Source organism: Schistocerca nitens, chromosome 10, assembly GCF_023898315.1.
Source record: "Schistocerca nitens isolate TAMUIC-IGC-003100 chromosome 10, iqSchNite1.1, whole genome shotgun sequence".
In the NCBI taxonomy this organism is placed as follows: Eukaryota; Metazoa; Arthropoda; class Insecta; order Orthoptera; family Acrididae; genus Schistocerca; species Schistocerca nitens.
The window spans coordinates 39,187,734-39,331,912 of NC_064623.1; the positions used below are offsets into that span (position 1 = coordinate 39,187,734).

The following is a 144,179-nucleotide window of genomic DNA, read 5'->3' on the forward strand; positions in this document are numbered from 1 at the left end:
AACTCCGGACCCCATGATCCAGAGGCAGCAGCGCTACCCAATACACCACGAGCTGCGGGCTCTGCGTGAAATAATCACAGAAAGCAAAGTGGGACGTGTGACATACATATCTGTTAGGAGAGTGCGGCGGACTATGTGGGCAGACGAGTGATCGCGGGTGCCTTTCCTAGCAGCACCCCTCCTCGTCTCGTGACCATAACGGATGGACTGTAGACCACTGGAAAACTGTGGTCTGGTCAGATGAGTCCTGATTTCAGTTGGTACAAACTGATCGAAGGTTTCTAGTTTGGTGCAAACGCCACGAAGCGGTAGACCGAAGTTGTCAACAAAGTGTAACATTCTGCGTGGTGTCTGTCTGTTCTAAGACGTGTCTCCCTACCACTTTCGCTTAAGGGGCTCCGGAACACCCTATACTTGCAATGTTAAAATAACGCTTATAAATTACATCTTTCCTCACAAAGTATTTGAGGTAGGAAGTTGAACTTTTTACAGATTATTTATTGGAATATGGGCTACAACTTAACACAGGGATTTTACAAAAATTTAGTTCAGTTATTAAAGATGATTTTTTTCAATTGTAATGAAAATTCACAACATTTTTTTGCAATTTTTTATTTATATATTCAAAAATATACAGTTTTTTGGAAAAAGGCTGTGTTAAATTATGCAGAAGGTACTGTGTAACATTTACTGAAAGTTTGAAACAAATATGTTTGGAAGATCCTTAGAAAACATGTAATTAGTATGAGAAAATAAAAGTTTTGGGAATCGAGCGACAAAGATTGGATTAACTTTTCAGTGCATTCCAGGTCCATAGGATGGATTATCTTCATCCTCTGCAAACTCCTCCTCCAGCTTCCTCTTGTTCCTCCTCCTGTTTACTCTTGCTTGTATTTCTAGACTCTTTACAGCCCTGTCTGCAGCCCGAAGGCGTTCCTTGTCTAAAGCAAGCATCGCTCGTACCATGTTAGAACCTATCTTCATTCCCATATTTCTAAATACCTTCGGCTTTCCAACATTTCTCCTTTTCTTAAAAGCCTTCAGAGGATTTTTAATAACTTTACTTTTACTCATTATTATACTTCAACAAAACAGAGACTCAAGAAACAGAATTAATTACGAATATTTTCGAGATAACGACAGAGTAAATAAACATGAAACAATCGACAATCACACCAGCGATATATATTGAACCATCACAGGTTAGCCACAACACATACTTTATCTCACATCACTAAAATGTACCTGATGAACACGGACGTTAATAATAACACCATTTGACAGCAGTTTAACAACGCCACAGTGGGTCACGCCCATGTAGAACACATTCCAAAAAAAATTTAAAAATAGTTGTAGTCTTCGGAATTGAATAAATTATATATCTATTAAAAGGTAATAGTCTGCAGATTCAGAAAACGCAAAAAAGTAAAAATTGAATTTTTCATGATTTTGAGCCTTTTCGGAGCCCCTTAACGACGCTCTGAGCGTATTTTTTTGGGGAACTGACTAGTTTGGACCTGGGACCTGTTGCTGGTAAGGAGACGCCAGACCACACATGACATGTAGAGTTCAGAAGAGTTCAGTCAGACTAGCGATGATATAATCAAATACTTAATGATTTCAGCGTCAGCTCCACTGCACTGCCTGTAAAAGAATCTTAATACTAACTAAATTTAGTGGAAGGGGTTCAAGGCTTTCCTATTTTTAGTTAGCTGGTAAAATAACGTCGAAAAAGCAGTTAAGTTTACCATTGGAATTTTTATTCTACTCACAAAACATTGTTTATAAATTGTACTATTGATAAAAGGACGCGCGACTGCTACGGTCGCAGGTTCGAATCCTGCCTCGGGCATGGATGTGTGTGATGTCCTTAGGTTAGTTAGGTTTAAGTAGTTCTAAGTTCTAGGGGACTGATGACCACAGATGTTAAGTCCCATAGTGCTCAGAGCCATTTGAACCATTTTTTTGATAAAAGGAAATATTTTAATACAGGATGATAAAAACCAACTGCGTTCAACAAAAATGTGAACGAATATTCCCTGAATGGGTTTCCAAGTTCTATAATGGATCGAAGGATCACCTATGCCATATCACATCTATAATCTAGGTTTAAATTAAGTTTCATAAAAGAGAAAACTTTCAAAAATGGTCTACAGTGACCCTCAATTATCTTTAATTACTTAATTAACTTGTCGTAAATTACAGTGGCTGATGTGGCTTCTCAATAATTATATAACAGAAAAATCATTGTGTTTCAGATTTTAACTTCAAGTAGCAAATATGAATACCACGAAGTTTAATTGACGATCGACACTAGTATTACGTAAAAAGTGGATGTAACAGATGAGATTTCTGCAGTTCTGAGTGAAGCCTTATGCGCTCTTATGCGGCATCGCGTGCGTCCATTACCTTGTCGGTGGTTAGGCAGCGTCGGGGGCGGCGGGCTGCGCAGCTCCACACACCTCGCCATCTCAGTAGCAACAACTTATCCTTACTACTGTTTACCGACGTTGGTTTAAGAAAAAGGTACCTGGCTGTGTTTTCAACTGACCAATCAGCGTCTCTATGTTAACCTTAAGCTCCGCCTACAAAAATTCTGCCTATCCAATGAGAAACGTTATACTTTTGGTGGTGGGGCAATGTTTTTAATGTTTGCTACGTAACAGTGACGCGTATAGTCTCACGGTGGTGTGGCCCTTTTAGTGTTATCGCATTCTGTTCTTCTGGAGGGCTCTATTTTTTAACATGGGCTGCAGGATGGACTTGGCGGTCGGCTGGCGACGTGGGTGTCCGTCCCTACACGACTCTGCTCTCGGCTTCTGGTCTCGTTTCTCCCCTCCGAATTGTGTCTGTTTCACGGTGGGAAGCTATGACACGCATTTAGACGTTCTTGTGTTAGTCTGTGGTATTCCATTTGCTCACTCGTTGATCGTATTACTTTGGTTAATTTAATGTCAGGATTTATTCGGAGCTAGGTGACATATTGCCGGATTTGCTATCATGTCAGGGTTTTCATCGAAGGTGTTGGATTTACCTGACACCTTACAGAAGTACTGAGCAAACTGGTGGTAGCTCAACTATGATATGGGCTATGGTTACATGGAATGGATCTCCTCTGGTCCAACTGAACCGGTTATTGGTTGGAAATGGCTATGGTCGGCTACGTGAAGACCGTTTGCAGCCACTCAAGAACTTTATGTTCCCCAACAACGATGCATTATGTCACCGGCTCACAACTGTTCACAATTGGTTCGCAGAACATTCTGGACAGTTCGAGCGAGCAATTCGGCCACTCAGATCGCCCAACGTGAATCCCATCGAACATTTATGGGACACAATCATGGCCAGTTCATGGACAATATCCTGCACCGGCAACACTCGGACTGTCCGCCCCTGGTAGCTGAGTGGTCAGCGCGACGGAATGTCAAACCTAACGGCCCTGGTTCGATTCCCAGCTGGGTCGGAGATTTTCTCCGCTCAGGGACTGGGTGTTTTGTCGTCCTTATCATCCTAATTTCATCCCCATCGACATGCAAGTCGCCGAAGTGGCGTCAGCTCGAAAGACTTGCACCAGGCGAACGGTCTACCAGACGAGAGGCCCTAGCCACACGGCATTTCCATGTCAACGCTTGGACTATTACGGACGGCTATGGCTCAGAATTTCTACAGGAGCTTCCAACGACATGTCCATACCACATCGAGTACTGCTACTAATCATTTCCTTTCCCGCTTCACTCGCAAACAGAGAGAGGGAAAAAGCGATTGTTTATACGCCTCCACACAAGCCCAAACTTCTCTTATGTTCGTGGTCCTCACGCCAAATATCCTTCGAAGGCAGTGGGATCGTTATAAAGTCAGCTTAAAATGCCGGTTCTCTAAATTTTCTCAGTAGTCTTCCTTGAAAAGACTCTCACCTTCCCAGCAGAGATTCCCATTTGAGCTTCCGAAATATCTCCGTAACCCATTGGTGGCAAATCTAGCAGCCTGCCTCTGAATTGTTTCGATGTTTTCCTTTAATCCGACAGTCGAGCACTATTAAAGAATGGAGCGCACCGCTGTTCTGTATGCCGTCTCCTTTAGAGACGCATCAGCCTTTCCCAAAATTCTCCACTACAATCCTTACAAGGTTGTTCCACTTCACGGCACTTTGCACCGTTACGCCTAGGTATTTAATGGCTCTGACTGCCAAGTAGCTCATTATTAATGCTGTATTCGAACATTAGGGACTGTTAATATCTTCCTTGCGAACTGAATGGTCAAAAAAAGTTTGAGCTTGCAGCCGGTCGTCGTTCAATACATCCCAATATATTTGAACTGGGCAAGTACTAGTGAAGCAAGTATTTTACGTCTTTTGGCCACCCATACATCCGACTGAAGGATCAAATGTGGTGGCTTCTATCCCTTTCCTCATTGTACGAAAGTGTTTCGTGAAGTTCCATGAATGTAATCTGAATCCCGGTCAAGCCGAAGATTAAAAACTTCCTTTAAAACATGGTTTCTACATCTACATCTACATACATACTCCGCAATCGACCATACGGTGCGTGGCGGGGGGTACCTCGTACCACAACTAGCATCTTCTCTCCCTGTTCTACTCCCAAACAGAACGAGGGAAAAATGACTACCTATATGCCTCTGTACGAGTCCTAATCGCACTTATCTTACCTTTGTTGTCTTTCCGCGAAATGTAAGTTGGCGGCAGTAAAATTATACTGTAGTCAGCCTCAAATGCTGGTTCTCTAAATTTTCTCAGTAGCGATTCACGAAAAGAACGACTCCTTTCCTCCAGAGTCTCCCACCCGAGTTCCTGAAGCATTTCCGTAACACTCGCGTGATGATCAAACCTACCGGTAACAAATCTAGCAGCCCGCCTCTGAATTGCTTCTATGTCCTCCCTCAATCCGACCTGATAGGGATCACAAACGCTCGAGCAGTACTCAAGAATAGGTCGCACCAGCGTTCTATAAGCGGTCTCCTTTACAGACGAACCACATTTTCCCAAAATTCTACCAATGAACCGAAGACGACTATCTGCCTTCCCCACAACTGCCATTGCATGCTTGTCCATATCGCTCTGCTGAGTTACGGCCAAATATTTAATCGGCGTGACTGTGTCAAGCGCTACACTACTAATGGAGTATTCAGACATCACGGGATTCTTTTTCCTATTCATCTGCATTAATTTACATTTATCTATATTTAGAGTTAGCTGCCATTCTTTACACCAATCACAAATCCTGTCCAAGTCATCTTGTATCCACCTACAGTCACCCAACGACGACACCTTCCCGTACACCACAGCATCATCAGCAAACAGCCGCACATTGCTATCCACCCTATCCAAAAGATCATTTATGTAGATAGAAGACAACAGCGGACCTACCACACTTCCCTGGGGCACTCCATATGATACCCTCACCTCCGATGAACTGTACTTAAGGAGTCCTTCCCCAAATGGCAGGCGTCATCAACAGATATTTGGAGAAGGTGGAGGTCAGACCCGAGAGGGGACCATCGCAGAAAAGCTGAAATGTTGGAGTCTCCTTTTAGTTGCCTCTTACGACAGGCAGGAATACCACGGGCCTATTCTCGGAGGTCAAAACCGAGAGGGGACCATCGCAGAAAAGCTGAAAGTCTCCTTTTAGTTGCCTCTTACGACAGCGAGGAATACCACGGGCCTATTCTTACCCCCTTGGTAGAATGTGAAGCGAAGGGTCACTAGCTTGCAATGTTTCCGGTATTGGATTTTGCTTCACTATACTACGTGGTACCTTCTGATCCAGCTACTTCGTTTAGATTTTACAATCACGTTAGCGATTAAGACAGGTTGCGGTTAAAAAATGGAGGCTTGGTCACTGCCCTCGTCGGCCTATCAGCTTATTCGTTACCACCAATTATTGAGTGAACATGGACTTAAAGCCAGCTTACCCTGTTGTTTTCCCCTGGCCTCGCAAGGGCTTCGCGGCATTCTGCATGTGATCTCGCTGCAGGGGCTAACAGATGCACACAGATTCCGAACTCCCCCTGAAGTCTGCAACGAAATTAAGTGGACGCCTGACATTCATTGTTATGCTGACGAGAAAATTTGCTGTGTGACAAGAAGGGTGAGTCTCATTAAAGACTTGTCGACAGTTGAATGACAGACGGGTCGACTGCCGCTCACAGGGAAAAAGAGACCATTAACGATAATGACACTATTCCGTCTCACACTTTGAGATAATAATGGCGTCCGAAGGGAGTCACATTTCAATTGCAAAGCAGCGTTTCGCTACGCAGAGGCATCCGACGCTGCTAATTTAAATTTCTAATGCGTCCCTTGCAATTCCGCGTCTAACCGATTCGATGCGGTGTCACAACAAAAAGCCGTGACACGATTGTCTCGTTTTTGACACTTTGCTTCCTCATGGAGGAGGAAGTGAAAGTTGCACTAATGTAAAGAGAGAAAGTTTTTTAATGTGAATCTGCATATAGATGACTGAAAACCTGATTTTGTGTATGTTTACACTTCTCCATCAGTGCACTGCGGAACAGAAAGAGCTTTTTCTTGCAGATGTTTATCTGTTTGCATCAGAAGATGCTGTTGTCGAGTACCGAACATTATTTCACGGTATAATTCTGCTGGCTTCCTTGGCTGTTGTCATTCTGAGTCGGTAGGCTGCTGCATGTACCTCTTCAAATTTCCCAAGTGGCCAAGGTTTTGATCCTTTTAATGGGATTTTCTTCAGGAATCCATTCGGTCCCCTGAATTAGCTGAATACTGTCAAATTACTGGGTAAAAATCTTATGGCTGCCATTGGAGAGCCATCGTCATTGGGAAAATAACAGATAAACAGTGTTCAAAAACCCTTGTGTCAGAAACTTTAGGGATTTATACTTGACAGTCCATGGGATGAGTGGTGGGCTGAAGGGTCTAGTGTACATGCTGTTGACAGTGCAGGCACTTTATTGAAAACCAATATATGGCGTGTCGGGACTCAGCGAGGCAAACACGCCTCTCTCTGTGGTTCCCATCTGGCACTGATGTAAGGACTCTGGCTCCCAACCTGGATGCTGCGCTGGCGCCCTGAACTGCTGATAACAAGTCCATGGCAGGCATGCTTTTAGAGCCACGGCCATTGACGTCAGTGGCACTCTACTTTCCTTGGTGCTGCATAGAGACAGTCGTGGGTGGTGTACTACAGTCCTGGAAATGGAAAAAAGAACACATTGACACCGGTGTGTCAGACCCACCATACTTGCTCCGGACACTGCGAGAGGGCTGTCCAAGCAATGATCACACGCACGGCACAGCGGACACACCAGGAACCGCGGTGTTGGCCGTCGAATGGCGCTAGCTGCGCAGCATTTGTGCACCGCCGCCGTCAGTGTCAGCCAGTTTGCCGTGGCATACGGAGCTCCATCGCAGTCTTTAACACTGGTAGCATGCCGCGACAGCGTGGACGTGAACCGTATGTGCAGTTGACGGACTTTGAGCGAGGGCGTATAGTGGGCATGCGGGAGGCCGGGTGGACGTACCGCCGAATTGCTCAACACGTGGGGCGTGAGGTCTCCACAGTACATCGATGTTGTCGCCAGTGGTCGGCGGAAGGTGCACGTGCCCGTCGACCTGGAACCGGACCGCAGCGACGCACGGATGCACGCCAAGACCGTAGGATCCTACGCAGTGCCGTAGGGGACCGCATCGCCACTTCCCAGCAAATTAGGGACACTGTTGCTCCTGGGGTATCGGCGAGGACCATTCGCAACCGTCTCCATGAAGCTGGGCTACGGTCCCTCACACCGTTGGGCCGTCTTCCGCTCACGCCCCAACATCGTGCAGCCCGCCTCCAGTGGTGTCGCGACAGGCGTGAATGGAGGGACGAATGGAGACGTGTCGTCTTCAGCGATGAGAGTCGCTTCTGCCTTGGTGCCAATGATGGTCGTATGCGTGTTTGGCGCCGTGCACGTGAGCGCCACAATCAGGACTGCATACGACCGAGGCACACAGGGCCAACACCCGGCATCATGGTGTGGGGAGCGATCTCCTACACTGGCCGTACACCACTGGTGATCGTCGAGGGGACACTGAATAGTCCACGGTACATCCAAACCGTAATCGAACCCATCGTTCTACCATTCCTAGACCGGCAAGGGAACTTGCTGTTCCAACAGGACAATGCACGTCCGCATGTATCCCGTGCCACCCAACGTGCTCTAGAAGGTGTGAGTCAACTACCCTGGCCAGCAAGATCTCCGGATCTGTCCCCCATTGAGCATGTTTGGGACTGGATGAAGCGTCGTCTCACGCGGTCTGCACGTCCGGCACGAACGCTGGTCCAACTGAGGCGCCAGGTGGAAATGGCATGGCAAGCCGTTCCACAGGACTACATCCAGCATCTCTACGATCGTCTCCATGGGAGAATAGCAGCCTGCATTGCTGCGAAAGGTGGATATACACTGTACTAGTGCCGACATTGTGCATGCTCTGTTGCCTGTGTCTATGTGCCTGTGGTTCTGTCAGTGTGATCATGTGATGTATCTGACCCCAGGAATGTGTCAATAAAGTTTCCCCTTCCTGGGACAATGAATTCACGGTGTTCTTATTTCAATTTCCAGGAGTGTATTTGTGCTGCCCTCAAGTAGGAGTCACTACAATGTGTGTCCCACAAGGAATGCAAGTTGGTGACAGTAAGCACAGGTGGCGGGTTGGGGAGGCCTGTCGCACCATTCCATGAAGGACTTAGTCCTGGTGGGAGGTGCAGCCCTATCACCAAAGCTACCCAGTTCTCTGCCTGTCTGGCATAGCTTTGGCGTCCCATTGGTAGTTCTGGCGTCTGGTGAAGAGAAGTGATCCCTGCCCCAAAATTCAGGCTGCTCTATATGTCTCTGACATGCATTTGTTTCACTAAAACCTGACATTTAGTTACCATGCCACAGGCATACAATAAAGTTTGAATTCTTAGGTGGAGATCACTTCTCATCACATGAGGCCAGCAGCATCACCATGATGCCAGAACTACAATTGACAGCTAGACGACGTGGAAGCAACAGCAATGGATTCAAGACCAGTTTGCATCCACCAACACCTCAGCACTAATCCTTCACAGGGTTGTGCCGTAGCCCCGTCAACCTGCCGTCAGCGTACGTAGTCACTGACTCTGAATTCCTAGTGGGAGTCGGTGTCACAGTGCCAGTTTCCATCAAACTTCTGGTAGAGGGCAGGGAGTTGTAACCTATACACAGGCGCTTGCAAGCACCACCATGGTGATTTTAATGGAGCGAGAGACTGCCACGATTTCACGCCACTGAAGGAAGTAGATCGTGGTCTCTTTAGAGGCTGGCCTACTAGAGGCTAGCTGTCAGCATCACAGGGTCAGCTCAGCATCTAGGGCAGAAGGTGCAAGCCCTACGTCAGTGCCAGCTGGAGACAACAGAGAGAGGTGTCTTTCCTTCACTGAGCCCTGATACGTCATGTATTGGAGTTAAATAAGGTGATTTTGTACAGTCAGTATGGTTTCCATTGGGACCAGCAGCCCACCATTTACTCAGTGGACTCTTCATTGTCAAGAACAAAATGCTAAAGTTTCTGATACATGGTTTTTCTCACACGATATATCTGCTATTTACTCAATGACCAATGACCATCAATGGCAGGATGAACTAAGCGAGCCTCGAGACAGAAAAGCCCCTGTCCACAAATCAACACGGATTTAGACAGCATCGCTAGTGTGAAAGTCAGCATGACCTTTTCTCGCATGATATCTTGTAAACTATGGATGAAGGGCAACAGGTACATTGAATAGTTCCACATTTCTGAGAAGCGTTTAACGCAGAACCCCACTGCAGACTTAACGAACGTACAAGCATACGGAATAGCTTCCAAAATATGTAGACTATGTGATCAAAAGTAACCGGAGGCACCAGAAAACATATACTTTTCATATTAGGTGCATTGACCTGCCAGGTACTCCATATCAGCGACCTCAGTAGTCATTACACATCGTGAGAGAGCAGAGGGGGCGCTCCACGAAACTCAAGGACTTCGAACATAGTCAGTTGATTGGGTATCACTTGTGTCATACGTCTGTACGCGAGATTTCCACACTCCTAAACATCCCTAGTTCCATTGTTTCCGACGTGACAGTAAAGTGAAAACGTGAAGGGGTACGAAGAGCAAGAAAGCGTTCGGGCCGATCTCATCTGTTGACTGACAGAGACCGCCGACTATTGAAGATGGTCGTAATGTGTAATATGCAGACATCTATCCAGACCATCACATAGGAATTCCAAAATGCATCAAGATCCACTGAAAATACAATGACAGGTAGCCGGGAGGTGAGAACTTGGATTTCATGATCGAACGGCTGCTCATAAGCCACACATCACGCCAGTAAATGCAAGACGAGGCCTCGCTGGGTGTAAGGAGCGTTAACGTTAAACGACTGAACAGTGAAAAAACGTTGTGTGGAGTGACGAATCACGGTACACAATGTGGTGATCCCATGGCAGGGTGTAGGTATAGCGAAGGCCTGGTGAACGTCATCGGCCAGCGTGTGTAGTGCCAACAGTAAAATTCGGAGGCGGTGGTGTCATGGTGTGGTCGTATTTTTCGCGGAGGGAGATTGCACACCCTGTTGTTTTGCATGGCATTATCACAGCACAGACCTACATTGATGTCTTAAGCACCTTCTTGCTTGCCACTGTTGAAGAGCAATTCGGGGATGGCGACTGCATCTTTCAGCACGATCAAGCACCTGTTCTAATACACGGCCTATGGCGCTGTGTTTACCCGAGAATAACATCCCTGCAGTTGACTGGCCTGCACAGAGTCCTGACATGAGTCCTATGGGATGTTTTGGAACGCCTCCTCAGTGTAGCCATTCCACAAGAAACTTTCCAGCACCTGACTGAACGTATGCGTGCAAGAGTGGAAGCTGTCATCAAGGCTAAGGGGGGGCAAACAATATTGAATTCAAGCATTACCGATGGAGGGCGGCACAAACTTGTACGTCATTTTCAGTCAGGTGTCCGGATACTTTTGATCACATAGTGTAAGTGGCTTAAGACTTCTTAACTAACAGAACCCAGTACGATGTCCCCGATGGCGAGTGTTCTTCAGAGGCAAGGGTCTGTTCAGGATTAGTACAGGGAAGCTTCTTACCGTGGTCAGCTCCTCTCTTGTTTGTATACACTCAAGTTCAGCTCTACTCTGTTAGCATGAAATATTACGATTTTCATTCTGACACAGTCACATCGGTTATTGAATGTCAGTCTCTTATCAGCAATACCGCCGCGGTATTTACATGTAAAGCAGTGACTGAGATGAGTTACCAACCGTGTGTTTTGCAGAGATCTACATCTGCATCTATTTAGATATTCTGCAAGCCACCGTGTGGTGCCTGGCGGAGGGCACCTGGTACCACGAGCAGTCATTTACCTCCCTGTTGCGCTAGCTAATAGAGCGATGGAAAAAGTACTGTCTACATGCCATTCTTATCTTCATGGTACTTATACGAAACATACGTTGCCGGCAGTAGAATCGTTCTGCAGCGGTTCTGTAAATTTTTCTCAAGCTCCAAGAAAAGAATGACGCCTTCCTTCCAGTGATATAGTCTTGCGATGTTCGAAGGTAGCACTAGTAGTGCTCTACTTGGCATGGACAGCTCGATTAAATGACTAAGCGTAACGCTGTAAAATTATATGAAATGGATCGCGCGTGTAAGGTTTTTTAGTAGGGAAGGCAAATGGTCGATTTCGGTTTATTGGGAGAATTTTAGGAAAGTGTGGATGGTCTGTGAAGAAGAATAGAACATTTGTGCGACCCTTTCTTGAATACTGCTCGAGTGTCTGGGATCTCCACCAGGTCGGATCAAAGGACGACATCGAAGCAATTCAGAGGCGGGCTGCGAGGTCAACGCGCAAATATTACGATGTTTCGGGAAGTCAAATGTGGATCCCTGCAGGGAAGGCTTACTTTCGAGAAACTCTACTGAGAATGTTTACAGAACCGGCATCTGAGGCTGGCTGTAAAACGATCCCATTACCACCAACGCACATTTCGCTTAAAGACCATGAAGATGCATATGCGCAGTCCACCCACTGCTTTTGGCGAGTCGAACAGGAAAGGAAACGATTAGTAGTGGTACAACGTACCCTCAGCCTCGCGCACTACCGTGGCTTAGTGTGTAGATGTGAAACATTGGCAGAGTAATAACGTTGTCAGAAAAAGTGTCGCGTCGTCTTGTGATATTCCGGACTCGACGAGTGTGATAATATGAGGTTGCCTCCAGCGCTTCGAAACGTTGAACGTTTGCAGGAAGTTGTACAGTTGGTGCAGCAAGTCGCTAACTCTTTCTCCTAGGTATTTCAGCAGCTCCATATGTACGTTGTCTGTCCTAACATCCTTGTCATCTTTCAGAGCTCGAATCCATTACAGATTTTTTGTCTTGTGATGTGACAGCTGAATCTGTGAGTCTCTGCTTCTGTGTCACATACACTACTGGCCATCAAAATTACTATACCACTAAGATGACGTGCTACAGACGCGAAATTTAACCGACAGGAAGAAGATGCTGTGATACGCAAATGTTTAGTTTTTCAGAACATTCACACAAGGTTGCCGCCGGTGGTGACACCTACAACGTGCTGGCATGAGGAAAGTTTCCAACCGATTTCTCATACACAAACAGCAGTTGATCGGCGTTGCCTGGTGAAACGTTGTTGTGATGCCTCGTGGAAGGAGGAAAAATGCGTACCATCACGTTTCCGACTTTGATAAATGTCGGATTGTAGCCTAACGCGATTGCGGTTTATCGTATCGCGACACTGCTGCTCGCGTTGGTCGAGATCCAATGACTGTTAGCAGAATATGGAATCGGTGGGTTCAGGAGGGTGATACGGAATGCCGTGCTGGATCCCAACGGCCTCGTATCACTAGCAGTCGAGATGACAGGCATCTTACCCGCATGTCTGCAACGAATCGTGCAGCCACGTCTCGATCCCTGAGTCAACAGATGGGGAAGTTTCCAAGACAACAACCATCTGCACGGAAGTTCGACGACGTTTGCAGCGGCATGGACTCGGAGGCCGTGGATGCGGTTACCCTTGACGCTGCATCACAGGCAGGAGCGCCTGCGAATGTGTACTCAACGACGAACCTGGGTGCATAAATGGCAAACCGTCATTTTTTCGGATGAATCCAGGTTCTGTTTACAGCATCATGATGGTCGCATCCGTGTTTGGCGACATCGCGGTGAACGCACGTTGGAAGCGTGTATCCGTCATCGCCATACTAGCGTATCACCCGGCGAGATGGTATGGGGTGCCATTGGTTACACGTCTCGGTCACCTCTTGTTCGCACTGACGGCACTTTGAACAGTGAACGTTACATTTCAGATGTTTTACGACCCGTGGCTCTACCCTTCATTTGATCCCTGCGAAACGCTACATTTCAGCAGGATAATGCACGACCGCATGTTGCAGGTCTTGTACGGGACTTCCTGAATACAGAAAATGTTCGACCGCTGCCCTGGCCAGCACATTCTCCAGATCTCTCACTAATTGAAAACGTCTGGTCAATGGTGGCCGTGCAACTGGCTCGCACAATACGCCAGTCACTACTCTTGATGAACTGTGGTATCGTGTTGAAGCTGCATGAGCAGCTGTACCTGTACACGCCATCCAAGCTCTGTTTGACTCAATGCGCAGGCGTATCAAGGCCGTTATTACGGCCAGAGGTGGTTGTTCTGGGTAGTGATTTCTCAGGATCTATGCACCCAAATTGAGTGAAAATGTAATCACATGTCAGTTCTAGTATAATATATTCGTCCAATGAATACCCGTTTATCATCTGCATTTCTTCTTGGTGTAGCAATTTTAATGGCCAGTAGTGTATTACCTTATCTTCAGACGCTTTGAGCTGCCCTTGAAGAGTGATTTTATTTGCAGTGACACTGGTGCATCATGAAGGCTACTGCGGGTCGCTGAATAATTTCTTGTTGTCACGAGTAAAATCGAGGTATGTCATCCTCTTGCACGTCTTGAAACGTTTTCGTGAATTCCACTCTCTGCGTTCGCATCTCCTCCAATTCCCATGTTACAGTAGACACAACATTTAACTTAGACATTAAAGTGACAGAAGTCATGGAAAAGCGATATGCATGACCCAGCTGGCGGTAGTATCGGATACATACACAAGGTATAAAATGGCGGAGCTGTCAGTTCTACTCAGACGATTCATGTGAAAAGCTTTCTGACGTGACTAGGGCTGCCCGACGGGAATTAACAGACTGTGAACGTGAAATGTTAGTTGGAGCTACTTGCATGGGACATTCCATTTCGGAAATCGTTGGGGAGATCAGCATCCCTAGATGCACTGTGTCAACTGTGTGCCGAGAATACCGAATTTCAGGCATTATCTCTCACCACGGACAACGCGATAACCTACGGCCTTCACTTAAAGACCGCGAGCTGCGGCGTTTGCGTATAGTTGACAGTGGAAATAGACAGGCATGATTGTGCAAAATAGCCACAGAAAGTAGTGTGCCACGTACGACGGACTTACGTTTCAGGACAGTGCTGTGAAATTTGACGTTATTGGGCTACTTCAGCACACGAACGACACTAGTGAATTTGCTGACAGCACGAAATCGCCTGCAGCGCCTATCTCGGGATCGTAGACAACAGGAAAACCGTGGCCTGGTCAGATGAATCTCGACTTCAGTTGGTGAGAGCTGGTGGTAGGGTTCAAGTGTGGCGCCCATGAAGTCGTGGTCCCAAGTTGTCTACAAGGCACTGTGCAAGCTGGTGGCGTCTCCATAGTAGTGTGAGCTGTGTTTACATAGAGTTGAATGGATCCTCTCGTCCAGTTCAACTTTCATTGACGGATAATGGCTATATTCGGCTACCTGGAGATCATCTGCAGCCGTTCATGGACCTCATGCCCCCAAACGATGGAATTTTTGTGGATGACAAAACGACATGTCACAGAGCCACAATTTTTTACTACTGGTTTGAAGAATGATTTCGGCACCCAGATCGCCCGACATGAATTGCATCGGACATTTAAAGGACATAGCTCAGAGTTCGTTTGGTGTCCAGCGTAAAGCACCGACAACTTTTTCGCAATTATGTGCGTCTATAGAAGCAGATGGCTAATATTTCTGCAAGGGACTTACGACTTGTTGAGTCCATTCGATGTGGAGTTTCTTCACTACGCACAACAAAAGGGGATCTGACATGATAATACTAGGTATTAAGTTATGTTACCTCGACGTAGTTGCAAATGGTTCAAATGGCTCTAAGCACTATGGGACTTAACATTTGAGGTCACCAGTCCCCTGGACTTACAACTAGTTAAACCTGACTAACCTAACGACAACACACACATCCATGCCCGAGGCAGGATTCGAACCTACGACCGTAACAGCAACGCGCTTCCGGACTGAAGCGCCTAGAACCGCTCGGCCACAGTGGCCGGCGACGTAGTTGCACATAGTCGTACTGTAACCCTGGTATGTTTCTGGTTATGAAGCACGTTGGGATGGTTTGGCGGGCGGACTTAAGTAGGAGTTTCGTGAATGCGTCATACTTCTTTGGTTTGGCACCTACATGATATAACATAACTCGTACGGATAAACTTTGAAAAAACATCCTTTAAATACGGGGGAATGAAATGTGTTAAATGGAGGCGGGTCCAGAAAGCTTTATCTCCATGCTAGAGCTCATTTCCTACATCTTTTCATAATCACATTAATAATGGGAAACACACCAAAACAGAATGTACCAGAATCACATGAAACAATTTCTTACATAAAATGTTCAGAATATCCTCTTAGTGGCATTTGATTAGAATTTACAGTAAGTCGTAGTTCTTAGGTTCACCACCAGCGTTTGTTGTTTCAGTTGACCGAAGGTAATGTTGACATGTGTCTCACTTCAGTGCTTATGTTGACATGCGACTAACTTCATTGTTCTCGTAGCATCAGACATGTAGCAACACTTGGTTAGTGTGGACTCTGAAAGCACTACAGACTTGGTTTTTGTGCAGCGCAATGTATGGCTTCTCGAATGTGGAGGTGGCGACAGCCCGTTTACTGTAATTTTTTTTATTCCACAAAAATAATAACAAAAACAGCTAGTTTTCTGAAGAGGAGATATTTGTTAACATAGAGTATAGATTTAAGTGTCAGGAAGCCATTTCTGAATGTATTTGTATGGAATGTACCCATGTATGGAAGTGAAACATGGGCAATTAATAGCTTAGACAAGAAGAGAATAGAAGCTTTTGAAATGTGGTGCTACAGAAGCATGCTGAAGATTAGATGGGTAGATCACATAACTAATGAGGAGGTATTGAATAGAATTGGGGAGAATAGGAGTTTGTGGCACAACTTAACTAGAAGAAGGGATCGGTTGGCAGGACATGTTCTGAGGCATCAAGGAATCACCAATCCAGTATTGGAGGGCAGCGTGGAGGGTAAAAATCGTAGAGGGAGAGCAAGAGATGAATACACTAAGCAGATTCAGAAGGATGTAGGCTGCAGTAGGTACCGGGAGATGAAGAGGCTTGCACAGTATAGAGTAGCAGGACATGTTCTGAGGCATCAAGGAATCACCAATCTAGTAATGGAGGGCAGCGTGGAGGGTAAAAATCGTGGAGGGAGACCAAGAGATGAATACACTAAGCAGATTCAGGAGGATGTAGGCTGCAGTAGGTACCGGGAGATGAAGAAGCTTGCACAGTATAGAGTAGCATGGAGAGCTGCATCAAAGCAGTCTCTGGACTGAAGACCACAACAACAACAACAACAACAACAACAACAACAGCTAGCTTACAAGTAAGTGACATAAATAAGGTGAGCTTACAAGTAAGTGACATAAATAAGGTGACAGCTAATTCCAACCATCAGTTACTGCATTCATAGAACTAGGAATGACGTTCAATCTTTAACAGTAGCACAAATTTAACAACATTCTCCATACGACAGGCATCTTCACTGTCACCTTCAACTGGAGGCAGTTCCGCATCCATATCTTCTTCTTGTGCAGCCTGATATTCCTCTTTATAAGTTCCGAGATCCAATAATCATTCAGTAAATTATGTGGACAGAAGAGCAATCCCGAACAGGAACATCGCAATGTCCTTCACTGCCTGGTCATTTTTGTCAGTTTTAGCCTTCTAACAGCATCCTTAGAAAGTTCAAGGTCTTCCTTTATAAAAGACACCAGATGTTTGCCGTCATATTTTTGTTTCTGTCGTACTACTGATTTCTTTTTCATGTACAACTAGTGGGAGAGGATAGGATCGGGAACGAGTCGCAGAAGTAGTGCGGTCTCTCCGCGGCACCGCTAACGTTATTCGTCGTCCAACCCACCCTCTCTCGACGAGGGCCGGCCAGAGTGGCCGTGCGGTTCTAGGCGCTACAGTCTGGAGCCGAGCGACCGCTAAGGTCGCAGGTTCGAATCCTGCCGCGAGCATGGATGTGTGTGATGTCCTCAGGTTAGTTGGGTTTAAGTAGTTCTAAGTTCTAGGGGACTGATGACCACAGATGTTTAGTCCCACAGTGGTCAGAGCCATTTAACCTTGAATGGTGGCTACACTGAGTCACAGCGCCAGAGATTGCGCCAAAGAGTATTATTCAGCCACCTCCACTGGCACAGTGCTTGTTGAGAAGTCGTCGTGGAGAGTGCTTATTGAGAAGTTGCCGTGGGCAGTAGGAGTTCTCCACGAGGAATCCGCGTTTTCCTAACCTATATTCATTCTGTTGAAGACAATTAGGAGCATGTTACCATATTTCTTATTATGTTTCGGATATTTAGGTGGTTTTTCGAATTCAGTTCCATATACATTTTGTATTCAAGATGTTCATCGCTACAAATACACTCCTGGAAATGGAAAAAAGAACACATTGACACCGGTGTGTCAGACCCACCATACTTGCTCCGGACACTGCGAGAGGGCTGTACAAGCAATGATCACACGCACGGCACAGCGGACACACCAGGAACCGCGGTGTTGGCCGTCGAATGGCGCTAGCTGCGCAGCATTTGTGCACCGCCGCCGTCAGTGTCAGCCAGTTTGCCATGGCATACGGAGCTCCACCACAGTCTTTAACACTGGTAGCATGCCGTGACAGCGTGGACGTGAACCATATGTGCAGTTGACGGACTTTGAGCGATGGCGTATAGTGGGCATGCGGGAGGCCGGGTGGACGTACCGCCGAATTGCTCAACACGTGGGGCGTGAGGTCTCCACAGCACATCGATGTTGTCGCCAGTGGTCGGCGGAAGGTGCACATGCCCGTCGACCTGGGACCGGACCGCAGCGACGCACGGATGCACGCCAAGACCGTAGGATCCTACGCAGTGCTGTAGGGGACCGCACCGCCACTTCCCAGCAAATTAGGGACACTGTTGCTCCTGGGGTATCGGCGAGGACCATTCGCAACCGTCTCCATGAAGCTGGGCTACGGTCCCGCACACCGTTAGGCCGTCTTCCGCTCACGCCCCAACATCATGCAGCCCGCCTCCAGTGGTGTCGCGACAGGCGTGAATGGAGGGACGAATGGAGACGTGTCGTCTTCAGCGATGAGAGTCGCTTCTGCCAATGATGGTCGTATGCGTGTTTGGCGCCGTGCAGGTGAGCGCCACAATCAGGACTGCATACGACCGAGGCATCATGGTGTGGGGAGCGATCTCCTACACTGGCCGTACACCACTGGTGATCGTCGAGGGGACACTGAATAGTGCACGGTACATCCAAACCGTCATCGAACCCATCGTTCTACCATTCCTAGACCGGCAAGGGAACTTGCTGTTCCAACAGGACAATGCACGTCCGCATGTATCCCGTGCCACCCAATGTGCTCTAGAAGGTGTAAGTCAACTGCCCTGGCCAGCAAGCTCTCCAGATCTGTCCCCCATTGAGCATGTTTGGGACTGGATGAAGCGTTGTCTCACGCGGTCTGCACGTCCAGCACGAACGCTGGTCCAACTGAGGCGCCAGGTGGAAATGGCATGGCAAGCCGTTCCACAGGACTACATCCAGCATCTCTACGATCGTCTCCATGGGAGAATAGCAGCCTGCATTGCTGCGAAAGGTGGATATACACTGTACTAGTGCCGACATTGTGCATGCTCTGTTGCCTGTGTCTATGTGCCTGTGGTTCTGTCAGTGTGATCATGTGATGTATCTGACCCCAGGAATGTGTCAATAAAGTTTCCCCTTCCTGGGACAATGAATTCACGGTGTTCTTATTTCAATTTCCAGGAGTGTATTAAAACGTAGCTTGTAAATTTGCCGATTAGCAAGAGCATTGCGTAGGTTTTTTGCCTGAGGGTAGTAACTTCCTTCTGCTCTGTAGAAAATGTTAGTTGGTACATTGCTTGCGGAATTGGTAATGGCCGTAGCGCTCAACGTTTGTGTCGGGAGAGATTTCCAGAACGACGATTAGAGGTGGTTCAAAACTGGTTCAAATGGCTCTGAGCACTATGCCACTTAACTTCTGAGGTCAACAGTCGCCTAGAACTTAGAACTAATTAAACCTAACTAACCTAAGGACATCACACACATCCATGCCCGAGGCAGGATTCGAACCTGCGACCGTAGCGGTCGCACGGTTCCAGACTGTAGCGCCTAGAACCGCACGGCCATTCCGGCTGGCGATTAGAGGTGAACAAGTTCCTTTGTCTCTACGCTCTGCAGGCCAAAACGCACTAGACTTTCATTTGTGGGGGCATTGGGGGCCTCTTGTGTGCGGAACCCCAGTACAAAAGTACAGCGTCTACGTTCATGTATTGTGGAACACTGTGAAACAATACACATTTCTCCAGGGATACGTCAGTGCTCCAAAGATACAACACGATGCATGCATCTTTGCTAATGGAGGGTATTTTACATATTTCATTTAGGAAATAAGCATCAGTTGCAGCGGGTTAGCGTTAAGTTAACTAGGTTACACACAGCAGGGAATGGTTGGATACTCAATGTCCTCGAAGAAACTGAACTCTTAAGAAGTCTTCAATCCCATCCTCTGGATACAATTAATGAATGGACTTGCCTGTGCCACAAAATATTTCAGCCGGCCGGAATGGCCAAGCGATTCTAGGAGCTACAATCTGGAACCGCGCGATCGCTACGGTCGCAGGTTCGAATCCTGCCTCTGGCATGGATGTGTCTGATGTCCTTAGCTAGGTTTAAGTAGTTCTAAGTTCCAGGGGACTGATGTCCTCAGAAGTGCACAGAGCCATTTTGAACAAAATATTTCATTCAACTCGGACATTATTCAGGCAGGTTAAGCTGTGCATATAACGTAATATTTCTAGTTTTTAAAAAAATTACAGTTTCTCTTCTCTCTTTATGTTGTATTGGTTACGCCTCGTTTTTGCTGCTACTTCCCGTTTTTCCAGTTTAAACCCTTCACAAAGCACGTATTTGTTTTATACAGCGCTTGAGATTTGGGTCGTGGGGGGCCTTATTACTCACGGCCAGTACTTACTATTACATAGTTTTCTCACTTTAACATAGTTTTCCTGTTTGTGATCCTGGTTTCACGGAGCCGGTGAAAGATGTCTATGCAATATATGTGAGTAATTCCACGCAATATGCGATCTCTCTTCTCTCTTTCCCTTTCTTTATTGCATTTTACATTTTTTAAGAATCCGGTGACACAGAACACTTGGTTCCATGACAACAGTGCAGTGAAGATGACCTTATATGCTTAATTGTTGTTGTTTGTAAGTAGCGTCTTGTTCTCTCTTTTTACTTATTTTAATTCGTTTTAGACATTTTGGCAGCATAATTCCTTATGTGACATTTGAGACTTGAGGATACCCTCCTACTGTCGTCTCAAACAATGTTTTCATTATTATAGTTGACACCGATGATGGAACTTTAAGTGTTCCGAAACCGGTAGTGTTGTGTGGTTTCTTCATTTTACAAAATTTAGGGAAGTGTTTCATACTGTGTTGATATGTTCTTTCCATGTGTGTTTCCCACGATTAATGTGTTGAAGAGTTGACGAAACTGATCTCTGACATAAAACAAAACACGTCCGGACGCCTTTTACATGTAACATATTTTCTTCCTCCACGTGTGAGAAACGTTTGCTGAAAGTTTGGCCATACCTTTTTGTTATGCGCTGTTTTCATTTGATATTCTGGCTTCCACGATTTTGACGAAAACGTCCGCCCCCCGCCCCCGCCCCCCCTCCCGTCCCCGCCGTTCCCTGGGAACACTTTATCGGTTGTGATCTTTAAAACGACATCTGTCTGCACACCCAACTCTATTTCACTACACCGCAATAACACAGCTTCCTCTCTCTTCAGGTTGCCTCACTCGGGTAGGCGATGCGAGGTTCCATCCGGTCCACCAACTGCAAACCGGCGTGTAGATGGTTATGAGCGAAGGCGCGTCGTTTTGAGTCCAGGAAGAGAAACCGGTTGCTCGGTCGCTCTGGAATGGGAAGAAATCGCGAAAGCGCCAAAATTCCGCTGCTGGTACCGCACCGCGTTGCGACCGGCACGTGATTAGTGCGGCTGAGTTTGGGCGGGAAATGACGTCATTTCCGGCGTTGCCCGCCAAAATACCGACGGCTAGCACGGACCGGACGACGTATTGCTCTGCAATGCGGACGCAAAATTGGACGTCCACCACTGTCTCTGCTCAAACAGTCCACGTGAAATTGTCTACCGCCTCGCCCGCTTCTCGCTACATGGCAGCACGTATCACAGAACTTATTAGAACCACATTCATTTACTGAGTACTGTCCTACTTTCCCACGCATTCAAATGTTTTTTAGAATGCCGCCGTCGTATGCCTTTCGAATATCTGCAACAGACGAGATATATTTTTTGTGAATAGGAAAGAACAGTGTATTAAGCTGTGCCTTATCATACAGCTCGGAGCCGATGACATGAGGTGTTCCACAAGGTTCAGTCTTAGGGCCCTTACACTTCGTTGCCACATATTAACAAGCTATCTTCAGAAACATTACCAGATGCTATGAGATGTCTTCAAAAAGTAAAATTTGATATCACTCCGATTCTCGTGGTGTTTTTTTTTACATTGTTGTGGTGGTAAACATGTATGACAACTATGTGCACAGTATTAGCCACATAGGTTACGTAGTCTGCTGTTAGCTGTCGAAAAGATTAAATCTATTTCGTTTCTAACTACGATTATTTATTAAGTAGAAAATGGATGAGAGAATTTGCATCAGATTTTATTGCAAGAATGGCAAAATGCTGGAAAGTTTTAGAAATGTTAAATTTTGCTTTTGGTGAGATAGCTACGAGTAGAAGAAGGGTTTATGGAGTGGTATAAGCATTACGAAGAACCCCATGAAGATGTTCAAGATAAGACGTCACCATCAACCGAGGGAATCGTGGAAAAGGTCAAAGACATGATTAAGAACGATTGCCGAATCATAATGAAAGGTGTGCTGACTGATGAGGTTGACAAGTGAGCGGCGTCACGTCCTTTATTCTGGGTATCAAACGTGTGACTGTTAAAACTGTTCCGAAATTGTTGAATACCTAACAAATACATTCATGACGGAAAAATTTTGTGTATATCGTGGGTGCCCACATTGAAACTGGTGTTAGTGACGGTGAGGCAGTTTCAGAAGAAATGACTATCAAAGTATAAAGGTCATGCGTCCCTTTGCGTAGACATTCGGTGCCACTTACCTCCGGAAACTCAGCTAGAACCTGACGAGTCGACGCCGCAGTGAAAGGCTGCTGTATCATGAACCAAAGGTAGTCCAATACGCTGTTAGGGAGCAAATCGTAATGTTTTGGCTTCTCTGTATCTGTTTTCTGTGCAATTCTTATTTGCACATCGAGTTTATGAACAGATTAACGATTAATATCAAAACATTTCTGGTGTACGTACACACACACACACACACACACACTCACACACACACACTTTTGGATGATACAAATAACTTCTTCGTGTGGTCCTATCTGCATATCTGGAAAACTGAGTCACAATACCATCAAATGTGGATGAGATGTTGACGTGAGCAAAATGAAATACGTTTAGCATAAAACCCTTCACGAACCTTGGGAACAACATTTTACGCTATATTTTGACTGTATGATGGAGAGTGGCAGTGGTGTTTATTGTTGACATATGCTTTTTTATGGTTTCGTATCCCAATCGGTAGAAACCGAAGTCTTATAGGAAAATTTTCTTGTCCGCGTGTCCGATTGTTAAAAACTCCTTTTTTCAGTAACTGGTAGAGGTATCAAGCTGAAGTTTGTGCCACATTCCAAAGTCTACGGTCCGATGGTGGTCAAAAATCTGAATTTTCTGAATCGGTGCAACAAAATACACGGTCATTTATGTCACATATTTAGACACTGCAGATCCACTCATCGAGACATATAGGGTACTTCCCATTGATCTAGAACCATGAAAACTGACAGGTAGAATTCCGGAAGAAATCCGGAATTTGTTAGTCTGTAACACTACCCCGTCGAAAATCATTTTTGTCATGCGTTTTCTTGTCAATGCTAACTAATTGTAATATTGTGAAGTAATGATCTTGCTCATTGCTGAAAACTATTTTGTAAGTGATATAGGTAGACGCGCTGGAAATGTCAATGACTATACTTTGTACAGTACTCAAAGACGCAGTTTGAAAGATATTAGTCAACAGAGTGAGTTAGGAGTTAACAGCTAGCAATTCAGACACAAGTGACTGCACGAGCATGCATAAGTAAATACATGTAGACGGCGTGGTGACAAAACGTATAACCGCCATTTTGTATCGGAGGGGCATGAGTAGAACTGGTCACATTGCAATGTTTGTGAATAAGCGGTTTCAAGAGGGTTGGGGAAAGCAGAGTTGCCCATAACTGGAAGAAGAGCCTTTTCCTAAATAACTCTGGCTGCAAAACAATTACGTCGCAAAACCAACAGGTTCACCTCAAACTAAGACTACTATTGGAGGCCCTTACAAATGTAGAAGACTTACCAGCAACGTGGAATCACTTTAACGAACATACGTGCATAAAATTTTAATCCTTAGCTTGTGTTCACGATTTTCACATGGCATTATTAACAACGCTAGGATCCTTTTCCTATCACTACAATAACCAGGTGGCACATAATGAAAAGAGAAATAGAAATTTATATGAAGTCCTTCAGCTTTATGTCATAAATACATTCATAGACTTCTTTGGGAAGCAATTTCATGTAGAAACTGAATCATTAACTCCAGAAAACTAGAGTTAAACTTTATACATTGATTCAAAATTCTTATCCAGTTACAAGTATTTATGGATTTTCCGTGTCGATCTTGGATTTTCTATTTTTGGCATTACCTTTTCTAATTAAGCTTAACTACTGTGTTTCCTGATAATGAATTTCGATCATGAGAAATAAACGGTTAGTAAAATGTAGTGAGAGTGGACATTATTGTGAGGAAACGTTTCTCAATCGTTACCGCATCACACATTGCAATTATGAGTAGTAACTCAGTTTTGGTTTTAGATGATTCTTGTTTTAGATGATTCTTAAGTGTTTGGTGCAATTAACCTGCTAAACCCGAATAATAATTTCCAGATTCAGCTGAGGTCTCACGTGTGTAATGACGGTTTCCACCCAATTGCGTTTCACTTTCAATCCAGCACAGTTACTTTCCTAACTATTGTCTTTAAACGGACTGGCAACCGTAAATTTCATCTAATAATTACAGTTTCACTGAATAACAGTTTCATAGTCAATAACAAATTCGGCAAACTAACCAAAATTTGTCAGTACAGTCACACAATTTTGTTCCCAAATGTTATTAATGCAGTACTTTTTTTGTCATTATAGTAGTCACTAATAAACTTGCTGGTATTCTATCGGTTCATGTTCTTTGGAAATGAAATCTTATCGGAAAATTAGACACATTAGGATCTCAGTCGATTGCCAACATACCGAAGAGTACAGGCGGATTATGCATGCCATTACCTTGACAAAAGCCGGCCGGTGTGGCCGTGCGGTTCTAGGCGCTTCAGTCTGGAACCGCGTGACCGCTACGGTCGCAGGTTCGAATCCTGCCTCGGGCATGGATGTGTGTGATGTCCATAGGTTAGTTAGGTTTAAGCAGTTCTAAGTTCTAGGGGACTGATGACCATAGATGTTAAGTCCCATAGTGCTCAGAGCCATTTTTTGAACCTTGACAAAACGTAAGTTGTATTTGGCGCTCATCAGTCGACAGGGCGTCATTTATTGGTGTTCCCAGCCTGGGAAAAACAAAGTTCATAATTTACTTCCAGTTCAAGATGTTCGCTATCCATTCTCAAACAATAGCTAGAGGGTTTCTGAAATATGTCAATAGAGGTGGGGCAGTCACTAGAAAGGCACATAGCGAGTGTAGAAATACTTAGCAGAGAGCAAGATAGCAACTATGAGACAAATGATCCCGTGGTTATGGAACTCGTAAATTACATGGTGGTAAAACAAGAGATCACAGAGTTCCATCAGGAAGGTTGTAAACACAAGCATGAAATAAAAAGAGAACTTTGAAATTAAGCCGATTGCGACACAATAATTAAGATGTTTGAAACAGCGAACAGTGAATTGGCTCAAATGGCTCTGAGCACTATGGGACTTAACTTCTGAGGTCATCACTCCCCTAGAACTTAGAACTACTTAAATCTAACTAACCTAAGGACATGACACATATCCATGCCCGAGGCAGGATTCGAACCTGCGACGGTAGCGGTCGCGCGGTTCCAGACTGTAGCGCCTAGAACCGTTCGGCCACTTGGCAAATGTGTCAATCAACCAGATGGGAAACATGGATAGTAGAATGAAAAATAATTAGATAATGAAATAGACTCTTTGGGGAAATCAGTGGGGGGTAAGCTGAATAATAAAATATATTTGTTGAATAAATAATTGAGCAACAAACTAAATAGTAAAACAGATTCTATGGACGAATCAATGAGCAGCAAGCTCGATAAGAAAATAAATTCTTTGTATGAATCAATGAACATGCAGATTGAAGATATTAATGACAAACTGGATGGAAGGTTCAAGAAGATGTCTATCGTAACACTGAGGAAAAATTAGATCGCCAAATTAAGATGGTTAGTGAAAGGCAAGAAAATATAAATAATGAGAATCGTTCTGAACTGAATCAATCTGTAGAGATTCTGAAGGAATAGAATGTGAAACTTCAAAGCAACATGGAAATCCTTTCCAGGTAGTAGTTAATAACAAGTTGATCAGAACTGCAACAGGATTTAATACAGACGTTAATGGTAGAAACAAAATATTGAAGAGTAACAACCCAACAGATCGCTGAAATTAAAGGCAAAGAGGTAAAAAGTTTGAAATCCGCATCTTCATAAATTAATGAGCATACTCAATCCTTAAAATCTTTTAACAGGCTTGCAGGAAACTAGTACGACCAGAACTCCTTGAAGAGAACAGCATTTTAATTGCAGAAACAAGACTCAGCGGAGACGTGAGTATTAGGCAGTTCACACTACAGAAGGTTACGAAACATTAGACGAAGTTTTGAGTAGATTTGAGACCCAATTGAAGTCACACAGTAAACAGATGCAAAATGTATCAGGAGTTCCTGAACACTACTACGTAACGACCAGGCGGAGCAAAGTGTATGAGATCTTACTACGAATAACTGTGCAGAAAAGTTGATAAATAAGTGTTACCACAAAACAGGTTACATCGCAACAACAGCAGCACCACCTCAAAGTAAGACTGTACCGTTCGAGACGCTTAGAAATGCAGAAGACTTGCGAGAGTCGTTGAATAATTTTATCGAATATTACATTGTGTGTATAAGAGAATAACCTTTATCCTGTGAAATGACTTTCCCACATTATTTGGAGGAGAGGACGAAACAGCGAGGTCATGGGTCCCATCGGATTAGGGAAAGAAGTCGGACGTGCCATTTCAAAGGAACCATTCCGACATTTGCCTAAAGCGATTTATAGAAATCCACGGACGCGGGTTTGAACCGCCGTTCTCCGGAAAGCGAGTCCAGTGTGCTAACCACTGCACTACGTCGCTCGGTCTACCACTACAGTAACGGACTGTCATTAAAAGAGAAAGAGACTTTCACACAAAATTCTGGAATGTGTCAGAAAGTAAATTTTAAATTTTGTTTTCCCTACGAAAACGTACGTTTTACTAGTTGACTGAAAGGTTATATCAATTTTATGTTATAACTACATTCATTGTCTTTCTGGGAAATTATTTCATTAAGTAAATAGTCTATTAATTCTGGCAAAAATCAGCAAACATTTGTATTCTGATTTATATACACTACTGGCCATTAAAATTGCTACAAAACAAAGATGACGTGCCACAGACGCGAAATTTAACCGACAGGAAGAATATGATGTGATATGCAAATGATTAGCTTTTCAGAGCATTCACACAAGGTTGCCGCCGGTGGTGACACCTACAACGTGCTGACATGAGGAAAGTTTCCAACAGATTTCTCATACACAAACAGCAGTTGACCGGCGTTACCTGGTGAAACGTTGTTGTGATGCCTCGTGTAAGGAGGAGAAATGCGTACCATCACGTTTCCGACTTTGCTAAAGGTCGGGTTGTAGCCTATCGCGATTGGGGTTTATCGTATCGCGACATTGCTGCTCGCGTTGGTCGAGATCCAGTGACTGTTAGCAGAATATGAAATCGGTGAGTTCAGGAGGGTACTACGGAACGCCGTGCTGGATCCCAACGGCCTCGTATCACTAGCAGTCGAGATGACAAGGATCTTATCCGCATGGCTGTAACGGTTCGTGCAGCCACGTCCAGATCCCTGAGTCAACAAACGGGGACGTTTGCAAGACAACAACCATCTGGACGAACAGTTCGACGACGTTTGCAGCAGCACGAACTATCAGCTCGGAGACGATGGCAGCGGTTACCCTTGACGCGGCATCACAGACAGGAGCGCCTGCGATGGTGTGCTCAACGACGAACCTAGGTGCACGAATGGCAAAACGTCATTTTTTCGGATGAATCCAGGTTCTGTTTACAGCATCATGATGGTCGCATCCGTGTTTGGCGACATCGCGGTGAACGCACATTGGAAGCGTGTATTCGTCTTCACCATACTGGCGTATCACCCGGCGGATTGGTATGGGGTGCCATTGGTTACACGTCTTGGTCACCTCTTGTTCGCATTGACGGCACTTTGAACAGTGGACGTTACATTTCAGATGTGTTACTAGCCGCGGCTGTACCCTTCATTCGATCCCTGCGAAACCCTACATTTCAGCAGGATAATGCACGACCGCATGCACGGGCCTTTCTGAATACAGAAAATGTTCGACTGGTGCCCTGGCCAGCACATTCTCCAGATCTCTCACCAACTGAAAACGTCTGGTCAATAGCGACCGAGCAACTGGATCGTTACAATACTGCATGGGCAGCTGTACCTGTACACGCCATCAAAGCTCTGTTTGACTCAATGCCCAGGCGTATCAACACCGTTATTACGGCCAGATGTGGCTGTTCTGGGTACTGATCAGGATCTATGCACCCAGATTACGTGAAAATGTATACTCGTGTCAGTTCTATTATATTTGTCCGATGAATACTTGTTTATCATCTGCATTTCTCCTTGGTTTAGCAATTTTAATATATGTATTTGTATTTCGCGTTTCCTATTCTAATCGCTGCTAATTTTGATATCTTTCTCCCTTAACTACTGTATTTCCTGGTAATGAATTTTGATCATTAGAAGTAAATGCTTGCCGGCCGCGGTGGTCTAGGCGCTCAGTCCGGAACCGCGCGACTGCTACGGTTGCAGGTTCGAATCCTGCCTCGGGCATGGATGTGTGTGGTGTCCTTAGGTTAGTTAGGTTTAATTAGTTCTAAGTTCTAGGGGACTGATGACCACAGATGTTTAGTCCCACAGTACTCAGAGCCATTTGAACCAAGTAAATGCTTAATAAAAAATTGTGACTGTGAGCATAGCTATAACGTAACGTTCCTCAGTCGATAGAAACCCGAACTGCTTCACGCAAACGGGGTTGAACGTATGAATAATAGACCTGACTGATCGTTTGATATTACTGTAAGAACTCGTGGCACACCATGCGGCTACAACGGAAGTCCGCAGTGAGCATAGCCTTCATATCTGACCACACCTGCCGAGTTTTTTTTCGGACTTGGTGAATCAGATGTTTCCGCTGGGACGACTGGAATGTAGCGCAGATAATACATCCGTAACCACGTGATCCGTCACCTCTTACGACACGTTTCAGCAGCTCAGTCTCATTGTTGAATTCATCTAGCGACTGCTTAGCACCTCGCATCTCCCACTGTATTTCTTCGATATTCAACAATTTTTACTGTCATATATTCCACACTGAAAAAAAAAATTACTTCTCATGAGTCAGTAAACATACCAACGTCATCAGCGGCTTCTCCGATAGTGATTTGGTGATCGTTCAGAATCGTTTCTTTCACTTTTCGCACGATGTAATCGATTGACGTTGTGCTGGGGAGTCCACATCGTCTACACGGCCTTCTTTGAAATGCATATATCGCTTGTAAATCCTTGTCTTACTCAGAGGCTCAGCAAAAGCAATATGTAATATCTTTAGAACATTGCTTCACTTTATGCCATTTTTATTGCAAAAGTCAATACAAATTATATCGTTCAATTTGTACAAAACAAGCCAGTACTATCAAAATCCATGTAACCTTTTTGACGTGCACAACAGATTTAGTATATAACACAGTACCTATACTTTTCAGTCAGCAACGAAAAAGCATGGAAATCGGACTAATAAAAAAAGCGCTATATTACAAAATTTGTGGTCTTTTTTGAACATATATCTGATTATTTACGATATACACTCCTGGAAATTGAAATAAGAACACCGTGAATTCATTGTCCCAGGAGGGGGAAACTTTATTGACACATTCCTGGGGTCAGATACATCACATGATCACACTGACAGAACCACAGGCACATAGACACAGGCAACAGAGCATGCACAATGTCGGCACTAGTACAGTGTATATCCACCTTTCGCAGCAATGCAGGCTGCTATTCTCCCATGGAGACGATCGTAGAGATGCTGGATGTAGTCCTGTGGAACGGCTTGCCATGCCATTTCCACCTGGCGCCTCAGTTGGACCAGCGTTCGTGCTGGACGTGCAGACCGCGTGAGACGACGCTTCATCCAGTCCCAAACATGCTCAATGGGGGACAGATCCGGAGATCTTGCTGGCCAGGGTAGTTGACTTACACCTTCTAGAGCACGTTGGGTGGCACGGGATACATGCGGACGTGCATTGTCCTGTTGGAACAGCAAGTTCCCTTGCCGGTCTAGGAATGGTAGAACGATGGGTTCGATGACGGTTTGGATGTACCGTGCACTATTCAGTGTCCCCTCGACGATCACCAGTGGTGTACGGCCAGTGTAGGAGATCGCTCCCCACACCATGATGCCGGGTGTTGGCCCTGTGTGCCTCGGTCGTAAGCAGTCCTGATTGTGGCGCTCACCTGCACGGCGCCAAACACGCATACGACCATCATTGGCACCAAGGCAGAAGCCACTCTCATCGCTGAAGACGACACGTCTCCATTCGTCCCTCCATTCACGCCTGTCGCGACACTACTGGAGGCGGGCTGCACGATGTTGGGGCGTGAGCGGAAGACGGCCTAACGGTGTGCGGGACCGTAGCCCAGCTTCATGGAGACGGTTGCGAATGGTCCTCGCCGATACCCCAGGAGCAACAGTGTCCCTAATTTGCTGGGAAGTGGCGGTGCGGTCCCCTACGGCACTGCGTAGGATCCTACGGTCTTGGCGTGCATCCGTGCGTCGCTGCGGTCCGGTCCCAGGTCGACGGGCACGTGCACCTTCCGCCGACCACTGGCGACAACATCGATGTACTGTGGAGACCTCACGCCCCACGTGTTGAGCAATTCGGCGGTACGTCCACCCGGCCTCCCGCATGCCCACTATACGCCCTCGCTCAAAGTCCGTCAACTGCACATACGGTTCACGTCCACGCTGTCGCGGCATGCTACCAGTGTTAAAGACTGCGATGGAGCTCCGTATGCCACGGCAAACTGGCTGACACTGTCGGCGGCGGTGCACAAATGCTGCGCAGCTAGCGCCATTCGACGGCCAACACCGCGGTTCCTGGTGTGTCCGCTGTGCCGTGCGTGTGATCATTGCTTGTACAGCCCTCTCGCAGTGTCCGGAGAAAGTATGGTGGGTCTGACACACCGGTGTCAATGTGTTCTTTTTTCCATTTCCAGGAGTGTATGTGTTGACATACATCTTAAATGTTTTGCGTCTATTTGCCTCTCTTATCAGGCAATTCACTGCATATATTATTCCCGGTTGGAAAAATAGAGTTCTGTGTTTTTTGTTGATGTCTTATCGCTAAATGAACATTAGGCCTAGCGCTTGTTACACGATTCAGTCAGTTTCCTTTTGTTAGTTCAGTAATCACTGATAAATTTTTGACGAAAGAACTGTAGTCAAATCGTTGAGAAACATCGCCACAAAATTAGCAAGCCGCGCTCTGCTTCTCTCGGGTAATACCAGTGTAGGTTATAATGAATTGCTGTCAATTTCTGGAGGTACATCTTCGGTAACGGTAGCGACCGTTCCCGCTATCAGAAAGACTGTAGCCGCCAGAACTGCTACGATCGCCTATTCCCATGGTAAGCACCGGCGTCTTTAAAATGTAATGCTCAGTACTTTCGCGGGAGAAAGGCAGCTGAAAGAGATTCACTCCGTTAATGGCGTGTAATCTTAGGTACTTTCCTTCGAAACCAGTGCACTGGCCGTCGATAAAATTTTATATCTGCGTTACAGACTGCAGCCAAGTGTAACATAACAACAAGCTAATAACGCAGCTTTCACAGTGCTCGTATTATTCATCGTGAGGATAATGACATCGGCAGCGGCGCAAATCTGTAACTGTGCGGTTTCCTGATTCTCGTCCAACACCGGACAAACTCAAAATTTAATCGCGGTCACCATACTGCATTTAATCCGTTCATTTGAGTGTGCAGTAGTACAAGTAGTTGACTAGCTCTGTGGATGAACAGGTTTCAGATTCCCGTTCGGCAATCCAGATGCACATTTCCTACGTTTCTATTACATGTGAGAAGTATGTTACTGTTGTGGTCTTGAGTCCGAAGACTGGTTTGATGCAGTTCTCCACGCTGACCTATCCCGTGCAGGCTTCTACTACTGTAATCAACAAACTTTTGAAAGTGTTTACCGTTATCAAGCCCCACCTGCCCCCCTTCAATCCCCCCCCCCCCCCCCCCCCCGCTAACATCACTTCGTTCCACTACGCAACTGCCAGTTCGTTGATGTCTCTCAATGTGTACTATCTACCGATATCTCCCCTAACAAGGGAACCTCCCCATCGCACCCCCCTCACATTCAGTTATAAGTTAGCACAGTGGATAGGCCTTGAAAAACTGAACACAGATCAATCGAGAAAACAGGAAGAATTTGTGTGTAACTATGAAAAAATAAGCAAAATATACAAACGGAGCAGTCCATGGGCAACATAGGCAACATCAAGGACGATGTGAGCTCAGGAGCGCCGTGGTCCCGTGGTTAGCGTGAGCAGCTGTGGAACGAAAGGTCCTTGGTTCAAGTCTTCCCTCGAGTGGAAGTTTTTTTATTTTCAGACAATTATCAGAGTTCAGGCACTCACACATAATCAACTTCGCTCTCCAAAATTCCAGGACATGTTCAGATTTGCTTCGACATATGCAGGATTTGACGGTCTACACACGGAAAAATTTGAAAACGTTAAAAACATATGTTTTGACAGAGCACAGAGAAAACTGTGCGACTGTGAAACTGTTGCATTCATTTGTTGCAGTTTATGTGACACTTATGTTTTCATCACTTTTTTGGAAGTGATTATCACATCCACAAGAAAACCTAAATCGGGCAAGGTAGAAGAATCTTTTTACCCATTCGCCAAGTGTGCAAGTTAGGTGGGTCGACAACATATTCCTGTGACGTACATGTCGTCACCAGTGTCGTGTAGAATATATCAGACGTGTTTTCCTGTGGAGGAATCGGTTGACCTATGACCTTGCGATCAAATGTTTTCGGTTCCCATCGGAGAGGCACGTCCTTTCGTCTACTAATCGCACGGTTTTGCGGTGCGGTCGCAACACACAGACACTGAACTTATTACAGTAAACAGAGACGTCAATGGACGAACGGACAGATCATAACTTTGCGAAAATAAAGAAAGTAAACTTTTCGCTCGAGGGAAGACTTGAACCAAGGACCTCTCGCTCCGCAGCTGTTCACGCTAACCACGGGACCACGGCGCGCCTGTGCTGATATCATCCTTGATGTTGCCTATGTTGCCCATGGACTATTCAGTTTGTATATTTTGCTTATTTTTTTCATAGTTCCACACAACTTCTTCCTGTTTTCTCGATTGATCTGTGATCAGTTTTTCAAGGCCTATCTACTGTGCCAAATTATAACTAAATCTCAGGGGGGTGCGATGGGGAGGTTCCCTTGTAAGTCAAGTTGTGCGACAAATTTGTTTTCCCCTGTTCTTTCCGCCTTGCTCATTTATTATTCTATTTAGATAATTTTAAACTTCCTTCTGTAGCACCACGTAACAAAAGCTTCTATTCCCTTCTTGTCTTAACTGGGTATTTTCAACGTTTCACTTTCGCACGAGGCTACACTCCAGACAGATACCTGCAGAGGGACTTCCTTACATTTATATCTATATTCTGCTAGTTGCGTACCTGGCGTTGCCTAGGTATTTCTTTATTCCAGTCTTATGTTAGTCCACCTCATCCTTCTGTCCATCTGTTCCTCCTCCCCCATTCCCTGTCCATCTCCTCCTTCACCCACACTCTATACATCTTTTCCTCGCCCTCTCTCTCTCCATCTACTCCTCATCCTGTTCATCTCCTCCTCATCTACTCTCCATACATATTATCCTCTTCCCTTTCTTTTGGTCCATTTTCTCCTCCCCGTTCTTTCTGCCCATCTCTTCCTCAACCCACTCTGTCCATCCACTCCTCTCTAACCCGCTGTCTCTACCACCAAGTCATAACCCGCACCCAATACCAGGCTAGTTGTCCTTAATCCTACATTATGTCTTTCCATAGTGTAAGTACAGTGCATACTGGTTGAAATCTATTCAGGGGCTTAGGAGGAGCGTTTTACCTGCGCCTTTGCCTGAGTACGCCCATCTTAAATATACTTGTACTTCACAAACATTTATCGTATTTAACACATATTTGGAAACATATTTCACTTGTACCTGCTGCGAATTACGCTCTGCAATTTCGTTTTCACGCATCTCTTCCTTTATGACGTCATATCGCATAAACTATGTGTCGTACAATGATATAATTTTGCAGATACATACAGCGTTATGTGCAGATCACGTATGTTAAATGCTTTTTGAATAGAGCTAGTAGTAAAGACGTAATAAATTAAAACGTCCTATATGATGCGACAGTTTCGCACATATGTCGGTGTTTATGACATCTTATCTCAAAAGTATGAGTCGTACAATGATGTAAGTGTTTATGTACATTCAGTTTTGCATATGAATACCGTCTGAAAATGTATCATGAATACAGTTAATATTCAGGAAGCGATACTTTAAAACGTCATGTTTTATGCGTCAGTTTTCCTGCATAAACAGCTAAAATGTAGGAAACGATAAATGTTTTTTCCTTTCATCAATTTGTGGGGTTGATTGCGAGGAAGAAATTAACAGAAGTTTGAAATTATGTGTAAAGTTTGTTGCAGGTCACTAAATACCTCCATTCGCAAGTTTTTGATGAACAAAGGCTGGGTATTCGCGTGCCTTGGACCACACTACCTTTTCACTTTACTACTTTTCCACTCCTACACCTTTCATAGGTAGATTCTTTCCGGACAGTAAGTGGTATGTATGCCAAGACTGGTTCAAGTTGGTACTATTGTTTAGTTAGAAATGTGGCAGTTACATACATACGTACATCCATTTTATAATATGCATGGATGTTAACAAATTCCTTCATTTAGAAAGGCTTTTCTTATTATTCCAAGCCTGCGTTTCATCGTCTCTCTATTCTGTCATCGTCAGTTATTTCACTATCAAAAAAACAAAACTCATTGACTACACTTGGTGTCCCATTTCGCAGTCTAATTTATAAAGCATCGCCTGATTTACACCGACTACATTCCATACCATTGTTCTATTCTTACTGCTTTATATCATAATCTCTTTTTAAGGCACTATTCATTTCGTTCAACTGCTCTACCTTGTACTTTGCCTTCGTTCACATAACTGTAACGTCATCAGTAAGCCACAAACATTTTACTTCTACTTCCTCAAATTTAATTCCCTTTCTATATTTCTCCTTGGTTTTCTTTATCGTCTGCGCAATGCACAAGTTGAATACCACTATTGATAGGCTGCAAAGCTGTCTTGCTTCCTTATCAGTTACTGCTTTCCTTAGACTCTTATAACTTCAGTCTGGTTTTTGTACAGGCCGTAAATAACATTTTGATCGTTCTATGTTACTTCGGGTACTATTAGAATTTCAAGGAATACCTTTCACTCAAGATTTCCAAAAGCTTTCTATAACTCTACAAACGGTGTAAATATAGATCTGCGATTCTTCAGTCTGTCCCGTAAGACAAGCCATAGGGTCAGTATTGCTTCACTCGTTCCTATGTGTCTCAGGAACCGGGAAACAATTTTCCCGGAACTCGGTTTCTACCAGGTTCTTCATTGTTCTGTAAATAATTCGTGTCACTTTTTTGGAACTGTAGCTTATTATACTGATAATTCGATAGTATTCACACCTGTCAACAGCTTCCTTCTTTGGGGTGTGAACTACCACATTCTTCTTGAAGTTTCATCGTATTTCTCCTATTTTATACATATTGCTTCAAATTGGAATAGTTTCTCATGACCGGTATGGAATATGATAGAGTTATTTCTGTTAAAAGTGACTTTCAGTACCTAGTATCAAGTTTCTTCTTCGGACTTCTGTTAATATTGATCTACATGTGGGCAAGACCTAAAGTTTAATAGCAAATTTTTATATCCCTATTTATTTAGCCTTTGATTCTGTATAGTAATCCCGAAAAAGTCAATATACACAAAAATAATCAATCATTTTTTTTTGTTTATAGACGATTGATTATTCTTACGCACACACACACACACACACACACACACACACACACATATATATATATATATATATATATATATATATATATACTTCGAAACCTACTCTATATAGTGGGTGATGGATCCTACTCCATTACCGCACCGAAAGATGTGATTCGTGTCCTAATCTCTTATCTTTTTCTCATCATTCATAAGGGAGATATCTCATTTCAGAGAGTACTCAATACGTCACTCTTAAGGGGGGATGTAGGAGAAAATGGACATGTTTACATAATCTAACAGAGTTTTTTGTGTTTGAAAGATAATAAAACCAAATTTTGCACGTGAGGTAATTATGTTATGGGCTACAGTGTGGAAACTTTTCCAAATTTTTTTCTAAAAAAATTTGGAGATGGCGTTGTTAGAAATTTTCGCAACACAAGCTATCACACTAGGAACATTTTCACAAAAATTACTTTACTTACAATTCTCATAGTGTGGTAGGTTATTGTTAGTAATCAGATAAGCGAACGTGTGGAACAGTTTTTAGTATCAGTTTTAGAACTCTTACAATTTATTTTAAAAAATTATGGGTATGAAACAAAGCAATTTAAGTTTCACAGAAAAGTAAATAATTTTGACAGAAATACACTTAGAAAAAATTTCTACCACAGGAAGTTGTTTTATACTATGAACGAAGTTTGCAGAAAATTTCACTTTTCTATCCAAAAGTTCAGGGGAAAATGTTCTTTATACACTGGAAAATGAAAGTTCCGGGAAATGCACGTAACAGATTTTATAAGGATTTACGACATAATCTAGTATCTTAATGCTGACCATAACCATAGATTTGGTGTTTTTGTTCTTCGTGTACCTGTTTCCTTTTTGTCTGATGTTGCTGGCTTGCTCTTTTGGCTATATCCTTCACAGTTCAGAACGTGCAACATGAGCAGTATCTATCTTCTTCAACAACTTCTCGGTGGAGCAACTTGCAACAAATCCTAGTCCAGTAAGGGTTATTATTCTTCCAGTGTTACCAACATTAAACACCAGACATGCATCATATGTGGCAATTTTAACAACAGTAGATGAGCTAAATGTTGTTTTGCGCATCTCTTCCAAATGAGAGTGTTGAAGCTCTATTTCGGATTTTGGTTTCACCATGGGTACATTTCTTTAGCAAATCTGGATGAGCTAGAAACTGGAATGTTGGCTTTATGGTATTTTTAGACAGCTTCAGGAAGACTGTGTTTATGTGAATAGGTTTTGTTTTCTGCTTGTGTCTACTTATATTTGCACCAGAATAAATCACAAAATTCATGTACTGGCTTCTCACCAGATGAAAACTTGTGAAATAAATATTTCCCACACTACCTTCTGCATTGCCTTAAAATCTCCATGTGTTGCCTTATGGCTTTGGTGTGAAAAAAATATTTCCCACACTGCCTTCTGCATTGCCTTAAAATCTCCGTGTGTTGCCTTATGGCTTTGGTGTAATGTATTTACAAATTGTGGATCTCTTTGTCAGTCAGGCGTTGTGGCCCACCCAGTGGCTTTTCATCTTTGAGTTTTACACCTCTTGTCCTCGTTTCAGTTTCGGAAGTCTTCCACCGATCCTCTTCTGAATGTACCCCAAGCACTTTAGCTTTTCAATGTTGCATTTATTTCCATATGGCTTGCTTCCTGCAATATATGTGAAAGCACTAGAATCTAAATAGCTCCATGCCTCATTCTTGCTGGCTCCATGCCACCACGAGAACCATCATAATCCTTGCTGCAAATCATTTTGTGTTTTATTTGCCTCTGTCTCTCTTCTTCGTTATTTCCTAACGTCTTCGTCTGTGTACAAATAGAGCAATATTTGGACATCACTTGCAAATTCAAAGCTTTTCCTGTGTCAACACTTATAACTGATGAAACACTGTGTAGGTAGGTGTGGCTCTTTTTCATCCATGTGGTATCACATGAAACACATAGATCTGTAGAAGACAAAAGGTCATTTACTTCTGTCTGAATGTCTTTGTTAAATAAAACTGCCTCTTTCACTGCTGCTCACAAACTGCTAATGCATCCTGTTTCCAAGGCGTTCAGAAGATTATTGTTTAGTGTTGAGTATGAGGTAGACGGAGATGGCATGTTCATTATTACACAAAACAAATTGCTACCTTTCCTTCCAACACCAACACATCCCATCCCATAGGAGAATCTTGTGTTGTCTTCATGAACCCAGTTCTTAGCAGTTGACGTTTTTAACTGAATGTCAATTTGACAGCTGTCACAAAACAAGTGCATGTTACACACAGTACCATCTCTGTCATTGCTGTCATATAATCTTAAAGATTTGTTGCCACAGTTACCACATGCTCAGAAATTTATAATAAATTAACACACAATTTCTAAATAAGTTATCCTAAAACCACTATTAATGACACATAGCACGGATTCAGGAAATACCGTTCTTGCGAAACACAACTAGCTCTTTATACCCATGACGTAATGAGTGCTGTCGACAGGGGATGTCAAACTGATTCCACAATTTTAGATTTCCAGAAGGCTTTCGACACCGTTCCTCACAGGCGTCTTCTAACCAAACTGCGTGCCTACAGAGTATCGCCTCAGTTGTGCGACTGGATTCATGATTTCCTCTCACAAGAAGAGGTGCTATAGAAGAATGCTGAAGACTAGATGGTAGATCACGTAACTGCTCAGGACGTATTGAAAAAATTTGGGAACAACACAAATTTGTTGTAAAACGGACTAAAGAAGGGATCGGTTGGTAGACCATATTTTGAGGCATCAAGGGATCACCAGTTTAGTGCTGTAGGGAAGCGTAGGGGATAAAAGTTGTAGAGGGAGACCACGAGATGAATATAAGAAGAAGATTCTGAATGATGTAGATTGCCCTAGTAACTCGGAGAAAAGAGGACACTTTGAAGGCTACTGATAGCACCGGCGCTTGTCGGAACTTCATGAAACCATAGGAGCTGATACGAGAATATTCCACAACGTTCCGCAACAAATTCCGCATTTTTTTCGACCGAAATTGGCCAAGAAAGAAGAACTTGTATTACTTACTGAACGACCCTTGCACTATGCTTTTGCAGTAGGTTGTCCTAGCTTGCTACGAGCACCGTGCTTGACTTGCGGGACACCTTGTGTGCAGTGCGTGTCTAATCGTGATAGGTCAATAATAGGCGCGGCCGGCGTTTCTTACAGCACGACCGCTCGCCGTCGTCAGGATGACGGTACAGATCAGCAGCTATAGCGGCCAGCGTGCGGCTGCGGCGCAAAAAGCCGGGAGTGCCTGAAAAAGCGCCCAGTGTCTGGCGACCTTGCCGCGCCGGACACGTAACCGCCACGGATCGCGCTCCGGAGCGCAAACAGCCGCAAAAACGAGCCGTCTTTCGCCGGTCACTGCGCCACCGCCCACGCTAGGGTACCAGCCTGATGACGGAGCCAAGGGCGGCGGCAGAAACGGCAGGCCTGCTCCATAACGGCTCTCAGTGCCCAGCCGAGCGAGTCGCGCGACTAATCTAGGTACAGGTCCCGAAGTAATGCACGGTTTAACATTTATCGATGAAAATTATTCCGTGATACACCTGTCATCCCGTCGACCCGGCACGGTAGCCGAGAGCGCTAACGCGCTGCTTCCTGGACTCGGGTAGGCGCGCCGGCCCCGGATCGAATCCGCCCGGCGGATTAACGACGAGGCCGGTGTGCCGGCCAGCCAAGTTGTGGTTTTTAGGCGGTTTTCCACATCCTACTAGGTGAATACCGGGCTGGTCCCCACGTCCCACCTGAGTTACACGACTCGCAGACATTTGCAACACATTCATACTGTTTCACGATTTACACTAGACGCAGACAGCTGGGGTACACTGATTCCGTCGTGGGGGGTATGGGGTGGCGGCAGGAAGGGCATCCGGCCACCCCTTAAACTTAACCGTGTCTAATTCATACTTAAGGGGGGTAGGACGTCAAACTCGCCGACTTGGAGCAGGAGAGGCACCACAGAACATTTTAATTTCCACTGTCTATACTTTTACAAATAAATTCATAAAACTTTGCCAGAATGACCAGGAAGGATTCAGAATTCACACCCATAGCAGTGGAAGTTCGAAAACATAACGAAGCAATTTTTTTTACATGTGGAATTTCATCATGTTTTTCACTTACTAAAGGCAGCATTTGTTGCTATAGGTACACTTTTTTTCATAAGTAAGAGAGATGGTTCGATGAATTTTGCACAGCATTCAAACCATTCTTGCATGAAACTATAGAATTTTCCAAATCTATTAAAAACTGTCGTAAAAATTGAGGTAATTAACTACAAAATTTGTGTTTTTTTCTAAACATGAAGTTTAAAATACAACAGATCATTCGTTTTTCCATAAAATAAGTAAATTCTATAGCTTCATTTACCTGTACGGATGGTATGTATGCTGTGCAAAATTCATCGAAGAATCTCTCTAACTTATGAAGAAAAGTGTACCTATAGCAACAAATGCAGCCATTAGTAAGTGAAGAAATGATGAAATTTCACACGTAAAAAAATTTATTTTGTTACGTTTTCGAACTTCCACTGCAATGAGTGTGAATTCTGAATCCTTCCTGGTGATGCTGACAAAGTTTTATGAATTTATTTGTAAAAGTATAGACACTGGAAATTAAAATGTCCTGTGATGCCTCTCCTGCTCCAAGTCCGCCCGTTTGACGTCCTACCCCCCTTAACCCTGCCGACTCTTCGCTCAGTGCGGGATAAAGGCAGTTCAAATGGTTCAAATGGCTCTGAGCACTATGGGACTCAACTTCTGAGGTCATTAGTCCCCTAGAACTTAGACTAGTTAAACCTAACTAACCTAAGAACATCACACACATCCATGCCCGAGGCAGGATTCGAACCTGCGACAGTAGCGATCTCGCGGTTCCGGACTGCAGCGCCAGAACCGCACGGCCACTTCGGCCGGCGATAAAGGCAGTAGCAAAAGAAAGAAGAAGAAAGAAGAACACCCGACATCCCGTCAACGCACTAGTATGTGAACCACAAGGTGTCTAGAAGTTTTTATACAACGACTGCACGACTGAAATTCAGTCAAGGTCGTCAACACAAATAAATAAAAATCTAAAAAAAAAAAGAATTTTTAACATGTTGCAGCCCTGTCAGCAACTGTGATAAATTAATATGTCAAAAATCCTCCTCAGTTGCGAAATGTTACTGGTCTTTACCCAGGTTTCAGCTAGAGTAATCTAGCCTTCTTCAGAAGCAAAAATAATCTAATACATGCCAGAATAAGGCATGGTCGAACATAAAAAGCTAAAGTACCGTGGTACCATGTCAAGCATGTATTAGTTTATTTTATGCTTCCGAAGAAGGCTAGATTACTCTAGTTGAAACCTGGGTAAAGACCAGTAACATTTCGCAACTGAGGCGGATTTTTGACATATTTATAAAAAAAAGCATTTCCATTGCCAGGGAAGAAGAAGCCATGAATCGTATAATACACTGATAGAGAAAGAGTCGCAACATCGATACAAACGATAGTTGGTACGCATATTTGTACATCAGACAGATGGTTTTCGTTCAAATTTCGCACCAGTCGCATAACAGTGCTGCTGGTACCGCTACTATGAGGATTCAAATCATGTTTCCTTCATACAAACTCTAATTTTCCGAAAAACACTTAATCACACATCCCCTTAGAAAGGTTTCAAAAGAATACGGCTAAAGCCCGAACTCAGGTTATTACAGTTGCTTTAAGGAATACACGCGGCTGAAGGCCTTACATAAAATATTCCACGTAAAAGTTCTGCTGAAGGCCACATACTGAACACAGAACAACTCAAGGCTAAAGGCCTGGATAATAAGGATTTACAATAGAGCAAAAATCCCCCTTTTTTTTAAAAAAAAAACTAATTTAAGCTACAATCTTCAAAGTTTTAAGACGGCTGACGGCCTCATTTTGAACATAAACTAAATTAATAGACAGCTGAAGGCCTCGCACAGTACTTCAGACTAAAAGGAAAATCACAATCTAAAACGAACAGAACAGTGGTGCTCAGAAGTGTTCCAAGGTTCGACCTGAGAAGGTAGCTCAAACGTAAGGTGAGGTGAGACAGGCAGCCAAGAATTGAAGTTAAATATCGAATGGCAACACAAACTAGGGACGACCCAAGGACTGACCAACAATTTAACCAATTCCCTTCCGTCCTTCCAATGGTGCAACGAAGGAGAATGTCGGCCGAGGACGAGGATACGAACAGCACTACATCTTCAGAAACTGGCGTCTAACAACAGCCCAGGGAGCAACAGCCCGCAAATGGACAAAGAGATGTCACAATAGTGGAGGTTTCATAACAGGTTCATCTACATCTACATTTATACTCCGCAAGCCACCCAACGGTGTGTGGCAGTTTACGTGCCACTGTCATTACCTCCCTTTCCTGTTCCAGTCGCGTACGGTTCGCGGTAAGAACGACTACCGGAAAGCCTCCCTGCGCGCTCGAATCTCTCTAATTTTACGTTCGTGATCTCCTCGGGAAGTAGGAGGAAGTAATATATTCAATACCTCATCCAGAAACGCACCCTCTCGAAACCTGGCGAGCAAGCTACACCGCGATGCAGAGCATCTCTCTTGCAGAGTCTGCCACTTGAGTTTGCTAAACATCTCCGTAACGCTATCACGCTTACCAAATAACCCTGTGACGAAACGCGCCGCTCTTCTTTGGATCTTCTCTATCTCCTCTGTCAACCCGACATGGTACGGATCCCACACTGATGAGCAATACTCAATTACCAGAATGAGATTTTCACTCTGCAGCGGAGTGTGCGCTGATATGAAACTCCCTGGCAGATTAAAACTGTGTGCCCGACCGAGACTCGAACTCGGGACCTTTGCCTTTCGCGGGCAAGTGCTCTACCAACTGAGTTACCGAAGCACGACTCACGCCCGGTACTCACAGCTTTACTTCTGCCAGTACCTCGTCTCCTACCTTCCAAACTTTACAGAAGCTCTCCTGCGAACCTTGCAGAACTAGCACTCCTGAAAGAAAGGATATTGCGGAGACATGGCTTAGCCACAGCCTGAGGGATGTTTCTAGAATGAGATTTTCACTCTGCAGCGGAGTGTGCGCTGATATGAAACTTATCCGCCAGTTCAAGTCTCCTTCCCCCAGACAGTGCATGTGTGTCGCCAGCGGTCGGCGACTACTGGCTGTGCACACCTTACTGGAGGTCCATTACAACTCCCGACACACGACGGCCCGGAAATACTAGCGGTCACTCCAAAGATAGTACGACAGTGCTCTTAACGATAAGCGCTACTGCTGCCACACTGACACAACGAACTGTTACAAATAGGTTACTTGAGGGTCAGTTTCCAGGCAGATTCCCTCTAGCGTGCATCCCACTGACTTGAAACGACCGCCACTTCTGAATTCTGCGCTGTCAAAGAGGAGGCCAGTTGAGGGCCCGCAACCAGCTATCTGTGTGCTACACTGGGCCTACATCTGTAGTTATGGTCTGTGGATGTGATTTCGTATGATAGCAGGAATACTGTTGTGGTTGTCTCACACACCCTGACTGAAAATTTGTACGTCAGACTGGTGATTCGACCAGTAGGGTTGCCATTTTCGAACAGCGTTCCAGCAGGTGTTTTCAAGCAGGATAACGTTCGACCAGTAGTGTTGCCATTTACGAACAGCGTTCCAGAATGTGTTTTCCAACAGGATAACGTTCGACCAGTAGTGTTGCCATTTACGAACACCGTTCCAGCAGGTGTTTTCCAACAGGATAACGTTCGACCAGTAGTTTTGCCATTTACGAGCAGCAGGTGTTTTCCAACAGGAAAACGCTCGCCCACATGCCGCTCTTGTAACCCAACATGCTCAACAGAGTTTCGACACGTTGCCTTGACCTGTTCGATCATCAGATCCATCTCCATTCGAGTTGTTACTTGAAGTCATCGGACGGCTTCAGCGTCATTCACAAACAACATTAACCGTCCCTGTACTGACCGGCCAAGTGCAACAGGCATGTAACTCCATCTCTCGAACTGATTTCCGACACCTGTACAACACAATTCTTGCTTGTATTCAACATTCTGGCCGTTACACCTGTTATTATTGTATCACCATCTCACATTTGGAATGCCCTATCTCGCGCTTACATTAACCTGTGATTTTGCAATGTTTATCAATTAACTAAGTTACCTTGAAAACGTGTGTGCAAGTTGCGTTTGCGTGAGTGTGTGGGTGCGTGTGTGTATGTGTATCTACTACCGGTTCAAATGGCTCTGAGCACTATGGGATTTAACTTCTGAGGTCATCAGTCCCCTAATACTTAGAACTACTTAAACCTAACTAAGGACATCACACACATCCATGCCCGCGGCAGGATTCGAACCTGCGACCGTAGCGGTCACGCGGTTCCAGACTGTAGCGCCTAGAACCGCTCAGCCACCTTCGCCGGCTATCGCGACTGAGCATCTCCGCTATATGGTGGGTAGCAACTTTCCTTCTCTGGTATTGTTACATTCAACCCTGGGTTTTCCATTGTTTGATTTTTATCTTGAAAAATTTATTCCCTAAATTTGATTACTCTATGTTAATTATTTTTTAGTGTTGCGATTGTTTTCCCGTCAGCGTATTTAAATTCGGTCAATAACTACATGAAATTTTGGAAACAAAATTTTTGTTAATCCTAGAAGCTGTTAGATAGGCAGCCTGCAAATGATACTGGGCTCGTATCTGCCGTTTAATAATACAGATAAGTATGCTACACGATTCGCGCCTTTCGTTGATTCGGTGTCGTCTTTAATCCTACACGGTGGGGACCCCAAACGCTCGAACACTATGGGTCGCGCCAATGTTCTATACGAGGTCTTCTTTCCTAAAACTCTCCCAAGCAACCGAAGTCGAACAAACGCCTTCCCTATTACAATCCTCGCATGCTGGTTCCATTTCATGTCGCTTTGCAACGTTTCGCATATTTATTTAACCGACGCGATCGTGTCAAGCAACTCAGTGCTGATGCTTATTAGGACACTACGGGATTGTTTCTCCTACTCATTTGCATTAAATTGCATTGTTCTACACTTAGAACTAGCGCCATTCATCATACAAACTAGGAGTTTTGTTTAAGTCATTTTGCATCCTCCTATGACACCTTCCCACACAGCACAGCATCAGCAAACAGACTGCAGGTCACCCTGTAGCTCCGCTTCTGACACTGCAACCCACAAGCCAGTCGTAAGCAGAGACGCCACATTTAGGTCCATATCAACTCCTACACCTACAAGTATGGTACAAGATTCGAAAGCAGTAGCTGAAAAGGGACTGACACACGGTTGCAGCCTATCCCCAATGTGGTTTAAGGGGCTCCGGAACGCCCTATACTTGCAATGTTAAAATAACGCTTATAAATTACATCTTTCCTCACAAAGTATTTGAGGTAGGAAGTTGAACTTTTTACAGATTATTTATTGGAATATGGGCTACAACTTAACACAGGGATTTTACAAAATTTTAGTTCAGTTATTAAAGATGATTTTTTTTCAATTGTAATGAAAATTCACAAAATTATTTTGCAATTTTTTATTTATATATTCAAAAATATACAGTTTTTTGGAAAAAGGCTGTGTTAAATTATGCAGAAGGTACTGTGTAACATTTACTGAAAGTTTGAAACAAATATGTTTGGAAGATCCTTAGAAAACATGTAATTAGTATGAGAAAATAAAAGTTTTGGGAATCGAGCGACAAAGATTGGATTAACTTTTTAGTGCATTCCAGATCCATAGGATGGATTATCTTCATCCTCTGCAAACTCCTCCTCCAGCTTCCTCTTGTTCCTCCTCCTGTTTACTCTTGCTTGTATTTCTAGACTCTTTACAGCCCTGTCTGCAGCCCGAAGGCGTTCCTTGTCTACAGCAAGCATCGCTCGTACCATGTTAGAACCTATCTTCATTCCCATATTTCTAAATACCTTGCACCTTACAATGTTGCCATCATTGAAAGTCGCAACAGCATCATACACACCAAAGTGAAGTGTTTCTATTCCAACAAATACAGTCTTGGGGATTCTCGACCATATAACACTATTTACACTTTTATTGGGGTTTTGAGTTTTTCCGTGAATACACTTTTTCAACAGTTCAGGTGCTGCTAAGTCTCTGAAAATAGGTTTTATACTTTATCTCACATCACTAAAATGTACCTGATGAACACGGACGTTAATAATAACACCATTTGACAGCAGTTTAACAGCACCACAGTGGGTCACGCCCATGTAGAACACATTTCAAAAAAAATTTAAAAATAGTTGTAGTCTTCGGCATTGAATAAATTATATATCTATTAAAAGGTAATAGTCTGCAGATTCAGAAAACGCAAAAAAGTAAAAATTGAACTTTTCATGATTTTGAGCCTTTCCGGAGCCCGTTAATCAATACAACGAGCAAACTGTGACGGGCGCCAAGGAGAAATTTGGAAATGGGAATTAAAGTTCAGGGGTAAGAAACTGAGGTTAGCGAACGATAGTTTAATGCTGTCAAAGACGGCAAAATGCTGTGAAGAGCAGCTGAACAGAATAGATAAACCTTTAAAAAGAGCTTTTAAGATGAAGATTAACGAAAGTTAAATGTAATGGATTGTAGCAGAATTAAGTGAGAACTTTTAACATTGCAGCGCGTCGGCAACCGCGAATAATTTAATGATTATAATGAATCCGCCTAGATTGTAAATAGAAACCGGATGTTGACCTAGGTTTCGGCGCGGATAACCACGCCTTCTTCGGAACACACTAAAACTACAAACTGCCTAACGAGGCATGGTCCAACATTAATACAGGCGGATTCTTTATAATCATTACAATTAAATGATGCTGAGCTGAGGGAGGTTGAACCTGTGGGTGTAAGGTCTTTGACTACTAACTAAACGTGTAGGGTCTCATGATTGAACACGACCCAAACTTTAATTTGAATAAAAATCATCAACCATAGCGGCCAAAGGCTTGCGGCGTAAGAAGTCACTGTGATTCATCCAACTACCTGGCCAAAGAGGGTGGAGGAGTGGGCAGAGGTTAAAGGCAATCTCTTGCCCTTGTCATGGGAAACTGGTCAGACGTACATAACGTAATATCAACAGCAGCAGTAAAGAGTATTACAGGAGTGCGATACATTATGAATAGGACTATATGGCAGAGAATGAGTTACTATGAACAGTTCAATGAAAGGATTGTTCTCGTCAGAATCGACAGCAAAGCGACATCGCAACAACAATACTCAGGTACACGTGCCGACGTCGACAGCAGAGCATGAAGATGTAGAGAAAGTATATGAGGATATTGAACGGGTAACTCAGTACGTAAAGATAGAAGAAAATATAATAGTGATGGGGGATTTGAATGAAGTTGTAGGAGAGGGAGTAGAAGAAAGGGTTAAGGGAGAATTTGGGCTGGATCGTAGGAATGTGAGAGCTGAAATATCAGTGATAACAGCGAATACTCTCTTCAAGAATCACAAGATAAGGAGGTATACTTGGAAAAGGCTGGGAGATATGGGAAGATTCCAGTTAGATTACACCATCTTCAGGCAGATATTTCGAAATCAGATATTTAATTGATAGGCAAAGCCTGGACTAGATATATACTCAAATCTTAATTTAGTAATGATGAAGAGTAGGCTGAAGTTTAAGAGATTAGTCACGAAGAATTAATGCGCAAAGAAGTGAGATACTTCAGTACGCAGTTCACCTGAAGAGGAACGGACATCATTTCAAAAGGGAAACGACAGAAGTTGGAAAGAAATAGGTAAAAGGATGGTAACTGCGAAGAAACCATGGCTAACAGTTGATCGACGAAATAAGCAAGTTCAAAAATGTTCTGGGAAGTTCAGGAACATGGAAATACAAGTCACTTAGGAATTAAATGAATGGGGAGTGCAGGGAAGCTAATGCGGGATCGCTGTATGACAAATGTGAAGACATCGGAAAAGAAATGACTATCGGAAGGACTATCTCAGCGTATAGAAAGTATAAGCAAGGGCGATAACATTAAGACTGCGATGGGAATTCTACTGTTAAATGCAAAGGAGAGAGAGGGTTCGTCGAAATAGTACGTAGAAGGCACCCATAAGGGGTGGGGTGGGGTGGGTGGGGGGGGAAGGTCTTGATAGAAGAAGAAAATGTACTCCACAGAGAAAGGATATGGGCTCCAGTACTAGAATCACAATTTAAGATAAATTTGGAAAACTTAAGATCAAATAAGGTCGAAGATAGATAAAATCAGTGTGGGAAGTGACAAAAATCGACTATTCACGTTGGCATGTAGAATGTATGAAACTGACGATATGCCATCTACTTTCGAAAAAACATCATCCACACAGTTCCGAACACAGAAAGAGACGATAAGAGTGAGAATTATGGCACAGATGGTTTGAAACCTCACATATCCAAGATGATGACAAACATAATATACATAATAATGGAAAAGAGAATTAAAAGTCTTTCAGATGACGATCAGTTTGTCTTCAGGAAAGGTGCAGGCATCCGAGGGGCAGTTCTGACGGTGCGGCTGATAACGTTCGACGATGATATCTCGCCATTCTCCAGTGACTTGGGTTGGTGTTGCTGCCCGTAGTGTCGCCGAGGCGAATAGTACAAGACGTTGGAAATTCTGAGTAAAATTGGGTTTAGTTATACAGTGTGAAAAAGTTCTGAATATCAAGTCGTGCTTAGCTGTCGGTAAAATAGTGTAGTGCGACCTCCACATGAGATGGGAGAAAACGCAGATCACACCAAACCGTAAGTAATTACTTTTTCACTTAAATAATCGCTACATGAACTGTTTGATAATCGAAAAATAGCAAAACTGTGTCGTTATAGATCCCATTGGTGACGCTTTAGAGTAAGAGGAACGCGAAACGCACCTGGGTAAAATAAATTAAGTTGCACCAAGAAAAGTCGGTTTTATTTGCAAAACAAGTAAGAAAAAAATGTTAGGCTAAAGTTCAAATTGCATTTCTAGAAAATTATGCTTTTAAAGTTTATGTGCGGTTTTCTCAGAATTTATGAAGGCTACAATTGTGATATTTTGTACACTCATTTCTGTAAACTCAGTAAATGTAGTCTCAAGAGTAAATTTCGAAATTCTGAGTTTAAGCTGAGGTATGGGTGAAACTTCTTGGAATTCTGCATTCATTTTATATTATAGTAACACAATTATAATTAATTTATTAAAATTCTCCTATTAGATATATTCAAAAAATCTCGTGGGAGAATCTTTCCGTCTGCAAAGCGATGAAACAGACAAATTTTGAAGAAATCCCTTGAACCATTTGTGAGAAGAGGGTGCATGTATAATTTTGTGAAAATAAAATTTTTAAATTCCATAAAAAGTTAAATAGATATAATCCAAGGAACTTAACAGTAAATGTGCTACAAAAGTTCATTAACCTTCGAAATTGCGGATTTGGTGCATCTTTTAAATAGTGTTTGATGGACGTCCCGCCTTAGGCGCAGAATCCAGATATATATTTCTTCCCCTACGTTACGCTCCCGTATGGACTGTGACGAGAAGACAGACCTTTTATAATGCGCTCAGAGGGTTTAAAGGGTCTTTCTCCCTGCGCTTCGTACGCGATTGGAACAGAAAGCAACTCCAACTTGTACAGTGCTAGCCCCTACCTTGCATTTTTTACAGTAGTATTCATCGTACTGCTTGAGGTGCTGTATTCACGAGAAACCACGAGCGGTACCTGGGCAATGCTCTCAGTACATTGGCTCTGAGGACTATGGGACTTAATTTCTGAGGTCATTAGTCCCCTAGAACTCCCGAAGTACTTAAACCTAACTCACAGAAGGACATCACACACATCCATGCCCGCAGCTGCAGACTGTAGCGCCTAGAACCACTCGGCCACAACGGCCGGCTCCCAGTACATTCCCCGGGCGAGTCGTGTCAGAACAATGTTCTGTTTAGGTGTGAGTGGATAATGTCGGAGCTGCGTTTAGTATAAAGTGGGCAGATTGTTCGTGTTCGTGAGGCGGGTGATTCCATAACCAAAGAAGACGAAGTATTTGGTGTTTCAAGAGTCACCGGCCGCTGTGGCCGAGCGGTTCTAGGCACTTCAGTCTGGAACCGTGCGATCGCTACGGTCGCAGGGTTCGAATCCTGCCTCGGGCATGGATGTGTGTGATGTCTTTAGGTTAGATAGGTTTAAGTTGTTCTAGATTCTAGGGGACTGATGACCTCACATGTTAAGTCCCATAGTGCTCAGAGCCACTTGAACCATTTTCGTTTCAAGAATCACTGTACGGAAGATTGGAAAAACATCGCCTACCAAGTGACAACGGTGACGAAGGTGTGAGTTGTATGGTAGTTACGGACGGGAACTGAAGAGGTTTAAGGGGATAACAACTGCCAAAGTCACTGCAGAATTGGGTGCGCACTCGCGAATCTTATAAGAACCAAAAGGAGAATTGAGCTCCAGAAGCAACGAGTTGCAGGGCGAGCCGGAACTCCTAAATTACTCATTAGTGGTGCAAATTCCCGTAACAGAAAAACGTGGAAAGCTACTCCATGGAGCAATGGAAAAAAGTCATTTCATTGGCCGAGTCTTGTTCCAAACTGTCTGTCCGAGTTCACGTCGCAAGAGTGAAACACCGTATTCCACAGGCCTCATGGCCACTCCAACAGGTCGCACTACGGCCAAGGATTTCGTGGCCCCTGTTAACACCGCTCGCATCGTCCACGACTGGTTTTATGAACACGAGGATGAACTGTCGTATTTCCGCTGATCATCACAGTTACCCCATCACGACATCGTTGAGCCTTTGTGGTTTATTTTGGAGAGACTGGCACATAGTCGCTATCCACATCCTTGTTCGTGACGTGAACCTGGCACTAGGTTGCTGGAAACCATAAAAAAAGCACTCCGTCTCCAGGCCACGAGTGGCCTACCGGGACCATCCGACCGCCGTGTCATCCTCAGTGAAGGATGCGGATAGGAGCGGCGTGGGGTTAGCACACCGCACTCGCGGTCGTTATGATGGTATTCTTGACCGAAGCCGCTACTATTCGGTCGAGTAGCTCCTCAATTGGCATCACGAGGCTGAGTGCACCCCGAAAAATGGCAACAGTGCATGGCGGCGTGGATGGTCACCCATCCAAGCGCCGACCACGCCCAACAGCGCTTAACTTCGGTGATCTCACTGGAACCGGTGTATCCACTGCGGCAAGGCCGTTGCCCCTTGAAAACCGTACAGAATGTATATTTGTTAGTTGGTTGGTTGGTTGATTTGGGGGAAGGAATCAAACAACGAAGTCATCGGTCTCATCGGATTAGGGAAGGATGGGGAATGAAGTCGCCCGTGCCCTTGCAAGGGAACCATCCCGGCATTTGCCTGGAGCAGTTCAGGGAAATCATGGCAAACCTATATCAGGACGGCCGGACGCGGGATTGAACGGTCGCCCTGCCAAATGTGAGTCCAGAGTGCTAACCACTGCGCGACCCTGCTCGGTATCGTCTATATTTGTCCATTCTGGGACGACTTGAAGCTGTGTTGAATACCAACGGGTATCTGAGCCGTGTATCGACTCGTGCTACACCTTTTGTTTAAATTGCATTGGTTTTCCTTTTCTTCCGCTGACATGTTTGTTTGATATCTTGTCTGTCATTAAGCGGCTGCTTGGTTGTCTTTTTCCCTCTGCTATCGATATCTGCGTTTTGCTTCCGGGAAGTGAGATCTATGACCGGTAGTAACCGCGTGTGGTGGCGCGGAAGTAGGGGCGTTGCGCGCAAAGAGAGTCTGGTGGACAAGGGAGGGCAGTGTGGCTCTCCAGCGCGGACCAGGCGTGGTCGGTTGTACCGAGTCGCCACGTGATGTACGTCGGTTGTGTGTAACGAGTTGACGGAAGAGCTCCCCGCTGGTTGTTTGTATACAGAATCGCCCCACGAGTAGTTGCTGTTCATTTCTCCTTGGTGGGACGTTAACAAGCTTCCGTAAATCCTCCTTTTCAACACTGGAGTTTAAAAGGAGACACCTAACATGAAGGAGCGGTCACTACCCGTCAACGTTGCAGAGAAGACGTGAACTCCGGTGACAGAGCGTGTTGTCGCGTGACCGTGGCGTGTTGGCTACGCTGGCGACGCGTCGGATGTGTGGATCCTGGCCATCGGAGGTCGTGTACTGACTGTTCGAGCATAACTGCAAGTTAAGGTAGTAGAAGGTTTAATCATTAAGTAACAAGTTTGCATAACCAGTTTCTCTTCTGCCTTGTGGCCTCCGGCGATCGGGTTTCCTGTCCCCGGCACCTCCTCCTCTCGTTACTGCCCGATGGGAGGTGTAGTTTTGGCAGTTTAATTGTTTCGCTATTCTGTCGTGTGTTATGAGTAAATTCATGCTTCTTTTTGGTTGATCTTGTGGTCGCTCATTCAGGACTGCGTGGTGTAATGTTTCCTTGCACGAGGTTAGCTCTAATTCTGTCAGCACATTAAGCCATCTTGTTACAAGATTTCGCTGGCTAAAAGTCGGTGCAGTGACCAGCCTGAGAGTGGCAATTGTGTTTACGGGCGTATTTAAATTGGTCAGTATTCTGCCTAGCCTAAGCATCTCTGAGTGGGTGATTTGTGGCCGCCTTACACGGGTCCCTCATATCTATTATGTTCTAATGATATTCCAGGACACTTGTTTAAAAACTTTTTTAAATTCCTCCATTCCATTTTGCCTTTAATCGTGTGTTCCCTGAGACCTTTGATGTTTTTTTAATAGCGGTGTTGGTAGCTTCACTACCTCACCGTACTTCATTAACAAAGTTCTGTATTTACTTTAGTAGCCTGTTTACTAATGTTCTTTAAATTTTTTAAACCGTTTTATTGCTATAAATTACCTTGATTGGTGTTAGCGGCGTGTTTTGAAAGGCTGTTATTGCCGTACTGCTAGATTCTGTGTGTGTGTTTTTAAAAGAAATTTTTAAACTGTTTGCGTTACTATAAATTACTTGATTGCCGTTAGTGGCGTGTTTTGAAAGGTTGTTGAATGCCGTACTGCTAGCTTATGTGTTTTTTTAAAGAATTTTTTTGAAATTATGGTATTGCTTATAAATTACTTGATTGCCGTTAGCGTACTGTTAGCTTCTGTGTTTTTTTAATTAAACTGTTGCATTGCTGTAAATGACTTGATTGCCGTTAGCGGCGTGTTTTGAATGGTTGTTGATTGCCGTACTGTTACTTCTATTTAAAAAAGATTTTTTTTAAAAAATTGCTGTATTGCTATAAATGATTTGATTTCCGTTAGCGGTGTGTTTAAAAGGCGGTTTATTGCCGTACTGCTAGTTTCTGTAAGATATGAATAAAAAATTTGTGTGTGAAAATCTCAACTCGACAGTAAACTACTAGAAATTTGGCCCAGTTTCCCAACTTGTGGTGTGTCTTGTAGTAACCACAACCGCTGTGTCAGTATCCTACACCGTACTAGACATGGTAATGTGTTTTTGTGTTTCCATATTCTTGCCAACCTCCGTATGCAAATGTAGACACTGATATAATGCTTCAAATGGCTCTGAGCACTATGGGACTTAACTTATGAGGTCATCAGTCCCCTAGAACTTAAAAAAACGTAAACCTAACTAACCTAAGGACAGCACACACATCCATGCCTGACGCAGGATTCGAACCTGCGACCGTCACGCGGTTCCAGACTGTAGCGCCTAGAACCGCTCGGCCACCCCGGCCGGCAGACACCGATATAGCACACGAGAAACCTTTACTGCGTCTTCAAAGCGATAAGGTTAGATTTATGCAGCGTAACGTGATTTTACAAAGGGACATCGGTATTTAGAATAGTGTTCTCGACTACGCTTACGCACTGAATCTGTGGAGACTACATACGAAACTTTCGTGGACCAAGCGGTCCTGCTTCTTCACATACTCTGTGACGTTGTCTGCTCGTGTCCAGATACCCATCACTCGAAACCGGTTACTCCCCTCGTTGTGCGATATGAGACGATAACAGGTGGAAACGCGAGTGTTACACGGCAGGCAAGTAACCTCATTCCAGTCTTAGGCAATATTTACGTCACATTCTGTGCCCAACCGGACCTACACTTTCTAACCGCACAGTTGTAAAATTATTTGTTACTACATGATTGTGCACCTTTCTCTTTTTCGGCTATGTTGAATTAGAGCGGTGTGACGGACTACTGTCTTATATCCATTGTCCCTGTTTCCTTTTTTTTTTTTGTTTTCGTACTTTACCACTTGGAAATAATGAAATTCCAAGACATTCAAATGAGACTATGGGAAACGAATGGGAGCAATAGGATTGGACGTCACTTGAAAGTTCTCTTTAAAATAATAAAAATAATAGTGAAAGATATCCTCTAAATAATTAAAAATATGACTCAAGTACTCTTTCTACATCTACGTGGTTACTCTGTAATTCTTACGTAAGTGCCTGGCAGAGGGTTCATCGAACCATTTTCGTACTATTTCTCTACCATTCCATTCTCGAATGGCTCGTGCGAAAAAAGGAACACCTAAACCTTTCCTTTCCAGCTCTGATTTTTCTTATTTTATTGTGATGATCATTTCTCCCTACGTAGGTGGGCGTCAACAAAATATTTTCTCATTCAGAAGAGAAAGTTGATTGAAATTTCGTAAATAGATCTCGCCGCAAACAAGACCGCCTTTGTTTCAGCTGACTGCCACCCCAACTCGCGTATCATATCAGTGACACTGTCGCCGCTATTGCGCGATAACACGAAATGAGCTGCACTTCTTTGCACTTTTTCGATGTCCTCAGTCAGTCCTACCTGGTAAGGATCCCACACTGCTCAGCAATATTCCAACAGAGGACGGACAAGTGTGATGTAGGCTGTCGCATCTTTCTGATCGTAAGCTCTGAGCTGTAGTAATAAATGAACTGTCCCAGTGAAACTTGTATTTGCGTAATGTGAAAGCAAAGCTGCACTATAATAAAAATTAATTGGCACACTGAAAAGGGAAGTACATCATGCTGTAAAAATTATAAATCTGACTGCAAGAATTTTGAACAATATAAACTGCCTGGATAATGATGTATGACATGAAACATAGAGAAATTGGTTTTACAAAATTAATCACAAAACTGTCTCTGAATAACATAAGTTGGCCCTGATTGAATAAATAGACGAAATCCAAATATTTTCTCCTTACCTCTATTCTGCCCAAATCTGGGTAACGCTTTGCAGTACTCCTCTGTCTTGCGCGCCGCTATGCTAAAGCTGCAAATTACTGTATTTATACAGAGAAACTCGAGAGATTCAGTAAGTTCTCCGATAACTGCAAATCTGTTTTCCGAACGTACCTGATTGCATGATCAATTGAAATCGTAAGAGAAGGGTTGCTAAGAAAATGACAACATTAAGTTTTTTATATAGTGCGAAAACAGTGCTCAAGGCAGATTTTAGATTTAATGAAGTTCTTAACATCAAAACAATACTTTTCTATCTCTCAAATCTAGCAACTTTCCGTATAATAACCAAGTTAGTCTGATGACGGAGCAATAGTGAAAAAAAAGTAAAGTCATTATAATATTTACCTTGGAAATTGCATTAGACTTCCTCCGTCACATGTTGATTGAACAAATTGATAAACTGAGACTGTAAATTTGAAATATAATGTTGCCATTGCTTCGTCACTTTAACACAGCTTAACGTTGTCTGCTTCCTCACTCAGACGAATCTAAACATAATCCGATAGTGCTTCCTCACTCCAACACTGCTTAACATTATCTGCTTTACTCTCTCAAACTCAGCTAAACATTGTCTGCTGCACTATAACACAGGTAAACTATGTCTGATGTACTGCGCCCTCGCGCACATCCAAGATACTAACATAACTTCTGCTATACAGCTTTACAAAATCGTTGCTCGCTCACAATCGATTCAGATACCAAAATTATAGATGACACCTACGACACTAAAACACAAAAGCAATCTTTTGATTTTCTGTTGTTTGAAAATACTCGAACACCATTAGCTATTTAAATTGCGGCACCAGGACACATTCGCACTGAAGGGTGAATATGTAGGGAAAGATTACACGATCTCTTACTGTCGTGGTCACAGTCTTATTTTCACCGGGGTAATAAAACTTCATGTCTATCCATTCTAAGAACCTTCATTACTTTTTTTTTTTCTAAAATTACGAAGACTGTTTTTCCATTGTTCTGTATCCGTGGCTATAAGCTGCTATTCTAAATATTTTCTTTTCCAAAAATTATATCGCCACCTACTTTACTTGTTTATACAAGGTGTCACAATAAAAATGGATATATCACCGGAAAACGAAAATTCCTCTTCCATTTTACATCTCATAGAGTGGTATAAAAATTCGACAAATCATTACCGAACCTTCTTGTGTACTTGTGGTGGGATCGGCTTTCACACCATAAACAGGAAGGAAGGTTCAGTTACCGGACATCGATTTCATTACATATAAAATGCTGGGTACCCGGTACCCTGATGATCACTGATAACAGAGGGCCGGAACATAATGTATTCGAAATTATAATCTTTAAATACAACTGAAGGTCTCTTCCTTAATACAGGGTGTTTCAAAAATGACCGGTATATTTGAAACGGTAATAAAAACTAAACGAGCAGCGATAGAAATACACCGTTTGTTGCAATATGCTTGGGACAACAGTACATTTTCAGGCGGACAAACTTTCGAAATTACAGTAGTTACAATTTTCAACAACAGATGGCGCTGCGGGGCTGGGAAACTCTATAGTACGATATTTTCCACATATCCACCATGCGTAGCAATAATATGGCGTAGTCTCTGAATGAAATTACCCGAAACCTTTGACAACGTGTCTGGCGGAATGGCTTCACATGCAGATGAGATGTACTGCTTCAGCTGTTCAATTGGTTCTGGATTCTGGCGGTACACCTGGTCTTTCAAGTGTCCCCACAGAAAGAAGTCACAGGGGTTCATGTCTGGCGGATAGGGAGGCCAATCCACGCCGCCTCCTGTATGTTTCGGATAGCCCAAAGCAATCACACGATCATCGAAATATTCATTCAGGAAATTAAAGACGTCGGCCGTGCGATGTGGCCGGGCACCATCTTGCATAAACCACGAGGTGTTCGCAGTGTCGTCTAAGGCAGTTTGTACCGCCACAAATTCACGAAGAATGTCCAGATAGCGTGATGCAGTAATCGTTTCGGATCTAAAAAATGGGCCAATGATTCCTTTGGAAGAAATGGCGGCCCAGACCAGTCCTTTTTGAGGATGCAGGGACGATGGGACTGCAACATGGGGCTTTTCGGTTCCCCATATGCGCCAGTTCTGTTTATTGACGAAGCCGTCCAGGTAAAAATAAGCTTCGTCAGTAAACCAAATGCTGCCCACATCCATATCGCCGTCATCAATCCTGTGCACTATATCGTTAGCGAATGTCTCTCGTGCAGCAATGGTAGCGGCGCTGAGGGGTTGCCGCGTTTGAATTTTGTATGGATAGAGGTGTAAACTCTGGCGCATGAGACGATACGTGGACGTTGGCGTCATTTGGACCGCAGCTGCAACACGGCGAACGGAAACCCGAGGCCGCTGTTGGATCACCTGCTGCACTAGCTGCGCGTTGCCCTCTGTGGTTGCCGTACGCGGTCGCCCTACCTTTCCAGCACGTTCATCCATCACATTTCCAGTCCGTTAAAATTTTTCAAACAGATCCTTTATTGTATCGCTTTTCGGTCCTTTGGTTACATTAAACCTCCGTTGAAAACTTCGTCTTGTTGCAACAACACTGTGTTCTAGGCGGTGGAATTCCAACACCAGAAAAATCCTCTGTTCTAAGGAATAAACCATGTTGTCTACAGCACACTTGCACGTTGTGAACAGCACACGCTTACAGCGGAAAGACGACGTACAGAATGGCGCACCCACAGACTGCGTTGTCTTCTATATCTTTCACATCACTTGCAGTGCCATCTGTTGTTGAAAATTGTAACTACTGTAATTTCGAAAGTTTGTCCGCCTGAAAATGTACTGTTGTCCCAAGCATATTGCAACAAACGGTGTATTTCTATCGCTGCTCGTTTAGTTTTTATTGCCGTTTCAAATATACCGGTCATTTTTGAAACACCCTGTATGTACAGATAAATCATCATTTTAGCTTCATGAATAATTAAAATGTAATTAATATTTTAAGTAGCTGGTACATAATGAATAAATCCGTAGCTTCCTTGTAGAAAAATACTTCTCGAACAGAATTCCAACCTGATGTACTCGTTAACACTATTAGTCCTTACCTTCTGCTTTAAATTGTATGTCTTTCAGCTGAAAAAAAAATTGGCAAAATTTCGGTATTCTTAAAACGTCCCAGACTATGGGACGAAATATTACTTTCACGCAGCCAATTGCTGCATCACACTACAACGTCGTAAACAAAAAAAAAAAAAATATTGGCTGAGTAAATTACAGCGAGGAGAACTGTTACTCCGTGACACGACCATGAGTGATATCGACCCATTAACTGAGCGTGAGTTCAGTTTCAGTATCAGACAATACACGGTCACTCTTATCGTCGCTCTGAGATAGGAAAACTACAGTATAATGCTGTTGTCAGAGCTATAGATAGACAATACCCGTACATCCAAAAATGGCTCTGGGCGCTATGGGACTTAACATCTGAGGTCATCAGTCCCCTAGAACTTAGAACTACTTAAACATAACTAACCTAAGGACATCACACACATCCATGCCCGAGGCAGGATTCGAACCGGCGACCGTAGCAGCAGCGAGGTTCCGGACTGAAGCGCCTAGAACCGATCGGCCACAACGTCCGGCCCCGTGCAACGAAATCAGACTCTTATTCCATGCAACACACAGTGCTACATAGCCAACTGCAGTTAACGCTGTAATTTGCTATTATGTGATTCATATCAAAGATACTAAACTGCGAATTTTAACTCTAATTTTACGTTCGCACAGGGCTACATTACGCAACACACAATGCAGGCCATCAAAATCGCATCACCCGGATGTCAAGCGGAATTGTAATTATTCTGCATATACACTCGTTAGTTGTATGGGGGGCGTCCAATAAGTAATGCAAGACATTTTTCTCTCTAAACACATTGGTTTTATTCAGCATTTCAATTCACCACATCATTCCCCACTCTTTTGGCTAAACAACCATTGTTTTCAACATTATCTCTGTTCAATGCGACGGCCTTACGCCAACTTACTGGGAGCACCTTTATGCCCACTTGGTACTACCACAGGGTGTAAATTTTAAGTTGACAAACCAGAATAAGTCGAAAAATAAGCTCCACACGAAAAAATGTGTAGAATCCAAAGTTGATTATTTTCGAGGGGGACATCTGCTGGTGCTAAAATTAACCCTCCAGCCCAGTCCCCTGGGGGTGGGGCGGGAGGAAACTTTAAAATTTCAAATCGGAACCCCCATTTTTTATTGCAGAATCAGATTCTACATAAAAAACAACGTACATTTTGCCATAAACATTTGTTTTGATTCTTGGTAGTTGGCACTGTAATTCAAAAAATCCATGTTCTCATTTTCGCGTGGAAAGTGGTTACGGATGAATAAAAAATACTTACTTACTTCGAAAATTTTGATTCGCTAAAACTAAAACTCTGCCTCTCTCCCTATTAAAAGTTGTGTGGCCTCATGGCCACGAAACAAACAAAACTTATCCGAATCTGCGGAAAAAAATAATATTTGGGTCAACATTCGTTAAATTCTAATTCCTCTCTCTGAGACCCCACCCTATAAGGGGGAGAGGGAGAGTTTTAGTTTTGGAGAATCAAAATTTATGAAGTATATAAGTATTTTTTTATTTATCCGTAACCATTTTTCACTCGAAAAAAATTTTCTTGAATTACAGCGCCAACTACCAAGAATCAAAACAAATGTTTATGACAAAATGTACGTGGTTTTTTAATGTAGAATCTGATTCTGCAATAAAACTGGCGGTTCACATTTGGAATTTTAAAGTTGCCTCCCGTCCTACCCCCAGGGGGCTAGGGTGGCTGGATAATTTTAGCACCAGCAGATGTCCCCCTCGAAAACAATCAACTTTGTATTCTACACATTTTTTCGTATGAAGCTTATTTTTCGAGTTATTCTGGTTGGTCAACTTAAAATTTACACCATGTGTACTGGTGGACATCAAAGCCAACGTCTTGCTGCATTAATCACCTCCCCATCATCCACTTATTCGTTGTCGCGAGTGCATCCTTCACCTGATAGGCAGTGAGAAACCCTGCAGTCACTCACACCTTTGAGTATCCCAGCGGGTCGACAAGTTATCAGCAATACCGAAGCTACGTCTAGTTGAGCAGCGATGTGTTTCTGATCCGTCGATCATCTCAAACGAGAGTGTCCCCACGTTCGAACGCTGCAGGAGTCACAGCTGTGTGCGGCTGTCCAGCAAGTGGGATATCGAACAGGTTTGGGCAAGCTTGTTGCGATGATGACAGACGCCTCGTTTTTTGACTGCTAGGTCTCCGTACACAATCTGCAAGCAGCTATGAACATCTGCGATGCTGTGGTTTTCCTCTAAAAGGAGCTCAATGACAGCTCTCTGCTTGGAAAGGACCGCCGTACAGACGCCATCTTGGAGGCTACGTACATCGTCGCCACCTGTCGGAAGTTCATGAAACTACAGCGGCTGAAGCAAGAATATTCCTCGACGTCCCGCAACAAATTCCTTGATTTTTTTAACCTAAATTGGACGAAAGGAATGTGTTGTATTACTTACTAAACGCCACCGCGCAATTAACGAGCAGTTACTCACGAAGCTCCGGTATTGTTTGTAATAATCGTACGGCATCGTAACTCCATACATATGCTAATGCGGCCGGCCGAAGTGGCCGTGCGGTTAAAGGCGCTGCAGTCTGGAACCGCAAGACCGCTACGGTCGCAGGTTCGAATCCTGCCTCGGGCATGGATGTTTGTGATGTCCTTAGGTTAGTTAGGTTTAACTAGTTCTAAGTTCTAGGGGACTAATGACCTCAGCAGTTGAGTCCCATAGTGCTCAGAGCCATATGCTAATGCGGAGCAGGTTTACACCTGAAAAAGAAATGAGTTCCAATTTTAGCCACCAGGTGCAGACTGGTACTGTACAGCCTATCGTCGACGTCTCTAGTGCTCAAGCTGAATAAACTGAGTAAGCAGCAGTTAATAAGAAAATAAACACTATGCCTTTCTCTTTCGTTTGACCTTATCTGCCAACAACCAGTTACTAATGCATTACGTATGGAAACGTTTTTATTGTGTTCAAAGCGACAGATTTGCACTTAGTGGCAAAGATTGGAACTAATTTTTTTCCAGTGTAAATCCGTTCCCATGAATGCATTAAGTTATCTACCAAATCTCGTTATTTCACGATAACTACAGCCCACCCTGGATCTCTGTGAGTTGCTGCACTTTAAATGTGACATAGTACAATAGGATAAAAACATTAGCAAATGCGTAATTGATTTGGGACTAAACTGGGTGTGAAATTTAGTACACAGGGCTACCACCTCTGGCTCTAGCTTGGCTGCGAATCGGTTTGAATTCAGCTCGTGTTGCAAATATGTTTACTTCATTCCATGTTGCTTCAATTATGTGCCAGATTTCATTGATAGTGGTGCCTGGCAAATGGTTGAGTGACGATCTCCCAGCAATCTATTACATGTTTTCACGAGATTTCTGAACTCTTGGCTGGAGCAACAGTCTAATACCTTCTGCTTACGTAGGTCAGAGCAGAATGGACCACTTTGCTTTGTCATGCCGGAAGATGACCTCGCGAACTCCTCAGAGATATGGTTCAGGTGGCGGCCTTAAAACGTCATTGAAACACCTGTTGTCTAAATTATGACTATACGAAACAGAGGTCATCATGTTGTTTATCCAATGGCGCTGACAGTGATGAATCTAATCTGTCAACATTCGGTCTCCTCGGAACCTCTAGACACAGATGCGTCCATTGTGATCCTGTGTGTAGGACTGGGGCACATCTGAAAAGACGGCGTGTTGCCACGCCAGTGTTGCTATTGGGTTGGAGCACCACTGTTGCCATACTTCTACCATGTCAAGGAAAGCTGCTGGCAGTGGCCGCCATGCTGACAGTCCGTGGTGCTGCAGACGTCGTCGCACTGCCCATGTGGATACTTGTCCTCCTGGAAACAAGACCACTTCCAGCCTCAAGATGCGTGATGCGAAAGCATGATTCTGCAAGTCTAAGGAACAATATGTCTGTCTTCTTAGGCGTTACACGTTGTGATGCTGCATGGCGTTGATTATGGCCCCCTGAAATAACCCCCTTTCAAAATGGCATGGTAGTCATGGGCTCCTGATCATCGCGATTAGCAGTATCGCAGAACGAGAAACTGATGTATCAATGGTCCACGATCGTACCGCTGCCAACTCCCAATGCTTGCTAGTAAATACTTCCTCTTTTACACAAGGCATAACGTTATTAACTCACAAACAACAAAAATACCAATGCAATATCTGGATGAGAAGCCCATTGCATCTTCATCTGATTGGGAATTAATTACATGTGGTATTCTTCAAGGTTCCATCTTGGGTCCATTGCTTTTTCTTGCGTATATTAATGACCTCTCAGACGAGATGCTAAACCTGTTTTATTTGAAGATGATACAAACATTGCAATAAGTAGCAAGTAAAGTACAGATTTACAAATACCTGCTGATCAAATTTTCACTGACTTTAATGCTTTAAGCTAAGTAACTGTAATTAAGCTTTGAGAAGACTCGCTATATGCAGATCAGAACCTGTAAGAGATTTCCTTCCAGCATGTGTATAACATATGAAGACATGCAGATCGAAGAGGTTGACTGTGTTAAATTTCTGGGATTACAACTCGATAATAAATTGAATTGCGAAGGGCATACCACGGAATTGCTTAAGCGCCTAAATAAGTCTGTATTTGCAGTGAGATTGATGTCAGATGTAGGGGATATGAACATAAAACAACTTGGGTACTGTGCTTACTTTCATTGTATTATGTCACACCTGCTCATATTCCGGTGTAACTCATAAAACCGAGAAAAAGTTTTTGGGGTGCAAAAGCATGTGATAAGAATGATTTTTGGTGTAAATTCAAGAACATCATATAGAATCCTGTTCAAGGAACTTTGTATTCTAACCACTGCTTCTCAGTATATGTATTCCTCAATGAAATTTGTTGCAAGTAATGTATCTTTATTTCCAACCAATAGCTCAAGACTAGGAATAAGAACAATCTACATAAAGGCCTAAAGTCACTTACCTCGCTCCAAAAAGGGGTCCAGTATTCAGGGACATTCAGTTGCAATAAATTGCTGACAACCATTAAAAATTTGGTTTCAGATAAAGCACGGTTTAAACAGAGTTTGAAGGACCTTTTGATGGACAATTCCTTCTACTCTATAGATGAATATCTCAACAGAGACTGTTATGCGAGCTTAAGTAAAAATGTGTGTTAGAATTCAGTTTTGACAGAACATGGTCACAGCAGTCTAGATTAGGTATTTTGTGTATGATAAATTTATTAATAGTGGATAACAATCTTTCATTCTGTCATAGTGTTATTTCTGTAAAGATCAGCTGTTCGAGGTTACGGCATTGCATTCACCTGTTTAGACAGTCTCCCGTCAAATGATCAGGGTATTAAGAATTATATTCGAATGTTTTATGTGTTTGTTATATTTTGATGAGACTCATCTCATTTTTTGGGTCTATCGAACGAATACTGAATCTAATCTAATCTAATCTAATAATTATTTTCAAAATGTATATATCATCAGTATTTTTTATATGGAACAAGAAATAGAAAAGCCCTTACATAAGATACATTACCACCGGTTTTCATTTACGATTTTCTGTTACATGTTTACATTGTTGTCACCACAGGTTTTTCAAGGTATTCAAATGAAAGGGGGTTAATAACACTGCTAATTGATGTGAAAGATAGTTGGTAATGCAAATTGCAGTAGTATATATTATCAAACTAAAAAGTAATTCTTACTTTTTGTCCATATTAATTTCTTTCCAGTTTCACTACTCAATATCTACATCTACATGGATACTCTGCAAATCACATTTAAGTGCCTGGCAGAGGGTTCATCGAACCACCTTCACAATTCTATATTATTCCAATCTCGTATAACGTGCGGGAAGAATGAACACCTATATCTTTCCGTACAAGCTCTGATTTCCCTTATTTTATCTTGGTGATCTTTCCTCCCTATGACGGCCGCGGTGGTCTCGCGGTTCTAGGCGCTCAGTCCGGAACCGCGTGACTACTACGGTCGCAGGTTCGAATCCTGCCTCGGGCATGGATGTATGTGATGTCCTTAGTTAGGTTTAAGTAGTTCTAAGTTCTAGGGGACTGATGACCAGAGATGGTAAGTCCCATAGTGCTCAGAGCCATTTGAACCATTTTTTCCTCCCTATGTAAGTCGGTATCAACAAAATATTTTCGCATTCGGAGGAGAAAGTTGGTGATTGGAATTTCGTGAGAAGATTCCGTCGCAACGAAAAACGCCTTTCTTTTAATGATGTGCATCGCAAATCCTGTATCATTTCTGTCACACTCTCACCCATATTTCGCGATAATACAAACGTGCTGCCTTTCTTTGAACTTTTTCGATGTACTCCGTCAGTCTTATCTGGTAAGGATCCCACACCACGCAACAGTATTCTAAAAGTGGACGGACAAGCGTAGTGTAGGCAGTTTCCTTAGTAGGTCTGTTACATTTTCTAAGTGTCCTGCCAATAAAACGCAGTCTTTGGTTCGCCTTCCCCACAACCTTTTCTATGTGTTCCTTCCAGTTTAAGTTGTTCGTAATTATAATACCTAGGTATTTAGTTGAATTTATGGCTTTTAGATTAGACAGATTTATCGTGTAACCGAAGTTTAACGCGTTCCTTTAAGGTCAACTGCCACTTTTCGCACCATTTCGATGTTTCTTGGAAATTGTTTTGCAGTTTGTTTTGATCTTCTGGTGACTTTATTAGTCTATAAACGACAGCTTCATCTGCAAACAACCGATGACGGCTGCTCGGATTGTCCCTCAAATCGTTTATATAGAGAAGGAGCAGCAAAGGGCCTGTAACACTGCCTTGGGGAACGCCAGAAATCACTTCTGTTTTACTCGATGACTTTCCGTCAATTACAACGAACTGTGACCTCTCTGACAGAAAATCACAGATCCAGTCACATAACTGAGACGATATTCCACAAGCACGCAATTTCACTGCGAGCCGCTTGTGTGCTACAGTGTCAAAAGCCTACTGGAAATCCTGAAATACGGAATCAATCTGAAATCCCTTGTCAATAGCACTCAGCACTTCATGTGAATAAAGAGCTGGTTGTGTTTCACAGGAACGATGTTTTCTAAATCCATGTTGACTGTGTGTCAATAGACCGTTTTCTTCGATGTAATTCACTATGTTCGAACACAATATACGTTCTAAAATCCTGCTGCATATTGACGTTAACGATATGGGCCTGTAATTTAGTGGACTACTCCTACTACTTTTCTTGAATTTTGGTGTTTCCTGTGCAACTTTTCAATCTTTGGGTACGGCTCTTTCGTCGAACGAATGGTTGTATATGATTGTTAAGTATGGAGCTAATGCATCAGCATACTCAGAGAGGAACCTAATTGGCATATAGCCTGGACCAGAAGACTTGCTTTTTTTAAGTGATTTTAGTTGCTTCTCTAGTTCGAGGATATTTACTTCTACGTTACTACGTTGGCAGCTGTTCTCGATTCAAATTCTGGAATATTTACTTCGTATTCTTTTGTGAAGGCATTTCGGAAGGCTGTATTTAGTAACTCTGCTTTGGCAGCAGTGTCTTCGATGGTATCTCCATTGCTATTGTGCAGAGAAGGTACTGATTGTTTCTTGCCGCTAACATACTTCACATAGTCTATATTTACAACCAAAAGTACAGAGACGTTTCTTTGAATTTGTTTAGTTGCTCCACAGCTCCTTATTATTATGCCTCAGTTATTTTTCTCGTGTTTCGTCTTGCCTTTATAACCTTTTACGAATAGCTACGAATAACTTTTACTAATAGTTACCACCTTGGTCGCATTTTATCACGAAATTCATAGTTTTACCGGCTTAGGCATTCCATCATCACATCTTTTGAAGTCAAATGGAAATACCTTAAAGTAACAGTAAGAGCATCAATTGGCAGAAGGCCAAGCCTGCAGAAAGAAATCCCAGTGTATGTAATGACGGATCTTTAAGAGTATCTTGATAGGCATGTCACCATCTACATCTACATTTAGACTCTGCAAGCCACCCAAAAGGTTTGTGGCGGAGGGCACTTTACGTGCCACTGTCGTTACCTCCATTTCCTGTTCCAGCCGCGTATGGTTCGCGGGAAGAACGACTGCCGGAAAGCCTCCGTGCGCGCTCGAATCTCTCTAATTTTACATTCGTGATCTCTTCTGGGGGTATAAGTAGGTGGAAGCAATATATTCGATACCTCATCCAGAAACGCACCCTGTCGAAACCTGGCCAGCAGGCTACACTGCGATGCAGAGCGCCTCTCCTGCAGAGTCTGTCACTTGAGTTTACTAAACATCTCCGTAACGCTATCACGGTTACCAAATAACCCTGTGACGAAACGCGTCGCTCTTCTTTGGATCTTCTCTATCTCCTCCGTCAACCTGACCTGGTACTGATCCCACACCGATGAGCAATACTCAAGTATAGGTCGAACAAGTGTTTTGTAAGCCACCTTTGTTGATGGACTACATTTTCTAAGGACTCTCCCAATGAATCTCAACCTGGCACCCGCCTTACCAACAATTAATTTTATATGATTATTATTCTTCAAATCGTTCCGTACGCATACTCCCAGATATTTTACAGAAGTAACTGCTACCAGTGTTTGTCCCGCTATCATATAATCATGCAATAAAGGATCCTTCTTTCTATGAATTCGCAGTACATTACATTTGTCTGTGTTAAGGGTCAATTGACACTCCCTCCAAAAAGTGCCTATCCACTGCAGATCTTCCTGTATTTCGCTGCAGTTTTCTAATGCTGCAACTTCCGTGAAAAGCCGCATGGAACTTCCGACACTATCTACTAGGTGATTTATATGTACTGTGAAAAGCAATGGTCCCATAACACTCCCCTGTGGCACGTCAGAGTTTACTTCGTAGACGTCTCTCCATTGAAAACGACATATACGATTGGCGTTCAATAAGTAATGCAACACATTTTCTTCCGAAAACAGGTCGGTTTTATTCAGAATTCCAATACACCATATTATTGTTAAGTGTTTCGGCTACGAAACCCTGATTTTCAACATAATCTCTGTTCAGTGTGACGGCCATACCCCCCCCCCCCCTTCTTTACTGGGTGGGCCTGAATGCCCGCATGGGCCACCCGTTGTGGCCGAGCCGTTCTAGGCGCTTCAGTCCGGAACCGCGCTGCTGCTACGGTCGCAGATTCGAATCCTGCCTCGGGCGTGGATGTTTGTGATGTCCTTAGGTTTAAGTAGTTCTAAGTCTAGGGGACTGATGACCTCAGAGGTTAAGACCCACAGTGCTCAGAGCCATTTGCCAATGCCCGCACTGTACCACTGTACCGGTCGACTTCGCAGCCAACGTCTTGCTGAATCAGTAACCTGCCCGTCATCCAACTATTGCTCCTCGGTGAGTACCCTCATCATACGGCCAGAGAGGTGGAAGTCGGGAGATGTGACATCGGGAATGTAGAGTTGGTTAGGAAGAGCAGCTCAAATAAAGTTTTGTGAGCTCCTCTCTGGTGCGCAGACATGTTCAAATGGTTCAAATGGCTCTGAGCACTATGGGACTTAACTTCTCAGGTTATCAGACCCCTAGAGCGTAGAACTACTTAAACCTACCTAACCTAAGGACATCACACACATCCATGCCGAGGCAGGATTCGAACCTGCGACCGTAGCGGTCGCGCGGTTCCAGACTGTAGCGCCTAGAACCGCTCGGCCACCCCGGCCGGCCGCAGACATGTCAGACCTTGAATTGTCATGGGGAAGAACAAGTTCGTCTGCATTTTAGTAGCTCCTCGATTTAGGGTGTCCGCACGCAACCAGCATTGCAGGAGATACAGCTGTGTGCGCCGGCCGGCGCGCGGTGGATCGGACGTTGTTGCGATGACGACAGACGCCTCGCCCAACGACTCACCGTGCTTTTGGTCACTGCCAGGTCTCCGTGGACATTCTCCGAGCGCCTATGAGTATCTCCGATACTTTTTTTCCCACCGAAAGAAACTCAATGACAGCTTTCTGCTTGGAACGCAGTTCCGTTACAGACTTGAAGGCTACATCTAGTGCTGCAACCTAGCGGGACTTCATGAAACTACAGCTGCTCCACCAGGAATGTTCCAAGAAGTTCCACACGAAGCTCTGCATCTCTTTCAAACCCAACTGACTGACAAAAAAAAAAAAAAAAAAGTGTTGTATTACTTATTGAACACCCCTCGTAGATTGTGCAAGTAGGTATATCAACAAGTGCTAGCGATTGCCACTGGGCTTCCTACACTTACACTACTGGCCATTAAAATTGCTAGATCACGAAGATGACGTGCTACAGACGCGAAATTTAACCGACAGGGAGAAGATGCTGTGATATGTAAATGATTAGCTTTTCAGACCTTTCACACAAGGTTGGCGCCGGTGGCGACACCTACAATGTGCTGACATGAGGAAAGTTTCCAACCGATTTCTCATAGACAAACAGCAGTTGACCGGCCTTGCCTTGTGAAACGTTCTTGTGATGCCTCGTGTAAGGAGGATAAATGCGTACCATCACGTTTCCGACTTTGATAAAGGTCGGATTGTAGCCTATCGCGATTGGGGTTTATCGTATCGCGACATTGCTGGTCGCGTTGGTCGAGATCCAATGACTGTTAGTAGAATATGGAATCGGTGGGTTCAGGAGGGTAATACGAAACGCCGTGCTGGATCCCAACGGCCTCGTTATCACTAGCAGTCGAGATGACAGCCATCTTATCCGCATGGCTATAACGGATCGTACAGCCACGTCTCGATCCCTGAGTTAACAGATGGGGACGTTTGCAAGACAACAACCATCTGCACGAACAGTTCGACGACGTTTGCAGCAGCATGGACTATCAGCTCGGAGACCGTGGCTGCGGTTACCCTTGACGCTGCATCACAGACAGGAGCGCCTGCGACGAACCTGGGTGCACGAATGGCAAAACGTCATTTTTTCGGATGAATCAAGGTTCTGTTTACAGCATCATGGTGGTCCCATCCGTGTTTGGCGACATCGCGGTGAACGCACATTGGAAGCGTGTATTCGTCATCGCCATACTGGCGTATCACCCGGCGTCATGGCATGGGGTGCCATTGGTTACACGTCTCGGTCACCTCTTATTCGCATTGACGGCACTTTGAACAGTGGACTTTACATTTCAGATGTGTTACGACCGGAGGCTCTACCCTTCATTCGATCCCTGCGAAACCATACATTTCAGCAGGATAATGCACGACCGCATGTTGCAGGTTCTGTACGGGCCTTTCTGGATACAGAAAATGTTCGACTGCTGCCCTGGCCAGCACATTCTCCAGATCTCTCACCAATTGAAAACGTCTGGTCAATGGTGGCCGAGCAACTGGCTCGTCACAATACGCCAGTCACTACTCTTGATGAACTATGGTATAGTGTTGAAGCTGCATGGACAGCTGTACCTGTACACGCCATCCAAGCTCTGTTTGACTCAGTGCCCAGGCGTATCAAGGCCGTTATTACGGCCAGAGGTGGTTGTTCTGGGTACTGATTTCTCAGGATCTATGCACCCAAATTGCGTGAAAATATAATCACATGTCAGTTCTAGTATAATATATGTGTACAGTGAATACCCGTTTGTCCTCTGCATTTTTTCTTGGTGTAGCAATTTTAATAGCCACTAGTGTATGCAAATATCACTATAATCGGTTGGCAGCATTGGTAACGATGTAACTCAAGTGACCGCGAGTTTTTAATCAGCCGGATCATCCACTTCGCCTGCTCTTTGGAATAGACACTGAAATATGAAACAAAAAGAAATAAACCGGGAGTAAAGGTGTTTAAACAGTGACGACTGGAGCTAATAGCTGTCACGCTGTCGCGATACCTGGTATCTAGCAACACGTTATCAGATAAAATATTTTGGAACCGGTAGCGGAACGGCGGTTTGTATTGGCCGACGTACGGGCCATTTGGTGTCTCCCATGTTTCTTGCAAACTAACTGAAGCATGCAGTGCAATGGGTAAAACCCAGACACCACTCCCCAATTTGATAGAACTTGTGTGATGTAGCTGTTGAGTTCGTGTCGCAACTGAATTTCATTTGTTTTTGAGTGTCAGTGTTGGTAATTTTCGACGTCGGTTTATGCATTTAAGGGCAAGAGGTAATATTATCAGATTAGTATTAATATTTAAGTAGTATAGACTGTAACGTAATATTAAAATTACGCTCCCGCAAGCTTGTTTCTATTTCCGCCATGTTCTGACGCGCAATGTCGTTCGGGTATGTTGGCCACACAAATGTCGGATATTATGGGCGAAACAACTAAATTTTTCTTTGGTTTTAGAGCATGATGCCAAGGTTCAAGAAGCAGTGTGACGTAAAGTCATCTGTGACTGTAAGGAAGTGAGCGGTTTCCAGTGGAAGGCGAAATGAGTAAAAGGTATGTTGCTGATCGTTTCAGTATTCCCAGAACTACACTCCAAAGGAGATTAAACTCATTGCAACGAATCAGCAGACATGTATAACACATCAGGGGGGTTTTTGCAAACCAACATTCGAAAAAAATATCCAAGAAATGCTTGTAACACATGTGAGACATTTCAGTTGCACGTTAATGCCTGTAGTTTCTAATTACAAAAACTGGCTTACGATCTGGCTGAAAATTTAAAATAGTCTCCTAGATTTAACAAAGATACTGGGAGTTGAAGTTTTCTATGGAAACTTCACGAAGAAACACCCAGAACGGTATTACAAAAGAACTCAGTCACAAGTTTAATTTGATGTATCAGGTTCAATCTACCAAAAGTTGAAACGATTTTAACCAATCGTTTTTTATTAATGATTTCATATATAAGGAAAGTAATTTGTTTGTGAATCACAGACACAATCCTTTGCTTGTTGGATACCCCACACTATCCGACACCTTCATTAAAACCTCGGGCTGTAAGTCATAGAAAATCTGTTGTAGCTGTATGTCATTTTCGGCAGAAATCTTTATTTCATCATTTACACCAAAACAACATTCAGGCAAAGGATTTTTCCAGTTGTACATGATTCCAAAACAGCAACAAAAATTTCATACCAATTTTGGATTCTAACCACCGTTCCGATAGTAGACTAACAAGTGGCAACATTAAAATTGTAATTAGTGGAAACTGTCGTAATTTATAAAATATGTTTCAAGACCGCTGTGTATTTCAGAACTGCCAAGAGCTGCAGAAAACAAACATTTTCCATAATATTATGCCTTTGAAGTCGTTTCAAATAAAACGAAAAACCATTCACTATCACTGCTGTCAGTAGTAACAGTTATTATACAGTCAATAGCACAATTTTATAGTTTGTTGTAGGAAGAGATGGCGGTAAAGCCCCCCCCCCCCCCTCAGTGTGATAAAAGGCCGCACCGAGAACTTAGCGCTATTGGTTAAAGAGTTGACCACCAGCTCAACTCTTTATATATACATATAAATGTTACTACAGTAACCACACTGCCGGCCTTCACACCATTTTGTGGGGCAAAACTCCGTAAACTTTGTTTTGGCTTAATTGTAAATTTCTCTACAATTAACAATCAGAGGGATCTGGAATTTGGATGGGGTACAGATAACAACACGATCCATTAATTTGAATGACTACTCATTTTAATACATATGGTTTCTCGTCGTGAAATTAAAGACGATTAGGTGATGAAACAAACTGTCACTTCTCTCCTGTGATGTGAGAATGACTATGGGATATCTTGTAGAAGCAAATTATGCGTCAGTACCAGAAGGTTTCTGTACATGACATTATACAGCATTCATATAGATTGCTACCGTAGTAGAGATGTAGATGTAGTTCATTGCACGAATTTCATTTTACAAAGACTAATAAACAACATCAAAGTGTCTTACTGTTGACCACAGAGTCACCACACGTAGCCAGTGACCCAGGACGGTTTTTTCTTCATCTTATTAGACACCACTGTCAGAACACTACCATAGAGGCTGTTGTAAACACCTTCAAGACACATGGCGATAATCAAATGATCGAAATCAGTAATTATCAAGTCCTTGTTAGATTAAAATTCTGTGCCGTCTTGGGTTCGAACACTACAACCTGCCTCTCGTGGGTAATGTTCTAAACGATCAAGCTACGGTCCGTCTCCACAGCTTTACTACAGCCTTTACCTTCAAAAGTTCACCATCATAACAAGCAGTATGTACTGACGCAGCGCGTTTGCATTATACACTCCTGGAAATTGAAATAAGAACACCGTGAATTCATTGTCCCAGGAAGGGGAAACTTTATTGACACATTCCTGGGGTCAGATACATCACATGATCACACTGACAGAACCACAGGCACATAGACACAGGCAACAGAGCATGCACAATGTCGGCACTAGTACAGTGTATATCCACCTTTCGCAGCACTGCAGGCTGCTATTCTCCCATGGAGACGATCGTAGAGATGCTGGATGTAGTCCTGTGGAACGGCTTGCCATGCCATTTCCACCTGGCGCCTCAGTTGGACCAGCGTGAGACGACGCTTCATCCAGTCCCAAACATGCTCAATGGGGGACAGATCCGGAGATCTTGCTGGCCAGGGTAGTTGACTTACACCTTCTAGAGCACGTTGGGTGGCACGGGATACATGCGGACGTGCATTGTCCTGTTGGAACAGCAAGTTCCCTTGCCGGTCTAGGAATGGTAGAACGATGGGTTCGATGACGGTTTGGATGTACCGTGCACTATTCAGTGTCCCCTCGACGATCACCAGTGGTGTACGGCCAGTGTAGGAGATCGCTCCCCACACCATGATGCCGGGTGTTGGCCCTGTGTGCCTCGGTCGTATGCAGTCCTGATTGTGGCGCTCACCTGCACGGCGCCAAACACGCATACGACCATCATTGGCACCAAGGCAGAAGCGACTCTCATCGCTGAAGACGACACGTCTCCATTCGTCCCTCCATTCACGCCTGTCGCGACTCCACTGGAGGCGGGCTGCACGATGTTGGGGCGTGAGCGGAAGACGGCCTAACGGTGTGCGGGACCGTAGCCCAGCTTTATGGAGACGGTTGCGAATGGTCCTCGCCGATACCCCAGGAGAAACAGTGTCCCTAATTTGCTGGGAAGTGGCGGTGCGGTCCCCTACGGCACTGCGTAGGATCCTACGGTCTTGGCGTGCATCCGTGCGTCGCTGCGGTCCGGTCCCAGGTCGACGGGCACGTGCAGCTTCCGCCGACCACTGGCGACAACATCGATGTACTGTGGAGATCTCACGCCCCACGTGTCGAGCAATTCGGCGGTACGTCCACCCGGCCTCCCGCATGCCCACTATACGCCCTCGCTCAAAGTCCGTCAACTGCACATACGGTTCACATCCACGCTGTCGCGGCATGCTACCAGTGTTAAAGACTGCGATGGAGCTCCGTATGCCACGGCAAACTGGCTGACACTGACGGCGGCGGTGCACAAATGCTGCGCAGCTAGCGCCATTCGACGGCCAACACCGCGGTTCCTGGTGTGTCCGCTGTGCCGTGCGTGTGATCATTGCTTGTACAGCCCTCTCGCAGTGTCCGGAGCAAGTATGGTGGGTCTGACACACCGGTGTCAATGTGTTCTTTTTTCCATTTCCAGGAGTGTATTTTCATCCAACGTAAAGACGGTGAGTGAGGTGTACCCGAGTTTTTGCACGTAGTAGGAGCTATATATAATACCTGTAACTAGATCTGCAAAAAATACCACGCTGATACGTTGCCATCTGCTTTTCTGATATGTAAGTTTTTCTTTTTCTTCGACTGCATTGAGAACATAAAAAGAAGGCTGCAGCACAAAAGAGAACAAGACACAAGCGTATATTACATTTAAAATTTTTCTTAACTTCCACAGCACTTAGGAAAAATGAATATATGCATGGAACGTATTATGCCGCGTATGAGAACATAAATGATGCTGTAACTACACTACTGAAATTATTATTGACACAGCTGTGGACTATCTAAAAACTTCTTTTATACTGGTTGCAATCAACAATAAAATTCATCAGCTACGATGTTTTTTTGTGTCCTAAGATTACTGCAGTCTAAGAGTGTTTTTCACCATACTCGTTTGCCTATTATTAACAAAGCATCTTCAGTGATTATTTTGTAAGTGTAACATACATAGCTTCTAAATTTTGCTATTGAAGGTTATAATTAATTTTGGTTTATAAATTTGGCATACAGGAAATCTACCTGTAGTCTATAAGCAGCAAAATATAGAAACGTATTGTGTGTATGATATTAACGGACTGATCACTGAAGATGTAATCACAAGTGCAATGCTTCTGGCGAAAAAAAGCTCTTAAACTGCAGCAATTTTAAGCTGGAAAAAAATAATAATTTTTGTATAGGGTATCCCATTTATCTTGAACATCCCAAATAACTTTTTCCGGAAGAAAAATAAAAAAAATCACACCAATTAAATGTTGTTAGCTGCCAGAAGTACCTCTGTTCGTTACCTAGATACGAAAAGCAGTACGTCTTGTTTAAATTGCAGCCTGTATTTTTATCGCAGTAATCCACATCCTCTCCTCTAGACCTCTTCAAAAACGTATCATATTAACGTCTAAATTGGGGATCACGACGTAGACCTAGGCACGCAAAATAAGCCCTGACGCAAGCAGCAAGGACATCAAAAGCAGACTAGCACTGGTAAAAAAGGGCACTTATGGCCAAGAGAAATCTAGTAGTGTCAAACATACGCCTTAATTAGAGAAAGAAGTTTCTCAGAATGTGCGTTTCCGGCAGAGCATTGTATGGCAGTGAATCATGGACTGTGGGGAAACCGGAACTCAAGAGAATCGAAACATTAGAGATGTGGTGATACAGAAGAATGATGAAAATTAGGTGGACTGATAATGTAAGGAATGAGGATGGTCTCTGCACAATCAGCGAAGAAAGGAAGTAATGGAAAACACTGACAAGAGAAAGGGAAAGAATGGTAGAACATATGTTAAGACGTAAAGGAATGACTTCCGTGGTACTAGAGAGAGAGCTGTAGAAGGTAAAAATAGTAGAGGAAAACAGAGATTATATTACGTCCAGCGAATAATTAAAGACGTCGGTTGCAAGTGCCACTCTGAGATGAAGAGGTTGGGGCAGAAGAGGAATTCGTTGATTGCCCCATCGAACCAGACAGAAATTTCATAACACATAAAAGTGTACCATTCTCGTAAAAACGAAGTTACTAAAAACTTAAAAACAAGACTGACTCTCATGTATTGTGACACTGCGCAGGTACCTAGGTTAACGTAACTTTTTAATATCTGGAGTTGAAAATAAACAGATGGAAGCACGATGAAAATTCGCCCTGGTCATTCAATCGTCTTCAGATGAAGTTTTGAGTACAATGTACACCGAGGAAGATAATGCAGAAAGTGTACTTAGCTATGGAGTATGTACGTTAGCACAAAAAGAAATGGTAATAATTTACAACATCTGTGCATCCAGTACCGTATAGCAGTTATCTAAAAAAAGTAGCTTTTCTACCTTCTCTTCGTTGGTGCACGATGTACTCACATAAATCTTGAAGACTGTTGACTCTGTATTCTCCTTGTCTTTGTGTTTGCTTACTGTCAGCTCGAGCAAGTGGAGGATTTGCTACCCGACCACGATATCACAGTAATTGGTCTCCCATGACCATTGTCAGATGCACTGAGTGGCGTCACAGTAAACAAGTACAGTGGTGACTAAGGAAAACCCATCACACTGTGGATGATTTTAATACAGTAGGCGTATACTACCATGCGGTTTAGCGTGTCTTCGTGAGATATCACGATAAAAACTCACGATAAGCAGACCAAAGCGCAGTCATTCCTAGGTGCAACAATAATGTGGTACAATAATAATTGACTCCTGGTACCAGCATTGTATAACACATTTAACAGGATAGAATCAATATTTCGACGGAATACCCTACAATCTCAGAAATTATAATCTAATAGGCCGATAAACCATTGAGATGCCAAGGAAGACGTGGGCATAGTAAAAGTCAAACATATGATATTTGAAGTGCAGAAGAAGAAAAGGAGAGTCTTGTTGCATTTTGGAAATGCTCCCTGGTCATTCAGTCAATCGCCTTCAGTTGAAGTTTTGAGTACAATGTACGCCGAGGAAATAAGGTGGATATTCTACTCAGTTGTGGAGTATGTAAGACAGTACAAAAATAATGGCAATTATGTTTACGAATTTTCAGCATGTGTGCATGTAGTACCGTACTGTAGTAATAAAAAAAAAAGAAAAAAGAAAAGATAAGTAGCTCTTCTACCTTCTCTTTATTGGTGCACGATGAACTCACACAAACTTTGAACTGACGACTATTGACTGTGTATTTTCCTTGTCTTTGTGTTTGTTTACTGTCTACTCTAGCAAGTGGAGCAGGTACTACCCGACCACGATATCACAGTACTTTGTCTCCCATGGCCGTTGTCAGAAGCACACGGTGATGGCACCGTAAATAAGTACAGTGGTGACCAAGAAAAACCCATCACACTGTGGATGATTTTAATACAGTAGGCGTATACTACCATGCGGTTTAGCGTGTCTTCGTGAGGTATCACGATAAAAACTCACGATAAGCTGACCGAAGCGGAGTCATTCCTAGGTGCAACAATAATGTCGTACAATAATAATAACTGATGATGGTCGATGTGGAGAGGATATAAAATGTAGACTGGCAATGGCAAGGAAAGCGTTTCTGAAGAAGAGAAATTTGTTAACATCGAGTATAAATTTAAGTGTCAGGAAGTCGTTTCTGAAAGTATTTGTATGGAGTGTAGCCATGCATGGAAGTGAAACGTGGACGATAAATAGTCTGGACAAGAAGAGAATAGAAGCTTTCGAAATCTGGTGCTACAGAAGAATGCTGAAGATTAGATGGGTAGATTACATAGCTAATGAGGAGGTATTGAATAGAATTGGGGAGAAGAGGAGCTTGTGGCACAATTTGACTAGAAGAAGGGACCGGTTGGTAGGACATGTTCTGAGGCATCAAGGGATCATCAATTTAGTACTGGAGGGCAGCATGGACGGTAAAAATCGTATAGGGAGACCAAGAGATGAATACACTAAGCAGACTCATAAGCATGTAGGCTGCAGTACGTACTGGGTGATGAAGAAGCTTGCACAGGATAGAGTAGTATGGAGAGCTGCATCAAACCAGTCTTAGGACTGAAGACCACCGCAACAACAACATACTATCATGCGGTTTGGCGTGTCTTCGTGAGATATCACGATAAAAACGAGCGAAGCGGAGTCATTCGTAGGTGCTACAATAATGTGGTACTATAATAATTCACTCCCGGTACCAGCACTGTGTAACATATTTAACAGGAGATAACGAATATTTCGACGGAATGAATTGCGCCAGACTACCCAACAAACTCAAAAATTATAATCCAATAGGCCGATAAACCACAGGGATGCGAAGGAAGACGTGGGCATAGTAACAGTCGAACGTCTGATATTTGAAGTGCAGAAGAAGAAAAGGAGAATTTTTTCGTTTTCGTAGATTTCGAGTACTCTTACGAGCACTTCCGTTGAACACTTTTCGCGCTTGCGGAACAGCGAGTACTTTCACACAGCACAGGCCACACTCGCACGCGAGAAAATGAACATTTCGACGGAATGAATTGCGCCAGACTTCCCTAAATTGTCAGACATTATAATCCAATAGGCCGTTAAACATCTGGGAAGCCAAGGAAGACGTGGGCACAGTAACAGTCAAACGTCTGATATTTGAAGTGCAGAAGAAGAAAAGAAGGAGAATTTTGTTCACTTTCGTACATTTGGAGTGCTGTTACGAGCACTTCCGTTGAACACTTTTCGCGCTTTCGGAACTGAGCGGAACTCAGCGGCCACACTCGCACGCACGATGCAGTTCCACAGGTGGCCGGCAGCGGCTAGCCGGCTAGCGGCCGTCTCATCCCGAGAGTGGGCTCCGCCGGAGGACCCCGCGTGTCCTTCGAGGAGCAGGTGGACGCTGGCACGGGGGGAAAGGACTGCGTGGTGACACGGCTCCTGGCCCCTCAGGATCTAGGAGAGGCCGCCAGCCGCAGGAGGAAGGAAAGGAGAGAAGGAGGGGGCGTCCGGCAGAGGAGGCGTGGTGGGAGCGGCGCGGCAGCGGCTATTGTTGCTGTCAGCGTATATAAGGCCCGCGCTGGACGCTGTCCGGCACAGTTCCTTCCACCAGCAAGGCAACAACCACCTCCAGCAGCCGCCATGAAATTCTTCGTGAGTATCTGGTCGCAGGCAGCAGCTCTAGGGACGGTTAGGCCGAGAAGCGCCAGTGCGAGCGGGCGAACGAGATCTGGCTCTTAAACCGCCCGGTACGTGCCCAGGTGCCGACACCTCTGTGTACGTACTGGTCTGCTCACACGCCAGTTACAGTATCTTAACCGGCCTTTCGTTCACAGTATATATGTAAGGGCCAGGTCCTGAATCAGATTGTGCCAGACCGCGACTCGATCCTGGGAGCTTAGCGTGACACAGGAAAGTTACTTTACCGACTGTGCTATCTGTAGTGTCAGCGCCAGACACCGCACTCGCTAGGTGGTAGCCTTTAAATCGGCCGCGGTCCGTTAGTATACGTCGGACCCGCCTATCGCCACTATCAGTGATTGCAGACCGAGCGCCGCCACACGGCAGACTCCCTAGCACTCGCCCCAGTTGTACAGCCGACTTTGCTAGCGATGGTTCACTGACTACATACGCTCTCAATTGCAGAGACGACAGTTTGGCATAGCCTTCAGCTACGTCATTTGCTACGACCTAGAAAGGCTCCATATTCTTCAAGAATGTATTCTGGACAGATAATATTGTGAGTCATGTACCGTCAAGAGCGACTTTCATCATTAATGGATTAAAGTTAAGTATCAAACTAATTACGTCCGCTTTCTGAATTCTAATTCCTCGTCATGTTCCAGACCTCACGTCAGTATAGTTCTTCCCTCTTCACATCAGCCTGCGTGAGCTAAAACGCGTGCATTTCGGCCTCCTCTAGTAACACGGTGTTGGCACTTCTGCCAACACAACACTATCCAGGCGCTATTTCTGACACATCGCAGCTCATCTTCCAACCAGTGTTCACCTGGGATTCAAACTTCACAGAAATTCTCTTGCTTAGCCAGCAGGCTTGCTTACAGGTGCGCTACTCCAGCAAGGTAAGAAGGAAAGCTTCTGTGAAGTTTGGAATGTAGGAGACGAAGTACTGGCGGAAGTAGAGCTGTGACGGAGGCTCGTGAATCGTGCTTGGACTGCTCACTGTAGGCAAAGCTCCCAGTTTCGAGTCCCGCCCGGCACACAGTTTTAATCTGCCAGAAAGATTCAAATTGGCGCACACTCCACTGCAGAGTGAAAATTTCAATCTCTCTGTGCCTAAGCCAGACTGTGGCTGAGCCATCAACCCGCAGTATCCAATTTTCCAGGAGTGATTGCTAGTCGGGAAGGTAGGAGTCGAGGTACTAGCGGAAGTAGTCAGGGCGGATCACAATTCGTGCTTGGGGAGCTCAGTTAGCAGAAGACTTTAGGGCGATGGCATTTGAGGCTGACTGCAGTACAATTTTACTGCCGCCAACTTACATTTCTCGGAAAGACCACAAAGATAAGACAAGAGAGATTAGGGCTCGTACTGAGGCATATTGGCAGTCATTTTTCCCTCGTTCTGTTTGGGAGTGGAACAGGGAGAGAAGATGCTAGCTGTGGTACTAGGTACCCTCCGCCACGCACCTTATGGTGGATTGCGGAGTATGTATGTAGATGTAGTTGTAGAAGTTCCTAGGTTAGAGTCCCGGTCGGCATACAATATTAATCTGCCAGGAAGTTTCATATCAGCGCACACCCCGCTGCAAAGTGAATGTTTCTTTCATAAAACATCCTCTGGGCTTCGGCTAAGCCATGTACCCCGCGGTATCCGATCTTCCAGGAATACTAGTCCCGCAAGGTATGCGAGAGAGCCTCTGTGAATTTTGGAAGGTAGGAGCCGAAATAATTGTGTGAGGAGGGCTCGTTAGTCTTGCTTGGGTAGCTCAGTCGGTAGAGCACTTGTCTGCGGAAAGGAAAGGTCTCGAGTTCGAGTCCTGGTCCGGCGTAGAGTTGTAATCTGTCACGAAGTTTAAATCGCTGTGTACTCCACTGAAGAGCGAACATTCATTATTACTGAAGCTCTAAAGTTTTGGCTGAAATATATCGTCAACGAGCAAGTGGACGAGATCTGCGATGTAAACTGAGCGGTATGCGCGCACACGCTGAATGGGTGTGCGATCATTGGGCAGTTCCGACGCCGGGTGTAGTACGTCATCCCGCCTGCGCTGCATAGCATATATCGGGCATTAGATAAGGGGAAACTCTATTTCGTATGTAATAAATGATGTCGCGGAAGCCTGTAGCTGTTTTGTTTGTTGTAAACTAACATTTGCTGCTGTCACTCTTTGATTTATGCCCAACACGTTTCGGTCAATAATTGACATTATCATTGCGGCTTTTGTGTATTCTTTCCCGCCCGGAACGTGTCTTGCGAAAAATGAAGAACTTTGACCACTGCAGCTAACGGCATTTTATAGCAAACACTGCAGTATTTGGGGAAATTATGATCCAAATACACCGTGAAGAGCCTGCAGATATGCCGCGTAAATTGACCAATGGGCGTGCAGGTGTTTACCAACGGTGTATGCTCACTGACCTCTTTTACACGGCAGGTGTAACATGTTAGTCAGTCAAGTCATGAGGGACCTAATAACCAGAGCAAGTAGTATGTGGGTCAGCATGCCTCTAAATGAGCCCAAATTTCGCTGATTTTAGCCTCGTAATCACTATGCAAGATGAAATTTGCAAGGGCCACTCTGTTCCTTGATCCATTTTGGAAACTAGGCTCTTAAAATATTCTTAATAACGCTGTCCCTCGATGCTTAACGCCTTTCTTGTTACGGCTGCCATTGCATCTCTGCGCGTCTCTGACACTGAGATCTTGCTACCAATGGTACTGCTCCGTCAATGACGAACAGTACTCAACCAAGACTTTGTGGAATTAAGATCCTGGAAATAACCACTTTTGTGAGCACTTCATGTATGGTTACATGCTGTGGACGTACTAATAGCAGCTACGCGTATAGCAACATCAACGGCCACTGTTTTCGGACATATGTTTGTGGCACACGAGTGTTACCACGGCCTAAGCCTACGAAATTCGCCGAATCAACGTGACTGCGGTTCCTCCTCATTTACTTCCGCAAAGAAGAATGCCAGAAGAAAAGAAATCAGGCTTTGTGGATGTCGTCCTCTTTAAGCAGGCAAAAATGCTTCCGATAATTCGTGAACTAATGCTGGATATATATTTCTTCTAGAACGCTGAAAATCGATTTTGATTATACCCTTTAAAATCAATTTGTCAGAGAACTGGCAAAGACAGTTTACGATAAAAATGTCTGTATACCAGTTTGAAGCACACTGGCAACAATATTTCAGTTTGTCTACTGGTGGTTCATACGGAAGTTTGGTGCCTCTCTTTGCAGAACATTTCTCATCGATATGCGTGTATCATCATAGACGCGCAAGTCGCCCAATGTGGCGTGACCGGAAATATGACTTGCAACCCTTTTTTACGAGATAACTTAAGGGCGCAAAGAGTGGTGCTCTTACTGAACTGATGAATCTCAATAAAACGTGAACCTAAACTACTGGTTACGTTAATGTTGTACTGAGGTTCATCAGGACAATGAGAGCACCATTAACATTAAAAAAATGTGGTAATGAAATGTACGTATGGCACTTACAGCCCATAGTTCTCTTCTTGTGACTTCGGCTGTCTGGTCCAAGTCTCTTTACTGGACACCACTAAGGCACCTTCGGCGTCGATGATGATGAAATGATGAGGGCAACACACCCAGCCAGTCCAGCGCGGTGAAAATCTCCAACGAGCCACCCTGCGATAGACAGTCCGCAACCGTAACCACAAGACCACTAGCTGGTGACGTGGGACGTGGTAAGTTAAGCAGACAAAAACCACGACGAGAAAAAAATAATAAAAATCTAAAACAGGTGGCAAACTGCTGCTCATGAACCATAAATGGCGAAGATTTAGAAAAAAATTAGACGTCTTAAAAACCTTTCTAGAATGAAATTATGGTTCACTGCTGAAGATGTACTAAGAGGGTAGCAGCGAGAATATCCTGTTTCAGATTTCGGTACTGTTTTTATTACTTTGCGTGTTCAGCAGCAGATGTGCGTGCCATACTCATGGATTTCATGGCTGACTCGCTTTCCTACTTCATCAGAACTGTAGGAAAGAGACAAATAAAGTGCCTTTGCTTGCGCGCGCAAAGTTTCGGACTGAAACGAAATAATGTCAGAATGAGATTTTCACTCTTCAGCGGAGTGTGCGCTGTTATGAAACTTACCTGGCAGATTAAAACTGTGTGCCGGACAGAGACTCGAACTCGGGACCTTTGCCTTTCGAGGACAAGTGCTCTACCATCTGAGCTACCCAAGCACGACTCACGCCCCGTCCTCACAGCTTTAGTTCCCGGCAAAGGCCCCAAGTTCGAGTCTCGGTCCGGCACACTGTTTTAATCTGCCAGGAAAGTTTCACGAAATAATGTCGTTTCACATGACTTGGCACTAAATTGCTGTCGTCGTGACAAAGATGAAGCAAGGCTCTGAGTGACAGGAAAGCAGAAATAGATAAGGACAGAGACTGATATAGTCCGGCCATACGAAATATTGTCCACCCTTTGCGGACGACGCCGGAAACACCACGGCTATACGTTGGCAACTACCTGCAACAGCCTGTTCCATCAGCAATATTACCCGGCCTTACCGCAGCACTGCCATGTACTGCTCTCACTTTGCAGCAATGTTGATGACAACACTATTTTATTGGCGGAAAATATGGCCCGTGTGAACGCAGCATGATTTTCCCAATAAATTTGCTTCCGCTATCTGTCTTCACGACGGCTAGATTTGTCGTCCCACACCAAGTCAGTCTGGACTGTAACTACCAGATACTTGAAGATTTGGGTATCCGCACTTTTTGACTATCTACATGCATTATATTACAGATTTATCCCATATCGTTGTGTCACTTTTTTGTCAAATGTTGCATTCAGATGAGAAGATGTACGATATACCTTTAGCTAGACACAATGAACCAGCCTGGACAACATTTGGCGCAGGCGTTAATTCAGTAGCCAATTAACAACAACGCTGCATCACTGGATGCTCATATACGATTACGGCAGAGTAGTTACTGGTATCTCACGAGGTTATCGGAAACAGACAATAAATATGTACAGCATATAAACAAACAAGTGGGTAGGAAGAACAGTGCTGCATAGTGCCAACGACCCGTTTCACTGCCACGGAGGGCAATTTCAATCGCATTCGTCCGTCCGCATCGGCAAGAGCGGCGATTAAAATCACGGCATTCAGCGGAATTACTGCCGGCAGTGGAGATGGATCGGCCCGCAGATAACTGCCCAATGGAAACGCTCGCCTCGTTATGTGTTGGGACCGCGCGGCGCGCGCTGTGTGCGGGGGTAATGCACCCGCGTTAAATGGCCCACCGCTCCCCGTAACGACTGTTTCGCCGGTGATACTGTTAGCACCTGCGTATCAGTCCATTTGGTCGGCACGCGAATTTGCCGAGCGGTGTGAAGTGCCCGCTGGCTCTATCGGACACGTCTAGCGTGAAAGTGGTGCACTTCGTGGCGCACCGAAACAACATATCGCTTATCACGCAGATCTGTACCAGATGTTATGTTCCACAGGGCACTATGTTAAGACCAAAACTACTTAGCTTCTTTAAAACTACCAGTCTCAGAATCGAGAACAGAGATTTAAACACTGTGTTAGAAGAAAAATTATTCATCTTTAAAACTGGCAGTCAGAAAACACTTTCCAGTGTACTACGATATGACAGAATTATTCGGCTTCATTAAAACTGGCGGTCTAAAGACGTCGAGGGCATTATGTCATGCCCAAAGTTATTATTCATCTTCTATAACTAACGGTCCAGGCTACAACGCGAGAACCAAAATTATTTAGCTTTTTTAAAACTGACAGTTTGAGGGTGTGTCCCAGGGTTCTGTGTTAGGCCCAAAATTATTAGTCAGTTTTATTAAAACTAGCAGTCTGAGAATATATCCCAGCGTACAATGTGAGGACCTTAGCTATTTTAAAAACTGGCAGTCTGAGGACATGTCCCAGGGTACTGTGACACCCAAAATTATTCAGCTTCCTTAAAAATGGCACTGTGTGATGTGTCCCAAGGGACTATGTTAGGACCAATATTATTTCTATTGTTCGTTTTAAAACTTCTAGTCTGGAGGAAGAAACTTAGGATGTAATGTCCCATCAACGAAGAAAGTTGTTAGAGATGGAGAGCGCACGTGGAACCATCACAGCATTTGCCTTGCGATTTAGAAATACTACCAAAAGCAAGAAGTCTGAAGACTTCATCATATTGGAAGTATAATTCTAGGTCATGCCTACTAATTGTGCCACATTGGCCTAGTAAGAAAGTAATACACTTTATAGAAGAGAAACTCTCTCTTTTTGCCACTCCAAAGTTCGCTGTCGTAGCTTCCGATTTTCCCCAGGGGACTACTTTGGGATTAGTAACATTAATTTGCATCTTTCAAAACTGGCAGAATGAAAGAAGGAACATGAGGACTCCACGTCCCCATAGGTCGTTAGTGTACTCTCAAAAGAACTATCCCTTAGTTTTGCCTTGTCGTATTGAAAATACTTAAATGTGGTTGATGCGGGTATTTTACCTGCCTTCCTCCAGAAGACGAGTCCTGTGTTTGCGCCTAACTTCTTAGGTCAAACTGGCAGATATTAATGCTAGCTGAGTCTTTAGACTGTTCGCAAGATGAGTTCTTTGATTAACATGCATCTGAGGTCAGACTCATTAAGGATAATGTTCCACTATTCTGTAGGAATTAGCAGACAGTTCTGCACTAAGAAAAGGTGAAGATTATTTCTTTTCAGCTATGAAAAACAAGGAAGTAGCTCCCAAATACGAAGATAATGAATTGAAGTTTGAGTAAGTGATTCCACAGATGTTTAGTAAGTACATAGCTGGGTACGATCTTCGATGATACATATCAAGTTAACGATAGATTTCATATGCCTGCTCAGGATAGCCGGCCGCGATGGCCGAGTGGTTCTAGGTGCTTCAGTCCGGAACCGCGTGACTGCTACGGTCACAGGTTCGAATCCAGCCTTGGGCATGGGTGTGTGTGATGTCCTTAGGTTAGTTAGGTTTAAGTAGTTCTAAGTTCTAGGGGACTCATGACCTCATGTTAAGTTCCATAGTGCTCAGAGCCATTTGATCTATTTGAACATACTCAGGATACAGATCCGGTATTTTCAAATTACAGTGCACCTACCACGATGGAGTCTGTGCTGGCCGAAATCGTAGTAATGTTACAAAAAAAGAATACTACGAACTTTTGTCAACCAGAGCAGGAGATCAAATGTTTCGCGGATGTATAGGCTGCGTCAGTCGTTGAAATGACCACCATTGCTGGCATTTGTTGGTGGTATCCAACAAAATGAACCGTAGATACCTCGGCTCGTAGAGCGTTTAATGGAGCGTGGGTCGGAACAGAGCAATCTGCACTTTTGAAAGCTCAAGCATGAAGATAGGGTTCATGGGGACAGTGAAGTCTGATCGGCCTGACACACCATTCTGCATAGTGTTCTCCACTGTGTGATGCGTTATAAACTAAGTTCAAAGAAACCACACAAGTGGAGAACGTATTGTCCTTACCGTACTTTATCAATTTCCTTGCGATCCAGCTCGTTTCCTTGAAACCTACCTCTTCGTATACATTCTCTTATTGGTTCCATTTCTGTTGGTTTCCCTTGATTCTTCAGTTTCCATTCTTTCTTCTTAGTCCTTTCCCAGTCTGATATGGTTCACGCTAAAAATTTCCGGTATTCCATCTCGTTTCGCTTCTTACCTTCTTTCGTTTGTTCATAGTCTTGCTCCTATTCGTTCTGTTTGTTCGCTTTCGTTGTTCAGTTATTTTCCCTCTTCTCCTCATTCCCTTCTCACGTTTCCCTAATTTCCTATGCTGTACCTCATTTTTGCACTTACTTCATTTCCTTTTAAATATGCTTCTATTCGTCCATTTTCTTTTGGTTCCTCTTACTTCCCCAATTTCCTTCCTTTCCTTTTCTCTTTCTTTCTTAGGTCTTATACGATTCATGTCTCACAGATTCCTATGTCCCATCTTACTTTCCCTCCCATTTTCATTCGTTCTTTCATATAAATAATTCCACTCGTCCTTTAGGCCCTCTTAGTTCTCCAACTTCCTTTGTGTCTTTTTCTGTTTATTCTTCATTTTCCTATCACTGCACTTACATTCTTCCTTCTCCCGTACTTTAATCGCGTCACAGATGTTTCTCTTCGGTCTTTCTCCTGTGTTGCTTTCATTTAACTGAATTCCACTTTTCCTCGTGCCACTGTGATTGCGCTTTTCTGCTGTTTACCGGTGTAGTTTCCCGCAGATACCACCTGAATCGATTGGCGAATGTAAAAAAAATCATCAAATGGTTCAAATGTCTCTGAGCACTATGGGACTTAACATATGAGGTCAATCAGTCCCCTAGAACTTAGAACTACATAAACCGAACTAACCTAAGGACGTCACACACATCCATGCCCGAGGCAGGATTCGAACCTGCGACCGTAGCGGTCAGACAGTTCCAGAGTGAAGCGCCTAGAACCGCACGGCCACACCGGCCGGCAAACATTCATCATCTTACGATATTAACGACATGACTTTGTATTACTGAGAGCACAAAATAACGTCTGCTATTCTCTTGAAACATGTAACAAATTTGTAGCTCCTAATAACCGAGATACGACGACATTTCGCGTATCAGAGTCTTCATTATTAGAAAAGTTACTTCCCTTTCCCTTTGACATTCTTGTCAAGATCAAGCCAATGCTAGACTCCTAATCGCAAAGATATCGACACATACCGGATTTCTATTACCACCACTATAAGCTGAGGATGATTATTATCTGCAGAGATTCAGCGCCCTTAATACTATCTCCGCACTAATCCATGGCAGCGCCTCCACTGTGGTCCGAATGCGCAGTGGTTTGAGTCACGCGAAGATGACCCTGAGGATGCCATTTATCTCTTCAGAAGAAACGGCTCGCGTCTGCCTCGGTGGCAGGGCAGGAAGCGGGCGGTGCGTAACTGTGCGTTACGTCAGACGCTCGGAGGTCGCCGGGAAGACTTTCGTTTGGCGGCTCGGCCCAAACAACACCAGTGCCGGAATGAGTCTTTCTCTCCGCAGCGCTTGCCTCCGCCGTTGTGAAACTTGCTAATAGGCTAAAATTCTGTTCCAATTCCTGTTCCCGACCAGGTCTTGCGGATAAAGCTCCCAGTGAGAGTTTCCTCCTTTCTACCAACGCCCATTGTAGCCGTCAGCAATACTGACCTCTGTGCGTGGAACAACAGTGACGAAATCTTCTCGGATAACCAGCCGAGTCGTGGCGTCATGTTGTCTCAAAGTTTCGACGAGTTTCCTATTCGTCATCTTCAAGCGAAGTGTCGCGTTCATATCCAGTTCGTTCCTTTATAGCCTTTGACGGCAGACAGGCGGTCTGAGGGCTTATCAGTAGGGAAAAAACCTAGGAAGGTAGTCTACATCGCAACAAATACTTATGTATCCTGGTAACTTGTTTCAGTTAAGAATAACCATTTTGAGACAACTAAATCCTTGATGACGTGCAGAGCCTATACATGGAGCTGTAGTATGTACCAAAAGGTACCAATCAAAAGCTCATTGTTCAAAAATGATTCAAATGGTTCTGAGCACCATGGGACTTAACATCTGAGGTCATCAGTCCCCTGGAACAGAACTACTTAAACCTAACTAACCTAAGGACAACACAATCCATGCCAGAGGCAGGATTCGAACCTGCGACCGTAGCAACAGCACGGTTCCGGACTGCAGCGTCTAGAACCGCTCGGCCACAAAGGCCGGCAGCTGATTATTCTCAGTCGATATCTTGTACTCATGCGGCTGTACATTCCATTCAACAGGTCCTGCAGTTCTTCCTCAGTATCAGTGAGGATGGCAAAGTCGTCAGCATATCTTATCACTGGTATCCTTACACCCTAAATTTTAATCCCACTCCTCAACTGATCTTTCATTTCGGACATTGATTTTTAGACGTACAGACTGAACAGTAGCGGCGTACGATTACGTGCCGTGCCTGTCTTATATCACTGTCAATTCGAGAACTTCGTTCTTAAACTTCCTGGCAGGTTAAAACTGTGTGCCGGATCGAGATTCGAACTCGGGACCTTTTCCTTTCGTGGGAAAGTGCTCTACCATCTGAGCTACCCAAGCACGACTCACGACCCGTCCCCCCGAGACTTACTTCTGGCAGTACCTCGTCTCCTATCTTCCAAACTTTACAGAAGCTCTCCTGCGAACCATTCTGGAAACTTCGTTCTTGTCTTCCATTATTATGATATGAAGTTGCTGGGAAGGTTTATTCGTCTGTCGTAGCAGTACCAGTAATGCTTAGCACGATTCACCATCTCGTAATGAAGCAGTGATTTTTAGTGCCATGTAAGAACTTCCGAGCTGACGCAAAGAAATAGCTCGAGTGGTCCTTAAAATGTCATGATATGCTATTGGTACCTCTCCCTCTCGACAGACGCACTAAATTTGGCAATAACTAAGTGTACTAACTATTTAATCGTGGCTGGCATCTTTAATCTGACGGACAGTGCATTTTGCGTGCACCGCCAGCTAATTCGATCTAGGAACAACCGTGGAAGTTGAGAGAGCAGCAGGCATGCACAAATACAGACCAACGTCATCTTCAGAAAGCGTACCTTACCACTGACTGGACATCCAATCAAAAACTGATACATTTGGCTTTCTCCGTCACTTCATCATATTAACTCACAGTTGCGAAGTGTGATACGATCCGCGTCTATTTCTTCTGTTCTCTTCGTGGATTCGGTGATTTCACCTCTTTGGATCAAAAGGACGCAGTTATCACGTCCATGGTCTTCGCCTTCGTCTTTTCGTTCAAAATTTGCCGCCAAGGCTTTGATTTTGAACTCCATTTTCATGCATTCTGTCTACTTGTTCCCGCTGTCTGTAACTGTTTTGTGTGTATTGTCTTGGGCACTGAATCAACTTGTAAGTCATTTCTAGCGTATTCGTTTGTCAGAAGCGAACTTTTCTTGTGCACGCTTTAACAGTACGGAGAAATCTCACTTCCACAGCCTAGACCTCGCTCACATCCTTTTGTACGAAAACCCAGCTTTCAGATAGGTGGATCATAGTAGGTATTACCATGACTTTGCAAAATATTATTGTGTCTTTCCTGACTTGTTTTTGTAGCGTACTTCTAACTGTTCCACAGACTGGGTTAAATTTTAGGAGCTTATTATCAATTGCGCTGTCGAAATTTGGTCCTCTGCCACAGGCGAGATCTTGAAAGTGAGTTACCTGTTCCAATTCTACGTTATTAGGTATAATTCTAGGTCTTCTAGGAGATTTTCCTTTGTAACCTCTGATTTAGTAACGGAAATCCGCATGCTATATTATGAAGCCCACAGATTAAGGTGACAGTCGGCTCTTTGTAGATTACCTCAATTTTTTTTGAATAATTATTTGATCATATGCGTGTACCAGAGTATTAAAACATTCTTCCCTTTTGATCTTTCTGCTGTAAGTGATATTTTGTTTCCAAGGCCTGATTAGGTCATCTTTGTAGACGCTGAGTAGAGTTTGAGACAGGTCACAACCTTATCTAACTCCATGTATTGTTGTTAATTTGTTTAGACAATGCCTGCTTCTAAAGAGCTTTTACAGAGTTAATAAGATTAGTTCACATGTATCTTTTGTCATAATTTCCCACATTAAGCGTCTACTGACTTTGTAAAAAGGTTTTTCATAATCTATAAATGCTATGTGCTTCTTTAATTTCTTTCCTTTTATCTACCAGCTATTGACTAGAAGCAGTGCAGAATCGTCCTTTCCTTAAACCTATTTTGTTTGTCTAATAAAATAATATGGCAGATAGGGATGCAGTCTCCTATTTATGAAATATCTATAGATCTTACTCACCGTCTTAAAGCCGCTAATATTGATCTACAATTTTTTGTGTCGCTTCTGTTGCCTTTCTTTAAAATGACCGAGGGAGTTGGCGCAGTGGACCCGCATTCCGGAGGACGACGGTTCAAATCCCCGACCTGCCATCCAGACTTATGTGTTCCGTGATTTTCGTCAGTGTCGAAATGGTTTCTTTGAAAGGGCATTGCCTGTATGCTTCTCCATCTTTTCGTAATCCTATCTTGTGCTTCGTCTCTAATGACCACGCTGTTGACGGGACGTTAAACTCTGAATCGTCTTTCCCTCTTTCCCTCCTTGAATATGGAGCTGAAGTTTTCTCCGTCACGAACCTTATTTGTTAAAATGAAATAACCTAATGTCACGAGATAGAAAGAGATCAACCACAACAAATGGGGAATCGAAGGCAATATCTTCTGTGTTCTGGGCCCTCGTCTAGTTCCACTTCAGATACTTCCATCCGATCGACATTTTGGCCCCTCTGCTAGGTACTTTTTCAGGACGTTCTTGTGTTCACGGTCAGCTGAAGACTGATATATTACTCCAAGACGCGTCACGAAGCCACCCATTTCATTTCTGTCTCTACTCTGAGCAGCCTCTCTTTTGGTTCCTAGCGCCACACTCTTGTGAAAGATTAATGCAGGCTGCGTGGGTTGGGCCGCTACGAGTCGCCTTCCCTTCACTTCCTGGCCGTCCCTGCGAAGCGAATTGCCGCGGTGTTGGTATTCACTGCACGCAGGCTTCAGTCAGTGTGTCCACTTTCGCGCTGGCCGCAGTCTTAAGGTACCATTTTACAGGAACATCTGACTGTCTGCCACAGGGGGAAAAGAGTTTCTTTTACTTTTTGCCGACTAGCATGATACGATTTTCTATGGACATGCAGTGAAGCAGGTGTGGTCGTCATGTGTTCAAAATGCTCAAGTGGCTCTGAGCACTATGGGACTTAACATCTGAGGTCATCAGCCCCCTAGAACTTGGAACTACTTAAACCTAACTAACCTAAGGACATCACACACATCCATGCCCGAGGCAGGATTCGAACCTGCAACCGTAGCAGTCTCGCGGTTCCAGACTGAAGGAACTAGAACCGCGGCCGGCAGTCATCATGTATACGTTTGATGATGATGTTGATGTTGATGATGATGATGATGATGATTATGTTTCGTTTGTAGGGCGCTGAACTGTGCAGTCATCAGCGCCCGTACAGATTCCCAATCTGTACACAGTCCAGAATAGCCACTTTCATGAACGAATGATGAGGACCATACAAAGACTCAGTTTCCGGGCAGAGAAACTACGCAACCCTGCCGGGAATCGAATCCGGGACCCCGTGATCCAGAGGTAGCAACGCTAGCCGCTAGACCAGGAGCTGCGGACGTGGACGTTCGAGACCAGTAGTTAGAGAAATTAGACCAAAACGGAAATACAGGATAATGCGTTCAATATGAGTTGACGGGAACCTGCTGCAGTGGCCGTAAGACGAGGTTAAGGATCCCAGGAAGGAACGAAGACAGAGTCTTATGCCTCGTCTACGTCGAGTTTGTTAGAGATGAGACACCTCCACTTATTGGTTAAGGCCGAGGAAATAAATCGGCTGTGGCATTGTTCTAGGAATATAGTGGCTAGAGTGTCAACATTTCACTGCGCTGGTTGTAAGCCCTGTCTAGACTTTAGCATGAGTTGTTTCAGTCTGCATTTTCTTGTGTATGAAAATTGCTAGCTGTAGCCTGTGCCTCATTGTTGTAACTGGATATATTATGTATGGCTGTGTAATAGCACAACATCGTTAGAAAAAGACATGCGTTCAGATATCTGAGGTTGTTGCTCAAGGTTGACAGATTATCCATCTCATAGTGAATATTAATGGTTAGAGTATCCTTCCATTCTTCCAGAAAATTTGAGTCGTATTTGAGAAAGTCGCCATGTATGTAGTGTGTTAGTCCCAGTTGTCAAGCAATGCTTCTTTTTAATCACACAAGTAGGAGGGAGTACTTTGTTCACAGTGAACGACCAAAAAAATCAGTTTTCCGTCACGTAGTAATGAAGAGCTGACAGGTGCACTACATCCCTTTTTTTGTATAGTATTCATGTGGTTGGAGATTTGCGTTTTGCGTTGTGATGAGCATAACACACAGACGAGACGTGTCTGCCATTGTTAATATTAATAGAGGCTACAGTACTCTTCCTTGTGGAGCGCACAAAATTTCTGCCATGCTTGGGAAACAGCCATCAAGCACATTGCATATTGGCCTTACCTGCCAAGTATTGCTTATATCTAGTTGTATATTTGGAATCGACTGCCATATCCTCACGTCTAATCAAAAACAGACCAAAAGAACAGTTTTTCCATAATGAAGTGAACAGTTTATTTGTGCACCATGTTTTTTGTGTTTCTATACTATTGGTACGGTTGGAGCCTTGTGTGACGGGGGGTGTACCATAGTGCCAATAAGTTTCGAAAATCAGACGTCCGATACTGTTATAGGTACAACTCTTCTTGTGGGACATACGAACTTTCATATTTGCGAAACATTCGTGTTGGCCTTAACTAGCAAACAACTCATGTATCTGGGAGCATGTGCCATATTTCGTCAGTAGACAAAGACGGATCGCAAAGAACACTTCCACAATGTAGTAACAAAGTCTACTTTTATACCTGGCTGGGAGCCGTACAGTTTGCGTAGTATTTTTATCTCGTGAGAGGTGTAACATAGTAAACGAATGACCATTAAGAGCTTAGCACCTCAAGTTCCCGCCAATGAAGGGAACAGAACTTGCCACAGCATTCTTCCTTGTAGGACGCACGCAAAATTTCTTCCATACTTGGGAAATATTTGTCGAACACTTTGCGAAAAATGAAATGTGTGTGAAATCTTACGAGACTTAACTGCTAAGGTTATCAGTCCCTAAGCTTACACACTACTTAACCTAAATTATCCTAAGGACAAACACACACACACCTATGTCCGAGGGCAGACTCGAACCTCCGCCGGGACCAGCCGCACAGTCCATGACTACAGCGCATCAGACCGTTCGGCTAATCCCGCGCGGCGAACTCTTTGCGTTTTGGATTTAGCTGTCAAGGAGTTGTCATCTGTCTGGCATGGTGCACAGCAATCTGACTGTCAGTTAACGAACACAAAAACACTTTAACATAACATAGTAAGAAGCATTTCCTTGTCCAGCGGGTTTCGAGCTCTTTTGTTTGTGTTTTTGGCCCTGAGGTGTCCCCCATTCTGCTTGTTTCGTGTTTTGCGAAGACTCACCACACGCATATAGTGTCAGCCAACAACGAATTAATTGTTAAGATCTTTTTACATAGTGAAGTAAGCAAGGTTTGCAGTGCGCCACAGGCTTCAAACTTTTGTGTCGTAATGGGTGTGTGATGCAAGCAGAGATAGTGACGAGACGTTTCGGCCGCCAGGTGTCCGCCATCGTCCTGGCCCTGGCCGTGAGCGCCTTCGCCGAAGAGCAGGCCGCCGACGAGAAGAAGCAGGAGAAGCGAGGCCTGCTGGGTCTGGGATACGGAGGCTACGGAGGCTACGGATACGGAGGCTACGGACACGGTCTGGGATACGGACTGGGATATGGCCACGGCCTCGCCTACGCCGCCGCCCCTGCCGTCGTCGCCGCCCCCGCAGTCGCCAAGGTCGCCGCCCCCATCAGCTACGGATACAGCCACGGCCTGGGATATGCCGCCCCCGCTGTGGTCGCAGCGCCAGCTGTCGCCAAGGTACGTATGTGACTACTTTGAATGTCGTCCTACTACTGTCTTGTCCAGCACGAGATCTTCTGAATAGCCTGATTTCACGGTGATTAAATATTGACAAAGTCGTTATCAAGCGCCAAACTTCTTCACTGCTACGCAGTTCAAACCTTCTGGGAATTTCTTCACGATTCCCAGTGATGACCCTGAACGGCTGAGTAAACTGTCCAGATATCCAGGGATACCAGTGGGAATCGTAAAGAAAATTACAGGAGACAGATTGAAACACATAGCAGTGAAAGAGCTTGAATATGACCACATAACGACCCAGAAGACAAAGTAGTATGCCGTGTACATATAGATGTAGAGCTGGGCATCTCATGTGTGATGTACCACACAACTGGTATCTGGTATTAATCATAATGATCACCTCTACCTTGGCTATGTGCTCAAAAGTGACAAAGTTTTTTATGCTTGAGAAAAACTGGACCAAGCATAGGAGCCTGAGGACTACCCCAAGTTAAAAAGTACAAACCAGAATGAAGACCATTCCTTATCTCCCACAGAGCTCTTCAAAGTCACAAGTCATTTATATATGCTTGGAGAAAAAGACCTGAGAGGAATAGAACAAGGTAGAAAGTCCAAGGGAAAGCATTCTATTCCTTGCCCTCCACTGTGTTCTCCAAAGAAGTTGCTTATGTATGGTCAGGGAAAAAGATTAGATCAGGTACTGAACCCTGAGAACTACAGAAAGTTACAGAACCAAAGATAGAAAGAAATCAGTTTCATGTCGCCTGCTAGACTGTCCAGAATCACAAGTCATTTATGTATGCTTGGAAAGAAAGGGTAGACCATGTATTAAACCCTGAGGAACAACTCAATTTAGAGACGCCAACTTAGGAAGAAATCTTTTTCTTACTCTCCGCTGAACTATCCAAAGCATCAAGCCATTTACATACATTTGGAGAAAAGTTTGGACCAAGTATGAAACCCTGAGGAACATCCCAAGTCACAGTGCCCCAGCTACAGATAAGTTCCTTCCTTGTAACGTAACAGTTCTTCTCTCGCCTACCACAGCTCTGTTTTCTCCAGCATTAAACAGAAGTGGATCAGACTGTCCAAATACATAACTTCGCTCTTTGGCAAGCTAAACTCGAGTCAGTACTCCTTTGTGTACTAACATTCTGCGTCTTATTGTTCCAGGTGGCCTACGCTGCCCCCGCAGTGAGCTACGCTAAGGTGGCCGCCCCCGCCATCTCGTACGCTGCCCCCGCTCTGGGCTACGGATATGGATACGGCCACGGACTGGGATATGGAGGCTACGGATATGCCGCCCCCGCCATCGCCAAGGTCGGCTACGCAGGTCTGGGATACGGCTACCACGGATGGCATTAAGCTTCACCTCGTCCGACATCAAACCAACACGGCCGGACACCCTTCTTCACTCGCACTCACCCTAGCACCAGCATGAAAGACGCCAGGAGCTATACCTATGGTGGACAGTTGCCCCTCCGCACGCAGAAGATCTGAGGATAACCCAGTTCTCCTCTCGCCTACCACCCCTCTGTTTTCTCTAGCATCTGGATCAGGCTGTCCAAACACAGAACTTCGCTCCTTGGCAAGCTAAACTCGACTCAACGCTCCTTTGTATCCCCCTCTTCAACTCATCACGTTTTCCTGATTATTATGTCACTTCACTACCACTTCATACCACTGCCTAGATTCGACTCTTTGGCAGTTCTACGTGCAATATGTTTGTCTGTAATTTATTGTAATATTGACTGATGTGAAGGAAGAAAATCTGATGGATTTTGACTCTGTACGATATAAAGGTCATGAGTTTGGAATAAAATATTTGTAAATCATCATTATTTAGTCTTAAGCCGCCTTTTCTTTCTGGAAACTATTATGTGCTTACTTCCTGGACTGGTCCTATCACATGATCAGTCTCCTTCTCCTCCTCATCCTCATCAACTGTTCCACATTCACTGCAGTATAAACGCCCCTATAGAATATCCATTTATTCTAGCTTCTTCGTTCAGTTAGTTGTATGTTACATAGGTCACATACATGAACTATGTGTATCGAAACGACTAGGAACGAATAACTTTCTACAGTTTGTACACGTGATCTGGTTGACTGCTTGACATCATTTTTGTTTTTCACTAAACATCTTAAGTTATTTAAAAGGAGACATTTGGGAAGTTTATGTTTCAGCATCAGGTCCCACAGCTTGTATCATTAGAGCTACAGACGTACTACTGAGTACTTTGTTTAGTGAGAAAAGAAAAAGGAATAGTAAAATTCTAGGAAACTAAATTACATATCAAGATAATTTTTATGCACAACTGTATGTTCTTGAATACAATACATAGTAACAGTGAAACATTGAGCGCGAGGAACTAGGAGACGATGTGCCAGGCTAGGAAAATATGTATATCAAAGAAACAAATTAGTTTAATTTTCGAAGCGAGTACCGCACCAAAACAATAAAATCTGTACTAGTCTATTCCTGTAAGGCGAGGAGGTAATTAAGTGCCAAAGTGACACTTTGAGAAGTTATAACAACATATTTTAACGCATGCAGTATACAATCTGGTGTCAGCCCCTGTCACCAAGAATGAATATGCACTCTGCCTGGCAAATTTGGAAATTCCCTCTAGAAAATCTGGCCTGACGTAGTAACTACAACATCTAAACACAATTCTCATTAGACTTGGAAAAGAGCAAAAAAAAAAAAAAAAAAAAAAAATTACACAATAATATATAAAAACAGACGCTTCAGGTTACACGTAGAACATGCAAAACCTCAAGTTTTGCAGAGCTCTGATTAAGTATTTATGAAAATCTGCCAAAATTTAAATGGAAGAACCATGAACATTTCAAACTCATAGGACAGGAAATAATTAATACCGATAACAAGGCATACTTAACGCATTATTTAGCGTTGAATACGTACAGTAAAAGGTCGTTAATTCAGTTTCCAACAGTCCGGTACTTTCAATAATCTGGTTCCTCTTCATACATGTGGAATATTTTGGACTTTTCAGCGGAATCTGGTCCAAAGCGGCAGCTGTCAACAATTTCGAGTCGTTTAGTGGCAAAAACAGATTCAGTCACCTGTGAGACAGTTTCTGTGGTGCACCAGTGGTCTACAACGATTAAAAGAGTGTGCTTTATAGTGTAATCATGATTAGAGCTTCTCTATGTGGCAATTACAGAAGCGCTGCGTAATATTGTGAGAATGTTTTTTCAAGCAGACACCTCTCCAAACAAAGTGGAAGTGAAACGAAATCATGTTACGCTTACGATTAAAAAATAAATAAAATGAAAAAAATTAAAAAAAGTCACGAATCAGACTGAGAAAGGTGAGAACAGAAATGAGATAATCGAAGAATATAAAGTTAGTAAAGCTAGTTCTTTAACAATGTACGATATTAAAGATCAACTTCAAAAGTTTGCCTTACAGACAGTTGCAGTAAAAGACATTGAATCACGAAAAACTTTGAAAACCGAAAACTAGATTCTTCCTTATACTGGCCACACAAACCGCAGCCGGTTCTTGGCCTCTCAGTCCAGCCTTCCACACTTTCATGTCATCTGCATCTTCATCTCCCAGACCCAGTTTCTGCATGTCTCCCATGGTGTTATGCTTCCATCTCATTCTTGGCCGTCCCAGTGGTCTCTTTCCTTCAGCATCCTTAACAGCCTTTATTACCGTGTTCTCCCCTCTCCTCCACAAATGTCCGTACCATCTTAACCTCTTAATTTTCACACTCGCTACGACGTCAGACAGTGTGTACAATTGCAGACTTCTCTGTTTTTCTTTATTCTCCACTGTTTATTTTCTTTCACCGGTCCATATATTTTTCTCAGTACTTTATTTTCAAAGGTGATGAGTTCTTTATCTGTTTTCTTTGTCAGGTTTCATGTCTCACTTGCATAGCACGGTACTGGCTTGATGATGGACTGATATATTCTTATTTTCGCCTACCTAGACAGTAACTTCGCTCTTAGATATCTTCCCCCAGCTTGAAATCTTTTTACTATCTCTTATTCTATAAGAATTTGTTGGTTGATGTAGACACCGAGGTAATTGAATGTGTCTGTCTTCTGTATTGTTAGATTTCCGATTTTTAGATTGTTTGGTCCTAGATGAGCCCTTCTTCCTACTACCATGAATTTGCTTTACTTTCTTCTTCTTCTTCTTCTTCTTCTTCTTCTTCTTCGCGGATGGATCACTTAGCACCACGCATAATCAACATTTGTTGGCCTTCCTTTGCGCCCATTACTTCATACGCAACGAATGGGCTAGTTTCCGTTGCGCAGACCACGTATGTCGGTTAAATTTTCTCTCTTCTTCCTCAAAACCCCGTGTGTTTGTGATTTTTCTGATTTCATTTCTTTCATGTAGATTTGGAAACTCTAATTCTCTCTGGTCTTTTCCCGTCTGTTTGAACCAGTTCGGTCTTGAAGTTATATTCTTTAAAAATGTATGGATTTTGTGAGTTAACCTGTTTGAGTCCATTCTTTCTAAATGCCCCATGAATTGCATTTTCCTCATTCGCATTTCTGCATTGGGTTTTGGATAATGCACACTATCTTTAGTTCTTGGTCCTAGGATTTTCCTCATTAATTTACGTTCTTTCACTTCTAATTCCACTTTTAGTGTTCTGTGTTGAAGATTTAGTGTCTCAGATGCGCAGAGAGCTTCGGGTGTAATTATTGTTGTATAGTGTCGTATTCTGCAGTTCCACGAGAGACTCTTTTTCTTGTGAAAGATTTTTGCTAGCTGAAACGTCGTCTCCATTTTCTGGACACTTGATCTGACAATTTCCTTTCATTACAATTTTCTGCAATCCATTCACCTAAGTACTTAAATTGTTTTACTCGCGAGATGTAGTTATTACCAATTTTGAGATCAGAAGGGGCATCTTTGCAGTCAGTCATAAATTTTGTTTTTTGAAATGAAATTTCTGATCCTGTTTTTGCTGCCTGCTCTTGTAATAATTCTAGCTGTTTTACTTTCGTTTATACTTAGATCTACCTTCTTAACTTCTTCCATTAGTACGGTCCCCATTTTCTCCAGGACTTCTATGTTCTTTCCTATCAGCACAATATCATCCGCAAAAGGCAGGACATTTATCTTTTTTCCCATGGTGACTCCTGAACTTTTACATGTTACTCTCTTCAGCGTGTCGTTGAGTGCCAAATTGAGCAGAGCTGGTGATATAATATCTTCCAGTCTCACTACTGTTTTTACTTCAAATGCTTCTGAGAACTCCCTCTGTACTATATCAGTTGATGAAATTTTGTACAGTTTGTTCCGTGTCGAAAGGTTTGAAGGAAAACCTGTAACTGGGCCTATGATTATGGAAAAAAGTAAGTAGCCACACTTGGAGGTCGGCATGCGATTTCTCATTCAGACTCAAGACAAAAGTTTAGGCAGAAAAATCAGATTGGGTGCATTTCGAAAACACATGCATGAAAACGAAGAGTTTGTAGCACTGTCACATAGTGCAGCGTATCGAATTGTACAGATTCAAATGATTCAATTGGCTCTAAGCACTATGGTCGTCAGTCCCATAGACTTAGAACTACTTAAATCTGACTAACCTAAGGACATCACACACATCCGTGCCTGAGGCAGGATTCGAACCTGCGACCGTAGCTGCAGCGCGGTTCCGGACTGAGGCGCCTAGAACCGCTCGGCCACAGCGGCCGGGCAATTGTACAGAGAAACATGCATCAGCCCACACTACCGTACCAGCCATCGTACTTTGCAGACGTCTGTTCCGTAGTTCTCAAAGTTTATAGGCAGAATATCATCTTGTCACATGCAGGGGTACATTCAGCTACATGGGCACATGGATGTGTCAACTAACTGCGTAGTGCACAGTCACGACTGGTCCTGTCAAGCTGATGTAGGTCCGCTCCCCGATGGAACGCAGAAACGATAAATACGCCGATACGCTTTTGGTCCTGGATGCTGCAGTTGGGTGTGTATGCTGTACGGTATCCTCAAAGTCGGCGATAATAATATTTTTCATCGCCTGGAGCAACGCCTTCGAGAAAGCGATAATCTTCGTAAGCAAGTACAGAAGACGCGATTCTGGAAATCATTCGCCAGCCACCTCGACGAGGTTGTCGTGATATTGCAAGAAAGTTCCACATATCACAAAGACTGGTTGTTGGAGTGTCCTACTCATCCATATCAACTCACGTTAACTCAATACCAGTGGCCAGGAGACTGCATTCGACGAGTACAGTTCTGTGATTGGCCTTAGTACCAAGTGAAAGCGAACATATTATAAACTGCCGACCGTTGTGTCCGAGCGGTTCTAGGCGCTTCAGTCCGGAACCGCGCTGCTGCTACGTCGCAGGTTCGAATCCTGCCTCGGGCATGGATGTGTATTATATATATATATATATATATATATATATATATATATATATACTTAAAGTTTGCTTTGGTTGAGCAGAGCAGGCTGTACGAGGAGCATTCAGTAAGTAACGCCACATATCTTTTCTTCTGTGAGCAGGTTGTATTTACTTAGGGTTCCAATACACTGTATTACTCCCCACTCTTCTGACTACAAAACCTTGCTTTCAACGTAATCTTCTTTCAATGCGACGGCAGTATGTCATCTTACTGGGACGGGGTGTATGCCCGCATGACATCATCCTATTGATCGGCATCAGAGCTCACGTCTTGCTGCATAAATTATCTCCCCATCATCCACTTACTGCTTCCTGTCGAGTGCATCGTTCGTTGGGATGATGACAGATTCCTCGGCCAACGACTCACCGCGCTTTTGTTCCCTGCCAGGTCTCCGCTTCTGAACATTTTCGATGCTCTGGTTGTCCGGTAAAAGAAACTAAAAGACAGATCTCTGCTTGGGCAGTATGTCCGTTACAGTCGCCATTTTGAAGGCTACGTATAGCGCCGCCATCTTTCATGCAACTACAGTGGCTGAAACGAAAATTTGGACGATGAGACACAAAAAATTCCACATTTTTCAACATAATTGGCCGAGAAAAAAAGGTGTCGCATTAGTTATTTAACGCCCCACGTAATGTTGCTAGATAACTATGCAGCCAACCCTCTAACGTCTGAACTTATCTCAAGCGATATATTCGCCACTTATTTTGCAGCAAACGTTGCTTTCCTGTTTCGGCCAACGGACCAAGGAGTAATTCAAAACTGCAATTTTTTTTTACAGAATTTCTTTTCTTCCGGAGGTAATTAATTCAGACTCATTTTACTAAGCATTGAAGCTCCTCTTGATGTTCTTCGGTGTTTGCGAATTTAAAATTGGGTTTTTATGATAATCCACCTTTTGCAGACACAATTAGTTTTCATTCATTCATTCATTCATTTCGTAAATACCATCTTTGGATTACGTTATTTCAGTTGTCTCGCTTTGCGTGTTCTGATGTTTGCCCAGTGCTCCCGCATTCCTTCTCGGTGTTGCTCCTTCCTCTCCCGGGTCCAAGCCTTTCTTGTTTTTATTTTTGGCTTTTCTTGGAAACCCTGCCACGCTATGAATTTCTCCTTGAGTGGGACACGCTCCAAGACGTCATCATGGGTGATCCCCATTTCTTTTTCTCCACCTCTGTGAACTAGGCCCAATTTGTTTTCTTGTCCTGAAAATAGGTGATCATAAGAGTGGTGAGTCTTCCAGGGCTCATTCGGGTCATATGTCCATAAAACATAATCTTTTTCCGGATGGTATCGGTAATCTTCTCTATGTGGGAATACAGTTCATGATTATGACGTCTTCTATGTTCCCCATTCTCTTTGATGGGACCTAAGATCCTTCTCAAAATCTTCCTTTCCTTGACCTCCAATTTTTCGATTAGGCCTTGTTTTTTGTTCATTACTAGGCATCTAGAAACGTACAAGACCTCCGGACGAATAACACTGCAGTAATGCTTTAGCTTTGCATTGAACGATACTGATCTGCTGTAGATTTTTCGGTTAAATGGAATGCCATTTCTATTTTGTTCATGCGTGATATGAAGGCTTCTTTCTCTGACAAGGTGACTGTTATCCATTCCCAACTTTTCAACTCGCATAATTTAGCCTTGATGGTGAATTTATGTTCGTTATAAACTCGGTTTCCTCAAATGAAATTTGGAGGCCAGTCTTTTGTGCTTGTACGTTAAGCTCATTAATCTGTCCCTCAGCTGTTCCTATGGAACCAGAAAAAGTTGCAAGATCATCTGCAAAAGTGAGACAATCGATTTCAAGATTTTGTTTTTGTAACCCAGCCTAACAACATTTTTAATTACCTGGTTTTCCAGTTCTTTGCGCCACTCACGAATCATCTTCTCGAGGGCACAGTTGAAGAGCAGAGGCGAGAGCCCATCTACATCTACATCTACATCCATACTCCGCAAGCCACCTGACGGTGTGTGGCGGAGGGTACCTTGAGTACCTCTATCGGTTCTCCCTTCTATTCCAATCTTGTATTGTTCGTGGAAAGAAGGATTGTCGGTATGCCTCTGTGTGGGCTCTGATCTCTATGATTTTATCCTCATGGTCTCTTCACGAGATATACGTAGGAGGGAGCAATATACTGCTTGACCTCGGTGAAGGTATGTTCTCGAAACTTCAACAAAAGCCCGTACCGAGCTACTGAGCGTCTCTCCTGCAGAGTCTTCCACTGGAGTTTATGTATTATCTCCGTGACGCTTTTGCGAATAGTAAGTGATCCTATTACGAAGCGCGCTGCTCTCCGTTGGATCTTCTCTCTCTCTCTTCTATCAACCCTATCTGGTACGGATCCTACACTGCTGAGCAGTATTCAAGCAGTGGGCAAACAAGCGGACTGTAACCTACTTCCTTTGTTTTCGGATTGCATTTCCTTAGGATTCTTCCAATGAATCTCAGTCTGGGATCTGCTTTACCGACGATCAACTTTATATGATCATTCCATTTTAAATCACTCCTAATGCGTACTCCCAGATAATTTATGGAAGTAACTGCTTCCAGTTGCTGACCAGCTATATTGTAGCTAAATGATAAGAGATATTTCTTTCTGTGTACTCGCTGCACATTACACCTGTCTACATTGAGATTCAATTGCCATTCCCTGCACCATGCGTCAATTCGCTGCAGATCCTCCTGCATTTCAGTATAGTTTTCCATTGTTACAACCTCTCAATACACTACAGCATCATCCGCAAAAAGCCTCAGTGAACTTCCGATGTCATCCACAAGGTCATTTATGTATATTGTGAATAGCAACGGTCCTACGACACTCCCCTGCAGCACACCTGAAATCACTCCTACTTCGGAAGACTTCTCTCCATTGAGAATGACATGCTGCGTTCTGTTATCTAGGAACTCTTCAATCCAATCACACAATTGGTCTGGTAGTCCATATGCTCTTACTTTATTCATTAAACGACTGTGGGGAACTGTATCGAACGCCTTTCGGAAGTCAAGAAACACGGCATCTACCTGGGAACCCGTCTAAATGGCCTCTGAGTCTCGTGGACGAATAGCGCGAGCTGGGTTTCACATGACCGTCTTTTTCGAAACCCATGCTGCTTCCTACAGAGTAGATTTCTAGTCTCCTTGCCTCACTTCAGATTTCATTTCAAAAGCTTCTGATGTTTCTCCTCTAAATTTCACTTCTGAGGTTGTGTTAGTTTGTGTTTGCTGGATTATCGGTTTGGTCTTTCTTGTCTAGGCCAAGTTCTTCTAGAATTATGATCAGGGTTTTACGATCAATCGAGTCGTATGCCTTTTTGAAATACACAAACGTCAGACCAAAATTTTTATTCCTGAGCTTGAGGTACGAAAGAGTAGATTTGAGGTTCATTAACTTTGCGACTCATGACCACCCCATCGTGAACCCTCCTTGATACTCTCCCAGCTGTGGGTCTCCCTGTTCTTCTGTCCTAGTTTGCAGAGCTTTCGACAGAATCTTATAGGTTGTTGGTATGAGAGAGATACCACGATAGTTACTTACTTCTGTTCTGTCGCCTTTCTTATGGAGAGGATGAGTCAGAGCAGAATTCCAGCCATGTGGGAGACTTTCAGTTTCCAAAATCTGGCTAATAATTTATATTAGTTTTCCTACTGCCTTATCCCCTGCATACTTCTAAAGCTCAGCACTTATACAACATTCAAAAATGGTTCAAATGGCTGTGAGCACTATGGGACTTAACAGCTATGGTCATCAGTCCCTTAGAACTTAGAACTACTTAAACCTAACCAACCTAAGGACATCACACAACACCCAGTCATCACGAGGCAGAGAAAATCCCTGACCCCGCCGGGAATCGAACCCGGGAACCCGGGCGCGGGAAGCGAAAACGCTACCGCACGACCACGAGCTGGGGACATAGAACCTTCTCCTGGTACTTTGTTCTTTTTAAGCGAGTGAATAATTAGCTTGATTTCTTGTTCCGTGTGTGGTGATGGATCTGGGTGTACTTCTACATAGTTGGTGAAGCAGCGCTCCACGGACGCAGTGTGGTGGTAGCAGTATTTTGCTACTGCAGACTTTCTCCTGCCCTTGCATGGGATCTGCGATAGTAATGGAAGACACGCTGACAGGAAACTAGCCATCTGTATCCCTTCATGCTTGATGTCTTTCCAGACGGCAATCTCAACTTTCAGCGGCATGTCTGCGACTCGGAGCCACAATCGTGCTACAGTGGTTTGCGGAACTCAAGTTGATGTCTCGGTGACCAAATACGCCTGATGCAAATTCTTTGGCTCCCATCTGGGTCGCTATCGGGAGCCATCACCGTGTATGCAAAAGGGCGGCTCCTCATTTACGCAGATTACATGGCCTGTGCGTAGACGTCTAAAGCCGCATACCTCCACAAACCTACTAACAAAAAATCAGATCCCTGAGACGCAGCTGTTGTTGTGGTCTTCAGTCCAGAGACTGGTTTTATGCCGCTCTCCATGCTACTCTATCCTGTGTAAGCTTCTTCATCTACCAGTACCTACTGCAACCTACATCCTTCTGAATCTGCTTAGTGTATTCATCTCTTGGTCTCCCTCTACGATTTTTACCCTCCACGCTGCCCTCCAATACTAAATTGGTGATCCCTTGATGCCTCAGAATATGTCCAACCATGCGATCCCTTCTTCTAGTCAAGTTGTGCCACAAATTTCTCTTCTCTCCTATTCAATACCTCCTCATTAGTTACATGATCTACCCATCTAACCTTCAGCATTCTTCTGTAGTACCACATTTCGAAAGCTTCTATTCTCTTCTTGTCTAAACTATTTATCGTCCACGTTTCACTTCCATACATGGCTACACTCCATACAAATACTTTGAGAAACGTCTGACACTTAAATCTATACTCGATGTTAACAAATTTCTCTTCTTCAGAAACGCTTTCCTTGCCATTGCCAGTCTACGTTTTATATCCCCGCTACTTCGACCATCATCAGTTATTTTGCTCCCCAAATAGTAAAAGTCATTTACTACTTTAAGTGTCTCATTTCCTAATCTAATTCCCTCAGCATCACCCGACTTAATTCGATTACATTCCATTATCCTTGTTTTGCCTTTGTTGATGCACATCCTATATCCCCCCTTCAAGACACTATCCATTCCGTTCAACTGCTCTTCCAAGTCCTTTCCTGTCTCTGACAGAATTACAGTGTCATCGGCGAACCTCAAAGTTTTTATTTATTCTCCATGGATTTTATTTCCTACTCAGAATTTTTATTTTGTTTCCTTTACTGCTTGCTCAATATACAGATATAACATCGGGGATAGGCTACAACCCTGTCTCACTCCCTTCCCAACCACTGCTTCCCTTTCATACCCCTCAACTCTTATAACTGCCATCTGCATCAGTGATGTATTTCGTTCCAAAGACGGACAAACTAACTATTAAGCAGGTGATGATAACATTTTGGCTCATCACTGTATGTGGCTGTAGAAAGAAATAACAAACAACTGTTGAAATTGTTAATCTTGTAAAAACATGTTTGTGTAATAAAACTACTTTCTTTCAATAGCGTAGTTGTTAATTTTGTGTAAATAGCGTAATATCCATGATCTGTCACTGTTGCATGTTAACACTGTTTGAATTACTGCTTCTTTACTTTATATTACGTTCATAATACATTCGTATTATTACATTAACACTGATATATTCATTTGTGTTACTACTAACATATATGTGTACAGGTTTAACGTAGATTATAGAACAATATCTAACCACGGGCTATTCTAATTACTGCTCCCTTTAATTATATTCGTGCATGATGAGGGATAAATTTCGATCTTTGACTAGTCTTCACGTAACGTGTTGTGTATATTTGATGTTTTTATGCATGTTTAGAGTGTCTTTGGTCATGTCAGTGTTGCCAATGTCACTCGTTTCATCGTCAGTACTGGAACTAGTCGAACTATATATGGCAGACTGTCTTCGTCTTCGGCGCCCTCTGTATTGATGGATCTGTTGATGTCATGTTCTGCTTTTGGAATGTTGTTAGCGATTGCGTTCAGCTGTGTCATCGTATATGGGTTCCTCAGTGTTTCGTATAGTGTAATTTCCATTACCTGTTTCATGTTGAGGGACGCACCGCAAGTATTTAAAAAAAAATCGTGAAGTTACTCATTTCTGCAGCATGAAGCACTGCTTATAACAGCAGTTTGTACAGCTCTTCCTGCTTAACACGTCATCGGTCTTACAAGAAAATGGTTCAAAGGGCTCTGTGCACTATGGGACTTAACATCTGAGGTCATCAGTGCCCTAGACTTAGAACTACTTAAACCTAACTAATCTAAGGACATTACACACATCCATGCCCGAGGCAGGATTCGAGCCTGCGACCGTAGCGGTCGCTCGGTTCCAAAACTGAAGCTTCTAGAACCGCTCGGCCACAGCGGCCGGCGGTCGTACAAGACATCGTAGGGGCCCCGTACTGCTAATATCTGGCGATACACAAACGAAATTGAAGCACATGAACCACACAAATATCGGCAAATATCATTAAAGTTTTGAATAAGAGACAGTTCGCATCGCCAGCTGAACTGTTCCATATGTAATTCGTACAAATACATTACAGACGAACATTGTTCTTCAGTCTGTGCTGTGTGCGAAACAAGATCAATAGCGGAAATAGGAAAGATCCAGAGAAGAGCGGCGTCTTTCGTCACAGGTTCGTTTAGTACTCGCGAAAGCGTCACAGAGATGCTCACGTAACTGCAGTGGTAGACGCTACAAATGAGGCGTTCTGGATAACAGAGTGGTTTACTGGTCAAATCTCAAGAGTGTATGTTCCTAGAAGAGTCGGCCATTATATTGCTTCCTATTACATATAGCTACTGAAAGACCATGAAGGTGAAGTCAGATTCGAACTGCCATCGAAGCTTACCAACAATCGGCCAACCCGTGCACTACTCCGCCTGGAAAAGGGCAGGAGGAAGTCACAGTGGTACACACAGTAACTTCCGTAACACAACAGAAGGTGACTTGCGAAATATTGATTTAACTGTAGATGCAGAATGGAATTCTTGGATCGCTTCTTGGACGAAAATTTCATACTTAAATTTGGGAACCACTTTTCGACTTATTCAAAAAATCACACTAGTGTCTCTTCCAGACGTCAGTTAATTGCCACCGGTTGGCTACCTAATAATCAGAAAAACTACTTGTGCTAATCACATATTAATGGAACAAAAAACAGTTTTTTTTTTTTGCTTTTCGTTCTTAAACATCAGAAACGCTTTATGTACAGTAAAGCGTAATATGGAAAGATCATAAGGAATAACTAAGTATATCGAAGGCAAAACTGCATATCGATAAATGCAAAACTAGTGCAATACAACACGTGAAATCAATATGCCTCCGTACTTTTTCATGATAATACTTGAAAGTTTTTATTTACTCCACTACTAAAAGTATTCTTCTCTTATGAAAACTTCGACATCCAGGAGGATCACCTCACTATGTATCTAGGGGACGAGAAGTGAGAGGATTTAGAAAAAGGACAGGAATCTTAACTTTTTGGAAAGAATTTTGTTTACAGTGAAGCGCCAGAGAAACTGGTATAGGCATGATATTCGCTACAGAGACACGCAAATGGGCAGAATACGGTGCTGCGGTCGGCAGCGCCATTTTAAAACAAAAACTGTCTGGCGAAGTTCTTATAGCAGTTACAGCTGCTACAATGACAGATTATCGAGATTTAACTGAGTTTGAACTTGGTGTTGCAGTCGGCACACGAGCGATGAGTTGTTCAAATGTGTGTGAAATTTTAAGGGACTTAACTACTAAGGTCATCAGTCCCTAAGCTTATACACTATTAAACCTAAATTATCCTAAGGACAAACCCACGCAACCATGCCCGAGGGAGGACTCGAACCTCCGCTGGGACCAGCCGCGAGCGATGAGATACAGCATCTCCGAGGGGATTTTCCCGTAAGATCATTTCACGAGTGTACCGTGAATATCAGGAAACCGGCAAAACATCAAATCCCTGACAGCGCTGCGGCCCGAAAAAGATCCTGCACGAACGGGACCGATGACGACTGAAGAGAATCGTCCAACGTGGCAGAAGTGCAGCCATTCCTCAAATTGCAGAAGATTTCAATGCGGAGCCATCAATAAGTGTCAGCGTGCGAACCATTCAACGAAACGTCGTCGATATGGCCTTCGGGGCCGAGGGCCCATTAGTCTACCCTTGGTGACTCCACGATACAAAGCTTTACACCTCGTCTGGGTCCGTCAACACAGATATTGGCCTGTTGATGACTGGAAACACGTTACCTGGTCGTATGCGTCTCGTTTGACATCGTATCGAGCGGATGGATCTGTACGAGTATGGAGACAACCTCATGAATCCATGGGCCCTGCATCGCAGCAGGGGCTGTTCAAGCTAATGGAGGATCCGCAACTGTGTGATATGGAAGCGCTGATATGACTAGATACGAGTATAATAGGTGACACGTACGTAAGCATCTTGTCTGATCACCCGCATCCATTCATGTCCATTGTGCATTCCGACGGACTTGCTCGATTCCAGCAGGACAATGCGACACTCCACACATCCAGAATTGCTACAGAGTGTCACCAGGAACACTTTTCTAACACTTTCGCTTGCTACCGAACTCCCCAGACACAAACATTATTGTGCATATCTGGGATGCCTTGCAACGTGGTGTTGCATGGGGGCTTAATTATTTAGAATGCAAATATTTTTAATTTTGGTAGCTGTATGTACGATTACGAAGTCTCGTAACCGGTTGGCCCTGACTAGTATTAGTACGCAATCTGACTGCATAGGATAACAACAAAGAATGAAAGGAAATTTCCGTTACCACAATTAATTAATCAAGTCCCCAGCAACTATAAAAGCTACGAAACAAAAACTACGAACAAGAAAGCACCAGTGTAACTGTTCTGTGTGTGGAAGTGTGATTCAACGAACACATCTGGCACGGTTCCTCCTCAATAAGACAAGATATTTCAAATACCATTTACACTGAATTAATTAAATAAAACTGAAATACTATAGTTGCACATAGAAACCCGAATTACAGTATAATACATGAACACAAGCCAGATGCTTTGTTGACTGAACCTGTGACCAAGAGGCATTGTTAGTTAGGAAATTAAAAAAAAAAATGTTTTTTACCTTCATATATATTGACTAAAAATACACTCTGATCATTACAACATCTCCATTCGAACATCTGCTGTCCAGCCCATCAAAACAACTGCACACGACATGGCCTCAAATAGTACAGCTGTCAACATCCTCTCAGCAAAGCACTAACCACCAAAACTTCTGAACAAGCACTGCCAGTGGAGGCGGCGGAATAAAACTCTTTGGCGCGATCTCTGGCGCTGTGACTCAGTGTAGCCACCTTTCAGTGTTCAGAAGAGATTTCCACCTCCTCGTACTCCTATGGATTTATGGACGGCCAGCGATACTTCAGACATCAGTCGAGTCCATGTCGCGTCGTACTGTGGCACTTCCTTGGCTCTTGAGTGTATTTGTCACGGTAGTGTAATCCACTTGAATGAATACCGGGCTGGTCCCCACGTTCCGCCTCAGTTACACGACATGTACAACATGTACAACACATTCGCACTATTCCATGGCTTACATTAGACACAGACAGTTGTGGTACACTAATTCCTTCCCATGGGGTACGGGGTGGTGGCAGGGGGGGGGGGGCATCCGGCCACCCCTTAACATGCCACATCCGGTTAACCATGGCTGACCCTACGTAACTGCGGGACAAGGCTCAGACAAAGAAAGAAAGTGTTATCCACTTGAATAATAATCTACATTAGATACTATGCACTTACACCAGATATTTACCCACTCCCCGAAGGAAGTCTGGGACGCGATCTTCGAGATGTCTTTTAGCTCTCTCACTCATGCGTTTTTAATCACATATATGCTTGTTAAAGGACGTCCCATTGAAGTTTCTTTATTTTTGCAAACAAAGTCACGTAGGGCGACGTCTGACGGTTAAGAAGGATACGGCATCATTACAGCACTTCGTTTCACCAAAAAAAAAAAACAAAAAAAAAACAAAAACAAAAAAAATGAACACGAAATGAAGTTCAGTAGGCACATTACAGTAGTGTAACAACTATGAATTGTTGTGTCACGAATCAAGGCTTTTTTTTTTAGAACTGCTTCACGCAGATCCCGCTGAATTTGTAACTCAAAGGTCGAGTAATTAACGTGACCACCGCCTATTTTCGACATCAGCGTGTAATAACGACTCACAGACGACAGGTGGCAACACTGGCAGTGAGGGAATACAAAACGGGTCGGGGGTGTTGAAAACGGTGCAGTCGTTGTCGTAATGCGGAAACGGAGCGACTTATCTAACGTCCGAAAGGGCATCATTGGCTTCCGGGCCAATGATGGAAGCATTTCCGAAACGGCAATGGATGTGAACTGTTCGCGTGCGCCGTGGTTTAGGTATACGGTGCGCGATAAAATGTCACCGAGGCATTAGTGGTGCACCGCTGACCACAGACAACAGGCCCATGTCGCAATTGGACGTCGACTCAGTGGCTCCAGATGGTCTTTTCTGATGAATCACGTTATATTCTCCATAAGGCGTGAAATGTTTGAAAGCAACCACCGCGAAAAAATCGACGAAAGGTTCCATGCCGGAGGACGGACCGTTGCTGTCTGGCGAATGTTTCTGTGGCATTCCCTTGGTGATATCGTCGTTGTGGAAGATACAATGAGTTGACACAAAGATACATCTATTCCATGACGACCATGACGACCCCCACATGGACTTTGTTTCTCCTCGTCACGATGACATCTTCCAGCAGGACAATGCAACGCGTCACACAGCTTCTAGTGCCCACGCGTGGATCGAAAAAGACGAGGATAAGTTTACCGTTTTCCCCTGGCCACCAAACTCCCCGGATTTAAACCCCGTCGACAGTATGTGGGATTACCTCGATAGGGCTCTTCCCACCATGGATGGTCAACCGAGAAACATACCGCAGTTTGCCACGACAGGTAAGTCGGCACGGCCCCGCAGCTCTTCCTTTCAGAACCGGATTGACTGTTTTCCTGCACGGCTCGCAGCGATTCGCGCTAAAAATGGTTTTTGTTCAGGGTTTTGACAGGTGATCTCATTAATGTGACTGGACATTAAAGGACTCCTCATCGATGATTCGACCTTGTGTCATGCCATGTCCACAACATTAAAGAACATAGATAGCATAGTCTTAATAGTATGCCTCCATATGAGCCCTAATTTCACGTGTCTTCACGGTCCCTACGGGAGATGTACATTAGCGGCTGTAGGGCCGTTCTGCAGTCCGTCACAAATGTCGATTCCCTAAACCTCCTTAATAGTGTTTCTCGAAAAGTAGTTCGTCTGCTGGCCAGGAATTTCTATTTGCATTTGCGAAGCATCTCCCAAATATCCGCTTGTTGATCCATTTGATCCATCCCTTTTTTCTTCCCTCATCAGTCTTCTGACAGGTTTGATGTGGCCCGCTACGGATTCCTCTCCTGTGCCAAGCCCTTCATCTCAGTGTAGCACGGCAACCTACGTCTTCAGTTTCCAGAATCAGATTTTCACTCTGCAGCGGAGTGTGCGCTGATATGAAACTTCCTGGCAGATTAAAACTGTGTGCCCGACCGAGACTCGAACTCGGGACCTTTGCCTTTCGCGGGCAAGTGCTCTACCAACTGAGCTACCGAAGCACGACTCACGCCCGGTCCTCACAGCTTTACTTCTGCCAGTATCTCGTCTCCTGCCTTCCAAACTTTACAGAAGCTCTCCTGCGAACCTTGCAGAACTAGCACTCCTGAAAGAAAGGATATTGCGGAGACATGGCTTAGCCACAGCCTGGGGGATGTTTCCAGACTGAGATTTTCACTCTGCAGCGGAGTGTGCGCTGATATGAAACTTCCTGGCAGATTAAAACTGTGTGGTAGAGCACTTGCCCGCGAAAGGCAAAGGTCCCGAGTTCGAGTCTCGGTCGGGCACACAGTTTTAATCTGCCAGGAAGTTTCATATCAGCGCACACTCCGCTGCAGAGTGAAAATCTCATTCTGGAAACATCCCCACGCTGTGGCTAAGCCATGTCTCCGCAATATCCTTTCTTTCAGGAGTGCTAGTTCTGCAAGGTTCGCTGGAGAGCTTCTGTAAAGTTTGGAAGGCAGGAGACGAGATACTGGCAGAAGTAAAGCTGTGAGGACCGGGCGTGAGTCGTGCTTCGGTAGCTCAGATGGTAGAGCACTTGCCCGCGAAAGGCAAAGGTCCCGAGTTCGAGTCTCGGTCGGGCGCACAGTTTTAATCTGCCAGGAAGTTTCATATCAGCGCACACTCCGCTGCAGAGTGAAAATCAGTTTTAATCTGCCAGGAAGTTTACGTCTTCAGTTATGTGCGGGATGTATTCTAATCTCTGTCTTCCTTTACAGCTTTTGCCCTCTACAGCTGCCACTAGTACCATGGAGGTCATTCCCTCATGTCTTAACAGATGTCCTTTAATCCTGTCCCTTTTCCTTAGCAGTGTTTTCCACATGTTCCTTTCTTCTCCGTTTCTGTGCAGAACTTCCTCCTTCCTTACGTTATCAATCCAACTAATTTTCAACATTCGTTCGTTGCACCACACCTCAAATGCTTCGATTCTCTCCTGTTCCGGTTTTCCAACAGTCCATGTTTCACCATGCTGTGCTCCAGATGTACATTCTCAAAAATATCTTCCTCAAATGAAGGACTATGTTTGATACTAATACACTCCTCTTGGCCAGCAATACCGTTTTTGCCATTGCCAGTCTGCTTTTGATGTCCTCCTTACTCCGCCCGTCATTCGTTATTTTACTGCCTAGGTAGCAGAATTCCTTAACTTCATCTACTTCGTGACAGTCAATCCTGATGTTAATTTTCTCACTGTTCTCATTTCTGCTACTTCTCATTACTTTCGTCTTTGTTCGATTTGCTTTCAATCTATATTCTGTACTCAGTAAAATTGTTCATTACATTCAGTAGGTCATGTAATTCTTCTTCATTTTCACTCAGGATAGCAATGCCATCAGCGAATAGTATCACTGATATTCTTTCACCTTGAATTTCAATTAGAATGCTGAACATTTCTTTTGTTTCCATCATTGCTTCTTCGATGTACATATTGAATAGTAGGGCGAAAGACTAGATCCATGTCTCACAACCTTTTTAATCCGAGCTCTTGTACATACTATATATTACCCGTCTCTCCCTATAGCTTACCCCCTTTTTCTCATAATTTTGAACATTTTGCACCATTTTACACTCTCGAATGCTTTTTCCAGGTTGATTTTTCTTTAGTCCTGCTTCCATTATCAAACGCAACGTCAGAATTGCCTCTCTCGTGTTACCTTTTCTAAAGCCAAACTGATCGTCATCTGGCACATCCTCAATTTTCTTTTCCATTCTTCTGTATATTATTCTTGTCAGCAACTTGGATGCATGAGTTGTTAAACTTACTATGCGATAATTCTCGCTTTTGTCAGCTCTTGCCGTCTTTGGAATTCTGTGGACGATATTTTTCCGAAAGCAGATTGTTTGTCACCAGAGTCACACATTCTAGACACCAACGTGAATAGTCGTTTTGTTGCCACTAACCCCAATGAATTTAGAAATTCTGAGGGAATGGTATCTATCCCTTCTGTCTTATTTGATCTTTTAAATTTTGATACTGGATCCCCTATCTCCTCTAAATCGACTCATGTTTCCTCTTATATCACGTCGTACAAATCTCCCCCCTCATAGAAGCTCTCAATGTAGTCTTTCCGCCTATCTGATCTCTCCTCTGCATTTAGCAGTGGAATTCCCTTTGCATATTTAATGTTACCACCCTTGCTTTTAATGTCACCGAAGGTTGCTTTGACTGTCCTCTATGCTGAGTCAGTCCTTCCGGCAGTCATTTCTTTTCCGATTTATTCATATTTTTCATGCAGCCATTTCGTCTTAGCTTCCCTGCACTTCCTCTTTATTTTATTTCTCAGAGACTTGTATTTCTGTATTCCTGAGTTTGCCGGAACCTTTTTGTATTTTCTCCTTGCGTCGATAGAACCTACGGATAAGATATCTAGCTGCACGCCCCTGAATTGCATTGATGTTTTCCTTTAATCTGAAACGGTTGGGAATGCCAACGCTCGAGCACCACTGAAAAATGGGACGCACTAGTGATCCATACTCGGGCGTTTTCTAGATGTGCTACACTTTCCCAAAATGCTTACAGGAAGCCGAAGTCGCCAATCACGTTTCCTGTTACCATCCTACCGCATTTGTCACGTTTTTCTCGGTCTTGAGGATCCAGATTGTTTCCCCTGCAACGACTGAGCCTTATTTTCAAAAATGGTTCAAATGGCTCTGAGCACTATGGGACTCAACTGCTGTGGTCATCAGTCCCCTAGAACTTAGAACTACTTAAACCTAACTAACAAAAGGACATCACACACATCCATGCCCGAGGCAGGATTCGAACCTGCGACCGTAGCAGTCGCACGGTTCCGGACTGCGCGCCTAGAGCCGCGAGACCACCGCGGCCGGCGAGCCTTATTTTCGCCGTTCATATCCGTAAACCCGTGTTTCATCACCTGGTACCCCACAACTGAGTACTTATGAACCGTTAATGACTTCATTTAAAGACACCTTTGCAACTTGCATATGACGCTGTTTTTTTTTTCATACAGCTCTAGAACAAATTTTGCTGTCACACGTTTCAGAGCTCGAAATGTTTAACATAGTATTACCTACATGATACACCAAGATCATTATCGAGTTCTCTGAAAGTGAGTCGAAGATCGTTTATAATTATTTCTTCCACGTTTTCTAGTACTCCATCGGTTGGTGATGCGCTGGGGTTCCAGGATTCTTGTCCAGTACTTATACCACTCATAAATCCCTGTTTTATAAATACAAGTCTCATCAAAAGTTATACTTAACATCCACAAAACTTTCGTCCAGTTTATGCTGTTCTTAAAGCAAAACTCAGTGTAAAGTTTGTGGTCCATTTTTATACCAAACTAGCGACCCTCTCCGGCTTCGGACGAGTAGCGCCGAGTGCCTATGGCTTGATATAAAGCTCCTCCTTATGTTTTACCATAGAAAATTATAATACCAAAATTTATTGTTTCTTCTTCTTCTTCTGCTTTTACGGCCTCATTGGACCACTTCAGTCAATCATTTCTGGTCCTCTTCTTTGGTATTTTCCCCTTCCGAGTGGCCCAGTATCTCTTCATTCGTTCCGATGCTTTTCGTCGTTCCTCATCTGTAAATACCCTTTTCATTGTATGTCGTTTGTCAATTTTTGGTTTAAATCTTATTTCTGTGTCCCTCAACTTCTTTAAATTTGGCGTTTTGTTCTGCAAATCATCCAGGGTTATTTCCAGTTCTTCCATATCCTCTCTTATTTCCTTAAGCCATCCTCCTTGTTGTTTCAACTTCCAGAGTTTCTCAATAATTTTCCTTGATAATCTGGTTTCTGGTGTCCTCAGAATGTGACCACAAAAAGAGATCCTTTTCTTTCGTATAGTATCAGTGATGGGCTCCAGTTCTCTGTATACCACTTCATTTGGAACTATCCGCCATTGCCCAGCTTTTTGATATTTCTTATTTATGCATGTTCTAGCAATTCTTCTCTCTACTTTTAAAATTTTGTCAATTCTGTTTTTCTGGGTGACTTTAAAAAGAGTTTCACTTCCGTATGTAACCTCTGGTTGAACCACCGTCTTGTAATGTTTTAATTTTGTTTTAATCGATAGACATTTTTTATTGTACGTAGACCACGTTAGTTTTTGAGCTTTTATCATTTTATTAGTTCTTGCTCGCCATGCAGGTTTCTCGTCCAATTTATGTGTTATAATTTCACCCAGGTATTTAAATTGTTTCACTATTTTAATTTCCCTATTATTCACTGTGATGTGATCTATTACAAGTGGATCCGTTACCATTATTTCAGTCTTTTCAAATGATATTTGGAGTCCTAATTTTTGTGCTATATTTTGTAAGCTTGTTATTTGTTTCGTGGCTTCCTGAATATTATTAGCTAGTAATGCTAGGTCATCAGCAAATCCCAAGCAATTTAGGTTTATTTTATCTTTCTTAGTCCCAATTTTAATATTCATAGGATTTTCCTTGTACCATTCTCTCATTACATATTCAAGAGCACAATTGAATAGCAATGGTGATAAACAATCTCCCTGTCTCAACCCTGTTTTAATCGTAAATGGTTCAGATATTTCTCCTCTAAATTTTACTTTGGATTTGGTGTTTGTTAAGGTTAACTGTATCATTTTTATTAATTTAGGATGAAGTCCAAAATTCCTTAATATTTTCATCATTGAAGATCTATGGATGCAATCATACGCCTTTTTGAAATCTACAAAGGTTATGACTAGTTGTTTTTGCCTTCTTTTGTAGACATCCATAACTAACTTTAGGGTGATTATCTGTTCTGGGCAGCTTCTCCAGGATCTAAATCCTCCTTGATATTCTCCCAGTTCCAGTTCTAGTTGATCTTTACAGCGGTTGTATAGTATTCTTGACATGATCTTATACGTGCAGTCCAAAAGGGAAATTCCTCTATAGTTGTCTGGATTTGATTTTTCTCCTTTCTTATGTAATGGATGTATTATAGCAGTAGTCCAATTTTCTGGTAATTTCTCTTCATTCCAGATTTTTACTATGCATTTGTGTAATGCTATCTTTACTGGTTCTGCTGCATATTTCCAAAGTTCAGCAAACGTTTGATCTTCTCCACTTGCTTTGTAGTTTTTGAGTTCTTTCAAAGCTCTGTAGACCTCATTAATTGTAGGTGGATTTATATTTTCTGCTGGTGTTTTAATTGGGGTTTCTGTGTTTATCTGAAGAAGTTCTGGGGGATCTTCACAATTTAGTAACTTGTTAAATGTTTCTGCTAGAATTTCTGTATTTTTACTATTGCTATGGGCTAGGCTATTATCTTTATCTTTTAACATTAATGTTGGAGGATCATATCTTTGTAATTGTCTGCCAAATATTTTGTAATAGTCTCTTGAGTTTGTTTTTTCACTATTTGTTTCTATCATTAGAAGTATATCTTTTTGGTACTGACGTTTAACTCTCCTTATTATTTTTTGTGTTGTCTTCCTTTGTTTTGTGAGTTCCAAATATGATTTTTCTGTTTTTTCATTTTGATGCCTTAACCAGGCTTGGTGTCGATCCAACACTGCTTCATCACATTCATCGTTCCACCACTGGTGTTTTTTCCTTGGATTTATAGGGGCAACTTGTTCAGCTATTTGTTTCAATTTGGGAATTATTTCTTCCAGATCATCTGTTATTTTTATATCCCTGGTTTGTGCTTCATAATCCTCATTTTGTATCAGTTTATGAGGGTCATAGGTTCTCTTCTTCTTCTGGTGGGATTTTTTCTTTGCTAATGGGGTTAATTTAATTTTAATTTTTATCATGTAATGATCTGATCCGGTATCTGTCCCTCTCAGTACTTTCACATTGTAAATTTCCTTGTGGTAATTCTTATCCATGCAGACATGGTCCAGTTGCCATTCTCCTTTTTTCCAGTCTGGATGTTTCCAAGTTTTAAGTTTACTTGGTCTTCTCTTAAAATACGTCGACTTTGAGATCATGTCATGGTTTCTGCAAAATTCCACTAGTCTTATGCCATTTTTGTTTGTTCTTCTTTGTGCTGTCCATTTCCCTATTATGTCTCTATATCTCTTTTCCCTTCCTAACTGGGCATTGAAGTCTCCAATTAAAATTTTGATGTGATTTTTATTAATGTTATTCGTCGTTTGATCTAAGAGCTCCCAAAATTTTTCTACCTCTTCTCTGTGTTCTTTTTTATTATTTTTATCATTTGTCGGGGCATGGGCATTTATTATTGTGTACATTTTATTTGCAGCTTTTAGAGTTAATGTTGAGAGCCTGGGAGATTGTGCTTTAAATTCTATTATGGACTCTATTATTTTCAGACTCACCACGAATCCTGTTCCAAATTGTGGACACTGTTTCATGACTCTTTTTCCTGGTATTCCCTTATAAATCCTATATCCTTGTGATTCTATCGGCTCCTGATCAGTATTTCTCATTTCTTGAAGTCCGGTTATGAGAATCCCCTTGCGATCCATTTCATCCGTCAGAATTTTGAGTTTGCCTGGTTGTATGAGGGAATTTATATTGTGTGTCGCAATGTAGTTTATTTGTCTTGTCTTGAGTTTTGGTCGTCTGTCCGTTTTGGGTATTTTCAGATGCTCCGACTCATCCAAGTTATCTTTCAGGTGACTGCCCACCGTATCCGAGTGCAGTCTTCCTTGGTTATTGCCAAGCGGTGGATTATTCCTTGAAAGATTTCCTTCCATGTTTGACTTTCAAAGGTAGTCAACCTTGTATGGAGCAAGCTCCGAGTTACAACTGCGGTTGTTAGCCGTAGAGGTTGTTTAGTGTTTGGTCCGCGAGAGCTATTTTATTTCGCTCAAGTCCGCCGGTAAACCGGTGAGGACCCCCCTATCCGCCACCTGGGACGCGCCACGTCGGAGTATCACCTCTCCGCCTGCTATGACACCGTAGTAGGTTCGTGGAATTTATTGTTTATTAGTGATAAAAACTATTAATACAATTTATTTAGTCGATGTTTAAGGAGAGAACTCTAGGACGATGTGAAACTTTTAACTTCCAGTTGGCGTCATTGTCCAGAAGTTGTAATGTCTGAATACTGAATTACCTTCGCAAAAAAAAAAAAAAAAAAAAAAAAAAAAGTCATGGATTTTTATGGATTTTTCAACAGAATAGGCCGAAGTATTTTGCTTGCTTAATGTTTCGCATATCCACCATTTGTCCTTGTCGTTCATTAAGCACAAAGTAACAAGGAGTCTTTAGATCCAGTGAAGTAGTAAATGGCTCTGAGCACTATGGGACTCAACTGCTGTGGTTATCAGTCCCCTAGAACTTAGAACTACTTAAACCTAACTAACCTAAGGACATCACACACATCCATGCCCGAGACAGGATTCGAACCTGTGACCGTAGCAGTCGCACGGTTCCGGACTGCGCGCCAAGAACCGCGAGACCACCGCGGCCGGCTCCAGTGAAGTTCACAGAATAGCTACAAGAGATAACGCGTAGTCTTTGACTGATATCTAATAAACAACTTCATGCACTGGTGATCAGCACTGTCGGAGTACAAGGGGGCTGGTTGATTTGGGGAAGAGGATCAAACAGCGAGGTCGTCGGTCCCATCGGATTAAGGAAGGATGGGGAAGGACGTCGGCCGTGCCCTTTCCGAGGAACCATCCCAGCATTTGCCTGAAGCTGTTTAGGAAAACAATCGAAAACCTAAATCAGGATGATCGGACGTGGGTTAGAACCACTGTCTCCCGAATTGGAGTACGACTAAGTGACGCCTTTGGCGCCAAGCTATATTAGTTATGGTATGTATCAGAAGCTTCTAGAATAATCGGTGACTCAATAATTTAATTTATAAACGTGCGTTTTTTTTAGGTTTAACATAATTACAAATTAGGAGTTGTAATTTTTACAACTACATTCTTTGAAAGTATTACGAAAATGAAGGACATAGACAATGATGTTCAAAGAATTGAATACTTCTAAAATTACAGACATTATGTCACATCATTGATTGGACATAACATGGATTGGTAAATTAGTAAAAAAATTGTGGCATTTATCTTGAATAACATTAAATTGACTTTACAACATAGGAATAAGGAAAAAAGATGTGTGTTTCATGATTATAATATCATTTATAGGAAAACAAATTTTCATGGTATGATCTGGTAGCGTATGAAACTATTAACATGTAATTGTTAAAATATATATAACATATAACTTCGTCCTTGTGCTAATAAACTTTGTAAATGTCACAAACATGAGTCAGATAGTTTACAAGCAAAATTAGGAATAAAAATTAGATTTCCGTACTTATTCCATTAAATCCTTAATAAGTACATGGACAGCTTGTTTATGACAGATACTAATGCGAGGTGTGTGAGGAAAGTAATGAGACATGTTTTATTCAGCAAAGCTTTAATTTTTTTTCAAAGAACTGTATTGTCCCCTTCAAAGTAATTGCTTTCGGCAGCTGCACATCTGCAGGGACGTTCCTCCCAGACATGGTAGCAGCGCTGAGAGGCTTCGTGTAGTCGCATTATTTCGAATGTTTCCTGGTGTCTCTAAAATGACACCCTTTTAAAACGTTTTCAATTTAGAGAAAGGGAAAAAGTCACAATGACTCAGATCAGGTGAATAGGGAGGGCTGGGGAACAATGCCTTTTGTGGTAAAAAATTCCGTGACGGAAGTGGCCGTGTGACTAGGGGCGTTGTCACGATCCAGCATCCACTTGTCTGCAGTGTCTGCTCTCACTCGATTAACCTTTTCCTGAGCCTTTCACGGATACATTTTCAAAAAAATCTCGTAGGCAGATTGTCGCGAAGGAACAAATTTTCTGTGCACGATACTCCCCACTGGCAATAAGCAAGTCAGCATTGTTTTGAGCTTTGATTTGCTCATTCGGGCGTTTTTCGGTCGCGAAGCTGTCTCAGTGTGCCATTCCTCACTTTGCTGCTTTGTCTCAGGGTCGTACCGAAAAGCTCATCTGTCATCACACGACTTAACCATACGTGGTCTATGGCATTTCGCTCCAGAAGAACAATGCACACGTTTGTTGGATTGTGCTACTTATTCGTGAGATTTTTCGGCACCATTTTCGGACCAATGTTTCGTACATGCAAAATTTCGTCAAAATTTGACGTAAGGTGAAGATTAACATATCACCCACCATTCTTATTGTTAATCGTCGACCTGATCTGACAATAGGAGTTACACTTCCGACGTTTACGCCTGTTTTTGTGACTGAAGGTCTCCCTGAGCGATATTTACCGTCAACGATTTCTCAGCGTTCCAAAAATGATACGTGCCAGCGAGACATTTATGCTCGTTATAATGAAGCTTCTCCACAGGCCTATATCAGCTTTTCAAATATCACTCTCGAGCATTCAGATCGATTCCGTATTTCTGGATTTCCGGAAGTCTTTTGACACTGTACCACACAAGCGGCTCGTAGTGAAATTGCGTGCTTATGGAATATCGTCTCAGTTATGTGATTGGATTTGCGATTTCCTGTCAGAGAGGTCACAGTTCGTAGTAATTGAGGGAAAGTCATCGAGGTAGTGTTATAGGCCCTTTGCTGTTCGTTATCTATACAAACGATTTGGGAGACAATCTGAGCAGCTGTCTTCGGCGGTTTGCAGATTACGCGGTCGTTTGTAGAGTAATAAAGTCATCAGAAGATCAAAACAAAAAGCAAAACGATTTGGAAAAGATATCTGAATGGTGCGAAAAGTGGCAGTTGACCTTAAATAAAGAAAAGTGTGAGGTGATCCACATGAGTGCTAAGAGGAACTAGTTAAAATTCGGTTACACGATAAATCAAATCTAAAAGCCATAAATTCAAATAAATACCTAGGTATTACAATTACGAACAACTTAAATTGGAAGGGACACATAGAAAATGTTGTGGGGATGGTGAACCCAAGGTTGCGTTTTATTGGCAGGACACTTAGAAAATGAAACAGACCTGCTAAGGAGACTGCCTACGCTACGCTTGTCCGTTCTCTTTTAGAATACTGCTGCTCGGTGTGGGGTCGTTACCAGATTGGACTGACGGAGTACATCGAAAAAGTTCAAAGAAAGGCAGCACGTTTTGTATTATCGCGAAATTTGAGAGAGTGTGTCACAGAAATGATACAGGATTTGAGCTAGAAATCATTCAAAGAAAGGCGTTTTTCGTTCCGACGGAATCTTCTCACGAAATTCCAATCAACAACTTTCTTCTCCGAATGCGAAAATATTTTGTTGACACCGACCTACATAGGGAGGAACGATTACCACGATAAAATAAGGGAAATCAGAGCTCGTACGGAAAGATATAGGTCTTCATTCTTTGCGCGCGCTATACGAGATTGGAATAATAGAGAATTGTGAAGATGGTTCGATGAACCCTCTGCCAGGCACTTAAGTGTGATTTGCAGAGTATCCATGTAGATGTAGATGCGGATTCCCCAAGTGTAACACAAAACTTGATGGTATAGCGTTGCTCTACATCCCTCTGGTTCATTTTCGTAAAACACGACAAATGCACAAGTTCACTGATCAGTCTTTCAAAAATCAGGTGATGACTGTACGGAGCTGAAGCTCTGGAAGGGATGAACACAACAGTCTGTATAAGCAGAAAAAAAAGAAACAGCGTTGCCAGACCGCCCGTGGTATTGTCAGTCTGATTACTTTCTCGTATACTTCATATACACAAAAGTTCCTCGTGAAGGAGTCTGTTTGTGAAAACCGTATAAAAATTGATAGTAGTTACTGATATTAGCCTTCATACACAGACAGAAAAACGCAGCGAGGGACTTTAATACATAATACACGTAGATAAAGAGTCACCGAAACTACCAAAACACACGTTATCCTTTTGACAGCTGACAGCAGATTACGTATCCGATAATCGTATCATTGTACAGCTATTTGCAAACATGTTTACCAACGAAAAAGTCGCGCGAAGCAAACTAATGCGACACACGAAATTACGAAATCCACCGATTTTTTTCAATTCATATTTTATACGTAGCTACAATTTTCACGCCGTGCCCTATTTAAGACACTGATAGACACAGATCCCCTGGGTCAGTGGTCTTCAGTAGGCTGTCGCCATTCATGAAACCTGTAACATGGGCGACAGTCATTTTTATACAAATGTTAACTGTGTCCTGCGCTGCCAAGCGAATTGCTAAAGTCGGAAAGTAAAAATAATCCGTACGTGACATGGAACACTCAGAACAATTTTGCTAAACTGAACGAACGTCAGAAACTTTGCGCGATAAAGTAGTAACAGAGACAGAATTGTTTAAACTGCAGGAAAGTTATTTCGATTCCTCGAAGCATCACACTGTGTCAGATGTCAAACAGTGTGTTTGTCGCAGCGGTTTATTTGCACTAACAAGGGAACCTCCCCATCGCACCCCCCTCAGATTTAGTTATAAGATGGCACAGTGAATAGGCCTTGAAAAACTGAACACAGATCAATTGAGAAAACAGGAAGAAGTTGTGTGGAACTGTGAAAAAAATAAGCAAAATATACAAACTGAGTAGTTCACGGGAAGATAGGCAACATCAAGGACACTAGAATCGCAGGAGCGCCGTGGTCTCGTGGTAACGTGAGCAGCTGCGGAACGTGAGGTCCTTGGTTCAAATCTTCCATCGAGTGAAAAGTTTAATTTTTTATTTTCAGTTTATGTGACAAACTCTTATGTTTTCATCACTTTTTTGGAAGTGATTATCACGTTCACAAGAAAACCTAAATCGGGCAAGGTAGAAGTATCTTTTTACCCATTCGCCAAGTGTACAAGTTAGGTGGGTCGACAACATATTCCTGTCATGTGAAACACACATGCCGTCACCAGTGTCTTATAGAATATATCAGATGTGTTTTCCTGTGGAGGAATCGGTTGACCTATGACCTTGCGATAAAATGTTTTCGGTTTCCATTGGAGAGGCACGTCCTTTCGTCTACTAATCGCACGGTTTTGAGATGCGGTCGCAAAACACAGACACTAAACTTATTACAGTGAACAGAGACGTCAATGAACGAACGGACAGATAGTAACTATGCAAAAATAAAGAAAGTAAAATTTTCACTCGAGGGAAGACTTGAACCAAGGACCTCTCCTTCTGCAGCTGCTCACGCTACCACAGGACCACGGGGTCCGTAGCTCTGGGTCTCCATGATGTTGCTTATGTGGCCCATGGATACTCAGTTTGTATATTTTGCTTATTTTTTCACAGTTCCATACAACTTCTTCCTGTTTTCGCAATTGATCTGTGTTCAGTTTATCAAGGCCTATCCACTGTGCCAACTTATAACTAAATCTGAGGGAGGTGCGATGGGGAGGTTCCCTTGTAACAATATATTCAGTGTATCCACGCGCACGCCGCACACACAGATACGAATACAGACACACATACATTTCGAATGGAATGACGTCCTCCATGTCTCTGAATTGCGAAAACCTCGAGCATGTGAACCTCAATTTACCCTTCTCTCGTACGATATCCTGAAAACCATGGTCCATAACAGTCAGGTACAAGTTATATTTTTTGACTTCCCAGAAACGTGTTTTAGTTGATACTACACATACGCTTATGATCGAGAGTACTATCGTATACGATACCAAACGGAGTTTGTGAGGGGATTGAGGAATTCTTAGTAGGAAGGACACAAAATGTTATGTTGGATGGAGAGTCATCGACAGACATACGTACATGTACACTACTGAGCATTAAAATTGCTACACAGCGAAGATAACGTGCTACAGACGTGAAATTCAACTGACAGGAAGAAGATGCTGTCATATGCAAATGATTAGCTTTTCAGACCACTCACACAAGGTTGGCGGCGGTGCCGACACCTAAAGCGTGCTGACATGAGGAAAGTTTCCAACAGATTTCTCATACACAAACAGCATTTGACCGTCGTTGCCTGGTGAAACGTTGTTGTGGTGTCTCGTGTAAGGAGGAGAAATGCGTACCATCACTTTTCCGACTTTGATAAAGGTCGGATTGTAGCCTATCGCGATTGCGGTTTATCGTATCGCGACATTGCTGCTCGCATTGCTCGAGGTCCAATGACTGTTAGCAGAATATGGAATCGATGGGTTAAGGAGGGTAATACCGAACGCCGTGCTCTATCCCAACGGCCTCGTATCACTGGCAGTCGAGATGACAGGCATCTTATCCGCATGGCTGTAACGGATCGTGCAGCCACGTCGCGATCCCTGAGTCAACAGATGGGGACGTTTGCAAGACAACAACCATCCGCACGAACAGTTCGACGACGTTTGCAGGAGCACGGACTATCAGCTCGGAGACCATGCCTGCGGTTACCGCTGACGCTGCATCACAGACAGGAGCGCCTGCGATGTTATACTCAACGACGAACCTGGGTGCACGAATGGCAAAACGTCATTTTTCGGGATGAATCCAGGTTCTGTGTACAGCATCATGATTGTCGCATCCGTGTTCGGCGACATCGCGATGAACGCACATTGGAAGCGTGTATTCGTAATCGCCATACTGGCGTATCACCCGGCGTGATGGTATGGGGTGCCATTGGTTACACGTCTCGATCACCTCTTTGTTCGCATTGACGGCACTTTGAACAGTGGACGTTACATTGCAGATGTGTTACGACCCGTGTCTCTACCCTTCATTCGATCCCTGCGAAACCCTACATTTCAGCAGGATAATGCACGACCGCATGTTGCAGGTCCTCTACGGGCCTTTCCGGATACAGAAAAAGTTCGACTGCTGCCCTGGCCAGCACATTCTCCAGATCTCTCACCAATTGAAAACGTCTGGTCAATGGTGGCCGAGCAACTGGCTCGTCACAATACGCCAGACACTACTCTTGATGAACTGTGATATCGTGTTGAAGCTGCATGGGCAGCTGTACCTGTACACGCCATCCGAGCTCTGTTTGACTCAATGCCCAGGCGTATGAAGGCCGTTATTACAGCCAGAGGTGGTTGTTCTGGGTACTGATTTCTCAGGATCTATGCACCCAAATTGCGTGAAAATGTAATCATATGTCAGTTGTAGCATAATATATTTGTCCAATGAATACCCGTTTATCATCTGCATTTCTTTTTGGTGTAGCAATTTTAATGGCCAGTAGTGTAAATCAGGTAAGGAGCGGGTAAGTACACTGGATAACCAAAGAAAGTGGTACGCCAGCCTAATATCGTGTAGGTCCCAGCGAGCAAGCAGAAGTGCCGCAAGACGACGTGGCATGGACACGACTAATGTCGGAAGTAATGCTGGAGGGAACTGACACCGTGACTCCAGCAGGGCTATCCATGAATCCGTAAGAGTGCGAGGAGATGGATATCTCTTCTGAAAAGCACGTTGCAAAGCATCCCAGATATGCTTAACAATGTTCATATCGGGGGGGTTTGGTGGTCAACGGAAGTGTTCAAATTCCGAAGAGTGTTCCTGTAGGCATTCTGTAGCAATTCTGGACGTGTGGGGTGTCGCATGGTCCTGCTAGAATTGTCCAAGTCCGTCGGAATGCACTATGGACATGCATGAGTGCGAGTGATCAGACAGACGTAGGTGTCACCAATTAGAGTCGTATGTAACGTATAAGGAATCCCATATCACACCAATTGCACACGCCCCACACCATTGCAGAGCCTCCACCAGCTTGAACAGTCCACTGGTACACGTCCATCTGCAAGATACAATGTGAAATGAGACTCGACCGACTAGCCATCACGTTTCCAGTCAGCAACAGTCCAATTTCGGTGTTGACTGGCCCAGTCGAGGCGTAAAGCTTTGTGTCGCGCAGCCATCAATGGTACAAGAGTGGACCTTTGTCTCTGTAAGCCCATATCGATGAATGGTTCTCGTGGTGACACTTGTTGATGGCTCAGCATTGAAATCTCCAGCAATTTGCAGAAGGGTGCACTTCTGTCACGTTGAACGAGTCTCTTCAGCCGTCGTCGGTCCATTTCTTGATGAATCTTCTTCCGGCCGCAACGAAGTCGGAGACTTGATGTTTTACCCGATTTCTGATATTCACGGTACACTCGTCAAATGATCTTACGGGAAGATCTCCACCTCATCGCTATGTCGGAGATGCTGTGTCCTATTGCTCGTGCGCTAATGCCACTTTCAAACTCTATTAAATCTTGATAACTTGCCATTGTAGCACCAGTAACCGATGTAACAACTGCGCCAGACACTTGTTGCCTTATATAGGCGATGCCGACCACAGCGCCCTATTCTGCCTATTAAAATATCTCCGTATTTGAATTCCCATGCCTATACCAGTTTCTTTGGCGCTTCAGTGTATTTTGAGACCTTTGCTCTTAATGTTGTGTTTTGATGACCTTGCAGATAATATTAATAATATCATCAGAGTTTTGATATGGTGGTCTATAGGAAGTACTGTCTTACAAATTCTGCACAAGCAAAGCTTGGTAAGATTTTAATGTGGTGCACATTTTGGCAGTTGCTTTAAATACACAGAAATGTAAAATAGTTCACTTCACAAAAAGAAAAATTCATAGTATCTGTATTGGGACGCGAAATTGAAGCGTCACTCATCCACCAGTGTCAGCCCAGTTTGCAGGTGAATATAAGTTTAATTTAGAGTTTTGTTTATGTATTTTGTAATATTTGTAATGGTTGTGAAATATCTAAAGTTTTGTATTGATTTTTATGTTTCATGTACGGAGAGGGCGGCGCAACGAACGGAGACAGCATCTTCACTGCCGGTACCAGAGAGAAAATTGCTGGCCACTATACGTCGCGGGTCCACAGCCAAAGAGCAACAGAAGATCCTGAAACCGAGTTGTTGCGTCGTGCTTCTAAAAACTGAAAAAATAAGAATTTGTTATGTTTCTACAACAATGACGTCATAGAGAGATTAATCATGTTGTAAATGTTCAGTCCTATCTTGTCAAGGCTCAAGTTCACGTCTATATGTAGTATATAGGAAGATAATAAACTAGTGTATACTACAAAAATTTAAATACGTGTTCCGAGAATTTATTTATGAAGAATTATGTTAAGGAAGAAGTATTACCAATTTATTTGACAAGATTATTAATTTTTGACAACGTCTTGAAAGTTTATTCAATGTGATTTTAATATTTATTAAAGCAGATAACTTGCATTAATATAATTTTTGGGAAGAAACCAACGACATCTAAATTGAAAAAAGTTTGCGCAAACCAATTGGACTGCGAACCGTGGCAAGGTGAAATCGACCGCACGGCTACCCCGAGCGGCTTCATGTGAATTCCTGCAGTACACGATTTTGTGGTAGGTTCTTAGTGATTTGTTTCCAGGAAATAGTTTTACGCCTTTTACGTTACGTGGCAGGCCTTCACATGTTATTGTATTTGATCGGGAGCCTAGGTGTGCAGGACAAACTTTGCACACACATTTCTCTTCTTCAAAATATTTTGCAGAATGCCTTGAACGCTTAATTTTAGAGATGTTCAGTTTGTTACTGCATCGTAGTTAGTGACACAACAAGGCTGACACACTAGAACAGGACGTTCGCTAATTGACAATGACTGATCACATCTGGGTGGTTGCATGCACATGTGTTGTTTACACTTGATAGTTTGATCTGCCACCTTAGTTACTGAGTTGTAAATAAATGTAATAAATTGCACAGCGCTGAGGCGCCAGTATTTCTCACGATATTATTGAGCACTTAAGATTTCAAATCCGCGTTGTACTTTCGTCATTTGGAATTTGGTTCTCTACAGTATAGTAACCGCTTGAAACTGGGACAGTATAGAGGCCGAAACCTGTAGCGAACCAAAGAGAGTTCTACCTAGCAACGGGGGCGGGTTTTCGTTAATTAAAGAAACAGTTGAGGTATCAGCACTTGGAGATATAAAAAGACTAGCTAACATGAAGAAGTAGGATGTGTGCCTATGTGCTTGGAAAATGAGCTGGTTCCTTGACGTCGTGGAGAACAATTACCATCCTCTCCTGTTATAAGCTATTATTTGAACACTAGCGCCTCCCCTTGTCTTGCGATTCACAGTTCTTCCCTGAGTGATATGGTCAGCAATTTCGTTGTTTTCATTCTGACTACACAGGAAACATCAGTACCCCCTCACCACTGTTTACAGGTGGTAAAAAATGACTTAACTGATAGAAAAAACAAGTTACTGAGAAGTAGCAGCATCTCGCGTCAGTCACATAAAAGTGGTGTTAGTTGCGGCCTTACGAGGTTGCAAATCACGTTACATTCAAGAACATGCTGCAGTGGTCGTGAACATTAGTTACCTTTGAGATTGGACGTGGTGAGTGGATGTTAGCGGATGTTAGCCAAGGATGCCTTTAAGACAAAAAGGACGTCATTCTCAACTCCTCACGAAGTCATGCAATAGTGCTGCGAGAAGGTGGATGTCCCTTCCGCAGGAAGACTTTGCAGGAATATAGCCACTGTACATGACTGCTGGCAGCGGCGATCACGAGACTGTACGGTCACAAGAAGACCGGACTCCGGACAGCCAAGAGGGAAGATCATCGTGTTCGGCGTATGGCTCTGGCGCATCATAATGCATTTGCAGCAGCAATTTGAACAGAATCGGAAACTTCAAGGACATCTCTGTGCTAGGCGCCCTGTAGCGTGCATTCCACTGACTCAAACCACCGCCACTTGCAACTTCAGTGGTGTCAACCGAGAGCTCGTTGGAGGGCAGTGTGGTCAAACCACTGCCACTTGCAACTTCAGTGGTGTCAACCGAGAACTCGTTGGAGGGCAGTGTGGTCAAACCACCGGCACTTGCAACTTCAGTGGTGTCAACCGAGAGCTCGTTGGAGGGCAGTGTGGTCAAATCACCGCCACTTGCAACTTCAGTGGTGTCAACCGAGAACTCGTTGGAGGGCAGTGTGGTCAAACCACCGCCACTTGCAACTTCAGTGGTGTCAACCGAGAGCTCGTTGGAGGGCAGTGTGGTCAAACCACCGCCACTTGCAACTTCAGTGGTGTCAACCGAGAGCTCGTTGGAGGGTAGTGTGGTCAAACCACCGCCACTTGCAACTTCAGTGGTGTCAACCGAGAGCTCGTTGGAGGGCAGTGTGGAGGTCTGTTGTATTTTCCAATGAAAGCTGGATCTACCTCGTTGCCAGTGATGGTCGTATGTTGGTTAGAAGGAGACGAGTTGAGGGCCAGCATTCAACATGTCTGCTTGATAGAAACACTGGACCGTACCTGGAGTTATGGTCTGGGGTGCGATCTCGTATGACAGCAGGAGCACTCTAGTGGCTATCTTACGCAACCTGACTGCAAATTTTGCGCCAGTCTGGTGATTCAACCTGATGTGCCGCCATTCATTGAGAGCATTCCACGTTTTCCAACAGGATAACAATCGCCCACTTTCCGCTACAGATGGCTGAACGGGGCACCTCTGCTTGAATCCGGGATAGCTATTGGCAATCTCTGACGCGTCTTCGACGCTAGTAAAATATTATTAGAGTTCAGTTTTTTATTCACAATATTGACAAGTCGCCGTTCTCTCGTGCCAGCCTCGCTTGTGGCTTGTTCAGCTGTGTGATGGATTTCAGCTGACGTCCGTCGAGACAGCTCAGTGGTTGCACGCCCAGTAGAAGATCTCAGAGACCCTGGAGCCACGGAGGACTACCGCTGGGCAGGTGCAGTCGTTTCGGGCTAGCCTCTGGAGTGTACTCGATTCCACTCCAAATTCTACAACGATCCTTGATAAACCATCCGCAATGTACCTGGTGGTGTGGTCTAGCACGGGGTCCTGCGTTCGCTTGCCGGTGGGGTCAGGGATTTTCACCTGCCTCGAGATGACTGGGTGTTTGTCTTGTCCTCATCATTTCATCTCCATTCATGAATGTGGAGAGATTGGACTGAGCAAAGGTTGGGAGTTTGTACAGGCGTTGATAACCGCGCAGTTGAGCGCCCCACAAACCAAACATCGTCGTCACCATCCTCCTACCACTGTTAGGTTTCAGGACGCAAAGGCGCCTGAATGTTGAACAGGTACGTGGGCCGAGGATGCCCTGTTGTTGGCTCCTGCATTTAAGTCCAGTATTCTGCGATGTGGAGTCGTAGGAAGGCAGTCAGTAGCTGGCAGCGGATGAATAGCATAAACTTCATCTGGTCAAAGCCATCAGCTTTACTGCACCTTCGGCTAGTTCATAGAGTGTCTTGGAGCATCTAGGACATAGATTTACTTCAGAATCGCAGTCGTGGAATCGAGTGCTATTACAGTGAATGCTATCGATCCCAATGATTAACTCATGACGAGAGCTGGAGAGCTAGAGTATTTAAAGGGAGATAGCCCCAGAATATGACGCAAGACTCGGTCCGTAATGACTGAATCTGTCCTCCCTACTCTGCCACACTCAGTTAACGGGTTATTAACTGCTGTGTCGGTCCCTCGCTATGTGCTCTTATGAGATAGGTACCGTTTCTTGAAACATGGCCTACGCACTAACGAATATGCTCGTCTCGCTTCCTTTGGTTTTCTGTCACAGTCTACGTTCCACTTTTGCCACAGTCTACTTTCTACTCCTTACTTTTCAGTGTGGTCGACCTAACCGACTTGCGACATACTGACTTGCTTCCTGCTTCCGCCTTTGGTGCCTGACAGAATATGAATTTACCTGTGGCAATGTGAGTGGATTTTAATAAAATATTCCCGATTTCAACTTCTCACTATTCAGTGCCGTAACAGAACCCAACATGCTCCACAGAGCGTCGACATGTTGCCTTGCCCTGCTCGATCTGTCTCCAGTCGAGCACACGTGGGAAACCATCGGACAACAGCTCCAGCGGCATCCACAACCAGTATTAACCGTCTCCGCGTTGACCGACCGAATGCAACAGACATGGAACTCCATCCCACAAAGTGTGCTACGGCACTTGTATAACACAATGCATGCTCGTTTGCATACTTTCATTCAACATTCTGGCGGTTACACTGGTGACTAATGTTCCAGCATTTCACACTGGCAGTGGCTTATCTTATGGTTACAGCAACCTGTGATGTCGCGATATTGAACACTAAAATATATACCCGAGATTTAATCAGTCTACATTAATTACTCTTCGGTGTTGCAATTTCTTTCCGTCAGTATATTTCAGCATCTGATAGAGCATATCACGTACACGGTGTCTGTATCTGCTTAATTCAGTATTAATACCCAATAACATTACTTACTTCGCTTATGAAACACGCTGTATACGAAAAATATGTTCACGAGAAAAAATTAATACAGTCGCACGTTACTAGCACAAAGAAACCGACTAAAAGACAAGTAAGGTTGTGTTTCAAGAATGCACAATAAATTGTTACGTAATAAATCCCGTTTGAGAAAAAAATCTAGCAATCGGCATTGCTTCAAACGAAGGCACGAGTAGTTTTAGTTGCAATTTGACCGATGACAGACGTGTGGACAACAGGAAAAGATATCAGAGAAAATACTGCTAGATCAGCACTTGAATATGTTTAAAATACAGTTCAAGACAAAAATGAACCAGGAAGGAATTATTAAAACGGGACAGATGTCGATAGATGTGATGTACACATGCAAACAAATAATTACAATTTCAGAGAAAAATGAATGTTTTATTCAAGCGAGAGAAAAATATTCGAATGTGTGTGAAATCTTATGGGACTTAACTGCTAAGGTCATCAGTCCCTAAGCCTACACACTACTTAACCTAAATTATCCTAAGGACAAACACACACACCTATGCCCGAGGGAGGACTCGAACCTCCTCCGGGACCAGCCGCACAGTCCATAACTGCAGCGCCCTAGACCGCTCGGCTAATCCGGCGCGGCCAAGTGAGAGAGCTTCGCAAATAGAGTAAGTCCATAACGACTTCCTCCACCTATGGCTCATACGCAACAGGTTGGTCGGCTTGGCACTGGATTTGTTGGATGTCCTCCTGAGGGATGTATGGCTCTGAGCACTATGGGACTTAACATCTGAGGTCATCATCTCCTAGAACTTAGAACTGTTTAGACCTAACTAACCTATGGACATCACACACATCCATGCCCGAAGCAGGATTCGAACCTGCGACCGTAGCGGTAGACTGAAGCGTCTAGAACCGCTCGACCACAACGGCCGGCCCTGAGGAGTGTACTGCCAAATTATGTTCAATTGGCGCGTTAGATTGTCAAAATCCCGAGCTGGACCTGTCCATACGTTCCAAACTTTCTCAGTACAGGAGAGATCCGGTTACATTGCTGGCCAAGGCAGGGTTAGGCAAGTAGGAAGACAAGCAGTAGAATCTTTCGCTGTGTGTAAGTGGCCGTTACCTTGGTGATAAGTAAGTCCATGATGGCGTAGAAAACAGTCAACATACTATTGTGGTTTACGAGTACCAGGGATGACAACCAGAGACGTCCTGCTATGAAAATAAATGGCACCCAGGACCATAACTCCTGGTTCTCGGGCTGTATGGCGAGCGACAATCAGTATGGTATACCACCATAGCCCATGGCGTCTACAGACAGGTCTTCGCCAGTCATTAGGGCTAAATTCTGGAAATATTGGAAACTTGTGCAAAGTTCCTTTGGGACGAAGCTGTTTAGGTCATCTGTTCATACGGCTACACACCACTTAATCTAACTTAAACTGACGTACGCTAAGGCCAACACACACACCGAAGCCCGAGGGAGGACTCGAACCTCCGATGGGGCGGAGACGCGCGAACCGTGGTAAGGCGTCCGAGACCGCTCGGCTACCCCGCGCGGCGGCTCAATTCTAAGCGGGCCGATAACCGAAGAAAATTGCACTCCAGTAATAATATTCCAAGCCGAGGCGTATCTGGTGAATTCCCGTACAACAGTGGGATACCAATCTGACTACCATTCGCCATACGGCCTGATAGGTGAGAGTGATGCTGCAGGGTAGCATTTCATTTCATAACTGGACCCCTTTGGTTGTCTAGAGCACTTTTACAGCACAGCAATATGTAGATTACATTCTACACCCTGCCTTGTTGCCTTTCATGACAAGCCATTCTGGGCTTACATTTCAGCAAGATAATCTCCGACCGCACACGGGGCCGCGCGGGATTAGCCGAGCTGTCTTGGACGCTGCAGTCATGGACTGTGCGGCTGGTCCCGGCGGATGTTCGAGTCCTCCCTCGTGTATGGGTGTGTGTGTTTGTCCTTAGGATAATTTAGGTTAAGTAGTGTGTAAGCTTAGGGACTGGTGACCTTAGCAGTTAAGTCCTATAAGATTTCACACACATTTGAACATTTGAACCGCACACGGCGAGAGTTTCTACTGCTCGTCTTCGTGCTTGTCAAACCCTACCTTGGCCAACAAGGTAACTGGATCTCTCCCAGTTGAGAGCTGGGAGGACCCTCAAACCATCTCGGAATTTCGACCATCAAACGCGCTAATTTGACAGAATTTGGCACGATATACCTCACGACATTCAACAACTCTGTCAATCAATGAGAAGCCGAATAACCGCACTCTTAATGGCCAGAGGTGAGACAATGCGTAATTGATCTGCTCAATTGCGGAAGCTCTTTCTCCTAACCAGATTAACTATTTTTTTCTGAAATTGTAATCATTTGTTCGCCTATTCGCATACAAAATACCTACTACTTTCCGCCCAATTCGGATAATTCCTTCGTGGTGCGTGGGTGTTTCTTTTCTTTTTTTTCTCAGGGCGAATATTGAAATACTTCAGTAGGATCAAGATTTTTTCCTCCAGCGAGGATTTAGGCGAACATTTTCCAGGTGGTGTGGGTGGATGCAACCATTTCTTCATTACAACATTACGCTAATTCCTACATTCTGTCCTCCGTTATAGGCAAGTTTGCGGAGTAATGGCCATTTAAGCGTCGATGGAGCCGTTTCGCCCAGTTCTGAACGTCGGCAGCCGGGTTTTGATGACAAGCGCGATTAGCTTGTAAGTGCCGGTCCCCTGACGCAACAGCCCACTTTGCATAAATTAAGGTGCCGACGAGATTAAACGCCGCTCTGTGATTTGATCCACCCAAAACAAGATGCTTCATTCGCTGTGGATACCTCACAATGGTGTTGCCCCTTTCTTTCCGAAGGTGGTCTCACGAAGATGTATGTACAGGACAATTAAAAATGTGTAGCTACTACAAATGGCTATTAGTATTTAATGCATAACGATACATCGATAAGACTGAATGTAAAAGAAGCTTAAATTTTTTTTAGTGTATCATAGACACCGGATAGATTAGTAGTAACCATATGATGCAATTAATTGCACTTGTGTCACAGGCGAGTTAATAAAAGAAAGCAACAAGAAAACTGAGACCGGTTGTGTAGCATGGTCGTAAGAGACACAGGTTGAACAAAAGCTAGACATACATGCGAGAACCATATCATGAAATAACGTGCACTTGTACGAGAGGCGAGTACAGTGAAAAACAAATTTGGTTCTAACAGCATATCAAAATTGAGGCTGGTTCTACACCATTGGTAATAAAATCATAGTCAAACGTAAAATATGAAACGGAGATCTTTAGAGTGTGCAAGTGGTCGCTAGCAAAATAAAACGTTTGTAGTCTACTCGGAAACACTTAACTAATACCCATTCAAAGCCATAACATAAAATTACACAAAATTCATGCATAGCTAACATTGTGTCTTTCACGAAATTTTATCCTATCTCGCGTCGTACGTGACCTAAGCGGTGTGTCTTCACCAAGTTACAATGGACCTTCCGGTAATAAAATTATATGTTACGATATCTCACGATAAATGCTCCCGAGTGTTGACATGTTTCGTAATATTTCATGTTTTTGCATGGTTTCCTTTCATTCATGAGCATTACATTAATTTAGTCCATACTGTTATTTTTTGTTGCAAACAAATAATTGTATCCAGAATGATATTTTCATTCTGGAGCGGAGTGTGCGCTGATATGAAACTTCCTGGCAGATTAAAACTGTGTGCCCGACCGAGACTCGAACTCGGGACCTTTGCCATTCGCGGGCAAGTGCTCTACCAACTGAGCTCACAGCTTTACTAGGAAGGTGGGAGACGAGATACTGGCAGAAGTAAAGCTGTGAGTACCGGGCGTGAGCCGTGCTTCGGTAGCTCAGTTGGTAGAGCACTTGCCCACGAAAGGCAAAGGTCCCGAGTTCGAGTCTCGGTCGGGCACACAGTTTTAATCTGCCAGGAAGTTTAAAATAATTGTATGTAAACAAAATTAAACGTATTAGTCAAATTCTGACTTGGCTGGTGCTGATGAGATCTTAAGTAACTAATGAAAGGATTGGAGCTTCCATTACGTCATATTACTGACAGTGACCACTTGTAGCTACTTGTATTATCAACAAATACGATAGAAATGATACGATTCTCTATAATTTTCCGAAATACTCATAAAATATACAATGGTGGACCAGTTTTCGAATATATGAAACTTTAAATACGAGACGCTAATTAGAACAGATCACAAGAAACGATAATTCTTAACATATTGGGGTACAATCATCATATAAATTTACTGGAAATGTTAATTTTTCTATCGAATATGTGTAACAAAATTTTGGAATGCGTTTTATTTACGTCTTACAGATGAAGCTAGTGATAGTTTTTGCAAGTAGATAATAACAGAAAATGTAAGGAAGCGGTAGAGTTCTCAGAAAACTGAAATATGTCACTATAGTATAAATGAAGTGCTGTCACTTCTGTCAAAATTATCTCTCTTGAGATAAGTCTTCTAAGTTAAAACAACCACAAATAATGTACAGTATCATTACAATTTCTACGATCTTGCTGCAATTCGACGTAGAACTACTGAAGGTTTTCGAGGAATTTCTTGTTTCGTAACTCTGTCAACAATTGTGGGCACCGTGTAGTCATCAAAAAATATGAAATAATATCTACACAATTCCTCTACAATTCACGCTTAAGTATTTAGTAGAGGGTGCGCAACAGCTTTCAACTGGATTGTTGCACACTCGAAGAGTACATGCGAAAAATTAACACATAAGTCTTTCCGTGCGAGATCTTATGGTGTCTTATTCTATTACGTCATTCAGTTATGACTATACAGATGGGAGTATAACTCTTTTTCTTTTCCATTCAGGAGAGATGTGATTCCCATCGCAACTCACTTATCGTGTCAGTGATACTCTCTCCTCTAGTTCGCCATAAAGCAAAACAAGCTGCGATTCTTTGGACTTTTTCGATGTCCTCCATCAGTCCTTGCTGGTAAGGATCCCATACCGCGAACAAATACGAGTACAAAAGACGACGGGCAACCCAAGTATATGTAGACTTCCGCCAAACTGTTTCTATTTAATAGTTAGAATTTAAGTTGCTTGTATTTGTACAATTTTAATCTTCTGGCACATGACTTACCGCCACTCACCTTTGTTTGTAATTGTTATCCAAGCTACGTAGTTAAATCGATAATCTTTAAATTAATGTGACTTATTGTGTGATTTCGTACTTCTTATTTTTCGCGTTTCAGTTGCTACTGTTAACATGATGCAGGTATCTTGTATAAATCATTTTGCATATAGTTTTGCCTTTTGATGACTTGACTCGATATCAAACAACGTCATCTGCAAACAATGTAAGATAACTGTTCAGATTTTTCCTGTATCTCTTACATATATGAATATGGCAGACGGCCTATGACGCTTTACTGGCAACCCTCCATTTAACTTCCATTTAAATAGATGAGTTCCTTTCAGGTACTACGAAGTGAGACGTTTTTGCAGGAACTCATGGTGGCAGTAGCAAAACTAAGGCGATAGCTACGAAATTTGATTACAAGGCGCTTGTGAGGCATGGTGTCAAATAACTACTTCGTGTGGACAACATGGCAGTTGCGTTCCGCACAAACGAAATCTTCTAAGTCCATGTTGGTCCTGTCTGTATATCGATTCCTTCGATTTGTTTCTTAGTGTTCAAGCACAGTACACGTTCCAAAATGCTACCACAAATAGATGCCAATGACATGGGTCTATATTTGAGTGGATTACTTCTATTCCCTTTTCTGCCTATTGGTGTGTCTTGTATAGCTTGCACAGACTTTTCGTCGTATGAGCAGTTTAATATGATTTCTAAGAATGGAAATATTTCGTCATAATATCTAGAAAACAAAATTATATACACTGTAAACAGGAAGACTTCCATAATTGCCAAAAGTTTCTTCGGTGCAGTAAGGGTGTCTACTTCCAAAATATGCATATCAACAGCTTTTCGTTTTTTAACTGCGAATTGACCTTTTCTTTCTGTCTTCAGGCCAAATTGAACTGTCTTGAAATCCTTCCATTTTCAATAATTTTTTTTTTGCGAAAGGCTTCTGTGCTGTTTATTCTTCTGTTTTTACATCCTGTCTTTCTAAATCCTTGTTCACTTCGTTGACCCAGCTTGTTGCGGAATTCTTACCTCACAAACATTTGAAAATCTTATTAGTTAATCTACTGCCTTGCGTTGGAAATAATGTCCAACAAACATGAATCTCCTTCTTACCATTGCGTTTGAAATATTTTCTATATTTTGGTACATTTCTCCATTACTTCTTAATTTCCAATCTTGTGCTGTGTTTTGTGGGCCTAATATTTTCCTTCTAATTTGCCTTTCTAGTTATTGTAATTTATCTAAATTATAGTTTAATATCACGCACTAACTTGCGTATAGGCATTCTGACTTCATTACTGTGGTGTAATGCCTTATTTTTGCATTTTCGGAGACGCACTTTTTACTGTAGAGGTCTTTGGTGATACCATACACTGTTCCCATTTTGTGCAACCTTTCCTGTGCTGCAGATTTTTCCAAAACATTTTCTTCGATTATCTCCCCTAGATATTTGAATTCTTTTATCCCATTTGGCCAATATCTGTTTCCGGGAATTTTGGAGCATCCTTAATGTTTGTTATAAATTTTGTTTTTTCTGCAGAAATTCTTCAGCCAGTTCTACTGGTTACTTCTTCCAGGAGATTTATTTGCATTATAGCTTTCGGAAAGTATTGCAAAATCATCCGCAAATGCAAGACAGTTGTTTTAGATCTTTGTGCTTCCTCTCCCAAACCTTAAATTTGAGATGTTGAGTTCAGTAAGTCTTTCGTTCCAAACTGACATTGTTTTCTCTAACACACTATTAAAAAGAACCTTGTCGTACACCTGTTTCTGTTCTGAAAGACTGTGAAATTTCTCCCATAAATTTTGCTATAGAGACATTAACTGTAAGTGTTTCAGGAATTATGGTTCAAATGGCTCTGAGCACTATGGGACTTAACATCTATGGTCATCAGTCCCCTAGAACTTAGAACTACTTAAACCTAACCTAAGGTCATCACGAGGCAGAGAAAATCCCTGACCCCGCCGGGAATCGAACCCGGGAACCCTTCAGGAATTAGGTTCGCCAGTATAGACTATAAGCGTAATTCTCGAATTATTTTATCTATCGTTTCTCTGTCACGCGACTGCTACGGTCGCAGGTTCGAATCCTGCCTCGGGCATGGATGTGTGTGATGACCTTAGGTTGGTTAGGTTTAATTAGTTCTAAGTTCTAGGGGACTGATGACCACAGATGTTAAGTCCCATAGTGTTCAGAGCCATTTGAACAATTTTTTTTCTCTGTCAACAGAATAGAAAGCCTTTATGAAATCTACAAACATAGCTACGATGTTCTTTGAATTAAGTAATGTGTTGCGAATTACTGACTTTAAACTAAATATTTTGTATTTTTTTTACTTTTTTATTCGTTTTCTAGAACATTTAGTGCATCTCTCTTGGGAAAGAAATTTCGGAAAATTGTGTTCAGTAAGCCGTTTAGTGGCGACATCATTAGCAACATTACCATTGAATTCTAACTTTTAAAAGCAAGTGTTACAGTAAATTGAATTGCGTCGTTACTGTGGGGAACGCTAAATTATCGGAGAAGCTGAGATGAGCTGCCAGCAGGGTGTCGGCTCATTAGCAGAGTTTGCCCTGGTGTTTAACTTGTCTTGTTGTTGTTGTTGTTGGTTGGCTGTTGTTGTGGAGCGGTGCCGGAGGAGGCGAGCAGTCGGCGTCTGCTTCCGCATATTCCGGAAGTCCGTCTTCCGTCCCAGCCGAAAGCGCCTAATCTGCTCGGCTTCTTAGTGGCTTCTGCGTAGTTAATGAAGGCGCGACTGCATTTGGGGGCTTAGCCGAGGGGCCGGCCCTTAAAGCGGACGCTGTCCGCATCCACTGGAGTGCAGCCGCGAATCACTTGTCTCTGGTCTCAGCGGTTGCTGCGTGCGGTACGGAAACGAGCCAAACACGCGTTCCTGCAACACAACGGCTTTCTTGAAACAACTTACAATGCCTCACCCCCGTCCGTTACATTTACAGTCTTCACTTTTTTATCTGTCATCAGTATTCTGCCAGGTTTGATGCCGCCCGCCACCAATTCCTCGCCTGTGCCAACCTCTTCATCTCAGAATAGCACTTGCAACCTACGTCCTCAGTTATTTGCTGGATCTCTGTCTTCCTCTTCAGTTTTCACATGATTTGCTGTCAAATGTACAGTTTGGTTTTAGAAATGGTTTAACAACTGAAAATGCACTTTCTCTGTGAGGTTTTGGACGGATTAAATAAAAGGTTGCAAAATCTAGGTGTTTTCTTTGATTTGACGAAGGCTTTTGACTGTGTTGACCACAAAATATTACTGCAGAAGTTGGACCACTATGGAGTAATGGGAGTAGCTTACAATTGGTTCGCCTCTTACTTTAATAACAGAAAGCAGAACGTAATTCTCCGCAATACTGAGAGTGGTAGTGATGTTCAGTCCCAATGGGGCACTGTTAAGTTGGGCGTTCCCCAAGGGTCGGTGCTCGGGCCACTAAAAATATTTCTGTTAGCTGATGACACCAGCTTGGTAGTGAAGGATCTTGTGTGTAATATTGAAACAGTAACAAATAATGTAGTTCATGAAATAAGTTCGTGGCTTGTGGAAAATAATTTGATGCTAAATCACAGTAAGACTCAGTTTTTACAGTTTCTAACTCAGAATTCAACAAGAACTGATATTTTGATCAGACAGTTGGGCATATTATAAGCGAGACGGAACAGTTCAAGTTCCTAGGCGTTCGGATAGATAGTAAGCGGTTGTGGAAAGCCCATGTTCAGGATATTGTTCAGAAACTAAATGCTACTTTATATACCATTAGAACAGTATCTGAAATAAGTGACATTTCAACACGAAAAGTAGTCTACTTCGCGTATTTTCATACGCTTATGTCATATGGTATTATTTTTTGGGGTAATCCTTCTGATTCAAAAAGGGTATTTTTGGCTCAAAAACGGGCTGTTCGAGCTCTATGTGGTGTAAGTTCGAGAACCTCTTGTCGACCCCTATTCAATAGTCTGGGAACTCTGAGATTGCCCTCACAGTATACATTTTTTTAAATGTCGTTGGTTTTAGCAATATTAGCTCATTCCCAAGAGTTAGCAGCTTTCACTCAGTTAATACTAGGCAGAAATCAAATCTGCATGTGGAATGCACTTCCTTGACTCTTGTGCAGAAAGGAGTGCAGTATTCTGCTGCATCCATTTTTCAATAAGCTACCACAAGAACTCAAAAATCTTAGCAGTAGCCCGAACGCTTTTAAGTCTAAACTGAAGAGTTTCCTCATGGATCACTCCTTCTATTCTGTCGAGGAGCTCCTGGAAGAGCTGAAAAATTAAGTAAATTCCAGTGTTACATTGTTGATTTTATTTATTTACACTTACGAATTGTCGCCTGAATACGTTTCTTGTATTTCATTTTATCTGTTTCTACTATCGTGATATAATTTCAGGTATTGAATCGTTCCATGACCATGGAGACTTCTCCTTAATTTGGTCCCACGGAACAATAAATAAATAAAATAAGTAGAGTTCCCTCTAATACGATGTAAGTCATTCCCTCATGTCTTAACAAATGTCCTATCAACCTGTCCCTTCTCGTTATCAGTGTCTTCTATATATTCATTTCCTCTCCATCTCTGTGCAGAACCTCCTTATTCCTCACCATATCAGTCCACCTAACTTTAAACATTCGTCAGTAGCGCCACATCTCAAATGCTTCGATTCTCTTCTGTTCCGGTTCTCCGACAGTCCATGTTTCACTACCATGCAATACTGGGCTCCAAAAGCACATTCTCAGAAATTTCTTCGTCAAACTGTGTTTGATACTAGTAGGCTTCTCTTGACCAGGAATGCCCTTTTTGCCAGTGCTGGTCTACTTTTGATGTCGTCCTTGCTCTGCCGGTAATAGGTTATTTTGCTGCTTATGTAGCAGAATGCCTCACCTTATCTACTTCGTGACCAGGAATGCTGATGTTTCTCGCTCTTCTCATTTCTACTACTTCTCATTACTTTCGTCTTTCTTCGATTTACTCTCATTCCATATTCTTTACTTATTAGACTGTTCATTCCATTCAGCAGATCATGTAATTTTTCTTCACTTTCACTCAGGATAGTAATGTCATCAGCGAATCATATCATTGATATCCTTTCACCTTGAACTTTAATTCCACTTCTGACCCTTTCTTTCATATCCATCACTGCTTCTAGGATGTACAGATTAAACACTAGGGACGAAAAACTACGTCCCTGTCTTACACCCTATTTAGTGCGAGCATTTCGTTGTTGGTCGTCCACTCTTATCATTCCCTCTTGTCTCTCGTGCCACCCGTCTCTCTCGTATATATTTTATTTTACCCGTTTCTCCTTATAGCTTACCCCCATTTTTCTCATAATATAGAACGCTTTGCACCATTTTACATTGTCGAACGCTTTTTCCAGGTCAGCATCCTAGGAAGGTGTCTTGACCTTTCTTTAGTCTTGCTCTCGCTGTCACCCATAACGTTAGTTTTGCCTCTCTGGTGCCTTTACCTTTCCTAAACCAAACTGTTCGTCATCTAACACATCCTCAATTTTCTTTTCCATGTTAATTTATCGGTCGCAAATTCAAAGGCTGTCGGAAGGTATTTAGTTGAGGGAGATGAGCTGGATAAACAAGAGCCTTTGATGTCATCCTTCTCGGCTTTGAGCAATGACGTCATAACAAGCTCCAAGATGCAACACGAATATGATTTCAATATGGTGACAAGCAACTTTAGTGCGGAATTTCCACTTCATTGCGTGTTGGTATAGGAAGCACTATGCCGAGTGAGGCAACAGAAAGAGTCTCAGTTGCAGAATTGACTTTATTGCTTTATTTGGCATCTTCAAATTGACCATTATAGTGTTGGTAAGTGGGTTTTGGGTGCCACAATTAAGGCATCGGGAAAAATAGACAGCCGTCTTAATATATAGCAAAATAAATCGAGGCGATACGGGTTCTAGGGTTTTACAATTGTAACGCATAACGTATGGAGTGAGCACGAACTTGCTTCGTTTTATTTTACTGTCAATAACTAGGTCTGTCTATTTCTGTCAACGCCTTAATCGTGGCATCAAAACCCACTTACCAAAACTATACTGGTCAATCTGAAGACACCTCGTGTTAGGCGAAACACGAGTCGTGTAGAAATCAAACTGTAAAATCAATTTTGTAACCAAGACTGCTATTTTCGCCACAATTTCTTATTAATAAGTATTGAAGTTAACGGTGCATAAAAATGTGGGTTTGCGCGGTGAAAAATCAAAGATAACCGGAACATCCTGAGAATAGCAAAATATAAGAACAAGCCAGTCAAAAAGAGATGAATACAGTGATTGGTTTCAAAAATGAAAGCACAAAATTAGTGCAATACGACTAAAACTTATATGAAAAGAATCACTTGATCTGTGTAGCTCAGCTTAAAACTTTATTATGAATCCAAAAAGCCATTGCAGTACAAGAAGCCAAAAGACAATACCAATACACATAACCAAAAATTGCGAGAAGTAACAAAACCCAGTATCAAAAATATCACTTCA

General features: G+C 43.4%; 1 protein-coding gene across 1 annotated transcript; it reads left to right on the top strand.

Annotated features, from left to right (window-relative positions):
• The first annotated feature begins 58,612 nt into the window (after nt 1-58,612).
• Nucleotides 58,613-96,096, top strand: LOC126209834 (cuticle protein 64-like). The gene is made up of 4 exons (XM_049938965.1): nt 58,613-58,640; nt 78,338-78,636; nt 93,947-94,255; nt 95,432-96,096. The coding sequence occupies exons 1-4, from the start codon at nt 58,613-58,615 to the stop codon at nt 95,621-95,623; spliced, it is 828 nt and encodes a 275-aa protein (XP_049794922.1). The 3' UTR covers nt 95,624-96,096.
• Nucleotides 96,097-144,179: the final 48,083 nt, after the last annotated feature.

What these genes read in the sequence shown, in the direction of transcription:
- LOC126209834 (XM_049938965.1), top strand. Translation starts at nt 58,613, where the DNA reads ATGAGTGATATCGACCCATTAACTGAGC. An exon ending in CAGCCGCCATGAAATTCTTC is followed by an intron (nt 78,637 to 93,946) that starts GTGAGTATCTGG and finishes TTCGGCCGCCAG; the next exon opens with GTGTCCGCCATCGTCCTGGC. An exon ending in CAGCGCCAGCTGTCGCCAAG is followed by an intron (nt 94,256 to 95,431) that starts GTACGTATGTGA and finishes TTATTGTTCCAG; the next exon opens with GTGGCCTACGCTGCCCCCGC.